This window comes from Rissa tridactyla, chromosome 2 (assembly GCF_028500815.1).
Source record: "Rissa tridactyla isolate bRisTri1 chromosome 2, bRisTri1.patW.cur.20221130, whole genome shotgun sequence".
Lineage (NCBI taxonomy): Eukaryota > Metazoa > Chordata > Aves > Charadriiformes > Laridae > Rissa > Rissa tridactyla.
The window spans coordinates 133,830,347-133,967,721 of NC_071467.1; the positions used below are offsets into that span (position 1 = coordinate 133,830,347).

Sequence of the window (137,375 nt, forward strand, 5' to 3'; positions counted from 1 at the left end):
CACTGTTACTGAAAAACCAGAATTTTAGTTTGGAAAGCTCCGCTGATAAGCAGAGGTGGTGGGGGAATTTGAAGAAGAGTCACTTGTCCGGTGGAAAAAGGCAGGTTGGTGAAAGCTACCTGCGAGGTCAGAGCAACTTTGGGGAATGCCTTCACCGTGTTTGGTGAATTTCAACTAAAAGTAAAGATATGAGGGTGAATTTAAACTAAGAAATGTTATTAAAAGACTTTACGCTTCTAAATGACATGAAGCTCAAGGCTGGCTAAATTCACTATTTTTATTACAGAAGCTCAGCATCACAGTTTGCTCATTTATTTCCCACGTCCTCCCCACAATTTGTGTAGAGTTTTGATTTGGCAACAGGTAAGACTGTTCTTGTTTTGAGTTAGCTCAGAGGGTGTTGGATTTTTTTTTTGTTTCATTGGTTTTTTTGGTGGTTTTTTTTTTTCTGTTTTAAAGGAATCAGGTAAACAAATTAGATTTTCTGCACAACCCTAAAAATCAGAGTTCTTCAGCTTCCCCACCCACACATATTGGCATCTGTATCATTTGCTTCCAGTAATGCCTTTATTAAACACTTTAAAAGTGTTTGTGAAAAATAAACTCCTAGTTATTTTCCTATCCACTCAAACAGCATTATTCCAAAGCTCAGCCCCAGAGAATTGAACAGGTTACTCAGCTGAAGTTATTCTCAAGTAACAAGTTCAAGACTCAGCCTAATCTAAGCTTCCCTTTTGTGCCTTCCCCAGAGAATTCAAATTACATTTTACATATTGGTTATGATGCCCTGAAAGAGTCTCAGAAGAAAAGATGTTATTTAGGAGCATCATCTCCTGCCCACTGGGACCCTGTATGTTCACTTAGATTCAAACTCCTACATGTCAGACCTATTTTTTTTTTTTTTGGTACTTTCTTATCTCGTTAGCATTAGCCAGGATTTATATTACAGACGCAGCATTAACCCTGCATAACACACATTAGCTGCTGCGTTCTCTGTTCCAGAAAATTTATGAAAATATTTGGCTTCTCCAGCCATGAAGAATCTGCATTTATAGATTTTGGCAGAAGAGACAGCGTAGCAAGCTGAACTACTTCATTGCCCCAGCCACAAGGTTCACAGCTGTATGCAGTATTTCCTTCACTGAAGGCAACAGGTTTTTATTCTTATTCATCTCAATGGGAGCAAGAACAACTCTTCATCATGTCTCAGTTTTTGCTAAAACAGGTGAATAACTGTTATTTTCAAAAGAAACTATCATTGCATATAAAGTTTTAAACATAGGAACATCCCACTTAGAAAGCAAATGCCTGGATTTTATGATAGGTGTGGGACCGACAGAGCACAGAGATAGCAAAGTAGAGGAATGAAGGCAGTACGAGCCAAAGAACCTCTTGGACTAGTTTTCAGAGCTGCTAAATACTCCAGCATCTTAATTGGGATCACTGTCAGCTAGGGAGTGTTTGATACCTCTGAAACACGTACACTTTCACTTTTCAAAGCTTCATTAACAGTTATTCACACACAGCAGCAATAAAATATCAATAAGGATTCAGATCCATTGCTCTATGTGCTGCCTGCCTGGTAAGAAAAACCCTCAGAGTTCCCCTGCATAGAAAAGACAGTCCAAAAAGGATGAGCAAGCAACTGATAGTGCAGAAAAGAGAAGCATGGAACATTGAGAAGAAAGTCACACCAGCACCACTCCCCCCTGGCTTTCTTCCTTTGGGAGTGATGTTATACTCTATGTAGGCTAATGAGCATCGCCAAGTGGGGGGAATGAAAACCATAAACAAACAGATTAAAAAAGAAAATGAACAAAAGGAGGAGTGAGAAGTAGTTTCCTAGAAAAAGATTCCTGATCTAACTTAGTGAGAAACATGCACTTGTAGTCTAATTACAGATAACTACTCTGTGCTTAAATAAAAAATAAGTTAGCACAATCTGACATTTTCACAGAAGCAAAAATCTGAGACTAAAACATGCATGTGTCAAGCAGAGAAGACTGCCATCAATAAAAGAAGGCAGAGAAGCAACTCAAGAAATGGTAGTTTACAGTAATGCCCTTGTAATTTTTTTCGGGGGGGGGGGGGGGGGGGGGGGGAGGGACACGGGACGTTATGATTAAATATCATGCTGTGATTTGGAGGGGAAATACTATTTCTTCTTTTATCCAAAAATATTAGTGTAACTTTGGAAAATACTTGCTGCATCTGAAAAGTATTCTATTCCAAACAGACAACATTCACCCGTGCCTCCACGTGTTTGGTTCATCTGTCCAAAAGCAGTCAATGACAGTAAAAGCAAAATTAAACACAGTCAACTATTGTTAATTAACACCAGCCATAACTGGCTGAACTAGAAAAAAATACCCACTTTAAAGAACTATTAACCATAAGCACAACATTATTAAGAGCAAACAAACGAAAAACCCCACCAAAAAGACCCTCAAAACACAAGCTCTCAAGAGCTCATTTCCCCAGCAAAGCACTATGACTGAAGAGAATGGTATGTGAAAATAGTAGACACCCAACTTTACCGGAACATCTCCTCAAAACAATACTCAAACACAAAGAAGGCATATCGTGTTCTACAAGCATCGTAGCTGCTTGCTGCTTTTTGATGTCTGCAGCAGACCAGAAGAGCACCACCAAGACACCTAGCCCACACTCACAAGCCACAGGTGAGGTGTCAGGGCTTGTATTTGACTGCTACCTTAATTGCAGCTGATCACCTACCTTTCCCATGCAGCTGGGTTGTAATTAACAGGATGGAGCTATGAAAGGCCTTTATCTTTACTTACTGATCTTTACTCTTAGCTGCTGTGTGACTTTTGCGTCTGTGTTATGCTTGTGATTCAGCCAGAAAGGATTTACCAGAATCACTTTAAAATAAAAAAGTCCCGTTTTCTTCTTTATTTGTCAGAAATCGGCCTGAAATGGAACATTTGTACTGTAGGTCTTGTAGGCTTTGTGGGTTTGTCACCATTAGTTGTAATCAACTCCCACATTTCTCCAGCAGTACAGGGACTTATCTGTTGTAGTCAAGCTCAACAGTGATATTATTAATAACGATGGGTAGGAGTTACAATCATGTCACAGTACTTGCAGCCTTAGTCTGAGATAGGGTCATATTTTGGTGGGCGTAAAAAGGGTGGCTCATTATCACCCAAAGTTCTTCACTGAAAAATAGGTTATGGATGTTGGCCATTTGGGTTATGATATAAGACTTACAAATATATCCTACACAGCTAACTTTTGTCTATACAAAAACAAATAGAAAGATTCTGCCCAATCTTAATGTCTGTGGGGTGGGGGAGGTAGGGTTTTCTCCATCACTGCTGGACTGATCCAGGTTGGGCTACGCGAACTGGCAGTGCCGAGTACCCACAGGGAATGAAAAGGACCCTCTTCTGGAGCAGCTGTGGGCTTCTGTGCCTTTTAGAGGACACAGTTTTTTCCCCATTCTCTGTCACAGTGATCCACGCGAAACCTAGCTGGGCTAGTACAAACTAGAAAGCCCACGGTTTCAGACTACCATCTGGGGCAATGAGAGTGGGGTAAATTCTGGTTACTAAGGTAACACACCATTGGTTAAGCTAGTTAACTGGTTTTAAAAGGAAAAGGAAAGTCTCGCCCGTTGACATGCACCTTGATTACTTCAGGCTTTTTGTACTACTGTGACATGTTCTGCAATGCCTAAATGTATGAAGTAGTGCTGTGGATGCATGCACCACTAAGTTGTTCTGAAATACTAAGTCGAAAAGTTTGAGGCTTTTAATCACATCTGCAAACTAGAAGTTACGAAGTTTTCTAGTTTCTTTCTAACTAACTATAGCTATATAGCTATAAAGCTACCTACGTAGCTATATAGTTAGATTTATAGCTAACTAAAATGTAATTGTTCTAACCAAAACCAAGTTATATGTATGCTACTGTAGCACAGGCAACTGCAAAAGATATCAGGGATTTGGTGCAATGGGTGGAGAAAGTCTGGGTAGGGGTGAGTGTTGGAAGAATTAAAAATCAGGTAAAGAAATACATCACAACACTTTCTGAACTGTCTGAGAGAGACTGAGCTATGTTGTCTAAAAGTCCTAACGCTGTAACCAAGCAAAGCAGTTATTTGTGGTTTTCTGGAAAATGGGGAGCGGGAACATATCTGGCTCTTTTAACTAAACAGAATTAGTCAAAGATATCTAGTTAACCATAATTGTTTCTAATCAGAACAACTTGCAGAATTTATTGAGTCTGAAGCAGTTTTACAAGTTCTCTGTAGTACACATTTGCTCAAAGAACAAAACCAAGGAAACGCAGTTTATTCTGTCCTATGAAGTTTGCATGTCTGTTTTAGAGGAGACTTAACTGATAAGTATGAAGAATTTGCAGATTTCTGAAGTAATTGCTGTAATTCTTCTTGCCTTTAAAAAAAAAGACAAGAAAATGTGGTTCATTGCTTTCTATAAAAGAAGAGAAAATACCTTTTTTTTCCTTAGTAATAGAGTGATATAGGTTCTAAGATCATAGGAAGCACAGAAGGCAGTCGTTCTGTCAAACCCTTGATGTACCTTAAGCAGGAAAACCTCACATTATCAAAATGGTGACTTAGGCTGATAAAGACCTATAGAGATAACTCACAGGACTGACTGTTAAGGTATAAACCTATTTCAGAAAGACAGGAGGAGTGAAAGGGAAAGGAAGGAAGAACTGCCTTATGTAAGCAAGGAACTTATTTTAGCGCCTTCTCTATACCAGGAGAAAGACAAACCAATTTTTTTTTGGTCTGCTAGACCAGGAACATTAGAAAGATGATGTTTTGTTAGTCTAGCTAAAGGAAAGGACTAAAGAAACCATTACATGCCTGGACATCTGTTGGGCAACGCAGGCAAGAGTTGGCAATTAATACAAACTTGTTGTGGACTTCAAACACAAATAAGAGCTTGTTCTTTCATGTAGAAGCACAAGATCCTTGTGTAGGAATAATCTATCAATAAGTAGAGGTTGGGAATGACTTTGTAGGCAGCTTTTCTGCAGAATAACACCTAGGACATACACCGGATGGAAAACTGAACAGAAGCCAAAAATGTCCAACTACTGTGAAAAACAAAATGCACAGAAGAGTCATATGCAAAACACATGGAGTAGTGTTTTCTCTGCTTAGCACTGTTAAGTCCTCAGCTGGAATAGTGTGTCTAATTCTGGTTATTTCAAGAAAAATGTGGGTGATTGAAATTATGGAAGAAAGCAAAATTGAAGGAGTATAAAAGACATGGCCTCTGAGGAAAGACAGATGGAATTGGCTTTGGTGTCTTGGAAAACATGCAATTCATTTTAGAAAAATACGAGAGATTGTTGCAAAAACAATATAATCCAGTGTCCTCCACATCTACCGCATCACTGAATTACAGTAAGAAGGACAAAAAATAGATAGTAGGAAAATGGTATTAACTCTATGGATAGTTAAGCACTAGGACAGATTACTGATGGAGCTGTTGGTGTCTACGTTGGTTTTGGGGGGGTTTTTTTGAGTGGTTTTTTTTTTCCCCAGGTCAAGTCAAGCAATTATCTACAAGGAAAAACTTGGTATAGATGGTTTTGCCTTGAGGATTGGAGAAAGATGAAGCTGTTTTCTGAGGTCCTCATCGGCTCTATTTTCTCTAATGTGCTAATAAACAGAACAAAGGTGGTACATCTTGTATTTTGGTTAAAGACATGAAGTTAGGTATAAACTGAGTCTGTGGAACAGCCAGTGACAGTTTTGGTGAAGGTTTCTGCTGGTAAAAGAGGGGCAATTGGACACATGGCAGAGTGACTTCACTACCTGGTCCATATCCTGGGGTGGGTCATTGACATGGCATATATATTAACTTCCAGTCTTCTTTTTGGAGTGAACCAATTAGTTCACTTTCAGGTGAAAGTGGAGCTTGGTTTTGAGAACAGTTTATTCCTGAGTTTGCTCCCAACAACTTATTTCTTTAGGAGAGTTTTGGATCTTTCCATCTTCTGCAGTCTTGGAACGTAGTCCTCATGCCGTCATTTCTGCACACTGTCGTGATATATCCTGGAATGCGCAATGTGTACCCTTCACTTTGAACCATAAAAATCCCTTTCTGTGTTAGATCACTGTGACAGTTCAGCACTCACACACAGCACTATAGACTGTTAAAAGACAAGAAGTAATCAATACGCCTTAGGATTTTGAGTGCACCACATGAGAAGCAAAGGAAACTCATTGTGTGAGCCGATGCAGGCAGGGAGCAGGAACAACAACAAACCACGGATGGAAAACAAAGAACAAATTTAATCTCGATACCTCACAGACCAGGGTATCTCTGAAGCAACACCTGGGCAGAGGCACGCAAGCAGGGGACGCGGGCGCTGCAGCACGAGAGAGAGTTCTTGTTAGCAAGAGTCCTTGTCAGCGAGAGAGTCCTTGTTAGCAAGAGCGCGCGCGGACTCCCTGTTCTTGCCGGTATTTCAAGGGTTCAAACAGGCATGGTTTTCCCACTGTGCTTTGATCTTCTTCAACACCAGGCCAGGATTCTCAAGCGGCTAGGTAGGGCGTCCCTGAGTCCATCACAGACTTGTGTTAGCTAAGTGCAAGTGTTTTTCTTGCAAGCACCCGAGACTGAATAACAATTAGTGTGATATATGTGTTTCACAGCACCCCAGATGCGAGTCACTTGAGCGTATTTACCATCCTCCTCGCCGATCTTCCGTTGCTTTCCCACACTCACACTAAGGGGGAGGCCACAGAAATGTGGCCAGTCCACTTCAGAGGGGCTATTTCTGAGAAAAGTGGATAAAAGCTGTTGAAACCGTGAAACCTTTAAGGGACCTTTAAAGGTCCCTTCCAACCCAAAGTATATCCTTTTCCCATAAGTTCCTGACCCAGCCCTTCAGCTGACAAGTGAGCAATGTCTCAGAGCATGTTTATTCCAGTGTCACTTTTAACAATTTATGCTCACAAGAGTGAAGAATACCCTTCTCATGGACCGGGGAGTGCTGAGGCAACTAAGAGGGCTAGTGAAATACAGATCCTGTTTTTTGTCTTGTTGATGTAAAGCCCAGATCAGGACTGTCTGTACTGTTTTCATGCGGTGCTGAACTTTTAGCTCTAACTGTGTTTGCAATATTAAACTAGTTATGTAAGTTTACATTTCTGTATGCATCACTGCACAGCCATGCCAAGGCTTTCACCCAACTTCCCTTCTGTTGTACAGCTTTCTAAACAGATTGCAAGAACTCTAGTGAACTTCTGGTTGGATCTAAATTAACACGGGCATCAAAAAGGTCTGATGAAGGGTATTTCCTTTTAATGAGGAGTTTGTGCTTCCAAGGTATGCACAAGAACATACCTGAATAGCTCTTAAAGATTCAGGAAACGGTTAGGCTTTTCTAGTTAGCAACAGACTGCCAAACAAGATTAGGCTATCAGAGGCTAGCTTTTGAAATGTATTGATCTTCTTTTATGTGCCTGTGATTATGAGAGAAAGGATAGGAACATTGAAAAGTAACTGTAGCTGCTACCATGTATTTTTTAATTCTCCTTCATTCTTTTCAAAAGGATGTCAGATTATCTATGCTATCCTACCAAAAGCTACTTCAGGCTCCTGAATGGTCTCAGAATTGTCTAATGAATGACTTAGTACAGGAATGAATTCAGGTAGCATATGAGTTAATTAACTGGCCCATAAAATAACTTATGTTCAGAGAAGCAATACCTTGTTTTAAGGGATCTTTAGCTGCATTGCAGAATGATAGTAAAACAGACATTCTAAAAAGTAACTATTTGAGATCAGTTTCACGAAAGTAAAGTCAAAGAAAAAAGAAGAAATTAAGTTTTAAAATGTTGCTACTCAAATATACTTTGATTCATTAATGGATATAAATTTATTTAGGTCAAAGATAAAGGAAATGAAAAGATTTTTTCCTCATGTTCCTCTTTATAACAGTCTATGTCATTCACTAGGACCCAGTTGTACTGTCTGATGAACTAATACTTATGGAAAAAATTAGAAGATCCCAGCTGCACTACTTATTACTAAATATCCTTGAAGTCAATATGCACTCTGTGTTTCCCTTTTTGATGTCATTCAAAAAAGCTTTTAATGAATTACAAGTAAATTCATACCATATGTCCAGGACAGCAATCAGGAGGAGTTTTCAGACAGTGTCACTGTGAATGCATTGTTTTTTTTTTTTTGTTTTTTTTTTTACTCTGTATTGGATGCTATCCTGTAACCAATAAGAAGACATAATCTAAACATTTATCATTCACTTTTACACCTCCAACCCATTTGTATTGTAGTGTTGTGGAACAGCAACATTCTGCAATGTTCCCCTACATTTAAACCTGGTAAAAATGAATCTAGGCTCCGAACCAGTTATTTCTCCTGAGAGATTTATTTATTTTTTAATCAAGAAAGCTATTACTGTCTCGCTTCCAGCCCCAGACCCCAGCGTTTATGATAGCTTCAACCAGAGTCCAACAGGGAACAATCCCTCCCTCACCAAAAGCACGTAAAAGCCCAGCCACGGAACAGAACAAAGCCAAGATTTACTGAACTGCTAAAAATGTTCAAGAAGGAGGGCAAGAAGCCCTCTCCCCCAGCCGCTCAGAACACTGTGGGACACCCAACACTTAAATTCCTGCGCTGCTGGATGTGGGTCACAGGTCTGGCTCTGAGTCTCCCAGGGGAAAAGGGTGCCCCAGGGCCAGGATGCAAGCTCTGATGCAGTGGGAGAGAGGAGACGCAGGCATGCTGGTGGGATGTCCAATAGCTGGAAGGGCACTTGGAGTCCTGTTTTTGGCCCAATTAGCGCTGAGTTATGTACACAGCATGAAGCGGTTTTACAGGCGAGATTAGACACCTGGTGATTAGCAAATTCTCCTTGCTAGTGGGGGAGGATTAAAATTCTTTTTTGGAAAATTACAGGACTGCACTTGGCTCTTCTACAGCCTACACCGGGAATGGGATTCAGCTGACAGACTCAGATACCTACATTCATGTAACTGGATCTTGATGTATCAGTATGCATACTGCGTAACTGTATTTCCAAATTCCCATTATGGCCAACAGGAGTCTTGTCAATAATATAGATATTAGATAGATATCTGCTTTAAAGTGAGACGACCAAATTTCTGCACCCTGGATATCTCACTTGACCTACAGACTAGATCTTCATTGACAGTAATGGGCGCTGGGCACCTTCTTTACAAGCAGACATCTAAAACGATGTGTCTGAATGTGGAAACTGTATCCCAACATGAACGTAAGGGGTACATCATGGCATTTTTGCAAATGTCAAACCATTTTTTCCCCAGGTGAAAGCCTGTGAAGAACATGGTTCAGGATGATCAAAAATTTCAGTAAGGATGTTGTTTTCTTCAATAAACAAAGCACAGAATCCATTCAGCTCTAGCATCCTCTTGAAATGTTGTACGGGAGAAATCACAGTAGTCATAGTTGACATTCTACTGGGGACAAAAAAATTAGGTTGAGTTTAGGATAACTCTGCTTCTTGCTGCCTGAGACTCAGTACTTAAGGCTCATTCTTTCAAAAAAGAGCATCTGACTTAGTTGAACCTTGCATTATAAAAAACAGTGTTTGTGGTTGTTTCCTTTTGATGATATTTCATTTCACATGTCAACATGTGTTTTGAAAGCATTATAAGAGTTTACAGTAATCAACAACACGGAGGAATTTGGTAAATATTATGGACTTGCATTTAGTGATTTGAGTATTTACATGCAGAAAAGTCGTGTGGCTTGTTCTATCAGTGGTCACACACATGAAAAGAGACTAGGTAAAATCCATAGTTTTTAAACCATACGTATTAATTTCTTCTGCTTTGATGGTCTATTTTATACAAAGCCAGGAATGTTACTGTGTTGGAGAAAATTTGCTGTTACTGATGTCCTCATTAAAATGTCTTCATTGAAGAAGAAAGACTTCAGTATCACGGGCAAGACTTATCCTACTACCCATTAAGGCAGATTTAATACAAGAAAATAAAACAATGAAATTTGTCTACACCAATGTATCATAATATTGCCACCATAACTGGCAAGGAAGAGTTACAAGTTGAGTAGAGGGTCAAGGAGAGATGTCTACCTTATTTTCCTTTGCTTTATTTCTAAGTGTCACAATGACAGTGGAAAGGATATGTTATAACTTTAAAATTCCATATCGATGAATAGTAGGAGTGAGAAACCATGAAGTATTTCTAAAACGCTGCTGTCATGATAGCATCAATATTTCTATGGCGCTGAGTAGACCTCAGGTTATTTCCTGGTGGTTGTCGCCTCCACGAAGTAGGAATCTCTTCCCATGGATTTCAGTAGGAAGAGCGCCTTGCACTAAATGTAGCATTCAGGGAAGTTTTCAAAATGTATTTAAAATTATTTTGTGGGCAAATTAATTTTTATATAGCTACAAAAAGGCAATGGCTTTTGATATATAATTTTATTAATTAAGATTCTCTAAATGGCTAGATTATTTTTATAGTCTTCAAAATACTACACTCCAAAAGCTTTCCTAAAAATATTGCAAAATGAAGGTTCAAAGTAACTTCCTTAAGATAGTATTTGAAAATTCGAATACAGAAGAAATGTTATTGTATTACCAGCATCTGCTTTTATGTGCATATCCTGAATTAAACTAGACTGAAGTTCTTTCAGCAGAAGCTAAAGGGTTGATAGGAGAGGCAAATCAGACACTGAAGTGGCTGATTCAACCTTGATTCAAAGAAGTGAACGTAGAGAATTAAACTGATACTCCACTCAAAACCTTCCTTACTTTAGATCCCTTATTCCCATTATTTTATCACTCCCCTGGGTTTGTAATAGGAACTTTGCTCTGAATTTTTTAGAAAACAATTGATAGAGATGACATGATCTAGGAAGTTAGGATTTGTTTGCTTTTCTAGTTCTCTAACCATTAACTTGCACGATCTTGGGTAGATAATATTCTTCCCCCATTTATTGAAAAAAAAAAAGGAGGATTTTATTGAAGTTATTAAGTATTTGTCTGTTTATGAAATGGAATTTATGAAATACAGCTTTCCTGATCCACAGAAGTGCTGTGAGAATGCAAAGAAAGCATGAAGTGGCCAGGTTGTACAGAGAGAAAAGTCAGATGTGTACCTGATACTGAACAGGTTATCAGGGTTCAAAGCACAATCGTTTTAAGGGCTACAAACCCATAGGCAATAAATGCAAAAAAACCCCAAACCACCATGGAAAAGCAGAAGAGTTACTATTGCATTTTATGAAAAAGTCACCTTCCCTCCTTCATTTGCTCTCTTTTATGTTGAACGATTTATTTAAAACAGAGGAAAAAGATCTCAGTAGCTGAAGCCAGGACTGTTTCTTACCTCAGTAGCAGCCCTGCCACGACAGTAAAAGAGTTGGGATACACCAGTGGGAACACTGTAAGAAAAAGACGAACAAACTGGTGAATTATCAGTATGCAAGGACACACGCATGTACGAACATGCTCAGCCTGACTTTGCAGCAGCCGGCATTTGCAGTCTGGGCTCTAGCTGAAACGGGTGGTAAAACTGTGAAGGGCAATCTAATTAAACACTTGAAGCGCTGTGCTGAGGTCATTGCTGTTTACCTCCCACTATAAAAGACGTGTCCTCTGTTGCATGCTGTGTAGTAATAAACAGCCCTATAGAAAGGCACCGTGGCAACCAGGGTAGCTCCTGCTCTAATTCCTGTGGCTATTCTTTCTCCCCTCTGTCCTCAGCCTCAAATAACTCCTCCTTTCTGCCATCACTGGCACCACCAGCTTTCTAGGGCAGCTGCTGTCAAGGTTCAGTTGTGTTTGTCCCTGCCTTATGCCTCTCAAAGGTCACCGAGGACAGGTGGCCTTGCTGCTGCTCTGTGTGCCACCCGTGAGAAAAGGCGGTCAGTGGCGCAATCTTGGCTCTGTAAGAAATTGCAGAGCAAACCAAAAAATCCCTGGGCATCAAAGGAAAACGCAGATGTTTCCCTCCCCTCTCTGGTCACGCTCAGTATCCACCCATTACCCCCCCACAGCGGGAACAGTTTTATTCTTGGAGCTGTTATTACTTAACAGCCCTAAATTAGTAATATCTTGAGTTTTGATAATGACCGTCATCTGAGACTAAAAATGTTTTGGAAGCATTACATTATTGCCTGGGCCTCAGCTTCCTAGTGAAGCAGCAAAACCTTTTATCTCCCTTATTTTATATCAAGAAACAGGGGAACAGTGTCTGAGCAGACGATTGGTTAAATCAATCACAGTAAAGTAAACCTAGCCAAGACATACTGAGCCCTAGCATTGAGCTCCGGCTACAAAATCAACCATTAAAATCTGGAAAGTGATGGTAAAAATATAATTTGAAATAGACAAGTGAAATTTTGGGATATGAAGTGTCCCTCTCGCCACAAGGCCCTTGAGGGTTATGGGCTGGTGTGGGATATGCAGATGGGATGTATTTGGTGACTGGTTTGACCAATGTTTAGTCTGAACTTTGCTACTAAATTTCCTCTCCATTTAATGTGACACTTATCAAGATCAATTTAGACTTAAAACTTCTTATAACAATTACTAGCAAATAGGCCGGAACAGTCTATACAGTGGCGGGCAGATAACTGGATATCACCACTAACAGAGAGAGATAAAATGCCTTCCTCCACCAAAGGGGCCATAAATAGGCAGGAGGAGCACCACGGCTTTGTTAGGGGAGTCAGAAAATGCTCATCTAAAAACACAGTTACCGTTCCTTCTTATCACTTACAACTTGCAATTATTGTGCAAGAGGAGTTGTACCTTCACACCTTCATTCGATTCCTGTTGTTCTCTCTCCTGTAGATGGATTTCATGGGCATGGAGCAGGAAATTCCCCTTGAGCCGGAGAGAAAACTTTAAGTCAGGTTTCTTATCTGCCTTATCTGTTTTACAGCTCCCTTGCAAAATGCGCTATCACTGCTTATTAGGGGGTGGTTTATGTTTAATAGTTTCAAGATGTAAAAAGGTTGTGAACCAGGAACCTGCTCCTGACGTTCATACAAGGTGACAGCAACAGGGAGTGGGGTTAATTTCAGTTTACCTTTCAGCACAGAAAAACTGCCTTTTGCCATACGCATCATACCATGATGAACAGTCACGGCAAGACCTTGTGATGAGTAGCACGCATCCCTTTTTAATGTAACTAAATAATCCAAACAAACATCACTGGCGGAGGGGCTGGGCAAACTGCACAGCTGCTTAGCTGTGCAGAAGATAAAAGAGATGTGCAAGAGCACTATTAAGAAGCCGATCACTACTGGGTACAGCTCAGCCGATCTTGTTTGACCAGGTTGATGTATACCAACAATCTTCACGTTGCATTGGACTTTGCTGTATTGTAAGTCAGCCCCAGGGAAGTACAGTTACATCCCTGTGAGCAGAACAGAGTCTATAACATCACAACAAGGTGATGCAAGGACGCAGAAGGTGACAAAAGGATGCAAAAAAATTAGAGGTATAAGTTTGTCCATTGTCTCAGTTATGTCCTTTCTAAAAAGAAATTTTAGACACTTTTCTCACTTTGTGTCTGTCATAGGCCACAGTTTTTGCTGAAACAGACACGCTCTTGTCCAGGAACAAGCACAGGGATGTGCTTTGGGAGGTAGGGAGATCAACACTTCGGTTTTAAATTTTGGAAAGCGATCTAATTTTTCAAAAATAACACAAAAGCTTCAGAGCTACTGGTGGAAAATGGTGTTTTTCTTCTTACAAAAATCATACTCTTTTTAGGGAGGTCATTCATGGTATTGGTTAGTTGCCACCCGTTTCATAGCAAAAAAATAATTTTCCGTACAATAGAGAGCATTTCCAGCCTTAGTGACGGTGTGTGAACGTTCGTTGGGTACAAATGTAATGAAAACTATAAATTATTTTCTGATAAAAAGACATACCAGAAAAGTTAAGTCTTTGTCATATAATTTAATATCTATAAGGATACGGATTGTTATTTAATTCTTCATGATCAAATCTTCTACATATTTCGACACGTTTGTGCTTAAGAAATAGGAGTCTGAAATACGCAGTAAAGATGAATTTTCTGTCATTTCCTCCATCACCTGGGAAAACCATGCCCAGAAAAGTTGGAGTTGTTTCACGTTCACTTAGAAGGGATCCACAAAGCTGTGGCTTCCCCTCCTCAAAAAAAGTATCAGTTCCCAGTTGTCCTTCTGACCTATCTTCACTGAACCAGAATCCAGCCAAATTTGACGTCCACCGTATAACACCTGAAACATTTTTCCTATCAGTGTGGCATTTCAGCTAGAGTTTTCCAAAAGACATTAACATTTCTTTCATTCCTTACCCAAATTATCCCTGTGGCTAATTTCCATGTTATTTCCAATGTCTGGGTTGGCAGGAGCTCACCTGTAAGAGAATAAGGTTAATACTAGTGTCAAAACAACTTTAAATTGACAGCGTTTCTAGACAGAGGATTTCTGACATGCATCCCATTTCCTGAAAAATGAAATATCAACAGAGGTAAATTTATTATATTTACTTGGTAGACTTTAGATGTTTTCAAAAAACTTCTATGAGCCACTGAGATCACATTTATTCCTTTTTACACATATTGCAATTATTCCATTATGTATTTCACTTATCTCTTCAGAGGCATGCAAGAGCCAGTTCTTTGATATTTATAGAATGTGTAACGATGAAAGGCCTAAAGGAGAGGAAGACAGCTGAAGGCTGTGACAGGGTTTGCGTAGGTCTCACAGCCAAACATTTGTTAGAACCAGTTTTTACTCTGGGGTTACGTGAATTTTGAATATGGCAAATTCTTTGTCAAAGGGAAAGCAGAATAAAATACAATGAAGTCTTTCTAAAATTAGTGACTTTTCTTTGTTCCCCAAAACTATTATCCTACCCTAAGTGCGGCTGGATTGCAAGTTGACTTTACATCATGCAAAGTTTGGGTGAATGTTTCCCTGTAGGTCAGAAACTCTCGTGGTTTGAGATCCTTTTCCAGCTGGATCTTTAGGCTCCAAAGCAAAATCCTTATGGATGACGGTGGCTTTAGCTATAACTTTTAGCTGTGGCTATTGGAGGCACTGCGACAGATCTAAACACAACTGCTACTTAGAAATAAGTGCTACTTAGAAATTCCATCACCTTCTGATCCAGTTTACTGAAGTAATGGAGGTGGCCTTGATACGTAAATGAAACAGAATGGTCAGGCTTTTTAGCTAAGCTTGAAACTCGTGTATTTGACTTTAAGTAGAGCGGGACTGTATGCCTTTTTCTCTCCCACTTATGTAGTTTGCTTAATTTTTGTCCATAAGCTTTTATCAGTAATTGGCATTAGTGTATTTATCAGTTTCAGTATATCAACCAAAAATAATATAATACTCATTTACCCTTGGGAAAACAAAGCAGAACCATTCATATAAAGCATTAAAACATGGTCTGCTCCATTTACTGTGTGCAGTTCCTGTCTCGTGGAACATTTGTTTCTTAGCCTTTCATGCCCTACTCGGCAGGTTAATCACATGAGACCTCACCGGCACTGCAAAAATCATAGAGCTTTCTAACTTTCTATTTATTATGTGTTCAGTACCTGAAAGAAGATAAAACCCATGGAAAACAGACTCCACTGTGTAAGTCACATGAAGGGGAGATGACCGATTCAGAGAGCTTGCAGACACACCGCACGCTTTCAGGAAACTAATAAAAAACCTTCATAGCCAAGGGAGGAAAAAACACCCAACCCCAAACAAATAAAAAACAATGTCCCAGAAATGTTAAAGGAGACAGTGTTTTTCCTGAAGTTAACTATTTACTCCTGTTGCCTTTACTGAAATGCTGATTTCTTTTGATGCACCATTCAGATGTCAGGTAATGGAACTGGATGACATAAAAGAATGCATTTGGGTTTATTCCAAACTCAGTATCCAGCTTTTTTGGACATTTGCTCAAGTTGGCTCTCCTCTTAGCAAAGTGTATTTTTCTTATCTGCTTATCTCAAAATTGAAGGACCCAGCTGGGACTGCAAGTAGGAAAGCCAAAGTGCTGTCAGAAAAAATAATGCTTTCTAAATCGCAGTGTGCAGTTAAATCTCTAAGGGAAGATTACTTTGGAAAAGGGTAGCCTCCATTTGCAACCTAAAGATGTCCAGTTATAACTGCTTTCCACCTTGCACCGCAGTTCATGGTACAATGCTCTAAGTATATTATTTAGGAAGGATTTTTCTTTACGCTGACATCAATTGAAGTGGAACAGAAAAATATAAAATATTCTTAAAAAAAAAAAGTCTTCCTTCATAATTTAAATGGTCCAAGCCTATATAGTCACAGTTGGCCTTCTACTTATTGATTTGTGAGAGGAAGAGAAAGCCAACCCCACAAAGGCTGGTCTGGGAAGCACCTCACTAAAAGCACCCGGGTAGCTCAGTCTAGCAATCCTGCCACTGAAGTTGCATCTGAAGAGACAACTGCAGCCAAATCACTACAGAAACAATTTTAAAATTGCTTTAAAGTAATAAATTCCATGGCATTGTACCTTTCAGCCAAATACCATTTTCTCCTACATTACTGGAGAAAAATATTGTTGAACCTACTTGCGCCTGCAGAGCAGTCCACCTGACAAGAATAAGGGTATTAAAGGATACTGTGCTCTATGTGCTTAATGAAAGAGGCTGAGGTTATTAATACTGTGGAAAATATTCTGTTAGGTAATGAGCATATATGAAAATTTCTCAAGTACTTTGTCGTATCTGAACTGATGCTTGTGTAAATGATTTTTTTGAGTTTTTTTTTTTAAAGGGAAACCACATAATCTTACAAGCACGCACGGAGCGGATACCAGGAAGAGGTGGGCATTACAGCTGAAGGGAAGAGGAGAGGAGCAACGCTGGTGTGCAGAGGAGATCCGTGTAGCTTCAAGGGTGGTGGCAGCTGGTCAATGTGGCAGCTGTGTTGGGGCTGCCTTCTGATGCAATTAGTCTTGTCAGGTTATGCATTTCCAATTGCGGGCAGAGGATGCTTGGGATGCTTTACCGCTGTTTGCGTAGCTTGGGCCTTTCCAAATGCGCATTTCATAGGTTTTTCATTACATTTTTGAAAGGTCATTAAATTGACCAAAAAATATTAGAAAATACTACAATCTAATGGCTTCCATACCTTGCTCAGCTTGAGATAATATTTACTCCATGCTATCTGATCTGATACAGTGCTTAATGAGGAAACAAGAGTACAGGCTGCTTTGAATGAGTCGTTTAAGTGTGGAAAAACTTAAAGAAAGAAGCTATCGTTTGGCCAAATCAGTTTGTCTAATACCAACTGGAAGGCCTCTGAGGGATCCCCAGAAGTAAAGGGGGAAAAAGAAGCCTTGCCATAATAGAAGGCTTATCTTTTCATGTTGAGTTAAGAACCCCAGATGTGAATATCAAGTACTACGTAAAAACCAGAATTAGCCAGTTTTTCACCTTGACTGGAGTTTAGGCTGTAAAAATTGATCAAGTAATTAACTGAAAAAGCGTATGGAGTATATGCAGAAATAGCTAGGCTGCATAGCTTTTGTTGGATGAGTGAAATGGAGAAAAAAGTAGAAACTCTAAGAGGGGAATATTGTCCATCCCACATATTGGGGAAAGTTTAGAAAACAAGCACAACTTCAGTCAGAATTTCTAGTGCTGTATGAGTGAGCCCACTGCAATAACTAGAAACGGTGACTTGAAAATATGAATGGGACTACATTTGAAAAGGAACAACACAAAACCAAGTGAAAGTTTTCACCCATTTTGGTCATTTATACCTTTTGTGTTGAACAAGTGTCCATGGCATTTGAAGCCTGGAGTTTTCCTAAAGCCTTCCAGTGCCTCCAAACCACAAAAGGACTCGTTCTTTTTAAGGAATCTGGTTAGAAAGCAAATTGCACAGCAGAGCAGTGAGAAGACCAAGCCTTGCCCTGTGTCTCTGAGGTTTGAACCCTTTTGCTGGGTGGCACTGAGGTCCTTGAGACCCATCACTGCTCCGAACTCTATATCTGGTGATTGAACTTAAAATACAAATAAGGATGCTGGAAGCAAAGGATAGTCTCTAGGACTCTGCCTTCCTGGCCTTCCTATACTGGTAGCCTGGGGGTACATCTGGAGATACCAGTACTGGAGAGGAGCAGCGTGGTGTAGTTCACATGTTCCTCTTACTGGCAAGGTTGGGCTGGGGCAGCTCCTGCAAATGAGAGCGGATCCAAATTGAAAACAACCCTTCCCTTGTCAACTTCCTGCTGGCCAAAACAGTTTGTAAACTTCCAGCAAATCCTACATGTACTTCTGGAAAAAATCCCACAAAAATAAACAAAACCAAGAAAATTAAAAAAAAAAACCCAACAAAAAACCCCCTAAGCATTTTAAACTGGGATTTCAAAAGTAGAATATTTTGATTTTTCTTCAACTCTTTATGACTTCTTACATTTTTTCCTCTGACTTTTTAGAAATAGATTTCTCCATTCCTTTTTCTCCTTAAATAGAGTACTCTAACACTTTATTCTGCGGAAAAGAAAAAATCCAAAATTTTCTTCTCCCCTGAAAAATTATTTTTCATCTTCTGTATTGTTTTGATGAAAGAACATCAATTTTTTGTTGCCCCCAAAAGCCAATTATTTCCCCAAACCTGTTATTGTACTTTATTCAAATGGAAAAAAGTAAAAAAATTCCATCATCTAGGTTTCTTCCAAAATAAGTTCTCAACAACTTATTCACTAATTGTGGAGAGGGAGGTTGGGAGTCAATTCGTTGTTGAATAAGGCACTCAGAGAGGAAGAAGAGCTCTTGAAGAAAACAAATTTTTTTTTCGAGTTCCCATCTACTAACATCTTCCGAGTGGTAAGCATTTGAGAACCTGACCTTATAGTTGGGAGCAGACACATTTGCCAACATTGTCACTGGTACCTGCAAGTGCGTTTTGTACAGGCGCGACAGACTGTATTACCTGCTATGAATGGCTGCATTTTTCTGTGGAGCTCATAAATTCAGTGTCAGTGGGGGAGGAAAGGAAGCTCTTCCGTCCTACAAAATAAACTACCTTCCACTCTGGATATCTACAATAAGAAGCAGCAATGATGTGGGAATAAGCTCCACATCTGCTTCCACTCAGCTTTTAACCCACCCTGAGGCAGGCAGGAACATACCTACTCACTGCCAGCAAAGCCACGTCCCTGCGGCTCACCTGAGACAAGTGTTTGCTCTTGGCTATCCCCTGTCACAACTTCATCGGTGCTTTGCCCCAATTTCCTTATTTTCTCTCCCTAAAATTAAGCACTTCTTTTCCTGCCCTGTCTTAACAGATTTAAGTCATACAGCTTTGCGCATTGCATCTGACGTGAAAAGGATGCATGTCGGCTAGGGCGGGCGCCTTTGTGCCACTTTAACAGAAGTAAAGAAAATAAAGCGAAGCAATTCCATTGTCCTCAGCAAAAGACAACTGGATTGCTAAGCAGCAGCACTTGGTCTGGTGCTGCCAGTTCCTGGATCCTGCCAGCAAACACTCAGCAAAAGCCTTTGTTCTAGTTTTTAGAAAGAAATTAAGGCAGCCTGTTAAAAAATAATAAAAAAGTAAATGAATAACCAATTAAGTCACCACAAGTTCCTAAGCCTGCAATTTTATCTCAGAAAAAGTCGGCAATGGTTCTGTGCCCATTTTATTTTACAAAAGGAATTAGGAATTGAAAACTACCTTAGAACGTGCACAGTCAATTTTTGCAGGGAGCAAATTTTCATCCGAATTTTGTTCAACCTGTTTCTGCACATGCATTTTGTGCTAGTGAGACGACAGCCACGCCAAGAGAGCTCAGGCAAATGGAGGCCATCGTGCTTCTCTGCCCTTAAGCTTTGCTCTCCCATCCCAATGCTGGCCTGATGGTCAGGTGTAGCAAATTGCCTGTGACCAATTTAAATTTACAGGATCAGGGTGAAATGTCTCTCTGGACAGAGAAGCTCCCAATGATTTGGAAGGGAATTGCAAGAGGGAGGACTGCATGCCTGTGTAATTGCAGGAGCTATCTGCCTCTCATTCAATACTTAATTGCTTTTATGTTCATTCGCTTTTGAATGACGGTAAAATGAATTCACCTAGGAATTCCTACAGTAAGGTGAGCTAAACTTTGTATTAACCTTGCTCCCTTGTGCCCCGTTTCTTGTTTTATTCTGTTGACCTCATGTCAGAAAAACTTCATCTTTTTGACCTTCGTCTTCATGTTGTATCATTCATGGTGACGAAATTTCTAAGTGCTGGTACTCTCAGTGTTTTGCACTAACCCAAATTAAAGTGCTTTGGTGACTCAACGTGTACCTACAGAAAAAGACCTGGTTTCCACATCGCTCTGCCCCTGCCCTGACACCGCCTTTGCCCTGTGACGTTCCTGTACACGTTGTGACGCTCTCTGTGGGGTGTGGGCCCTCTCTTCCCCATTCGGGATCCAGCTTGCACAGCTGCCGCCTGGCTTCACACGTGGTGGTGCGTGCCAGCACACGTCTGTCCCACTGCTGTGCTCTTCCTGGATGACCACAGAAGCCCTGCTTGCATTTTGCTCATCTGAGCATGGGGACCTCGTTGCGAGTTGTCCCCAAATGGGACAGAGATATTTCCATAAAACTCTCCCATAAAAGCTGTATGAAATGGTAGTGAACATCCTAAGAACCAACAAAAAAAAATGAAAGTCAAACCCATCAAAATCAATCAATCAAATCAACAAAAATCAGACAGAAATGAATCCTGGGAGCTTTCAACAGGAGAATTTTTTTTTAGAAGCCATGAGTTACACCATGTGCAGCTGTTAATATCAACTGAGGATCACCTCTTTCAATTAGAGCTCATGTCTCTTGTAACCATTTATAATCAGTTACCTTATTAGTAACTCCACGTCTAACCACACAATGTGTGTTTATGACCCACCACGGTTCATTATGTACAAAAAAAAGACCTTGAGCCAACACGTACCCACCAGGGGTGGTTGAGGCAGAGGAATATTTCTGAGGAAACCACTTTAAAATCTCCTTCCTGTGTTATAGGAAGGCCAAGGCCAGATGTGGTGGGCAAAAGCCTGTACCTTTCAACACTAGCAATGTTTTAATAGTCCAGAGCCTGTCTACTTAATTGTTCTGTTTTCTTCCCACAAGGTTAGTGATGCTGCAGATGTGGAAGAAGACAACAGATGAATGTGAAGTTCTGGAAGCAGCTTCATGAAAAATTAAGGTCAGGCAGCCTCTTACAAATTAGGACTATCCTGCAGGTAGTCTGCTTCTCTTCACAGTTATATAAATCAGCAGTCACAGCAACAGAAATACTCCTACGAGAACAGAAATGTTTGAAAGAATTTGGAGAACTGTCACGTCTATGAGACCGTAGCTTCTGACTGGGTCCTGAGCTTTTGATGCAACATATTACTGAAGACTTTTAAAAAGTAAAACCATAATTTCTCTAAAAGTGAACATGAATTCCTCAAACAAGAAAGTCTTACACATGAAAATTCCACTTGAAAACACAGCAGGAAAAGGATACGTAGGATGACAGTACTAAAAAGGAGGATAAAGTCTGTTTACCATAACCTTAGATGGCGAGAAACGATGAGTGAACACCGGTTATCAAGTAGCTATAGAACTGGACGTGGACATGAAATAGTGCAGCCAAAAGCAACCTTGTTGCTGAGTTCTGGTAGTTTATTCCTGACACTGCCTCCCTGTCTGAAGTTTTACTAAGAGTTGCAATTTGTACACGTGCTCATCACTTGTGACTAATGAGACAGCACAAAAAGAGGTTTGGCATCCTCCCCTGGGTGGTGACCACTCAGGCTCTGAGAGAAATTAATTATTGAGAGCAATTTGTGTAGGGTAGTTCACAAATACTACTGCTGCAGAAGAATTCATAGCTGGAAGAGGACAGAGATTCATGTCTGACAATTGCTTTTGACAAAGTTTTCCTTACAAACTTGATATCATGGAAATGGCTTTTTATGATAAAAGAAAATGACCATTTAATCCCGTGCTAATAAATGTGTCCTAAGAAGAGGTCAGGCTTTGCTGTTATCTCCAGTTATAGATAAGCCATGGATGGGACAAACATACAGTCCTAAAACCCATGAGCCTGACTTATCATTGCATTTCTGCTTTTACGGAGCAGACCCTGGAAGATGTCCAGGGCGTATCAAAACTATCAGAGACTAGTTTTAACTTCAACAGGACTTCGTGCCTGCACAGCTAGCTCCCTGAGGAGAAGGGACACGGGCAGCCAGGCTTAGGAAGGCAAAAATGAACAGGAAAGCAGTGGAGGGACTTAATTAGGGAACGACAAAAACCCAGCACATGGGAAGCTGAACACAGTGGGATAACTGAAGCCACACACACCCCGGTGGGCTGAAAGCTCAGCCCAGTGACCGCTGTCTTGTTTTCTGGTCCAGCCTTTGCACTGACAGGGCGGGTTTACCAGGCGGAGGGTGTTTATTGTGTCTTCTTCCCCTTCCACCTCCTCGTCACCCAGCACGCGATTCATCTGCTAATAATGCACAGCCACGAGTGACCACGCCAGCTCTGGGCCCCAGTCCCAGCTCAGAGCTCATGTTCCCAATGCCGGCGACCCCTTAATGCACACGCTGGTGCCAGCCTGCACTGTAGGGCTCTCTCGGCATTGGAAGCTGAGGAGCTGCCAGGAGCAGAGGAGATACATGTTTTTCATCTGACTTGACAGCTACCATGGTTGCGGTTGGTTCAAACCTTCTCAAAGGTTGCAGCGTGGCAGGGTGTATGGGGGTCTTGTGGTGAAAAGCACTGGGTTTCTGGGGTGTTAGTGGCACGTTCCTGTTGAAAGGTAGCAAAAGTCTCACCACAGCTGCTTTGAAATCACTGGGGCTTCATCACAGTTAAGGAACCTAGATGAATGAGCTGCTCCAGGACAGAGCAGTAAGGTTTTGAAAACCACCAAGTGTCGCTGAGGGACCAGCTTTGAATTTCTTCTGGTTAATAGATACCATGGGGAAATTCTGAAAACCCCAAAACCCATGATATGCCTTTGAAAAAAATCTCCCCCACCAAGTCTAATGCTCAGGAGTTCAAGCAATTTGGAAATCTACTGTAACAGCCTCTGAGAGGAAGACTTGCTCTAGCTAATGACCATGGACTTATCTCCTTCCTGTTCAGATTTGACTCAAAAAGCTGCGCTAACACTCCTAGCAATATGATGAGAATGGAAAAATGACCCTACCGGCACTTCTCTTCATTTGGCTCATTAACTGCATGGCAAGAATATTAGCCATGTTAAAGCACTAATAAAGCTTTCTTCTCTTGGTGCTAAATGTGAGGACTGCAGTTTACTACAAACCCATAAAATGTTCATTTAGGCTGCAAGAAACTGTTAAGCTTTCCCAGAACACATTAGGTCATCTATTCAGGGAAAAATCTTCAGTAAAAATCCAATAATGTTTCTTCAAGAGGGCTCAAACTGAATATTTTTCTCCTTTGATCTGAACCTTGGTCATTGCAGCAATGCTGATCTCAGCCACAAATCTGTAGCCACACCTGGCCCCAACTTCAGCTGGATTTGATCAATGGAATCCATGCAGGAGGGGCGGCAGAGGTCTGCCCGGCAGACACACGCTCGGTGGGAGTGAAATAGTGATGACTGTCAGCACTTTCCTTCTTGAAAGGGGCCCCGGAGCAGTGAATTCTTGATCTGCTTCCGGATGCTGGGTCTTGCTCTTGGGGAGGATTTTTTTTTTCTTTTGAAATATTCAAAATTGTCATTTGGTCTCCTTAGAGTTTCACCATTGAGAAGGTGAGAAAAGTTTGCCTGGGAAGTTCTTGCTTCTCCATCCCTCCTGACCCCTCGATGCTAGCCTTTGTTTTCTGTTTTGGGTTTTTTTATGAAATGCATTAGTTTATAATAACAATTTAGAAAATAAAGTAGTCAACTAGAGGGAACTTCTGCATTTAGCTGTTATTCATCTCTATTATCAGAATAGATTTGTCTATATTATAAATAATATGCTATAATAAACATAGCATAAGAAAACATAATACAATATATGATACAACATAACATTACATACCATAGCATAATATAAATAATATGGTATATATTATACATAAATTATCCTTATCACCCCGCCCCCCCCCCCCCCCCCCCCGTCATTTTTGAAGAACTGGTGATACCTAAAATCAAAACAATAGCATGAATGTTCTTTCCAGGTGTGGAGGTATGGTGTTTTGTAAACATGAGCTGTGTGCACCAGGGACAAAGTATCTCAAACAACACTTTCAAAAGTGACCAGTGATTTTGCTGCCTAATTTTTAAGAAGCCTTGAAAAAGCTGGATTTTTCCCCGGAGAAAAGTTGTCTTAAGCACCTCTTAGATTTGCCCTCTAGAAACTAAGACTCTCTAAATCGGTAGACACCTTCTAAACTTCAGGCCAAGATACAATTTTGTGTAGATCAAAGAGTTTCCTTGGGGGAGAACTTTCCTGTGTCTTTGTACCAGCGTGTTAACTAGTCTCTCATAGCACAGTGTGGCGCAGTACATAAGGCACCGATGTGCAGTGATTCATGTCCCCAAAAGGCAGGACCACATTACACGGAGATTTCCCTGGAAGTCCTTCTTTGCAGAGGCCAAGTTGCTGCGTGTCTTCAAGAAAATATGTTGGGAAATACTTAATCCTTGAGGAACCACATTGAGATATAGTGAGTCACAGCAACGTTGGGAATTACAAGTGGTGTTCCTCAGGGCTCAGTGTTGGGACCACTTCTGTTTAACATCTTTATTGATGATCTTGATAAGGACATAGAGTGTATCATCAGTAAGTTTGCAGATGACACCAAGTTAAGCAGGAGTGTTGATCTGCATGAGGATAGGGAGGCTCTACAGAGAGACTTGGATAGATTGGATCGATAGGCCAACGTTAACGGTATGAGCTTCAACAAGGTCAAGTGCCAGGTGCTGCTCTTGGGCCACAACAACCCCGTGCATCGCTACAGGCTTGGGGAAGCGTGGCTGGAGAGCTGCCTGGGTCTCAATACTCAAGGCCACACCTTGAGTATTGTGTCCAGTTTTGGGCACCTCAATACAAGAGAGATATCGAGGTGCTGGAGCAAGTGCAGAGAAAGGCAACAAGCTGGTGAAGGGCCTCGAGAATAAATCTTACAAGGAGCTATTGAAGGAGATGGGACTGTTTAGTTTGAGGAAGAGGAGACTGAGAGGAGACCTCATCACTCTCTATAATCACTTGAAATGACATTGTAGAGAGGTTGGTGCTGGTCTCTTCTCACAGGTAATCAGCAATAGAACAAGAGGGAATGGGTTCAACCTGCAGCAGGGTAGGTTTAGACCGGACATTAGGAAAAAATTCTTCACAGAAAGAGTGGTCAGACACTGGAATAGGCTGCCCAGGGAGGTGGTGGAGTCACCATCCTTGAATGTGTTTAAGAGTCGTTTAGATGTGGTGTTAGGGGATATGGTGTAGGGGAGAACTTTGTAGAGTGGCGTTGATGGTTGGACTCGATGATCCCAAGGGTCTTTTCCAACCTAAATGATTCTGTGATTCTATGATTCTATGAACGTAGTGGAGAAGGGAGATGGGGAGGACATGCCAGAATGAGGTCTGGATTGGCTGCTGTACCTGGAGTCGGGTGCTTTGCATGGGGTCACAACATGCTGCTTCTGGAAGGACTCCACAGCTGGACTGCGTGCAGACCCCAAGAACCTGAAAAGCTGCAATTAAACCCAAGTGAAAATAAATGGGCAGTCTATTAGTTAAGAGAGGGGTGGCTGGGCATTCCCCTCCCCTTCGCTGCCAGGGTCACGGGAGTGTAAGTCTCTTGTACAAAAACCAAGGTGTAACTGTATGCTGGGACTGGGAGATCTTCCTTCATGAGCTGTACCCACAGCATGAGGCCCCCACTCTATTTTAACAATCCACTTTTTCTCAAGGTGATGGGCCCTGGGATACGCAACTTTGTCTGCACAAGGTTATTGTTTCAGGGCGACGGAAGGCCTCAAAACACAGGAGTAGCAAAAGGAGCCAGAATAGTGTCTCAGAATCCATTTCCCTTCTTCAAAGCTGTACAAACTGTGCAGCATTATACATGTCTGAGCCTCTTCCCCTGCATTTCCCTTCCAATGAGCACCTTCTTCTTGTTTTTTTTTCTTTCCCACGTGTTGCTTTTGTCCAAATGGGAGGCTTCACATGGATGCCAGAAAGTTAATTTGCATAATGAGGCTTTCTCCCCAAACAGGCTTGTGGTTCACCAACAAAACGTTGCAATTGGGAAGGTCCTTCTTCCTCAGAAGTGATCACAGTAGAGTTTGGTTTGGAAATGAGGAGACCTTTTCAAGTCATGACTCATGGCTGCATTTCCCATCTACTCAGTACAGACTCAGGCAAAAAGGACCAGATCTCACCTTGCGCTCCAGATAATTGCTTTAGAAATTATGGTGGTGAAATGAGTGAGGCTGATCACATAAGAATGTAATCATACCGTAGGATTATTTTGTCATATTGTCTGTCCTCTCTGACTCTTTCAAACAGTCACAGGCATGTTTCATGAACCAATTTATAAGCTTAGTTATGGTTGTTATTACAAAAAGTTACATTGGGAACACTTCATCAAAGGTTCTGCCATGATCCATGGGCACAGTAGGCAAGTTGAGTCAAGAGCTATGTTTTTCTTGGCTCACCGTTGTTAGTGGTCCATGACATTTGATGATAAGGTGTGTAGTAACCTGTAACATCTCTAATTGATCCAGAAGGATGTATGGCACATCTTTCTTTTCTTTTGGGCCTTCACTTTGAGAAGGGTATTAGAAAAAAAGGGTGAAGAGAATTAATGTTTTCATTACATATATTAATGGGATGCAGCGGTGGAATGAACATTGTACATTACAATAATTACATATTTTTTGAATAAGAAACAAGAAATACCGAATGATAACGTGGAAGGAGAAGAAGGGAGTTAACCTAGCTAGCCACTGGATGGCACAATTGCTCTATTTAACTATTGCAAAACTGGGTTGCTTTTTTCTTCAGATGCAAGTGAATAAACAAATCAATCCGGATGTAAGGTAGTTATTTACAGTGTAATAAACCAAACTAGAAAACCACCGTCATGCACCAAGTAGGAAGTACAGTTTGTCATTGCGCAATTAATGATGTCTCACAAACACTACTATTTTAATAAATCAATCAACCAAAACAACTGATAGAGCAATTGTCACTACACTGAACTTTGCTTTCTCTCCTGTTTAAGCAGCTCCACTCTCTTCAAATTTGTTAAAAAAAAAGAAAAAAAATAAAATTGCTAAAAATGTAGAAGTATAAACGTCTAACAAAATGAAATTAAACTTCCTCATCAAATACTTGCTGTTTTAAAAATAAATTATAGTTAATAGGTCTAAACATTAAAATTATGGAAGTGTCTGTAACTTCCCAGTTGAGTTTTTTGGAACCTCATTGCCTATTTTGTTTCAAGGCCTCTGTTTCATGGTGTTGGGTGTACTGTAATTACCTGATTTTTTTCTTGCAGACATTCTTTGGATCCACACCTTTTTTCCTCCCTTGAGGAAAAGTAGGGAAGATTTCTATAAGTCATAACATGGAAGGCTATGACATATGTTGTTTTCCTCCAGTGAGACATGTTACTAGTTAATCAAGTAGTTTTTCGAGAATAAAGCAGTCATATAAAGCTGATATTTAACCTTGGTAGTACAATAATAACACGCAGCAACAGCAGCACTGTCCTTTTGATAGGCTTTACTGGTAGCCTGTTGCTCATATGGGACCTCTCCTCCCCGGCTCCATTTTCAGCTGTGATTTTGACTGTTTTTTCATGGGCGGATATAAATCCAGTGACAACCGCAACGTGGGTGGGCACCATTGTTTGCCCAAATCAACCACAGAAAAAAGCTTAAGAACTGCTGATTTAACTTTTATTGTGGTTTTCTAAAAAAATAACAATAAAAAAAAAACAGGAGAAAGAGTTTTGCACGATCACATTGTTTTTGAGTTGGCCACTTGCCTTTAATAACTTCTGAAAGATGACAGCAGCCTACAGTTCTAAAATGTAGAAATTTCTCCCAGTTTGGGGTGAAACAAAATGGTACCTGGGGACAAAAGACATGGAAACAGCAGTGCCCCCTTACCATTTCTGAAAGCTGGCTGTTGCTGGCCTGTCAGCACAGCAGCATACCGATCGGTGTATGCATTACTTCAACATCTGCTCTGCCAACCAGCCAAACGGGGACATGGGAAGAGGGTGCTGGGGTTATCAGGGAACAATGGGGAGGCTTCTGGAGGATGGAGAGCAACCAGACTTCATCGGATCCACCACTCATGCTTTTTTTACTTGTTTTAAAGATGCCTGGTTTCAGACGCACATCAAAAAACAAAGAAATAAATAAGTAACAAGACCTGTGAAGGCTGTAGAAGGCCAAAGCTGTGATGGAAAGGCTGATACTAGCTCCAAGGGTTTGCATGTGGAAACAGTGGCATGTGGCCAGTTCCAAATCCCAGGGACGCCGCTCTCGCAGCAAAGCAAATTCTTTAATAGGCATAATTCAAAAACAGAAGAATAAACACTATTTGTATGAATAGCTGACCAGTTCATGTGTGGAGGAGGGATCCCCTTGACAGGGAAATGAGTAGTACCCCTGAGACCTAAAACCGCTGGATGAAACTGAAAAAAAGCCTGTACTTAATATTACCAAAGACTCCTACACAAACCCAAGGCACGAGCATAAAAGAAGAGCTCACTTTTCTGTAAGGAGAAGGGAAGTCCTGTCATACCACCAGTCTCCAGCGCACAAGCTGGCTCACCCATAGAAGGCATATGAGTTAGGGATCTTAATTTTTTCTCCTCAGAGCATCTAAAATACAGAAAAAAGAGAAGAAGAGGAGTATGATACACTAATAGAGAGGGCAGGCCCTCACTGGCCCCGGCCCCCTGGCACTGCTGCTCTCATCCCCCTCCTGATTTATAAATCTGCTGCAGAGGGCAGGGAGGAAAGCATGATAGGTCAGAGAGGTCCAACCAGGGGCTTTTTGACTGGGTGGGTCCTACCTAGCCCTCTACCCTCCTGCCCCCCCTGCTGCTCCACAGTCATCTGTGCCCAACTGCTTGGCCCTACGCAAAGATGGAGAGCGGGTTCCCACTCTGTCACTCTGGGGTGACCACCAGATGCCCCCAAACCAATGCTCCTCCTGTCCACAGCATCCCAAACAGACCATCCCGGCTTCAGTGGATGCCCAGGCTGAGGACAGTCTTTTTTGGGGGGGCTTACGTTGCCCATGGCACAATGGGTGAGTAACCAGGACCTTGGCTGCTCCTGCAGTATAACCAATAACCTCACTTTGAATGGAGGTAAAGGTACACACGGAGTTATTTGGACCTACTGAATCCACAGGCAAAATCAGCAGTTTTTTGCTGTCTCTGAAATTAAAGCTTTGTGGATAAAAGCCTTCCATTCTGCACATGCAGTGTTTATTTCTCATAAAGAATTTAAAGTAATTGTCAAGAGAATAGACCCCATAGAATAAATACACTGTAGGCCCCTAATTTATTCTCAAATCTTTACTGATCCTGCAACCCACAAACAGCAACAGATCCCTTTGTGTGAATTAAAACTTGTATTTGGTTACAACAATCTGTTTACAGCGCATAGCTTTGAGGCCTGATTCATTATGGCATAACTCCAGTTTTATAAATGGCATTTAGACTAACATTAGAGCGATGCTTAGATGAATCTCACTTTTTAATGTTTTAACAGTTTGTTTTTCCTTAACTATCATAGTTGTTACCTGTCGAAAAAATAACAGCTGAATGTAACATTCACGGGCATGAGTCCACTAGAAGAAATGCACTGCAGGTCTCCTACTGCTGCCTAAGAGAAGGACTGTGACTATGGACTAAGAATTGGAATATGTTATAAAATAAAAGTGTTGGGCAATGTATTTGGGATAGTTAATATTTTTTGTGATGTGCTAATCTGACACGTGAAGACTTAATTGTGTGATAGCTTTGTGGGATGTAAATACGGCACCCATAGGAAGCTTATGAGGCATCCGTATTGGCAAGCCGATGTCTCTCATGTTTTGCTCTGAAGCTATGTTCTCCTGGTCACCCAGATGGCACATGTCCACCTGAAACAAGCAAGCTGCTTCCCAGGAGGGGAGAGAGCCTTACTCATGGCACACTACTATTGCCTTTCCTGCAATGCCAAAATGTCAGGTGAGTGCTGCACAGCTTACATGTGAACAAGCCATACATCCTGGCTGGAGGCACAAAGGGGTCTTCTGACACCGCTGACAATAGAACGCAAAGGAAACCAGTATGACCTGTCCTGAAGGTGGCTACCTTCCCAGGTTGGAACACTGAGTTTCTTGTAAACCTGATGAAAGCACAATGTTATTGACATAAGAGATCTGCTATTGACTCAAGTCCTACCAGATTTCGCCCTTCCCTTTTACTGTCCTGGTGCAAAGCGAGCACCACAGACATCAGAATCTGCACCTTGCCAATATGGAGAACATGGGTCTCAGGAGTAGTTTGTGTCTGTTGTTCCCAGGTTAGCACATAACCTATTGCAGGATGAAGTTGTAAGAAAAAAAAGTTGTGTGTTTGTTTTTTGGTTTTGTTTTTTTTTTTTTAAAATACCACCCCACCTCCAGGTATCTTCTGGGATTTTAAACTTCCTCATATTCACTAAAGAAAGGAAATATCATGGACTGTAATCATGTGGTTTGCCATCATCATGACCTGCTGATAAAGATGTGGGTCATCGGTCACCTCTCTAAGTCTCACCCTGCAGACCCTGCCCAAGGAAATATGTGTTGACCCATTAGCCAGGAGTACTTGCAGAGATGAAGTATTGTCAGATGTAGCTGTTGCACTCATGCTTGAAAATCTGGGAAAATATAAGACAGTAAGTTGATGACACGTATTTCTACAAATATATAGCCCATAAAGTAACCAAAAGCTGGTCTGGTTTATTTTAACTTTAAACAATGCAAATTTAATTGTAACTATTTTTTGTTAGTTCCAATTCCTACAGGTATATACTCTACTATATCTTGAATTTCAAGGAAGATTAAATGACTATGGGTTGGTTTAGAATTTATTTTAAAGAATGTTTTGTACATCCTTTAGAAATCAAGGTAATTATGCATATTTTTGGAAATATATTCAGTTTCTGGTTTAATCTAGGACTTCTACCTTTCTTCTTGTGTTAAACAAGTTAAAAAGCAATCTCAAAACATCAGACAAGGCACAGATGCAAAAGTTAAGTTAAACTCAACACTACTTTTCTTTAGCCTCATTGTTGACATTTTTATTTCATAAAATGGGAAATTAACACCAGATTGAGGAATCTTCTTTCTTTGAAATATAAACATTACTGCAGTTTCACTTTAGACTGTCAATCAATTTTTTGACAGGAAAAGAAAACCATTAATAAAAATATACATATATCTAGTGTCTTCTCCTTTTTTTTCCCTATGAAATCAATCTACCTTCACTGCTGAAACATCAGAGTGCCTTCCTAAAGTTATTGTGAGTGGCATTACATTCTGCCTTGTTTATAGAATCTCTCTGTTATATCCCTCTGTTTAATATTTAAAATAGCTTGGAGCCTGCAATTTGATTCTGAAACGCAATAAAATATTTGACAGTGGATTAAGCTTTCTCATAATCATACTTTTGCCTGCCAAACTCTGTTTTTTTATAAACTATCAGTCAGCAGTTAAGGGCTTAAGTCTCTCCCTCAGTTATAGGCATCCCTGCAGTTGTTTTCACCTCAAAAATTTATGAAAAGAGTTTTCCCCTTAGGATCTCAGTTTAACAAGAAAAATGTTACTGCTGCATCCCAATATTATAGATGCCCAGAGGGGGAAAACCAAACAAACAAACAGACAAGAACAAACATATCTGTATGACCTTGAGCAACATGCATACGCATTTTATGGTTTCTGTTGCATCACTTCAAGGTTTTTTACATGGAAAACTCAACTGTTTTTCCCTAGTCTGTCCAGTGCGTGTTAATAATCACTTGTGGTCACACAACCATGGGCTACAGGCTCCTCATATCTTAATAGGGTCATGCCTGCTTGGTCCCTCAGTGAGAAACCTCCAAGGAAAGTGAGGGTTTGGGAGGAGGTGGCCCTGGGGTCCCTGGCAGAGCAGTGGGGGCAAGTGCTGAGGAGACATAAACCAAGCACTTGCCACCAGCACCGAGGTCCCTTGCTCTCTGCTCAGCTGCTGGATAGTTGAAGCCAGAGCACCACCGATATTTCATCTTGTGGCATTACAATTTCTCTAGTTATATTCTTGCCACAATTCAGCCAGGAGAGCCTTTTTTCATAGCACCCCCTCCTTAAGCGCAGCAGCATTAGGCTGTGTTAGGTGGCCGTGGTGTTTCAAGATGAACATGGCTGAGCTCAGCCCGTAGAGACAGTCACGGCTCGGGACAAGCCTGACACACGCTTTGCTATTGTTAGTCCACTGAAGACAGAATATGGCTTAACAGTAAGTTACTAAGAGTAAATCTTAGCTTAGTTTGTAAATACGCTTCAGGATCTTCCGGGCTGAAAATGTTGCAGTTGTAAACAAGATGTTGCTGTAGAGTAAAAGCAGTCCATGCTGCATTCCCTTCTGCGCTGCACAGCAGAGGCAATTGCTTGTTGGGCATGAGGGAAGTGCTGAGATGCTAGAAGGTGGGATACAGCATCTCTCCCCATGCCCCAGCACTTCCCAGTGAGCCTTGTGAGGGGCCACCCGAGCAAACCATGGTCATGTGCATGTGCAAACTCATCCCCTCCTCTCCCTGCCCCCTGCCCCTGCCTCCAAAGGCAAATCAGACCCCATTTCACACCCACTGCCAACACATTGGCAGATGGACAAGGCCAGGACTGGTTCAGAATGGCTGTCAGGTTCAATTTTCAAGTTTTTATAGTTGTACGTGAATAATTCTGCATAATCACTTATACATATCTAGAAAAAGGGCATCAATGCCAGAACTCTGTTTTTGTATAATATTTTATCTTGCTAGCTCTATGGATGCAGTCTATACCTGGCCTTGGATGCTGCAGTCATAACAGATCTCATGTACATGCGAGGCTTTCCTTGGGAAGGTCACAGGTACTATCACCATGGAACCAGCCCTGGTGAGATAAAGTCTAAGTGCATTTTGTCCTGTGTTGTTATTTTCTTATGCCTTGTGGCAGTCTCCACTTCTGGCCAATGTTGACACTGTACAGAAAATTTTCTACACTGGTACTCCATGCATCGCTGACATACGGTGGACATCGCTCTGTTGTGAAGTTTCTCATACACATGCAATATATCGCCTGTAAGTTCTCTACAAATTAACAATACCCTTCACAGTATTCCTAAATTGCAGTGAACCAAGCTATGCTTTGCAACTTCGTGGACATGGATGATGTTACCCTGGTGTAATGGATAAACTTCAGCTTACTGTGGGAAGGGGAAGACTGCGAGAAGGGGCATTTTCCATAGGAAATATGAGAATGGACTATATGAAGAATATTTGGCACTTCTCTGATATGTCATATATATCCCACAAGCTTTTCAAACCCAACTCATGAGTGGGAAGAGAGCATGAATAACAGAACAATTGCATAATATTTGGTCTAATACTGCTGCGTGACAGTTTTGGCCTGAAGCAATCTTGTGAGTCTTTCTCAAGAAATCTAATTAGACTTCAAAGATGTTCCCACTAAATTGAACTCTATAAGTGCAGCAACAGGAATGACATCAGAACCTTTGGAAAGGAAAAAAGATGAATACTGCAAGAAACAAAAAAAATGTAGGAAAAAAGCTTTTAGGAGGCTATTGACCCTGGGCCAAACCATGCCCTCAGCTATGTGTGTGTTATTCCCATTGAAGCTAAGGGGATTTGTATATGCCTCAGAGCAGAATACAGTCCCTTGCTTTAGATGGCAAAACTCTTCCATGGCCAGATGAGAAATACACATTCGAAAATCAACGTATGCTATAAATTTCACTGTATTGAGTTTCCTTCTTCACTAAAGAAGATCTGTCTGCTTTGTAAAGGAGTTTGAAAATTGCAGCTTTTCCTTCCCAGCAGATTCTTAGTAAAATGTTGCTAGTAGTACAGCTTGCCAGTTGCACACAGCAAGCTTCTTGAAGTAAATGCAGGTAATAAGGAAGGAAAAAACAATGTCTTCTTGAGAGTTAACCAGACTCCACATTTATCACAGACTCACAGACCTATTCAATTTGGAAAGGTCCTTGTGAGGTCTCTAGTCCAACCTCCTGCTCAAAGGAGAGTCAACACTGCATCAAACTGGTTTGCTCAGGGCTTTGTCCAGCTGGGTTTTGAAAACACTGAAAGAGAGAGACCCTGCAGCTTCTCTGAGCAACCTCTTCCAATGCTGAATTACCCTAAGAATGAACATTCTTCCTTATACGCAGTCTCAATCTCCTGTTTCAACTTATGTCCATTATCTCACCATGGACCTCAGTGAAGAGGCTGGCTCCATCTTCTTGATAACTTCCCTTGCAGGCTGCTCTTTGGTGCCCTGAAGCCGTCTTTCCTTCCAGGCTAAGCAAGCCTAGCTCCCTTGACCTCTTTTCACTGGGCAAATGCTGCAACCCCAATCATCTCTGTGGCTCCCCACTGAACTTGCTCAAGGTTCTCAATGTCTTCCTTGTACCGAGGCCCCAAAAGTGCATGCAATATCTAGATGTGGTCTAATGAGTGCTAAATAAAGGGGGACAGTCACTTCCATCATTTTACTTGCTATACTCCTGTTAATAGAGCCCAGGATGCTGTTGGCTTGCTTGGGTGCCAGGGCCCCCTGCTGTCTCACGTTCAGCTTGTGTCCACCAGGACTCACAGATCTTTTCCAGCGGAGCTGCTCTCCAACAAGGCAGATCCTGGCCTGGATCAGTGCAAGGGGTTACTCTGCCCCAGGTGGAGGACTTGGCATTTATGCTTGCTGAATTTCATGAGGCTCCTGTCGGCCTATTCCTCCAGCCTGTCAAGATGTCTACCTTAATCCAAATGCTCACCCCATGGGGAAAAGCCTTAGAGATTCATACCGTGGAAAATATCTTAATATATTTCCGCCGTGCTGACTCTTACTCTCGGAGTTATCCCAGTAGTCTTTTCTTGTTTTTTAATTTTCCACTTCTTGGGATTCAACAAATGTAGGAGTGCATTTGGGCCTGTACTGTGCCAAAAGTTGGAGGAATCTCTGCCAAAATTTTTAAGTTCAGAACTTTAGACTTTGAACAAAGCCTAGGAGTGAAATAAGGATTTCCCACCCTCAAAAGACCATTTTTAAGGTGATAGTCACTATAGTAGAGGACATGATAATCCTTGTTTTAACTGTTTTCAGATGCACCCTTGTTTCTGTCTCATTTTATTTTTTGTCTTAGAAACAATCCTTCCCTTTGACATAGTTGTGCCTAATTAAAAATTAGCTTATAAATCAGGGAGCCTCACTTACCAAATGACCTGGTTAACAGATGATATATTTTACAGCAGGAGAGTTTAGGGCCCATATATAAAAACTTCATCTTCTATGCGGCTCAGACATAATCCCTTAACTCTGGCCCCCAAACCTTGAAGCCTTTCTAGACTCTTTCTCTAAGATCTACTGAGTTTGGATCTAAGTTACCCAACCACAGATCAAAGTTGGGGTTTTTTTGTTTCCCCCCTCCCAGGAAAATACTTTTGCAGAAGTTCTGAAGATAGGAAGGGATAGACCCCAAAGGGTGCTGAATCAATCCGCAGGAAATCAGGCTTAGACACCGAAAGACCTGTGCTATGAAGCATGGGGAATGGACAGAGAAATTTATCCAGGAGGCAGCACATTTGCTGAGCAATTGTTGTGATCTTATAGGTACTTTTCCCATTGTGGGAAGTTGTAGACTGGGTAGTAGGTAGACAAGCTAAAAAGAAGTAACAGGCTGATCTAGGAGTTAAAGAACTTAGTTATGTTACAGGAAAATTAAAAGTATTGCAATCCTTTCAGTTGTGAATCTTATGATCTCCTTAAATAAAATTCGTTTCCGCATCCCTCTCACAACTCTGTGGGTTGTAGGACTAATTCAATATCACGTTTAAGAAAAATCCCCTTTTCAAGAACCCTCTGTATATAGCCAAGGTGCTAATTAGCCAATCAAGTAGCCAACCAAGGACATTCAAGAATAGCAACCCAGTCTGGGGAAGTTTGGAGAGGGATGGGTAGGAGGAGGCCGGCCAGCCACAGGTACGAAGGCAGAGGCAAGGCGAGGATGCCTTCCACTGTGAAGGCCAGCTCTAGCACAGAGTGAGTAGCAGTCTAAGAAGTAAGTAAGAAGTGGACAATATTTTTCACTCCTGCAGAGAGATGGGAGCAGAAGAGGTTGGTGGCTTTCTGGTTTTTGTGCTGTGGGAGGTTAATGGAATAAGGAGCATCTGGCAAAAGACAGTCCTTTAGGAATTGCTTTTGCACCTACTCACAAAGGTGAAAGGAAGGAAGAACACTGGCAATACTTTTCCTGCAGGGAGAGACTTATAAAAGTGCTTGCCCTGTGGGGAAGCCAGCAGATTTGTGTATGGATATAGGGGTAGGATAGCTGACCCAGAGGGAAGTAGATTAATGGAGATGTTCATTGAGGACGCATTGAGGTTGCTGAACAGTTTAGTCTTAAAAAAAAAAAATTTTCTTCTGCTGAGACCTAGGCTGACAGAGGAGATATCCAGGAATGTCATACGGGCAAGTGAAAGGAAACATGACTACAGTAACAGGTTTCTCTTAGCCGGATTATACATATGTGCCCTCTCTTAATGTGAGTGCCCTTCTGGAATCAGGATGTCCAGCAGGAAGGGAAGAGGGGGAAGATGCTCTCATCCAGCAAAGAAATGTACAGGGGTTCAGACATACAAACATACAATTTGCCTACTTAATACAAAGCTGGTAAACCTCAGAGGCAGAAGCAGTATTAAGGTGAGTATCAACCACATAGAGAAGAGGGAAGGTAGGAAATTCTAGAGGCAAAACTTTTTTCTCTGAAAAAAAACCTGGAGACCAGGACTTTGGTGGGAACGTTCTCTGAAACATTCGCCATACCCTGTGCAGGACTGGATAGAGAAGTAGAAAGGCAGAGCTGTAGTGCTAGGAGGGTACTATCTGGAGGAGATTTCTGCTTCTGTAGGAATGGTGATACTTGCAGACTAAGCAGAAGCTATGAAGAAGGGAGAGACCCAAAGGTGAACCAAACCGCTGGTATTTGCATTCAAGATAGCTGTGAGTGATCAGCTTTCCTTCATGCAGCGGTTTCAGAGCTAAACATGATAGGATGGTAATTCGGTATAAGACCTCTGTTAAGGAATTAAAAATTCTGCATCAAATTAAGCCATACAAACTTTAGGAAATAAATAAATTATAATAGTATTATAAAAGCAATAGGAAAAGACTCACATCATCAAGTCCCTATGTAAATGGGTGGTTCATCTACATTTTGAATATTCAAACTATTTCTACTCCCTCATCCTTAAGGAAGGGAAGAAGGATGACGGTGAGAGTCAGAAAAGGGCAGCAAAGATGATCAAAGATAAGAAAAGGCTTTGGTATAAAGAATGACCTTGGATTCTGCAGTCTGGGAAAGGCGACTTGGGGAGATGTGACAAGATCTACAGAAGAGAGTCTGGGGCTTAGTGTCCACGCTGAATGCAGGTGGCTGTGTGCCACCAAGCAAAGTGCTGGGTTCAAAACAAAAGGAAGCAGGTTTTCATGCAGCAGTTCCAAACTTGGTGGATTTTTATTTTTTTTTTAAGTTCAATGGCACATACCTGAAAGTGAGGGTTACTGATTAAACAGACTAATAAGATGTAGAAAATTCCCTAAGCTGAAAAATGACTGGGGGGAGACTCAGGGGAGTTATATACACTCCACCGTTGGAGACAGCTACACAGGGCTAGATGGACTCTAGGTCTGAAAAAATCTGTCTCTTCTCATGGAAGACTGGTATAAAAAGTAAGTACTCTTGTCAGAACACGGTTCTGGTGCTGTGAGAGCACTCATCACTTCCGTATCCCTAAGGTAAGGAAGGCACAGTGCCGCTCACATTCTTTGTGAATACTGTAAATCAAATCATATTTTAATGTCTTTTAGGGAGGCACCCTGGGGAGGCGAAAAATATCATTCCAAGGAACATCTCAAAAAGATTCCAGTTTCAAAAAAAAAAAGGATTCTTCAAGCAATTCCCTCATGCAATAATCCTTAGAATTAGCAAGACTTCAGGTATGCGATACCGGTGACTTCAGGAGTAGCTGTGTATAAATTGACTATAAATTTTATATCCAATAAAACTTCAATAACCTAGGTGTTGTAATCATAGCACAATTATAATACTCTCTTCTTTGCCAAAGTGTGCCCAGGAAAAACAATTCCCTTATCTCGCTGGTTCAAAGGACACTGCAGACTTCACCGTGTTGGCAGGCACCTGCATTGGCCGAGGAAAGCAGCAGTAACTGGGCACTGACCAAGTAGGCAGTGAAACTTGGCAAGGTAAAAGCACTTGAATTCCATAGGAACTAGGTCACCAAGTGTATCAAATAGTTTAAATGACAGCAATTAAACTCAGTAACACAATTTCCTTCAAGACATTTCAAGTGATGTTGACAGCCATTTATTAGATTTTCCTTTTCTTTTTTTTCCCCTCAAAAATAACTGAGTATGTTAATACACTTGACAGAAAGCCAGCTAACTAGAGAAGCAAAATTCTTGGGTAGTACAGGAATTTACAGTGAATTCTACATTGCATTATTTTCAGGTAGTTCAAATCCAAACTATTACTTTGGTGAGTGAAAAGGGGATAAATAGAAAATGTAAGAATAATCCACAATAGTTGCTAGCATAAATTCTTTGTGATCTAAGAGGGAACATCAGCTAAGACAATAAATAATGATTCTTATGTTTTGGCTTGCCAAACAGGTTCTGTAAGATAACTTTTTTTTTTCGAAGAAGGAATATAACACATATTACATTAACATTCCTAATCTGTTATATATCTGATCTCAAAGGGGACCTTATGGACTTGATATTCAAAGATGTGCAGCATGTTCACTCCTAATATAATCTGCAGCTGAACCACAAGGGCCCAGCAATTTCAAAGAATTGAACCTTGGACAAAATTGTTGAAACTGAAGTTTCTTTCTTTCTTTTTTTTTTTTTTTTTGGTCTGGAAATTAATCTACTTGGTTTTCTTTTTAGGCAGCATGAAACGCTCTCAGTCTGTCATATGACAATAAATCTTCCTTCTGAGAATGCCACTTTTTTTTTCTTTGCAAAACGATCAGTCTGATACATTATCTTTTCTTTCTTTTGACCTAATGCTTCTTTCCTTTTTAAAAAGCAAGGCCTCACTTTCAAAGGCACGAGGAATAAATTGGCTAAAGAAATATTCGTTTATTATTTTTAACATCACGATTAGAACCTATTTGTGAACCAAGAATCATAGAATCATAGAATCATAGAATTGCTGAGGTTGGAAGGGACCTTTAAGATCATTAAGTCCAACCATTAACCTACCCTGACAAAAGCCACTTCTAAACCATGTCCCTAAGTGCCCCATCTACCCTTTTTTAAACACCTCCAGGGATGGTGAATCCACCACCTCCCTGGGCAGCCTATTCCAATGTTTAATAACCCTTTCAGTGAAAAAAATGTTTCCTAATATCCAATCTAAACCTCCCCTGACATAACTTGAACCCGTTCCCTCTCGTCCTATCACTTGTCACCAGGGAGAAGAGGTCAGCCCCCATCTCTCTACAACCTCCTTTCAGGTAGCTGTAGAGGGTGATAAGGTTTCCCCTCAGCCTCCTCTTCTCCAGGCTAAACCACCCCAGCTCCCTCAGTCGTTCTTCATAAGGTTTGTCCTCCAGACCCCTCACCAGCTTTGTAGCCCTTCTCTGGACACGCTCCAACACCTCAATGTCCCTCTTGTAGCGAGGGGCCCAAAACTGAACACAGTACTCGAGGTGGGGCCTCACCAGTGCCGAGTACAGGGGGAAGAGTCCCTGTGTAAGTTGCTGTGTCCGTTTTCCATGCTTTAGGTTTAATGTGCAAGGCAGCAGCCAAAAAAGACAAAAGCACAAAGACTCAAGGAGATTGAACACTGGCAAACGCTTCAAGTCGCAGTTTCAACATGATAGCAGCCTAACTATTAACAGAAATTGGGATACGTATAGGAATTTTAAAGGAAGATCCTGCAATGCATGAGAAATTAGGAGAGGAATGCCATTTTAAATATATACAAAAAAGGTATGTGAGACTACATCTGTATATATCTTGCATCTATTTATATAATTTGGTCCGACAGGCTATTTAGCAGTCAGAGATGAACTTCTTGATGCTGAAGAGAAGTTAATTTGGATGGAATGTGCAGACACACACTTACACACACATGAAGAAATATTTACAAATGATAACAATTGCCATCAGAATGGTGGTTCTGGAAGGGAAATGCGTCTCTGGGGTTTGTGTTTTGCATATACCTTGCAGAAGCTGCAAGGGTACCGGATTTAAAGCTTACAGCAGGACAGTTCCTGGGAGTATCTGAGGACTGGCAAGTTCACCAAGAAATAGCCCTGACTACTCGACACTGGAAAGGGGCAGAGGAATGTGACTGCATCCGACCAGGCTCAGAAATGCTCTGTTTATCTTTGCGCTACAGACGCTAACTTGTTGCTGTCTGCCCAAAAAATAAAAAAAGCTCTCCTCATCAGCTGTTCACTGATGAAGCCCTCTGATTCATTGCAATTTTCAAAGAAGGCACAGTGAGGAAAACTTTCTCTAACAGCCCCGTTTAGATATGGAGACATGCACAAGAAGCTGAGAAAGATGAGAAAACAATTCAAGGGCAGAAGCCAAACCACAAGCTGTACACCTTAAACGCTGCTGAGGACAAAGACAATCTAGGTAGAGCGCACCACGTCTAAGTTGTAGAAGTCTTCAAAATTCCTACTTTGTCCAAAGCGGAGTAAAGAGAAGGTATGTCCAAAAACTCTGTGGAAAACCCAGTCACTGACATGTCCCCTGCCTCCTCAGCAGTTCAGCCACAAATCTTGGAGCCTCAGTGAAGCTTTCAGAATGGCTACCATTAAGGCTATGGTCAAAGGCTAAAGAGTCAGAAGGGGGCTTGTGGGAAAGGCTGCTCCCATGAGCAGCTCTGAGAGCAGAGGAACCCCACTGAGGAACAGGTCCTGAGCTCTCCAGATTGCCAAGGCATAAACAAGAGGCTTAGGGCCCCAAAAGGGGGACTTGGCAAGCTGCAAAGCTGAAAGAAATACATCACACGCACCGATTTCAATAAGCATATGTGACATAACTTGGCAATATTATGCTTTTGTGGTTAATCATTTAGTTTTATCAGCTTGCATACACATCAACTTTATTAAACAGTAACTGTCCTTCATGAGTCATGCAGTTCAAGGCCAAGAAAATAATCAGAGGCCATATTATGCTCTGGGCTGGGTAGATGATAGAATGGTTTGAAAAAGGAAGACGTTGCTTTCTGCCACCCACCACTCTTTCCCTGGGATGAGGGGTCAGGAGATGATAATGTCGGGGCCTCTTTTGTGCAAATAAATCAGACTGGCACCTTATGTCTGGGTGACATGAATTCTGCGCAGTCCAACCCAACTTGGACCACCCCAAGGCTCCCTAGCAGAAGATGAGCAGCCAGAAGCACCTGCACCACACTGAGAGTACCCGTGCTCTAAACACGGCTTCAGACCATTTGGGTTTCTGTAAAACTAGACTTTTTTATGTAATTCATACAATACATTTAAACTATTTTATTTTAAAACCAGGGTAGCAAGAATGTATTTCCATGTTTCCTGTCTTTGTTGTAGACCTGAAAGCAGAAGAAACCACACACTTTTCAGATTAACTCCTTACTAGTTACAATCAGCCTGTTGACAAAGTTTTTATTCGTAATGCTAATTATTGCCTTTTGGTTATCATCATACAAATTGAGATCTTCAATCAAACCAACTATCCCTAATGCTGAACTATTCTCCTCCCATCCTCTCTGTATATTGGATCGAACCTGCACCTACTACAAAGGGAACCATGGAGGGAGGGAAATTCTGTAATAGCGTGCACCTACATGAGTGGTGCCAAAAAAGTGGCTGAAATCAGGATCTCTTTCCTCCTCCAGCTTTAGAGGCTGCAACTTAGGTTTCTTTCCTCTTTGGAGGGACAAAGTGTCAAGCCTTTTTCTTGTCAATGGTATCCGCAACAAAATAGCAGTTTTGTTACATTAAAGCCAAATTAGGGCACCCACTGGCACCTTCGTGGATGCGAATAAAAATTGGCTAAATACAATGCCCCTAGTGTCAAAAACTGTCTGTCACTATATGGACATTTTAAGCTATATAGGCATGATTTAACTGCTGGATATAAGGAGAAAAGAAAGAAAGAAAGAAAGAAAGAAAGAAAGAAAGAGAGAAAGAAAGAGAGAAAGAAAGAGAGAAAGAAAGAAAGAGAGAAAGAAAGAAAGAAAGAAAGAAAGAGAGAAAGAAAGAAAGAAAGAGAGAAAGAGAGAAAGAGAGAAAGAAAGAAAGAAAGAAAGAAAGAAAGAAAGAAAGAAAGAGAGAAAGAGAGAAAGAAAGAGAGAAAGAAAGAGAGAAAGAAAGAAAGAGAGAAAGAAAGAAAGAAAGAGAGAAAGAAAGAAAGAGAGAAAGAAAGAGAGAAAGAAAGAAAGAAAGAAAGAAAGAAAGAAAGAAAGAAAGAAAGAAAGAAAGAAAGAAAGAAAGAAAGAAAGAAAGAAAGAAAGAAAGAAAGAAAGAAAGAAGGACTTCATACAGGTCACTTAGCATCATTCCACAACATACAGCGTAGCCAACACAGCTTGATGCCAGGATCGCTGTCTGTAGGAGACTTAAGCATTAACACTAACCTTAGTTTCAAGTTTACTATCAAAGGGCAAAATGAATGCCTACGTTGGTAGCTCAAGTTATATGCTTAAATCATATGTCTGAAATTCAGATCTAGCTTTATGTTTACTTTGAGTTGGTGACAACGTTGATGTTCCCTCAATAAAGATCTTCCAAGGAAAATGTGTATTCCTCAGTTTGTAGGACCGGTGATATGTGCTTGCTCTGTGTGTCACCGAAGGATGGTGACTCCTGCCTCTGTGAAAGGAAATTTCTCAGCCTCAATCTCATCGGGCATATATTGAGATTACGTTCCTTGCTTTGATAGAAGAAGCAACAAAGACGAACAGATCGTCCCTGTAATATTTACTTATTTTTCTTTCTAGTTTTGCTGTACACCTATCCTGGTTTGAGGAAACTCATAAATCTCTTTTATCTCTCCTCCTTCTCTCCTTGCAGTGAGAGGTGGGGGGAGAGCATCTGTCACCTGTCATTGGCCAGTCCGGCCCAAACCACGACAACACCTTTTCCCAGGTGTTTTCTATTGTATTGTTAAGTCCTGGACATTAAGTGTTGTGGTGATTGAGCATATATCAGTCGTCACTTGATTCTAGCGTGCTCTCTCAGCCCCAGAGCAAAAACTGGCTCATGTTGGAAGCGCGAACAGCTAGTTTTACCAGTGAAGTCACCCAGGTGTCTTAATGCCACATCTGTCTCTCACTGCGGCATCGTGGTCTCACACACAAATTTTGACTGTCCTTACACATAGCACGTCCGAAGTCCTTTTCATGAGAAATTTTGTGGCATTATGCAAAGCAAATGCTACTATTGATTCCGCTCAAGGACAGAATGTGTGTCACCTTCCCAACCTAGTGATGCGTTCTCACTAAGAAACCTAAGCCTGCAGTGAGTGGCATAGATGAGGCATCTGCAGAGATTGAGCCATTCCCAGAAAACCAGCTCCTCTACCACCCAACACAGCAAAGCAGAAGAAAGGCCATTGTAACCACCCATCAATCTATAGATTATATTGCTGCAACATGTATCTTCTTGTCCCCTGCAAAGTGCTAACACCTCCTGGTGCATTCATGTTTCAGTTGGGTTGGGCAAGATAAACCAGCTGCACCTCCAAACTTCTATCGTGTTCCTTCCTACCCTCTCAAAGTTCATCCTGAATGTGCATTCATCTGTTTGCCTTACATCTGATAAACACGGGATTCACAGTATTCCTCGTATTTTACCTCTCCATCTTTCCATTTAAATATGACTGTAATCATATGCTTCCCTTTGCAGACATTTGTGCACCTTAATGAAAGTGCGTCATATTTTTAAAAGGAGGTGATCATCTCTTCCTTATCACAGACATATTAAACATTAAAAATATGAAGAATTCATATGGATTAAATATTGATTTTATTTTTTAGAGAGCAAGTACAATGATGTTGCATTAAAATAATGCTATGTCATAGTTGTTACAGCTCTGATAGAAAAATAAACATCTCAATATACTACAGTGTCAATTCATTAATAAATATCAAAATAGAAGTTAGTAGTCAACTGAAATTAATAAACAGCTATAAAAGTATACTATTTTAAATAATAAAATATTCAGTATATTTCCAGACAAACAAAAGTAGTGATTTAAAAGTATCATTTAAAATGTAAAATGAACAGTAAGAAGTTATAAATTTATTTAAAACCTCTTCCCTTACTAACATTCTCTATGCAAAAAAATCTAGAGAAACATTATTTATCTGTATATACTTTTTTTACAAAAGGTAGTATATGTTAAATAGGAAGTTAAAAACTGTAGTATTAATAGCTGTCACACCATTGCTAAATAAGACACTTTAAAGTAGCTTTTACTTTTTGAAGCAGTAGTAGGCAAAAGTGAAGAAGACGTTAGCACAGTGAATTCATCCAACATTAATGTCTTCTCAAAAGAATCTTTCATCTTTCCAACATCTCCCTTCAAAATATAACTGAAAGAGCCCGAACACGATACAGGTATCAGGATGAAACGTTAGGATTTGGGTAGAAGCCATTATTTTAACGAATGCCAGACATTTTAATTTTATTTTTTTTTAATAAGTAGGTACCTTTTTTTTTTAAGAGAGTGCGCAGAAAAGGAAACAAAGAGAACATGCAATCCAAAGCAGCATTTCTAAGGCTTGAATCTACTAATTTTAGTTTTTTTTCTTTTTTCTTCTCCCCCTTCCTGCCCCTCCCCCCCGAAAGGCCAACTATTCTGAGCTGGCTCGCACTCAGTGAAACCCCACTGATTTGGCTCGCTATAGAAATGCATTCACGCTGGCTAATTTTAACCTCTTTTCCCTTTCCACAAATTTCAGTTCTCTGTAAGATCCATGAGATGCCTCTGTGTCGCAGCAGTGTCAAGATCATCATTAAAAAGTAGTGTTCTTCTTAACTATTGCTCCATTTCTGCTTAGCAAATAAATCTTTCCCCTCTCTTGCAAATGGACAGCCAGAACACTGGCACTACGCTTCGCTCACAGCCAGAGCAGAGTAAGTGTCACCCAGCACTGACTCAGCACGAATGACTCTATGAGAAGTGCCCTTTCCCAGCTACAGCTTACATTCCTTAAGGCTGGCTGGTGGAAATCCTGGGGCTGGTGGGAAGTCAGTGGGCAGATGCCCAAAGACTTCCCAGAAGCTTTAGTGGAAGCCTGCAGCATCCAGGTTTACAGTACGTACTGGCACAGGTGGTGCCTTGCTATGTTACACGCAAGCATTTTTTGATGAGTAAAGATGCGAAAAGCCCGCAGTGCTGAGGACAGTGTGTGGCCAAGCACCAAAGACAGAAACTGCCCCACCTCTGCCAAGCCAACCCACTCTGAAGATGCTTCCTGCCCCGAGAAATGGAGAAGTGTGGTCTCAGAGCACCGTCTCTGCAGGATCATTCCCAACTCTGGGAACTGTAGGACGCGTTGTGCCTGCTCAGGATGCCATCCCTCTTCAAATCCCTGCACAAGCAGCAGTGCCCTTCCATCTCTCTGCCTTGGCCATCACTAGGCCTTACGGCTACTTCCAGGACTAAGGGTTGCCTGAAGCTGCTTCACACGTTCACTCCCGCTGTTCGCAACACGTGTACATTTAGGTATGCACGCTAAGCAGGAAACAAATACATATGATCAGACTGGGAAAATAATTTTTTCCATTGCGGTCTGAAGAATACTTGACATAGCAGGTTTTCATGACACCGTGGAGAGGAAAAAATAAATCCAGTTGATAAATAATGGATAAAATGTAAACTATGCCTGTACAAACGTCCTTCCTTTTTAAGGTTCACTTTCAACATTCCTTGTGAACGTAAGGGAATTTCAGTTGGGCACAATGAAAATTCCTCGCATACCATGCGCACGTTTTCTGGATGAAACAGTTATTTTCCCACACGCTTCTGTAGCAATGTTATTAACGTACTCATGATGGTTGGAAATAATCAGTTCATAGTATTTCTTCACTTTGGAAGAATCTGAAGTAAAATGCACGCTTTTTAATTGCATAAACACGTAATTTCTGAAATGTTAGACAAATAAACAATTACAGGTAAAAAAAGTAGGATCAGAATTTGAAAATTATACAAATGGACTTTAACAGTAAGAAATCTGCTGTGAAAAGTCATGCACGTGCTGTTTGGGGAAGCAAATCTAAAAACAACTCCCAAACCCAATGATGAGATGCAACAATATCTGCTGTTGTATTTTGGGGTATAGGAATGCAGTCGAATTATTGACTTTTTTTTTTTTTTCATTTTTTGAAGAAGCCCAGTATAAGAAGTTTTATTTAATAAGTTTGGAACGTTCTATTCTGAGGCTAGATATTTTTTCATCTATTTTTACGAGCATCTTTGACGCACAATGCATTGAAAACTAATATGAACTAATTCGTCTTTAATATCTCCCACATTAAGCACTATAGGAAGCAGAGTCCTTCTGCAATGGCTGAGGAAATTCCTTGTGAATTACAGGCTGCTTTCTCATTTAAGGTCATGTGCTAAGGGAACACAGCTCCCTAAATAGTGAGGCTTTTGTTGGGCTATTCATCTCCTGCAGCAGCTCTTCTGAAAAACATGGTCAAAGGCAGAGGGAAACAAGTACCAAGCAAAGCCAGAGTTTCTCATGGATAGATTCCATCCCTAGAAACAAAGCCTCCTCCCGAGGATCCTGCTCTGTATAAGCTCCCCATGGGCTTTCTAAAAGCCTTGACCTGTCACATTAGCAGCAGCTTATTCTTTTTCACTAGCCTCCTCCACAATACAGCAAAGCCATGAGGGAGATGCAAGAAAAGCTTTTTTTTTTTCTTTTTTTTTTTTTTTCCTGACAAAACTTTTTTTTTTTAAATACACTTTTTTTTTAACCTCAGGACAGCAAGCATCTTCCAGTGCCATTTGTCCTGTGAGCCTGCTCTATTTGATCAGAGCGTTTTAAACATTCAGGCAGGTGTCTGCTAAGGAAATACTGGCCGTGCCCCTTCACAGGCAGCACTGCAGAAGAAAAGTAGTAGCAGTGTGATGTGTCTGGAAGATGGGTGTTACAGCTCAAATTGTTCTTCCACAAAGAACCCAGCTCCATTATCCCCTACCCACATAATTTAACTCCCTCTAACAATGAAAAGTAATTTCTAAAGGAAAAAAAAAACAACATTAGCTATCACTTCAGTAAATGCTTTAAAGGCCATTATGGGAATACATCTGAGGAACCTTTTTTGTTAAAAAAATTTAGCGCACTGTTTAAAGAACATAATCACATCTTTTGTTATATACTCAGATAATCTCCGCTGAGCTTTTGATTTTCTTTGTTTGTTTTAAGTGAAACAGATAATCAGAGACTTTGTTTCCTACTCACTTACTAATACCAACGAATTGTGACAAGGGCAGTAGGAGGTAAACTTTTATCGACTTTTCATCTTAATACCACTGAAATCAATGTGTTAGAATGTGTTAATTTACATAGGAGGAAAATGGTTCTATGTGTTTTAAAAGAAAATGAAAGTTCAAGGTACACTTGACAGATTACAGAATTAGTCTATAATTAAGATACTACAATGAAGCTATCACTAAAATCAGGGTCAGTGTAAGGAAACCCCCCCTTTCTTTAAATGAGGCACTTTTACCTATATTGTAGAAAGCTCAGGGACTACTTTGAAGACTGCTTTAGAAACATTTAATAGTCCATTTTTTATATTAAAAAAAACCCCAATCTAAAGCTTTTATGGCAGTTTAATGGAAGGCCGGCTGTCTTTAAATTATTTTTTCTCAGTCCCACTTGATCCATGACCCAAACTCACATAACACTTATCATTTGTCCTGCCTTCCTTTCACAGGTGTACTCCTCAGATTTCAGTGGGAATTTACAGAAGAAATACAGAATAGGAAATATGTATATATACTAATTTCTAAAAACTGCATATAAAGAGGCCCTGCTTTGTTTCTATAACTCTTACCTATGACAAGTACAGACCAATGGACACTTTCAAGATTCAGCGGGACAGGGTGCTGGGCCATCTTGTCCAGACCATGCTTTTGCCATGAAAGGTTGGACCACATGATCCTTGAGGTCCCTTTCAACCTGGTAATCTACGATTCTCTGATTCTATGATTCAATATTTAGTATCAGTAATTGACGTTGCTAAACTGATACACTGCATACTTTCTGAGATGATTTTTTCTTTTTGCCAGCAAGATCTTAGTGCATTAGAGGCTGATCATATTTTCGTAGGGTTTTGGCAGCATAAAGTTAGTAAATCAGACTGTTGGCTGACTCTTCCAACTAGTATATAACAATAACACATCTTCTACCACTATAGCCAGGTTCGGGGATAAGAAAATGCTTCTGCTTGACCTTGTAGCTCAAATTCTGCTCTCAGATAAGCTCATATTGGTCCTGCTGAGTTTAGAAGAGTTTTGCCCATTTCTAAAGGCAGAATTTGATCCCACATTTATGCTGTCAATGAACGTGTTCTCTTGAGAAAAAGACTCCTGTTTTCCTCACCTTCTTCCAAATTGCAGGTTCTTTTCCACATCACACTGGACACATTTCTCAATGCACAGTCACAAAAATTGAAGTGGTTACGTAAGGACTCAGGAAATCTAATCCTGTCAACTCATTTACATAGGAAAAAAGAGCACGCGTGTAAAATCAGACTTACGTCTCACATCATACAAAAAGAACAAAGCCCTTATTTGGCAAAACACTGACATGTAGCTAGCAAACCAAACACAGCTCTGGTGTAATTTATCTGCTTGCAATGGAGTTGATGCTGCTGACTCCAAAGGTGAGGTCAGCCAGCAGCGATCATCGTGTAGACTACGCTGTTGGACAGAGGAACTCTCCTGTTTTGTGTAGCCAATCAGTTTCCAAATACCATAAAATTCGTATATAGATTTATATGTTGAAACAAGTAAAAAAGCTAAAAATTACTCTTTATCAGATATAAATTATCTTTAAGTGACATCACAATGTATAAAAAACTATATATATAATTTACCTGTGTGTGTGTGCACGCATGTGTGTGCATATGCACGCACAACTATACACTCACACCAGTATCTAAGCACTCATTTAATCCAGTCATTTCTATTAAGTAATGAGGAGAAGCTAAGAGGCTAAAGCAGACAAATCAGTGGAATTTAGTCAACTGAGAGAACTGTAAAAGTACCGTTTACTCTATTTAAGAGCATTTGAATAGTTTTATCTATTGCTATAATATACAGCAATGTTAATATTTCAGTCACAGTTTTTGTCCATTCCCACAGAGCACATCAGTACTAGCTACATGTAGAGTGAGATCAGTGCTTTGTCAGACCGGTTCATATCTACATTCTAGGCCGTAACTAAATAAATTAGAATACACTAAAGTGCTACATCAACACTAACGTTCCTGAACAGTAGTAACGCACATTTCTCTTTCAAAAAAAAAAAAAAATACAGCAGCTATAGTTTCAAACATAGTCACATTATGTGAATATGCTTACATGTCACTTTGTTAACAGTATTCACCAAAATGCACGACACAAAACCGAACGGCAACAGTCAAGAGTCCGACAGAGTACGAAAGGTAACTTTTTAAAAGTCGAGCATGATGGAAATAGACATTTGCAGAAAACACACCGTCTTCAGAACTCACACTTGAAAGTTTCATTTAATCGTAACTTGCTGATGTCGATATTTATTTCCTCTGGTTTGTCTCGTCTGTATGTTACTGTTCTTGTACAAACAGTAGGCAAAAACATCTTATCCTTGAAGGAGAAGATACAATTTTTATCAATGATTAGCTAACTTTTATGTGAAAGAAAAAGATTACTGAATACGATGGCTCTGAAATCAATTACCTTCTTTGTTGCAGATATTCTGTAATCAGCTGAAGATTTAACTTTATTGCTGCTCCCCTGCAGAATTATCTGCCTGATGATAAGGACAACAAGCAACCCGATCAGAAAGGTAACTATAAAGATTATGGAAAAGACTCTAAAGTAGCTTCGGCCAGAGAAACATTCTGCAACGAAAGGAAAACACAAGTGTAAAGCCTAACGTATGGAATAGGCACACCCCTGAAACACAGTTATAACTACCACTGCATAGTAATGTCACATAAATATAACAGGAGCCTGATAAAACTTAAGGGAAAATAACTTAAGGGAAGTTAAAGGCTAACAGTTGCCATATGCAAGCTTTTGAAGTAGGGCATGTCAGGAAAGGCAATTCTGATCAAGATCCACTGTAGAAAAATGGTGAAACTATTATTCCTTTAATCTACAGAACTAAGACTAAAGCTTCACTGTGTTGGCTGCCATAAATTCTCTGTAAACTGGTGACTTTATAGCTGAAATAGAGAGGATGAGTAGTTAGAGATGTATGGGTCCAATACAGTTTAATCCTCACAAGATTACAGTGCAGGTCATTGGCAAAATATGAAAGAAAATGTGGTTTCTTGAATCTTTGTCCAGTGCTCTCCTCACTGGTAAACCTCCCTCACACAGCAAGCTTTGCTTTAATTAATACTGAAGTTATGAGAAAAGCATTCACAGTTATTTTTCTCATTTATGAACAACTGTAAGATAAAAAGACGTATAAAAATGTGAAGTGACAAAAGGTAACCATTTACCTCCATTTTTGTTGCAGCGTGGACTGATTAAGCTTTATGAGATTCTATTTAAAAAGATGTTATTCTTCCGTACCCTCATAACTGTGCAGTTTTTTATACTTGAAAGGAATATTTAAACATTACTGAATGTGAGGTAAGCATTCTCCTTCATTCTTCCTCATTTCTGGTAATGTCAAATAATGTAAGCATATCCAAAGTAATAAAACATACAGATGCCATATTATAAATATTTCTTTAAGCATTGCTCAGGCAGGATTCATTATTATTAGATGTGACTTCTCAAGGAGCTGGGAAATCTGATTTAGCAATGCTTGCCAATCACATTTCCTGTTATTATTTATCTTTTACTTTCCCTGAAGCTATGAGTGATTTTTCTCTTTTTCCTGCTTTCTTTGTTATTTTAATAACATGACACCCTTTTGAAAGACACTGTAACAGCGGTGAATTCAATTATTAATCTGAACAGATTTTCATCTTTTATTGAAATTACCTATAATATGTCACATACCTGAAGTCTGGTCAATATAATGCAGCAGGTAAGCGCATGAGGTCGTGCACTGGTCAAGTTTAGCCTGAGATGCATTGTTAGAATGATGGCACTGAACACAGTTCCTGTAAAATAAAAATTTAACTAAAACCCCATGTCTTTCTCCGCGCGCTCCTTAAAGAGATTTGCTGACGTATCGCTTGCACATAATGCTTTCCTGTTGCTAGTAAAAACATTGCGACATTTATTTATTTTTTTCTGAAATGTGATGCCTCTCAGCATTTTATCCCCTTGATGCTTCTCAGAACCAACCAGGCAGAAGTCGTAAAGTAAAAGATGTCTTTTTGGCTTCGAACCACCTTCCTCCAGCCCCTGCTCTGCCTTTTGTGATGTGTACTCTTCAGGGGGTGTAGCTAAGGGTCCAGCACCCTTTCTCCAGCTGTCAGCCTCTAGTTTGGCCCTAGTCTTTCTTTCTTAATCAATGTCATTGGCATACATGCTGGGACTGAAGGGAAGGGATAGGTGTAGGAAACACAGCTTTGTTAACACAGCATCCAAAAAACTCTTAAGACAAAGCTACGTAAGGTGCCGCTGCTGGGCAGTTCAGAGGGTCAGCAGCACAGTGGGAGGCAGTGCTGTCAGTCTTGCGGTCTTCACTTTTCAGCTTTGCAGAAGATGGACGTCACAAGTGATCCTGAAAATGCCCTGACTGAGTTTTTAAACGAAGCTATGCTACCTTCTGAATTTATTAATGGCGCGCATTTCACAGCAACTTTCAGCAAGTGTAAGCCAGCAAGGCTAACTGTATTTTATCTAGTGAAGTCTTAGCGGTCATCTTTTCAGACATGGCCCAGCTTGTCTCTCCAGTATATTCACCAAACGAGCTATAATTCAAATGAAACTGAATAAAAAACAATTCTGGTTTGATGACAATTCCCTTTTCAACTAAAGGCTGCTCTCTCACCCTCTCTGACGCAGTGGGATGCAGAAGGTTACATGTGCTGACAGAAGGGTGTAGAAGAGCCGTGCCCAAAGACAGGGTTTCATTGACTCTTTAAGCCAGCACCAGCCAGCGTGCCACTGACAGCTTGGTCTAGCTTCTCTCCTCCTTGGGCTGCTCATTTAAACCTCCACGCTGTCCCTTCCTTTACACGGGTAAGGAAAAACGGCATGCTTTAAAACTAGCACAGCAAAGACTAAGTGGTTTAAAACTGAGTAACAGAAAATGTTGTTCTCTGGGTAAGACCAGCTCTGCTCTGCTGACCGACAGCAGCGATAATGTGCAGGCACCACTCCTGTTCCACATCTCCTTCTTTCAGCTGAGAAGCACAAGGAGTGCGCAGAAACAAACTTGGAGAACTGGAGTTGGTGGCATTCAAGAGTAGGATCTACTGTCCATTTTTAGAACTCCAGATTTATGGGCTTTATTTCCTACCTAGAAGATTTCACATGAAGAACCATCTTTTAATAAATACATGAAAAAAAAGATACTCATAGGACACACCTCCTTTGATTTCAGAAAGCTGAAAGTTGGACACAGACTGCTGAACACACATATGGACATACAATTCTCTTAATTGCCAGTGTGAACCCCTCAGCTACATAGAGAAAAGTCTCAAGTACGAATTGTTCCAATTTCCTACAATCTAAATATCTAAAAAATATAGCACATAACTAGCCAAGCAGAAATATTTCTCCTTGTTTCAACACTACAGAGTTAAAAAGTCAAGTCTATCACAAGAAACGTACCAGTTTTCTTCACAGGCTTTGTTGCAAGTCGGGCAATATTCACACAAACGGCCAAAGCTTCTTGGATCTGTGCACTCACACTTTCCACATACGCATTTTCCTCTTCCACTGCAAATCTGGCCCTTTGAATTCAGGCAGTGCTTTGCTGATTGTAATGAGCACTGGCAATGGTCACCTTCCCAGCCAGGAAAGCATTTGCATCTACCAGCTTCACATTCACCGTTACCTACAACATCAGACAGGCTTGAGTCATTGTGCTTTTATGAAAACATAGAAAACCCATTTTTATATGCATACATTTGTATTGCTGGTGCTTTACATTAAGCAGAGCTAATGTAGACCTTGGCTTGCTTTAAGTTTTTAGGTTAACAATTTGGGCTGAAATTAAAACCATGTTACATATTTATGGCTGCTGTTTGTTGTTAAGTTCAGCAAAAGCTGCTACCTTGATGTCATCCTCAAACGTTATCAAAGTAGTGGGGATTAAAAATTACACAACGACCAGGAAAACAGTCTTCAGGCAAACTAAACAAACTTCTCTTTACCAAGAAAGCATTCAGTTCAAATAAACAGCGCAATTTAGTGGAGGAAGAAGTATCAAGTTCATGTCCACATGCCAGGTGGTTTGTTTCTTTTTCTTTTCTTTTCGGAAGCACGCATGATAGTGCTGCTTTTCTGCCTTTCTAAAGGGCAGATGACTGAGCTGCACAGGTGGGTATGCTGTGCTTATGAAACGTAGGTTGTTTAACAAGAACTTAAAATGCAAAGCCTCAAAGATTCAAAGGCTATGAAGAACCTCTGGTGGCCTTTACAATTTTCCAGGCAAAGCAGTGGGAACTGTAGGGCAAAATCCATCTGTTTTCCATGTTGTAGCACGTTTAGGCAGCTGTACAACTGACATGCTGGTAATGTCTAGCCACATTATTACAGCATGGGAAAGCATCTTTAGGAAATATAGAAATAGCGCATAAAGCACAGGCAAATCTCATGAGGTCTCCTCAGCTATGCCTCAGCAGTACCTAAGTTTCACACAAAGTGCGACGGCCCTCTTGTGCTCCAGAGATCCACAGAGCAGCTGCAGGGAGACAGTCCCATGGAACAGATGGGATCCCCTAAATGGGAGTGAGGCCGAGGTATAGGCTGCCCCTTTTTTTGTCTGGGCTGGGCAAGATAGAGGGGGGATCACAGGGCAGTGGATCATAGAACATCTCAGAGCAAGGCTCTGCACTGGAAAATATCCCACGAAGAGGCACACTGCTCAGCCACGGCCCCAGGTGGCAGGTTCCCCTTGTGGTACCCTAGGGCAGGACTCCATCACATGTGACAATCTCCAACACAACAGGGAGATAAAGACCTCCCTGTCTCCTCTGCTGACCAGGGCACCACACCACGGGCTTTAGGAGCTTGTAAGTTTCAAAGGTCTCCTTAAGTTAAGAAATAGTAAATTTGAAAAGTTGGCTGAGGGGAGGGGAGAGGAGTGAGAAGACGAACGGTAATTCTTTGTGTTGGAATAAAGTATTTAAAGGATTAGGTGACATTATTTCTCTTCATTTCATATAAAGTTCACAGCCATCAGCAGAGCAAAACCAAAATAGCTCTGCTAAAGTCCATATTATTACTCAAAATTTATCCATCTGCGGTTGAAAAAATTGGTGCCTCAATTCACTCATTGTTCAGTATACTTGATACAGGACAGCAGTGTGGATTTTAAAATATTTCATTACTTCTGAGGGGAAAAAAATAATTCGGGTAGAGATACAGTAATGATACCGATTCAATCCCATTTTTCCTTAGCAACTCTAATTTAAAAGTACATGTTTTGTATTTTGTTCATATGCTTTCTTTAAAAAACATAAAGTAGGCCACAAAAAGAATAAGAATTTCTAACAACTCTCCCTGTTTATGTTTCACTTCCACTCTCCTTTTCGGAGCAGGTGTTCTGAACAGTGCTAGCATATATATCAGTATTTGAAATCACATTTCACTCACATATCTCTGACAAGACTGATTTAGGGTGTTACAAAACTGGAACCGCATCTGGAAGTTATGATTCCTGCTAACCTCTGAGTATCTCATATTTCCATTAGACTGAAATGTATCAACTTACTTTCTCAAATAACGTTACTGTTTTATCAAAGATATCAGTATCATTACCTCTGAAGAAGTTTTAGATTTAAATCTTACAACAGCTAAATTTAGAAAAAGCTCAATAAATCTGAAAAGCAGTGCTAAAGTTTAGAAGACAGTGCATACCTCTGTGGTGAAGAAAGCCCAGGAGCGTGAATTCCTACCAGGCTGTTCTGGACATTTCACACACTAATTCTGCACACACAATTCTTGTACTTGACAGCCTTATGTCATTGTTTTCAGCTGCATCATGTATATAAGCTTCAGAAAACCAAACCAAACCAAACCAAACCAAAATGAAAACAAAATACAGACATAAACTCCACAGCTTACCAGAACATAAGTTTCCCTGGTGATACGGGCAGGAAAAATCATCCATTTCACAGTATTTGCCATACACCGTGCCTAGCTTGCTTTTGTAGCAGAAACATTTCCCATCTATGCAATTTCCTTGGCCACTGCAGATGGGCTGGTCCTGGTGTCGTCTGCACCTCTCAGAAGGAAGTGTATCTTTATTAGAATTACAATTGTTTTCCCTGCAATGGGACTGTTGGCCATCAGAAAAAGTTTCATCAGCCCATATTCTTTTGTGCTTTGCACTGTCTCCATACTGACAGGCACAGCTTTTCTCCACGTTAACGATGGCGGTTTCATTGAAACCAATAGGCTTAAGTATTGCATATTTTCTTCCTCCAGTTGTATCGCATCCTTTCATTGTAACGGATACATTGAAAAGTACCTAAGAAGAAATAAAGACAGATTTTACATCATTATTATTTCCTATAAATTGCTTAACATTTTAACACATAAATAAAGCAGAATCTTACATTGTATACGAGTGTGCACTCACTAATAATAACAAAATGCACAGTGGCCATTTGTCAAACATGATATATTTGCAATGACAAGCATCACAAATCCTTTTGTTTAAATCCTAACAATAGAAGATTGACAGCAATCTACTTTTCATGTTAAGAAAGCATAGTTGCAGAAGACAAGTTTAATACAAATTAAATAGTAACACAATTACTTTCATCATCCTCCTGATCTTATTTAATGCGCACATTCTGTTATATTATAGAAATACTCTGATGAGAACTGGGACTAGATTGAGCAAGACAATACACAAACAGAAACAGAGATACTCTTCATAAAAAGAACCTATAATGAATGTTCTTGGTGCAGAAATGGTCTGTGCAAATAGAAACCATAAAGGTTTTTTTGGATGGCCCTATCTACTCCTACTAAAATGGCTCACACCTTAGTATCAGCTTTTTTTTCTCAATTCCTACAATGCGTATGAAGCAAGAGAGTCTTGCTGCTCTTGCTGTGGTCCTGGCCAGATGAAGCACTGCTTCAGAGTGGACCCAAGTGCCTAGCTCCTGGCCATGTCATGGCCATCACCACCATGCCCCAGGTCCTCACCCCAGCAGTACCCCCTGCAGCAGCAGCAGCCGCTGTGGCTTTCCAGAGTCCGGGCCCAGGACCCTGGATCATTTTGGTGATTAGATGTCTGCCATAGAGTTTGCGTCAGTCTCTACCAAAACTCTTTGACAGCTCTGACATCTGTGATACTTTCACTGGATAGCAGTCTTGTATTTCACAATTGTTTTTTGGGTTTTTATTTTGACCAGTAGGCTTCTGACAGGGTATTCTCACTAAGGCTATTTAGCATGCTGACAGAAAACGACTCTTCCTTGTCTCCTCACAGAGAAAATAAAACGAAGAGGAAAAGGTGAGAAAGGAGCCCAACCTTTACTCTTTACCACCAAAGATTTCTAAATAAAAAAAAAAAAAAAAGAAACCCAGAAACCCAAAGAAACTGATTGCATACGAGGTGGAAACTACCCGCAAAGACTAAGACCATTCATTTCTCATCGCTGTCTCCCCCTCCCGCTGCGCCCCCACATGAGAACAGCCGAGCCCTTGGGGACAATGGTGGCTTTGTGGCGAGTGGGGCTGCGGCTGCCTACACGGACAACAGGAGAAGAATGCTGTGCAGAAGCATGCGCTTCTTAATGTTGTATTGAGGGGGCACACAGGCTTTATCTCGCCCTTTGCTTTTCTTCTTCTTGTTTCTCAAATGCGCCACTACACACATAACCCCTCAGTTGCCTACGCTCTCCGCGCATGAGACTTCTTCCCTCTGGTTACGGGGCAGAAGTGTGGCTATGCTCTAATTAATTCATACGGCAGGTGCGTATCACATGGGGAGGACAGGCTGCAGCTACAGAATGTGCTTTTTATTCAAGACAGAGCCCCTCTAGAAAACACCATCTTCATGTACAATACACCACTGGAGGAATGGCAGGGAAATGGGAGGGAAGGCCAAATCATGTCATGAAATTTGATGGGTCTGAACACAGCAGCAGAAAGATTAAATGTATTGCAACTAAACAATACACCATGAACACTGACACTTGCTGATTGATAGCCAAAGTTAGTTTTGCACTCTGAAGAAACCATAGGATTGTTCCAGAATATAACACACTTTGTGTTTTGGTAAGAAAAGGAAGGAAGAAGGATTAGACAATACGAGGAATGTGAGAATTAAGGAAAAGCATTTTGCCTGTAAACAAATACTGAAAGAAGGATTTATGGTTAAAATAAATTAATCTCTTGAGGATGGCTCATTTTCAACAGCAGTAGAGGGTTAGGACCACATGCAATCTGTTATAATCAGCTGGCTTGGCTTTTTATTAAAAAGAAACAGATATAAATATTTTTCTTTTCATTAAACAGAACAAATTCCAGTCCTATTTCTTCTGACATGCACAGGGAATAACACTGGAGAAGAGATGAGTTAAGAAAAACATAGAAAACCTCCCTTAAACTGTACAAGCTAATCATCAGCAGGGCATGCAGACAAAATTCAGAAGATCATAAAATGCATCTAAATGAATATATTTAAAATTCACACATTTAATCTACTGATTTGTTTTGCTATTTCTACACACAGGCACAAGTAAAATCACACCAGCTGAGATGTCTGTACATGTCAAGAAGGAAAGAACTCCTTGACCCTGCACTCCAGAAACACAGACCTCTTCCTGGCAAGCTAAATGAATTACTCTACTAGTCCAAGCAATTAAATAAATATATCAAGGCACAGAGAAGTTGTTCTGGGAAGAAAATCATGTTCCTTATATTAGCCAGACATCTTCCCCCGCATTTTCATGGTGCATGATGCTCCAGTTTTACAATCCATTTCATTCAGTAGATGGCACCAATCCAAAAGGGGATAAATCATTTTATTAATTTGATTTATAAAATAAACTAATTAACCACAACCCTGATTGTGCATGAAGACTACTAGAGAAAGGACCGGGAAAGGTGGTGTCTTAGTACAGACCCAAGGAACACAAATTCCACTGATTCTTTTCAACTGGGTGATTACCTTTCAGCCTCTTTAGGTACAGATTTCATCACAATGAACATGGCTATTGTGCCCAGCGGAGGACAAAGGAGGAGAGTTTTAATGGACGTTAACTTTCAGGAAAAGCTTTGAGCCTTAGTTCCATGAGATTAGTGAGAATTAAAATAAGATTCAGGAGAAATAAAACCGGAGAATAATAGAGAGTCTGTAGTCATTAATCGCATAAATCCATTTTCAGTTTAAGTAAATCCCTAGAAGATTTCACACCATTGAAACCCAACCGAACAGAAAAACAAGTATTCCACTTCCTTGAAGAACGAGAACTATCAACATACTTCTTCATTATATCGCACATTTTTACATCCTTCCATGCCAGTTTTTTTACTTCCATCAGGACAGATTGCAGTGATATTGAAATGAAGACCTTGCATCTGGTTATCGACTTGAATTTTCACTTCCGAGATTAGTTTCTGTAACCAGAAAAAAAGTTTTAGTCGCTTTGCCTCTCAACATAGCATGTGCATTGGTGACTAACACCAAGTACGGCTACTGTATCTGACTGAAAATGAAGAAAGCTTGTCTGTGTGAATAAAGGAATGAATTAAAGCATTGTTTCCCATATAAAGACCCGATTACATTCCAAATATACACAACCAGTGAACTGGTAATTCTGATAAAGAGGATTACGTTTTCCAGATAAAAACATTTTCAGCTTTTCTAAAATGGTTTTGAGACTGTACTTTTCGCAATTTGAAAATCTATTCTAACAACCGCACACAACAAAAACTGCTTATTGTTTGGGAGACTACACTGCCTTTTAGACACACATTTAAAATAAAACAGTAAACATACATACAACTATTGCTATCCAGCAGAAAAGGTTCCTAATTGACTTGACACTTTATAAACTTCTGCTATTTTGCACCTGTCTTGGAAAAATCCTCTCTGAAAACTTTTCTCTGAAAACTAGAAGTTTTCTTAGGGTGATATAAAGGCTATTGGGATTACTCTTACTGATTTATTTGGGTCAGATAGGACTATATAAATCAACAACTGGTTGATTCCCATTAGGGCTTTTTTACGATATAAAATAACGAAAAAGCCAGCTACTTTGTAACTTGTATTTACTGCATGCTCTAAAATCCTACTTCCTTCCAAGAAGGAATATTGCTTTTAAAATTTAAATTTTTAAAAATTTGTAAAAATTTATTAAAGCTGTACAAACCGACAAGCTGAAAATTGCACAAAGAGATTATTAAAATTCCTGGCATATTAGTATATAAAAAATTAGTTCAGTGGGTATTTTTACTGCTACAAATGGAAATTTAATTACATGAATCTAAACACATGTTTATCTTAGTAACTTTTTGAAAATTAGTGACTCATCTTTGGCTTTTTAGCCAGGGATTTTCAGCCAGGGTTTTCCACAAATAAGCCTAAGGTTTCCCTGCTTAGAACAAGAGTGCAAGAGGCCCACTGTCATCAAACATCAACGCGAAATTTATTTTCTTATCTAAGTACTTTTGCTTTCAAGAAAGCAAAACATTCAAGCCCTGTTCACTGTGTGTTTGTATATTACAAGCCCCTAAAAGTATGATAAAAATCTCAAAGTATCAAATCCAATGAAGTTTAGGATGGGAAGGGAGATACTGTGTAAAAAATGAAAATAAGGCAAGAGCAAACTGGGGGTGGCTGGAGCAGGAAAGTCCCACAGAATCTTTCATTGAACTAAATCATTATTTTGTAAATTTTCGTTTCCTCTCCTTGAATGTTTGCCCTGCACTGTGCTCTAAAAAACGGGACACAATCTAGGATGGACAGTGTAAAAGTGGCACACAAAAGGACTATGATCTACAAAATTTTTTGCCAGCAATTTTCTGCAAACCTCCATATTCAAAATTAGATTTCTCAATTTTATAACAGAAAGTACAATATAGTGAGAATTTCTCTGCAATTTGATTCCACCTAATCTCCTCTGCTTTTGAATGTCTTTGCCTTCTGCACATTTCCAACATGACAGTGAGGAAAACATGCACAAACCCATGCTATTGACTAGGAACAGACATGGGACTTCCCTCTTCATTATAGCCAATTTTCTGAAAGCAAATAGCCCTATTTGGATGATTAACCTAGTACAATGGATAAATTCAGCCTCCCATGTACAACTGATCAAAAATAATGTGATATATCCTGAAACCTTGCATATAGTTTATAACTGAATTTTCAACTTTGGGAACTTGCATGTTTGTGTAACTTGCACACCTTAACAGCATTCAGCCATCTAACCCATGACGTTAATTTTGATGCTGCTCCCGATGCTCTAGTACATCAAATGTACACTACTTGGCTTCATTTTCAAAGCTGTTTATGCCCCCTCTTACCAGGCTATCTTTCATTCGCTATCAAGATGCCAATTTCCACTTTCAAGCTGCCATTCTCTGTCAATCATGTGTGGAAAACAACTTTATGCTCTTTACCATACTATTACTTTCTCTTTCCCATACTATTACTTTCAGTTGAGAACTCCAGGAAAGAGTTCACAAAGCCATTTCCATTGTTCTCTCACAAATCTCTATCAAAACTCTTCCTCACTGCCATGCCTCAAAACCCTGAGTCATTACACTGCTTTGTGCAGTGTAAATCCCGCTTCCCACTATACCCAATGTTGTAAAACTACCTCCTTCTAAATTCCCACTTGTTGTCCATTTTCTAAGAATTACGCTGTAAAACCCTCTAGATACTGCACTATCTTTTTGCTCGGAATTTATATGGTGCCTAGACAATGGTGTCTGGTCTGTAACTAAAGATCTGAGATGCCAAAATTCAAATAAGTCAGACATTTCTTTTGAAGTTACATAGCAACAGGTGCAGAGAATCAAACAGCATATTTAGAAGCGTCCTCAGAAAGGAACAAGTGCTAGCTCTTGCCTTTGAGACACCAACAGCCTGGGAATTTGAGAACTATTGTGGGATAGTGTCACCCAGCAACCTGGACATTCAGAAAAGTAGGGAACTTATCCTCATGGACTTCAGATAGAAGCCAAGATCCTGGAAATTCTAAATTGAGGTTATGAAAGGTGAAAAATACCCCTACAAATATGGCATACAACATTGTCACTGTCATCATACCTGATAGGCTTCTACCACCAAATCATTGAGATTTGCTGCTTGTGATTCTATCTGTCTTGCAACAGTACCAGGCAATAGAGGTAACAGATCCTACAAAAAATACAATCATTTATGCAGTTTTAATTTTTAATATAAATATTGTGCTTTCAAAATTGGAAAAAGAAATCAGGTTTCTAACCTACTTTATACCAATGGAACTGGCTTCCTTGAACTGCAAAAATAACATTGATGTTATTGTCAATCAGTTTTTCAGAGAGCTGCCCAAGAGACGGATGCTCCTGCAAAATACAACACAAAAGAGAAGACTGCAAATTAGCAGGGAAAAACCTTGTATTTCACACATGATGCAATACAGGATTTCAAAACCACCCCAATCCTTATTTCTAAATGCACAGAGCAATGCTAGGCCTACATCCAAAGGGAAGTGGGACCAACCAAATAAACAGATTATGAAAAAAAAGTCATCAGGGCATCAGCCAGACTGTGACAGGCTTATCTGTTGCCAACTATGCAGGGGTGCTACACGGTGGGAGGCCTAACTCATACAGTACGATTTAGTTTGTTTGAGTCTGCTTAAGAAATGCTTAAGAAATATGGATATGATGTTGTCCACGGTCCATCTAGAAGAATAACAAGATTCCTGAAAATGACAAGTGGGTTCTTGTGCAAAAGTCAGAAAGTACAACATGAGGACACCAAGATAAGGTGTGCTTTTGGGAACAGCAAGGTGAGTAATTAAAGGTTTTCTTTCTCAGAAATGTGTATTTTGGCACCAGGGATCAGACACATCAGCTAAATGCCACCACTGGGTCAGATTCTAGCAATGTCAGTATTCTCTACAAATCTTACTTATGGCTGACAGCTTTCTCCTTTGTATGTCCAAGACCTGCCTTAGAAGTGATGCTTCCAGCCTGCACCGCGATGACCTGCTACATTTTTTTAACCATGCTTGTGCTTGAAGAAGTTTCACTTCTCTCCCCAGTAATGACATTGCTCTATTTGGTGAAGTACCTATGACAGCATGTCCTCTGCCAGTGACCTGCCCTTCTACACTTCTCATTGAGAGATCTGACATGGATTTGAGAACAAGAGGTGTGTTGCTATCCCTTCATCGAAGATCTGGGGAAGTACAAGGGTGTCTGTGTTGTCCCAGAGGGCTTTGTACACCTGGGCTATGTGAAATCCCTCCAGCTCCAATACTCTAAAACCAACTGTATCTGAAAGGCACTGCTTATTTACCATACATCTGTGAATACTTCTCAAGAAGCAAATTCAACACTTTAATTTGATGAATAAACATAGAGAAGCGACTAGGGCTTTGACCTGTGTTTCCCCTTACAGAGATTTCATCTGGACACCTCCATTTACGTCAGGTCCTTCAACGTCTTTCCCCCTTATACTTCTGCTGTCTTTCTCTTCCTGATCTTTTTTACCATCTGCCCCATATTGTCTCTCTTTTGCACTAACACACTCTGTTTCCTGGCACAATTCATTTCTCCGCAGAGTGCCACTTGTTACTCAAGGCAACCTGCAAGTCAACTGCTCTCCTAACAGCAATCTGAATGCCAAGACAGCTGAGACAAAGTTATGCAAGGGGGCAAAATCCATTTTCCATCATATCGCACCATTATAAAGCGCCTCATATAGAAAGAACAAAGGAGTTTCTTGCTGTGGTTTGATCTTAGCCAGGGTCCAGGCCTCTCTCATCTTTTCTACCCTTTGATAAGAGATTATATTCCTTAAGATAAGTGATGAAAGGCAGCAATAAACGGACCTTCTTACAGCTGCAGCTGGGGAGTGTGCCACATGCAAGGGTCCAGTAAGCATGCATCCCACTACACAGCAGTTGTGGGTGAAGTGCAGCAGCAGTGGCTTTGTTGCCATTCTCAGTAGCCTGCAACACAGTACTACAGCCTCCTGCCTTCTCTATGACCACAGACCACAGTGGTGGGGCCTCCATTGTGCTGCACAGCCCTACAGGCCACAGGCAACTGGCTGGCAGAAAACAGACACACTAAGTGGTCCCAGGACACAGGCGAGTGAAGCCAGACATTCTGTAAATACCTCCTGCACTATAAATGTGTGAAAGATGGGGGTAGTGTTGAGACATCACGAGGTGGTGGTCAAGTCTTCTGCTTAACACATGACTTGTCTGAATTCCAGCAAAGTGGCCCTTCAGCATCTCTGCAACTAAGGGCAAAACTCTGGGATCAGTGGTATCAGAAATGGGTTTCCAAGCCCTCGTGAAACAAAAACTTATTCAGATGGAGCTTACTGAAGTCAAGAGATGACATGCAAGATGATGTGCAAGGGCTGCAGGGACTAGATCCCCAACTACCAAGTCTGCTTACAAGTATACTTGCCAGCTCAAACTCACTAGTGTCCAGCTGAGTTAGTAGTACATTAAAGTCTCACTTCAGATTAGAAATAAAGAAATTGTTTTTATTAGAAGAGACTTTTTTTAAAAAAAAGCGTCCATAGACTCACACTATCTTTTTCATTTTAAGCATGTAAAGAGGTGACATAAGGAACGGCTGGTCACTCATGGAGCCTCATTTTGCTTGCTGTAAAAACCTTGCTGTACTTTATGGTTTTTTATCTTATCTATCTCTTCCCACTACTGCTCAGGCGAATGTACTTTCATTTTAGATCATCTTTCTGGTTCCAATTACATCATTCATTTTATTATTTTAACCTACTGTGTTAAGCTGAGAAGATAACTAATACAGATGGTAAGTATTTCAGAAAGGGAGTTAACCAAGCACAGATCTAATTAAAATGGACTAGATTTCTTTCCTGCCTTATGCTTTTTTGCTGGCCTCTGTGTGACTGCTTAGCAAAAGTTAGAAAGAAACAGGCAGAAAAGTGACTAACTGGAAAGACTCCTGATCTAAAGGTTAAGCTTCTGCCAATAAATAAAGCAAAGTCCTCTTAACTGGCACAAGGAGGAAATAAATATATGCCAAAATGCAATCTTCCCAAGACTACCAGAAGCTAAGAATCAAAGTAGGAAAACAATGTGATTACAGACAGCTCTTCAATTTAGCACAGCACAACAAAATCGCATTGATAAGGAAAAAAAAAAGCAAAAATATGTTTCAGATGATATAATTTTTAAAAAGCTGACATTTTCTTGACATTTCATTTAAATATCAAATAGCCTTCCCCCCCCCCCCCATTTTACTTGTTCATTTGAAGTTTCCTTATGGATCTCTATGACAAAAATAATCACAGGCTATATACCACTGAGAAGAAAAAAAAGCAGGAAACCAGTACACCTACCCTTACAGACACTATTGTGTTATCATGTCAAATCTACTCCAGAAAATATCCAATGCTGGGAAAGATTTCCGTTCTACCCCTTTTCTATGACTAAGTGCATGCCCACTATTACACATGGGCATGCAAGAATTAGCCCGTGGTTGAAAAAGATATGGGCTAGAAAACACAGGGGCCAACCAAAATGTGCCACCACAGATCTAAGCATCTTTCAAGGTCATTTCATTTGGGTGGCTAAAAAGACCACCTTATTTCAGAAAAGGCATCAATTGCAATAATCTGGGAGATTTCTTATTCTATATGGGACAGTAAAATCATCATCTTTCAGCCCAGAATCCAGAAAACACTTTCTTCAGTCAACCATCAATCTGTCATAGTTCCTTAGAGATTAATTTTTTTTTTTTTCTGAAAAAGACAGTATCTTTATTACCAAAGGAATAGGAATCCTGCACACCAGAATAAGATTTTTACCTTCATCAATTGTTAATAAGCAGAGCAAAATTCCTCTCATTTATAGCACTGAAACTGGCAGGGGAGGAGAAAGAAAGAAAAACAGAGATAGGGACACCATAGTCTGTAAGTACGCTCTGCTTTGGGAAAGGAAAGTTTCAGGATTGTTTGCTTTAAGTAGAAAAGGAAGGGGTTGTTTTTATCCCGGGGACACTGTAGAAATACTGAAACTGAACAGACTGGCTAGAGAGAAATAAATAATCCTGACATCTGTGAGGGAATATCCGAGGTGACAGAGGGAGTATATGAATGCAAGAACATCAGATAATCGGAAATCCAAACAACCTTCCTGTTAGCACATGCTCAGCTCCCTCCTCTGCTCTACAAGGTCCCGAACACCCACTGATTCCCAGAAACCTCCTGTATTTCATGATCACACATCATACGGCAGCCACTTTCTGCTGGCCCACCATCCTCGTAAATACCAGTTGCTGGGATTGAATTCAGGTCTAGCCTGACTTACACGTAGCCCTCACTGACTTCACCAGCACATTGCTGGCTTGAACACAGGCTATATACTTTAACTAATTGCAGCTAGCGCTAAAACTGTAATATGCTCTAATGATACCACAGTTCATATTTCTGTTTTCTGGTGAATACAGGGCAATTAAGCAGTGATTCATGTTTCTTAAAGAAATGATTCATATTTATTTAAGGAAATAGCCAAAGCAATTAAAAATTACAAATCTTAGCAAAAAAATTCCTTTCTTCAGTCACTCATGACTACTTTATATATTCTTGAAGAAATTACTTGGAAAGCTAAGAATGTCAGCTGAAGGGGTATTATTTTGCTACAGCGGATTTGATGCAACTTTTTGCACAGGTATGTATTACCACACACTGGCTTTATACTGTGAGATTCAAATGTATTTCATGCTCCGTTACCACAGCAAAGCTTTGTGGCACAAGAATATTTTCTAGTCCGTCATGGTTGAATCAGCTCATTGCTGTTGTACGTCTTCTGTTTTACCAAGCCTTCTCAATCAATCAATGCATCTCTCCATCTTCTGACCATAAACCATGACCACTACCTTTGCCTTATAAACAGGATTGTGCAATTCTTACGTATTACCAGCTTCTTCGTGTGCAAAATACCATGCTAGACACTTCCTACTTATATTTTATACAGAATGTGTGTGATTTGTATGAGGTGGTAATAAAAAAACACATCAAACTCAGCAACACATCCTCCTCTGCTGTGCATTGTTGTCCCAGACTCCAAAATACTTTATCCCAGACAAAAAGAATGTCAGCATTTCCAGGTGATTAATTCTTCATTTCACGACTTGCCTACCTGGAAAAATACTATTCTAATAACTGAAATAAAAGCAACGCTTTGGCAGCAACCTAAAAACCTCCTTTACACAGTTTTACACTGCTTCTCTGAACACAGAATCTATGACATATACCTTACCATACTCGTAGCTTTGACGTACACATTATCTTTCAAATGACAGTTTCCATCATGGGGAATTACGATCCCCGCTAATTTACTATCAAGGGCCAGGTGGGAAGTTTGATCTGTCATCACGAGAAGCAGTCGCTTCGCTTCTTTACGCCATCCAATATGGCTCTAAAAAAAAACCAACCAAAATTAAGCATAAGAAAGCAGGAACTACCTATTTTCTAAAATAATAAATAACAAAATGAAAAATTAATGTGAAAGTCTACTTTCAGATATTACACTGCTTAGCAGCACTGAGTTTAAAGCAGCCTATTTAAAGCATTTTGTGTGGAAATAATATATCATGTACTACGTCTGAAAACTACCACTGCGAGTTAGAGATCCAGTTACCACTTTGTTTTTTAGAGGAAGATCTCTCAAAATATACACAAGTTATGCATTATATAGTGGGCTTGGGTAACAGCTGCCATGTCGTGTGTGTATGCAAACGCATAGCATTTGTAAAATTCTTTGGGATCCAAAAAGCACTACAACTGATAAATATGCATTCATTTGTATTGGTATTTGGTGCCCTCTTCTATTTTTACTTTTTATTTATTCACCTTATATTCTCATAATTCCATAATTTCTTTTTCCTACACAGCTTTCCAGAAAGGACATTGGCATATGATCAACAAATCAATACACTAAAATTTGAGTGTCTTCATGCACTTGCAAGTTGAGAAATTCCTTATTATGCAGCAAAATACTACATCTATCCACCATTTTAAGGGATTAATAGCAAAGTGGCATCCGCAAGGGTGAATTAAATGTGTTTTAGGAATTCAGTGATGCCAAGGAGGTAGCAGGGCAAACTTATATCTAAATTGGGTTAGGTGCCAATTTATATTTCCATAACATTTATTTCCCTGCAAGGAATAAACGGCTGCTTTAAATCAAACTTTAGAGGCACGCATGAATTGCCTCATAATCTTTTTCCTTATTTCCCCTCCCAATTATTACATCTTCTTCTTCATTAATTCATTTTTTATGCCTTTTTTCCCTTTCCTTGCTTCCCTTTCTACAACGCTGTCTCATCTCTACCTAATTGCCCTTAACACTACCAGGTATCTTTCATCTCACGTGAAATGTGTACCTGCAATACAGTCCATGTACTCAGCCAGGCTTTGTGGCTTACTGTCTATCTTCCTTTCTTCGCCTTGCAGAGAGCGATTTACCTCCCTTCTCAGGTTCATTCCCTGCTAGCTCTGAATGGGGATTAAGTATCCCATAACAGTAGGGATAATAAATACAGAGAGGTGTGGTCTCTTTTCCAGCTTACACGTTAGGCATCAGCCTCTCTCAGACAATCCTAGACAGCATTCCCCTAAAGAAGGGGTATTTTAAGTTTTATTTATAAACAGGTTTTATCTTAATAGTCCCAAATTCTCCTCCAGCACCGTAGAAACTTCTTGCTCCTAAGACTCCATCATTTCACTTTGTCGCCTCAAGACTCCTACCTACATACGTCACAGCAACCAAAATTTTAAAGTGCTTCATGCCCTAACCTGCTACTGCTTGCAACAGGGATGTATTGGTTAAAGCAAGATGCAGCACGTTATAAAGTTCTGTTGTAGGCAAAATGAGTGAACATTAATGTAAATCAGAGTTCATGATGGTTGTTATGAATTGCACATTGTTCTCATCCATTTTGGTTCACAATTCGATTAGCAGGAAAGCCTCCTCGTTCTCATGAATGTTTCCATTCTATTGTTTTCGGAAGCATATATTATTCTACAGTTCACATGTCTTAAGTGTGGAATGTGTCCAATGACAAACACCGAATTTTAAAGAATTTTTCCAAAGCTCCAGAATAATTTTTTTATAACAGCTGTGATCACGGTGTCTATGAAGAGTGGCTTTTATTCACCTGTTTTACAGCTCATCAAAATTTGAAAATAAAATTGGTCCAAACTATTAATTTTTAGCATAGTTTGGATTACTTTTTGTCCTTGACTTATTCTACTGCTCAAAAACAAAAGAATATGAAGATGGACAAGATAAAAGAATTGCCCTGACATCATCCCAAGAGATGAGAAACACATGTGATGTGGAACAGAGATGTGATTTGGACAGGAGTTACAATACTTTCTTTAAGAGGACCAGAAAGAGTATCTTGTAGAGCGTTAGCAAACCCATGAATCAGCCAACTTTCAAATTTTCTATTGCAGTACTATGCATAGAAGAAAAACATGCAAAATAGCCCTTCAGAAGAAACAAATTCTTATTATTAAATATGCCTATAGCTTGGGAATCACTGATGGAGATCTTTTCCATCCTCTTCTGCATGGGAGAGATGCTGATGAAATTTTATTGATATAAAAAAGTTATTTTTTAATTCATTTGTATTGTTTTTGATATAGATTCTTTAAAAGCCAAGATAACATTGGAGTGCGTTTGTTTTCTTTATCTACACAAGCAGAAATGTAACTCAACCTTCAATTGTCAAATACATTCTTAAGTAGAAGAAATGTCAAATGGCGTCTTCACTTAGGAACACAAAGAGGGCTTTAATATTTTGAAACTTTTTTTGAAATCGACCGAAATTAATACATGTGTTGTTTCAAGCAAGAAGCAGTTGCTTTCATCGTCCATGCTATGTTGGTTAGGCTGGTCACAGCCAGAATTTGAAGGACATCATTAACCAATACTGAAAAATATATCCTTATGATCTTTTTCAGTTTCAACGGGAAACAGATATGTATAGCTAAGGGGGAAATAATGCAAAAGGAGGAAGAAATCTTACTATTATCAGTCCTAGAACTGACATTTTGAATTCAGTAACACTGAGTGCCGTTGTACCTATACATATATATCCATGTCTGAACTTCTATTTAGTGTTTTGTTAATAAGCTCCTTACCTGGCACACAGCTGCTTGGAGCATTGCATCAAAACCCCCTTCAGGTGTATCAATATTCCCAGAAATTTTTTGTTTATTCACTGCATTTTTGAATTCTGCTATATTGTCAGTCAGGGATAGCACGTGAATATAACCGTGAGGAGGCATACAATCTAAATTATAATCACTGTACAAAAACAAAACAAAACAGAAATCTAAGACATCCCATATTTTCCATTTGAAGGAGATGTAAATACCACATCCCTATTAACCCATAAAATTCTGAGAGTATATGATCCCTTTTGGAACGTCTACGAGCGGTACAGCTTTGCTTTTCATTATCCTGAGAAGGGGTTATCGCACTGCAACATTAAGATTCTTTAACAGCTCGATACACAGGCTACTGGATCAAAACTAAAATAAAATCTAACTTCGTACACCTACTAGCAGTAAGTAAATGTACATGAAATTAATGTTGAGATTAGTGACAGGTGATTAAAAGGACGGGAAACTCCATTTTCAGTAACATCTTAGTTCTAAATGATACTTTTTGAAATCATGCATAAGGGAGAAAGCATGAAGTTTGATATAAGTAAGCTAATGCCACAGCACTTATACAAGTCGTTGCTCTGCGACCCATTTATGGCAGAAGCTGAAGTGCTCCCCTGATTCAGAGATGCCGAGCAGGTTTCAGCTCACTTCTGTTGCATACAGTGTAGGCATCCAGACTACAACCTGCCCGCCCCCAACTCAGCTGGCAGTCAATGAAGAGAAACTGGCACTGTAAGGATTAATACCTCTCCAGATGTCTACTTTTAGGCAAAAAGAATAGTGTCCTAGAAGTGCTAATTAATCTCCACTCGCTATATAGACAGTTTAGATGATTGCTGTATACATAAACATTTATATCTATCTAATAAATTCCCCTACTAGTGCCCAATTCAAAAACCGCTGAAATCAAAAAAAGATGCTTATGGACTTCATAGAACTTTGGATCATGTATTTCCAGGAAAGATAACAACAAGCAAGAAGGTATGAACAGATAATCTTCACTTTTCCAAGTATTATGGTTTATACAGATCGGAATTTATTGTGAATAATCGTTCTCCGGAGGGTTTTGGAAGTGATCCCTCACTTTAAGTAAGTGTTGAACGCAAGGTATAAAAGACATGGTATGAAAAAGGAAATGCAAGCCAGAACACCTTTCTTATTTAAAATGGGAGTTCCTTCGTATTACAACTGTGGAATTAGATCAGAGGATCGCTTTTGTACATTAAATGAGCTGAAAGAAACTGCATCACATCAACAAAAATAGTTTTAAGAAAAGAGTTAATGAATACACAACCAGACACCAGAAGAGAAGGCCTAGGTCAGAAAGTACAAAGATTTGTGATGAATCTAGGCAACATATATCCAAAATAACTAAGAACACAACAGTTCGCTATAAAATTGAGTGCAGAACATAGTCAAATATGCAAAAGCAGCATGTTGTTTGGCTTGTTTTGCTAAAGAAAACACAGCACATTTTTTCTGAAGTCACTCCCCAGACATTTCATAAGTAATCATTGTATAATAATTGTCAGCATTTTCTTAGGAACTTGTTGGCGAATCAAGTTATAATGAAACAAAGACAGGTTCTGAAGAGGTTTAAAAATAAACATTCATAATGCATATTTGTGTAATTAAATAATTTTTCAGTGGTAGAGTAGATATGCAAAGACTACGTACCTGCATTGGTTATGGATTCTACCTGGATGAATGCTGATATAGGGTGACACAGTTTTATCCACATAGGATCCAAATCCAAGTCGAAAATCAAGAGAAATATTCTCCATCTTTTTAGATAAAGCAAATCCAACGGAGTTTAGTTTTTCTATATTGTTGTGCATAGAGGCTGAGACATCAACTAAATAATAAAGATCCACAGGGTATTTCTCTAGAGGACGAACTTTTAACATAAAGTTTGCTTCACTTCCTGATTCAAAGGAAACAAATCAGTTTATTTACTATTTTTGAATGGACACTCTTAAAAATATGTTTATCTTTGTAGCAACCTCAGCACAAAGTTGTTTGTGTCAGCAAACAGAAAAACAAACAAGAAAACCTCCTGAGAGTAAATGAAACCTTGAAGCATCGTTCAAAAATAAGCTATAAAGGGTCTCTTTATAAAACATCTTGTTGTGTTTTTTTTTTTTCTTGCAAGAGCACTGTGCAATTTATTGTAAAATTCTTCCTTCTCCCCATTTTCTTTTAAATTCCTGGTTATGCAATCCCTTTGGCACTACACCAAAAGCAGTTATGACTCACTAAGGACACAGATCTGCATACAAATTGTGGTCAGTCACTTCAAGGTTGACACTTCTAAGTATGTAAGTGTGTCCTGGTTTAAGGTAAAACAGAATCAATTTTCTGTTCAGCAATTTTTTAATTTTAAGGTCTCTTCTAACTACCTGCACACTCTGAAATTAACGGCATAGTGTATCCTGCAAACAGTTTGTCATATGAGTCTAAAACTTCATGTGTACCATACAGACAGCACAGCCTGAAAAACTCATGTAAATTATGCTTCAAGTTTATACCAATCTATTTCCAAAGATTCGATGAAAAAACTCAGTAGGATCAAAATATTAAAAAAAAACCCAGGTTTTAATATTAAAAAAATCCATCTTTTGGTGTATACAAAACAGAACTCATCTTTTATTTCAGGATGATGAATGTCTGTCTCTCCTACAGAACCCCATCACGTTCTCATATGTAATAAAAATGTTAATGCTTTGGCAGCCACTAAAAATAGTCCCTACATTTTTGCTTGCCAAATACTCTGCAAAGCCAGCAAAAAGAGTGAAGTGACTGGAGTATGGGCAGCATAGGTACAGTAATGCATGACTTCAAATTGTTCTTTATTCTACGTCACTCAAAGTGTGAGCTCACAGAAGAAATGAGGGAGGAAGATCTTTCCATGATGAGGGCAGAATGTAATTCAGTATTATGCAATACAGCAAAGGACAGGAGGAAGGGAGACATTATAGAAGAATTATGCAGGTTTTCAATAAAAGCTATCCAAACACATACAAAAATAGATTCCCTAAAGAAACCCCACCTGAAATGTGACTTATCTGTTAATGACATTTACTGATGCATATGACATTGCTAGATAGCATAATTAAGGTACACATAACAAAGATCTGACCCAGAAAAGTTAAACATGCGAAGTACTTTCTTCCAGTGGCCTTTGAACGTAATCCACCTGAAAATGTCAGGATTTGTCTGTATCAGGTCTTGCACAAAAAAACCAGAATTTCAGTGTGCTGTAATTTATGTGTTTCCTGTTTGCCAGTGTAAATTGAATGACTTTTTGTAAATGACCCTTGCAGGTTTCCAGTTTGCATATGGCAAGCTGCTGAGTGCAGCTTTTATTTTTTCCCATGTAAATCCTGACAGTTGGGTATATGTAAACAATGACAAAAAAAACCAGTATCAAAACAAAAAACATCTTTGTCTGCATGATTATACTGTATCAAATTTCTGTTTTGAGGCACAACTATAGCTGTATATCTGTTTATTTCCCTGGGGAATAAAATAAGGGCAGGATGCCTATATATCAAAAGTTATTATTCTGGAGCCCTCAGAATTTCATTCTTCTGCCTCCCTGATGCAAGAACTTCCACAAAGCATACGGAACCCCAAATTTAATTTCACTATTTGCTGGCAAAAAGGTTAATTAAACCAAAATTTAGAAAATTAAGTTTTTTCTGTGAATCCAGTATGCCTTTGGAAGTAAATGTGATTACAACCACTTCTAGAGCTACCTCAGCTCCTGAGACCATTTCTCAGTGCAAAGCAGAGTATCTGTCATTTATTTGGAAAGAGAGTGAGGAAAGGAGAAGAAGTGCTGATGTTGCTTTCTCAGTTTTATTATTATAAAGACTGAAAACCAGAGTTCCTTTGTGTTTTACACCCATGCAGATCCTTCCTTTTTCCCCTATAATTGACAGAAAATTCTCTTTTATACAGTGAAGATCAGCAAGATACTTTTCCTATTCACTTTAAGTTTTTCTACCAAAGACTGATCCCTCTTAAATGACATATTTCTTTCTCCAACTATAGTTTGCAAAAGAAAGAAATAAGTTAAATTTTATGATAGGAAACATACCCCGCACCCCTTTGTATCACCTTCCACTTCTGCTGTTAGCTACAGCTATTTTAGAGACAGAGAACATACATTGATTTAACTCGAGTTCAGTTGAGGGCAAATAGAGATGTACTAGAAAATCTCAGATCCATAAAAGGACTTGCAGATTTTATCAGGGCCAAGTGTCTCACATTTTATAAATGAAATGTTAGGCAGTGAATATACCTAAGTGTCCTTTAGGAATCCAGTCCTTTCTTATATATTGGCTTTGATGTCTTCATACTTGTCTAGTCAATGCACTTAAAAGTAACCAAATAATTAAGAAGCTTATCAAATCATGAATTTAGGAATTCTAGCCCGATTTACGTTCAGTAAGGAATACAGTTTATATGCATGTAAGGGAAAACTATTTATGTAAGTGGCTAAAGAAAAGAACAAAGAAACCACAACAGAAAACAGAAAAGACTAACTACTTGCATTTTTTCTTTTCCATTTACTACTTGCATTATTCTGACCTTCAGCTGTGTTTGACAGAAACACTTCTTGCTGAAGACCGTACTTGAATCATCATAGTCCTATGATATAAAGTTATAGCACCATTCTTTAAAATAATTATTCCAGCGGCTTCTTCACAAAATATCTGTACTGAGTAGTACTTTATTTAGTTTAAATTGACTATAATATCAATGTGTTAGAGACAACCCAACCTGGACGCAGCTGGACTGAAACTTTTCCTGGTGTCACTTGTGTATTTGTTTCATGGTCACTGGGTATTTTAACATGAACTGTGGGATTTTCCACAAAATCTGATTGACAGCCTCTTTTCATTAAGTTGAAAACAGTGTCACAGCGTCCTTTCTGTGTTGCATCGGCCATGAAATCCTGTTTTATAAGAGACAAAAAGTACAAAACAATCTGAGCTGAAAAAAACAACTGTAATATCTTCAAAGGAAAGAGAAAAACAAAATAATAGACTTTGAAACAATAAACTATGCTACTTTAATTGCATAAATTGTAGAATGAGTTCATGGAAGCCATATGTTTTTAATAAGTGCAATGACAAATATTTACATTAGAACGTAAACCTAAGAGCCACAATGACTTTTTTCTACAAAGGACAAAACTTTTGTATGAGAAAGAGGATCTTGCACAATCTGAACAAGCTGACTTTGGAGAAAAAGGAAACCATGTACTGTCACTATGTCACTAAAAAAAGTTCTGTGCTATGCTATGAGTTAGTTATACCACGAAAGTGTCACTCACATGACATCAAAACAGGTTAGTTTTCAGAGAAATCCACTACTAACGTTACTCAGGCTAGTATTTAAAGCAGAATTTAAAGCTGCTTTAATAAAAAGAAAAAGTACAGAATTTAAAGAATTTAAAGCTAGTATTTAAAGCAGCAGAAGTCAGCTTTAGATTTATCTAACCTGAATTTGTCTATCACAGATATTTAAGATTTACTCCATACCCTAGACCAGATCCAATATAATTTCAATCCCCAGAAAGAGGAAACTATGTAGTACAAGACTGGACAGTTTAAGATGCCACCAACATAAAAAAGCCCCTTTAACAACAGAAAAGTGATTAGTAGCTGGATGATCTCAGAAGCGGCACATCCTTTGTTGCAGTGAAAGGGCAAAGCTGCCAAAATTGTGCCAACATGATCCAATGCAAAATTCCTTCCTGACCACAAATCTGATGATTAACATGATCCCGATCATGCAAGGAAAAAAAAAAGACAAGATCCTTTGTACTCTTTCAAAGCATTGGTCCATCCCAGCCACAGCTGGAGACCAAACAATGGACAGTCTTTGATATTTCAGAGGCAGATGGGGAAAATAAACAATCATAAAGTGCATACAGCCAACTGTGTATTAGAGAATAGTCATCAAGACCCTGAAAAGACCAGAGAAAGCCCCTGAAGAATGAGATTCAACAGTCATGTACCTTGCTTTCCAAGTTCCAACTCATTTTTGTAGTCTATCTCTGATATATTTTTTCCATAACCTTCTTTAATGTAGACAGCAGAGACAACTTTTTTAGGTTACTGCAATTTATATAGCCTTTTTGATGCATATACATTTCGAAAAGGTAGATTTTTAAATGTATAAAGAACTTCACTACTCTCATTGCTAACACTAATGACTGATAGATACGTAGCATTTTCTGCATTTGCTGCCTGTGGGTACGACGTCAAAGCATCTCAAGTGTTGGGATGATTTTCTCATTAAAAACATTGTTTAGCAAAGCAGGCATGCCAAGCTGAAAACCGCTCCTGTAACTTTACTCTGGAAAATTTCTACCTGCATTAATACAGGTTTGCATTCTACAACCATGGACGGGTGCATAGGTGAACTGGCTATCAAAGCACGGTCTAGGAGGGTTTGACAAACCCCTGGCTTCCATGAACAACTCTCAGGATAGACATCAGAAGTGAAGCATGCGAAGAAGGGCAGAAGTGAAACCTGGTCAAATCTGAGCGCCTAGTTAGAAGGAGACCTACTGCAGCTCCATGGCACTGGAAAGCTAAGAAGGGCTGTTCCATGATAAATACAGACGTAGCAGGAAAAAATTGTTCTCTTTGTAAGATAGGACATCAGGCCACAATAATGGACCACTCCACATTGCAATCCATTGTGCCATCTACACGTGCTCTAAGGCTCCTCTTGGAAAACAAGCCCTCCATGTCTCTACTGCATTACTTTTCCTTATATTTGTTTCAGACTAAGTTAATCATTCCAAGACACAGTATCTTGGATAAAGTTACTCAGGTGCCTTACACTCCTTATCTCTTCCAGGCACACCCTAGGAATTTATCTACCTTCTCTGCTAATGAGAGCTACTACAGGTAATTTGCATGTGACCTTCAAGAGCGTATGAGTTTGTAATTGCCAGTGATATTCTTAAAAACCTTGCTCCTCTGAAGCACTCAAAATGGTCCAGCCTTACTCGAATCATGTAATTAACTGTTTTTTTTCTGTCAAACAACCCCAGAAATTCCTGTACTCCTACAGTTCGCAAAGCAATAACAATTTCAGAATAATTCTTGCTACCTAAGATCTATCTTCTGTGTAAGTCTCAGAACTAATAGTTTCAAGTGTCAAAATAAGAAAAGTATCATTTTTTCCATTTGTGACAGGGTCATAATATATGGTGAAGTCAAAGTTAACTCCACTGTTAGTAAAATTGCTAAATGCAATAGGCATATACGTATAGACATGTTCTGATATATAATGAGGACTTATTATAAATTACTGATAAGTAATTTTGCTTTTGAAGCCAAAAACTGTTGAACTCTCAAAGTTACTATAAGTCTGCCAAAGCTGTCTACAAAGCAGATGGAACGCATTAAAAAGTTCTCACTTTATTTAAAATTACTGCAATTTTCCAAATAAAAGGTTGTATTTTCTCCTTTGGAAACAAAATATATTTCACATGATTTCTCAGGTTCTGTCTCCAGAGGTCATTTAAAGACTTTCTTGCCATTTCTCACTATAATTTTCACAGTTTAGAAGTCTTTTATCTTTATAAAGATCAGAAGCAGCTAAAATATACAGTCACAAGTAAATAAGCAAAATGCCATACCTCTTGAGCACACCATCCACACTCTGGACCCAAAGCAAGACACTTTGTGCATGTTCCGGCATTTGAAGTGGCACATCTGTTTTCCGCTGCAATGAAATATAAAACCAAACATTTGTGATTTATGATGATATGTGGGAATTGTAAAATACCTAATTTTAAACCAAGATTTCAAAAATTACTTCACCAGATTAAAAGTGATGACAACGTATCCAAACAGAAGTAAAACAGAACAAAGGCAGCCCGGTGAGGGAATACTCGCAGCATTTTTTTTATCTGCAGTTTAGAACTATATGTACAGATTGAATAAACTCCATTCTCAAGGCCAAATTTTTAAGATCCTGATTTAGAATAATTTTGAAGTGAAAGTTTATCTTTGGCATGTACCTTGCTGATTTACTGCCTAACAGAAAAAATTTACCAGGTAGCTTATCTTTTCATAGACATTTTCCTTTTAAGTCATTTACACTTGACTGAGTTATTCATTATTCACTCTGCATGGAACCCAAGATATTTTCTCACCTTCTATAAATATTCCCCCTCTGCATTTTCTGGAATGAATAGTTTCCCAGAAGAGGCAGACTTCTTTTTGTTTTTCCAGAAGCAAATACAAATGTATCCAACATTACGTGTGTCACAGATTGAAGACACATCATTCTGTTCTAACAACTGCAAAAATGGTGCCTACTAACAGGTCTATCAGCAAAGTCCTTTATACCCTTTTCACACCTTCGTTTTATAGGTCATAGCTACTCTTTGCTATGGAACTCTGGCAGTTGGAATTGAGAAGAGATGGCCTTTTCAGGGGACTCAGTCAGCTCAACTTGAATGTCAGCGTTAGCGTATCTTTTCAGCACGTTCAGCCCAAGTCTCTTGAGGACCAGTGTGCCTCTACACCAGACAGAAGCCACCTGCCGAGACTTACGCGGAAGGCGCACAATATGACTCTTCAGTGCACAGTAGTAGTGCTGTTTAACAACACCGCTTTGTGGCATATTCAGCATGGCATACTATAAAATATACTGGAAACAAAATAAAATTAGTTACTGTATACCAGAAAGGCTACATCTGTTAGTTTGTCCATAGTGATAATGCGCCTATCATCATACCAAAACACTTCGAAGGTTTGGTTTTCATCCAAAGTTTTGGCTACATGTACTGCCTCTCAGATTATTTCTTTCCAATCTGCAATAGCGAAACCATCTCTCTTTTTAGAGTAATGAGAACTTCTCACAGTGAAAAGCTATCTTAGGAAAACATGTACTAAAGTATCTATTTTGTCTTTAACTGCTTTCAGCTGTGAATTCAAAGATGAGATCCCGTATCACGTGAATAGCTAGTCCTCAACCGGTCACTTTGAGTAACTGATGATCCAAGGAACTAATCACAGCTTGCAAGTTATTAGTATCAACAATAGATATACCATTATCAGTATTAACAAGATAGAAAAGCCTAATACAACACAACTGCAGAATTATACTGGTAATATACAGGTTATTGGCAATTTCATTAATTTCAAAGGTCAGACCTATATTCTATTTCATATAAATGGCTGTTTTCAATTTTTACCATGCAGGAATGTGAGAAAAGAAATGTATACGAAAGGGAGAGAAACTCTTACAGATACAATAGAAACAATAAGCTGAAAAGCAGCCCAGGAACAGAGGGAAAACTGATGAAACGGTGGGAGAGGTGGGCAGGGATAAATAAAGGAGGAGTCACTAAGGAGAGAGAAAAGAACAAGACAAAATCCCAAAAGGTTTTTGTTTGTTTGTTATAAAAACAAACACAGCAAGTTTGACTTGGATGTGAAATGAGAGCAAGCTCATTCGGCATTGAAACAATAAAACTTCTTTGCATTTATAAGAAGATGGCAACAGCACTTTACGTTCTGCAGTCTGAAAGAGCAGACCTGGAGGCCATAGAAAAAGTTACTGCAGGAGAGGAGACCAAGTATGAGGATTCCAGGTAGGTACTGACACGCGCAGGGTTACAGAACTTGCCACAGAACCCTTTCTAGACAGTATTGGTAAAGCGCAAAGACACAGGATGAAAAGTTGTTGAAGGAGAAAAAATAAAAGGAATGTAATTGTTCTTGGCACGGAAATATCGCTCCCATCTTCCACTGGATACCAAAGACAGCAGAGATGAAAGGCATTATAAGAAAAAGAGAGTAAGGTGATGGATTCAGTAAAACTGTCAAAGGACAAGGAAAGATATGAATTGCTGATTTGCAGCATAATAGTGGCTAAAGACCACCATGGGCCAAAACAGGGAGGAGATGACATGAACTTTGAAGTTACCAATCAAGTTAACATCCACTGTAAGACACTGAGCTGTTCTGATAAGAATAAATAGTTGACAGAAAGAAATGAGAGACCTGTGTTTCTTGTTATACAGATAAGTAGTAAATCAAATTAATTCCTGGTCGCTATAATCAGTAAACTAAAGTAAACTAAATAATGAGATTGGCCTAATTAATTTCCTGCATTAATGTCTGAAACTCCTTTCCTAAAACATATAATCCTATCTGCATAACAAACATTTCCCAAATCAAATGGCATTGACCATGTAACAAAACTTTAACATCTATTGTAATATGCACTTGCTAAAAAAAGAAAAGTATGTGTCTATGATGCATTGGAAAACTGACTGAAAACATAATTGTCCCTTTTTTTTTCTTTTTTTTTTTTTTCTGTATGGTTGTCTTATTGAATCTATTGAAGCTTGATTTAGTTTCTCAATACAGCCTGTCTGGTAAAACATTGGCAGGGGGAGGAGGTTGTCTCTATAAACTGCTAAAGCAGAAGAAAAGATCTTGAAATCCAGTTTGGGTTTTCAATGTGATCATGGCAGATGAAATGCTTTAACAAATGAGATACACAGTATTGCTGGATGCAAATCTCTTTGCTGATAACTCGCCAGTCTCAAGAGCTCCATTTTCGCAACATGAAGTCATGGATTGGCAATTGACAAGCTTGGTACCACTGGCTCAAAAAGTTGATTTTTTTGGAATAAAGAGAAACTTGAAAAAGGTTTATTAATGCCCAAAACACATTCTGGCTCCATCACTACTGTAGGTCCCAAGTACATAGTCCCTTAAAGCAGTAACATTTACGGACATGCTTTCATTCACCAAATATTTACTTACAAGCCTACTCTAAAACTGTAACTGATTTAGCATAAACTTTTCAGTTTCTTTTAAAAATCATATGCTAAAGCAAGAAATTTTTTTTATGAGTTGGCTCGAAGAAGAACTGAGATTTTTCCTGCCACTTCACCAAAAACAGAGTCCAGACAAGACTGAGTTACAGTTCAGCCAAAGCTAAGGGCAAGTTTCTACTGGCTTAGTTATAACTGATGTATGCCAAAAGGTATTTTCAACAAGGGCCAAATTTTGTGCTGGGAACTGCGCAGGCATATGCATATAATAAAAAGTGAGTGCAGCAGGTTAAACCGCACTTTTCTAGCCTCCTCCACAAAATACAACTGTGCTCCAACAACTGCAGCTATTTACAGTGATCACAGGTGTGGCAAGCCTAAACTCTCAGGAACAAGAGGGATCAAGGCAAGACAAATATCATATATGTTATAATCATATCCTGCCTCCCTATTATGAAAATAACTTTATCACGATCAGGGTATTTATCTCAGAGATGGAATAACAATAACACATACTGACGTTTGAGAAGAGATGTTAAACAGGTTTTCAAACAGACAGCACTTTGTTCAAGTACAGCCAAGAATTCGGATTTATATCAACTTCATTGTTGGTACACGTTTGTGCTGTTTTTGGAGGATGTACCATTTGCTTTCTTAAAAGAGAAAGACAAAATATAACTAGCAGCTTACACTCCCTGATCATGGTCCTCAGACTGTTGAACACTAGTTAAGGCAAGAAGATCCAAAATTACCTAGCCTCTGCAGAGCTTATTTTCCTTAAATTCTGCATCCAGTCTTGTTCTAGGGCAGCAATCAGCCAGGCTGTCCCTCTCCACTGATAATGTGACCTTCAGTAACTCGTGTGTGGCATCACGACTGAGGGAAGCTGCAGCTTTTATGCAGTACACTGCAGTTACCTTCACCTTTCTGTCTTGGGGAGCCAAGCAAGGGGACTCCTGCAGAGGGGACAGCCAGTAACTGCCCCAGCTAACACACAGCTTCCCAATTCACTTTGGCTGAATGTGCAGATACAATGAAAAGCATTGTAAAAATGCTACAGAGGGGGATTTTTTTTCCATGATTATTGTGTCTGACACTTACTTGCTCAGATTACAAGGAAAAAATGAGTGCCTGTGCTTTAACTGCCAATCCTAAAACCTGGAATTAGGGTTTTTCCCCCCTTTTTTTCCAAACAAGCAATAATTCTCTCTACCCTTTGTGCACAAGGCCATGCTTTAAAAACACTCTGTCACCACCAGTTTTCCTAAGAGGGTTACAAGGTCTGCCTCAAAATCAGCTTTAAGAGGTACTCACCCTTGCCTGGAAATGGAGATTTCAACTCGAATACCGTACATCTATTATGCTTTATAATAAATTCCTAAGATTACTTGAGAAAAAATACCAGACAACTTTTCTTCCCTCTCCCTTTTTTCTATTACATGGATTTGTTAATTGATTTCACTTCTCTATTAATGGTTGCCCACTTTAGTTTCACTATTCAGACAGGAGCTAAGCTGCACAGGGATTTGCAAATAGCGTTTACCAGCAAGAGAAGCAGCAGTAGACTAAAACTCAGCATGTCAGAGACACGTGTGTTTTCTTAAAAAAAGAAGACATATAAAAGAAAGGTGTAAAACATGACTGGCGCTGTTAAATCCTGAGCCCTGGAAAAATACTTCTGTAAACCTGGCAAGTGTGTAAAAGGAAAAATACTTCTGTAAACACGGCAAGTGGCTAAAAGCACCCTTCCATTAAAAAAACCAAGCAAACAAACAAGAAAAACCTCAAACCAAAAAATACCCCTGACCTTTTTGTACTAGTTATTTAAAAAATAAATAAATAAAAAATCAAGTGTTCCTAAAAAGAAAAATGGAATATACTGGAAGACAGAAACTATCATGTGGTTTCAGAGGAGATAAGAGATATAAACGAGACATAAATAAGAAGTATATGTGCACATCTGGATAAAAGCAGTGAAAAGCACCACTAGTGAACGAGTCCTGATGGAAGATATGGGCTCCCATTCCTAATTCTGCCAATACCTCCCTGATATTTTTGGGGTTCCCCAATTAATCTGCATTACCATGTGACCACAGTACCCTGTGAACGAGGGGCATTACTGAGACCTACACAAATAATTCAAAAAGCCATCAAAATGCAAAGTAATGCAGCAGTCTGCTTCATTGTGTGAGACTTCGTGCCTTTGCAAACTATGCAGCAAAAATAACCAAGATCCTCCTTCTTTGCACGTGGTGCAAGCTATGAGTGACAACACTCAAGAGAACTGATGCTGGGTATCAGCTGAACAAAGCAAAGGCAAAAGGCAAGGAGGAAAAGGGGGAGACCTCCACCAAGACAGCACTAGGAAAACCCTGGCAGAAAAGGACAGTCGTAGCTGATGCTGGAGGACAGCAAATGCCTGGTGTGTAATGGCACATGGAGATGGAGTTCCCAAGCAGCGTATGGACACTTTGGACACTTCCATAATTAGGGAATGATACAGATCCCAGGCCTCAAGGAGATACTCTTGACACCCTTCTGGGCCTACAGGTGTCTTCCTTAGCCTCATCTCTCTGAAAAGTTCCATCACTTATATGAATATTGCACATCATTCAGGAGGAAAGCTCAGAAAACAGAAGCCTCACACAGATGCATACAAACTCAAGATTTTCATGTATATATATAAATTTAGAGGATTTTTAAATTTCGTCAGAAATATGCATGTAGCAGCATTTTGGAAAAGGTACTACCTAAAATAGCTACTGGTATAGCAGTTAGGACTCACAAACACAACATTCAAACCACAGCCTCAAACATGACCTTGACTGTGGGAGACAGAGCTATTGACTACTCCAGACTGACTTTGTTCCCAAGCTGCAATACAGAATGAAAACAAGCAATGTAACCTTGAAATTTTTCACAACACGCAATTTTTGTTCCTTGGCCAACTTTACTTGCAGCCTCTCCTTTCTATGAAACTTCCTGCTTTTACGGGAGATGGTTAAATTTTGTTGATATAATCTACGCCTGCAAACAATAAGTCAAAGACTATTTAGTTTCTGAAACCAACATATTCTGTCTCTCAAAAATAAAAACATACAGGACAATTTACTCTGATTATATCGTTAGAAGAGACTCATTTCCCACAGCCATTAGCTTTTATGGCACAGGTTTGATGGTCCTGTTTGCACAGCTTTGCACCAAGAAAAATGCAAAGCATATGGAGCTGGAGAGCTTAAATCTTTTTTTATTAAATCCCTTGATTTAAAGGGAACTTCAGGATGGTCGGAGCTGTGTTAATTCCCTTGTTTCCAAGGAGGGAACATGGGCATGGGAATCATTAGATTCTAGTCATTTCCAGCTGCTAGAATCTCCCTCGGAGTTGGCCAGCTTGTATACAGTCATGCTGCTCGAGCAAAGCCTGGAATGCCTACTGCCATATTTCATTGCTAATTTATTTTCTAGTGTATTAGTAAGCAAGTAACACATCAAACACCTAGAATGGTTGTTGAATATTATAAAGTCTTTACCTAAATATGAGGTCATGATGAATATAAAGCAGACACAAATGACTATTTTTGGCCTCCTTAAGAAGTTCAGCTTTGAAGAAAAGACAAGTCCAAGCTGTATCTCCCACCATCTCATATAGCTCCACCTCCTCAAACCTGGCCCTCAACCTCCCAGTTGCCTCCCTAATCTACCTTTCTATCACATATCTAGTCTTCTCCAGATTCTTGCTTCTTGCCGCTGTGCTTTCCTTCACAAACCCAGAAGCAGCGCAGAGGATGGACAACAGCTCAGAGCTATTTCTTCCATATAGAGTGTCAGTGTCATCATAGACCGCCTGATCCACAGGTTCTTAGTCCATAGCAATGCAAACAGCTCAATTCACTTACTTTTCTCTGCATACATTGGGAGTTGAAACAAACCTACTCTGTATTTCAGATCGTAATCATCAAAGCTCAAAACCTAATGGAACCAGTCCTCCAATTCTAAACACAAAATGATAGCCGAATTGTGCTTTTACAGAAGTTTTTCCTGAAACAAACCAAAAACCAAAAACTGTGTGCATGTGTATATTAAGAAGACATGTCACGATTAAACAAAACGTTGAACACATAATACATAGTTTACATTCACAATAAGAAACCTCAAGAATATTAAGCAAAAGCTAAGACTGGTATCAGAGAGGATAGCAACCACTCTTCAACGACTTTTAATATTTAATGCATAAGTTTGGGAGGAGCAGTTATTCAGCAGGGCTATTTTAAAAATGTTATTGCCTTCTGGAATACCAAGTGTTCGGCATTTATTTCAGTGATTTGCTGTTCAATAGGGTTTTCAATCTTTAAACATAGTTATTGGCCCTGAGGCAAATGGAATGTGGTAAAAACTTTTGGGATTTTCTTCTAAATTATTTTTCTTACTTTTATACTCTTTGAATGCAGCAACAGATGTCATATTTGAATTAACTGTGTGATAACAGCACAAAAGACTCTTATGATCCCATTTGATGATTAACAGCTGAATTATGAGTCCTTCAAAGGTGAGTTAAACTACAGTGCTTTTCTGAATATATAGATAAAAAATGGAAGAACACAAGGGTCTTCTAAGAGAATACTGAGAAATTAGTTTCTCAAATATGAGATACATGCATTGCTCACAAACATTCAAAAAAACCACCCCCCAAACCCAACATACCTGTCTAGGAACAGACATTGGCCAAACTCCATTTTAGGTTTATATAAGCCTGTTAGTTTTTTCTAATTTGGGGGCGAAGATTACACAAAACATGACCGCAGGCTCTAAAATATGCAGACTCGCATACTCACTATAACTACTGGTGCACATACACTGTTTGAATTCAAGCTTCTGCTTGTGCTTCTGCAAATAAGTATTCCCACATGTGTACGGTCTGCAGGTGCAGCTTCAAGGCTCTGGAAGGGACAGCCTTCAAACATGCAAAGTCTAGATTTCAAACAGGTAGCGGTTGGTTTAATGCTCTGAAGTAATGCCACAGCATTTTTGACAGCAAAATGCAATCCAGTGGTTTTGCTTAGATTGGAAAATCATGCTTGCTGATGTCATTAGTTTTATTTAGGTAATTTCGCATCATTTGTGCCAGAGTGTAGATTGTCTCAACTCTTCTTATTTCCTGGGAGTCCTGTTTGCACAAGGGATCTCGGTTCAGCTTTCCAGCAAGAAGCTCCCATCTGAGAGAAGCAAGCTGTCCTCAGCACAATACTAACCCCTGTCATCCTGAAGAGGTGAAATGGAAATAAATTGTACTCTTAAGTACAGTAGAACAAGTGGAATTCACTTAGCCTAATTCCCTTGAACACTGAGAAGGAACAGAATTTATTTTGGAAAGGGCAGTTACTGGTTTAATCAGACTTGGACTACTTTTGTGATGCCACCATACATCATGCAGATGTATTCATAACACAGATACAACAACCGCAAAATACCAAAAATACCTAAGGTTTCGAGATTTGAACCCAATGAAATACTGCTGCTAACAACTTAGTTCCCAAGTCAGTGGGCAGAGAAGGGGCATGAAAAAAAATAAAAATCAAGCACCGAGGAACATCATTCCACCTGCCTGAAACTACAGAATTTTCCTCCTCCAATAACTGTAGTTAAAATCTCTGTCTTAGTATCTTCTGATAATTATAAATACTTCAGACTCAATACTGTCACCATGGGTAATAGCAGGAAGAAGTCACCGCAGGCATATGACAATGAAGTCATGGGAAGCATAAAAACATACGAAGAAAAAAGTCAATTATGAGCTTTGCAAACTTTTCAATTCAAACAAATATAGTCTCAGCTAAAAGTTGCTTTTTTGGCAGCTTTCTAATGCTGTAAATTCCAATCATCCTGAAACACTTACATTTCGCTCAAGGGGTTATTCTTGTTCTGCCACCAGAACAAGGGGGAATCCTGAATGGCTGGCAAGAAGCTTACTTTTCTTCTTGAAGAAAGGTTCCATTACAGTGGACAGTGAACTAATTCATTAGAGCCCTACTTCCTTCCCAAAAGCTAAACTAAATAGCCCAAGTCCATTTATGTAAACTGCCAAAAGAAAAAAAAATTATCTTTTAATAAAGTTCAAGTGCTTAGGAAAGAATAACAGACCATATCCTATTTTGTCCATCATAAATTATGCCTATTTAAGCAGATCAGAAAGAAGTATTACATCTTTCCACTGGTTAGGCAGAAGTCAGCAATTAGTAATGGATATGCACAAGAGCTTTGAAGACAGATTTTGCTGGAAAGGAGGACACAAGAAGCAAGAGAAACACCTAGGCCATAAGAATTCATAAGTTCACATATATGATTCTCGAAAATATTAACATACGATCTTAGTGTGATTAATATATTAAAGCTCAGGAAACAAAGCCATTCTGCTTGTCCTTCTTACCCTGACAGAACTCATTAAATCCCAATCACTGCCTAAGATACACCTGTCCCAAAACCAAAGAAGTATGAGTATGCTATATGCAGTTTTTAAAATGTATATTGGCAATAAAAAAAATAATTCCTGTATGTAGTGTACATATTGTTTGTACAATAATGCTAATGTTTCTTACGTCAGGCCTATTCTAAAGAAGGGAGATCCTTAGCTTCTAAGGACTTACTCCCAAAAATAAAAATGAATTTGACTTTCTGAAACAGTCCTGATAAATACCAGCAGCACATGTCAACTTACACAATTTGTAAATATAAAATCTTTTGTTTCTCTTCTCATACCTCCTACTGTAGATTAGTAACTGATACAAATTGTCCCAAATTCAAGACACGATTAAAGTGGACATGTCATCATGAGTTCTTTCTAGGGACTTGAAAAATATTACCAGCATTCATGCACTTCGTGAAGTATAAAGGAGATTATAATTTGCCATTTTAATGTCCTCTTGTTGAACATACAACCAGATGAGGGCTTATTTGATCAAGATTTCCTTAAGCTTCCATAAAGCTCACACTCTGACATCGTTCTGTCAGTCTGGGGAGGTAAATTAAACTTAGATTGTACTTTAATGGAAAATCAAATATATTCATTCGGGCCTCTTGACTAATGGGGTATGATTCCTGCTTACTTAGTTGTTGCAGTTCCAGCCCTCAGAAGTTTAAGGACCAGAAAAGAAGCTACTGCCTCTTCAAGCTGCTATACAGAGTATTCCTGCTTTATGCAATCTTTAGGCTGCCTTCACAACTTCCTTCAGCAACAGCACATCCTAAATGACATAGAGACAACCTTCCCAGAGCACCAAGAATATGCTTATTTGCTTATTGCTCTTCTAGTTGGTGAACTGCCCATCTTCTCTCTTTTCCCAGTCTCGCCACATCTTAAACACCTGTAGCATGGAAATATTGTAAATACTATACAGGCAACCACCAGTATCATTCAACTTGCAAGAACCATAAAATAAAAAAAACAACCCTACCATATAAAACCCCTGAAAAGACATGAAATTGCAACAGATGATGATAAGCGTAAAATCTGCAAAGGAAATTTATGCATACCATTGGCATAATATGCTCCTTGGGCAATCTGCAGATAAGCAAACCTCCCCTTCGCTATTCCTCAGAACTGCAACCTACAACCATGCGCTCTCTCAAACACCCAGGTTGGCTTTCCCGACGATGGTCCAATACCTCTAGGGAACAGACCACCCACGCAGACTCAGGAAATTAAAAATGGATTTTTCTCTTCTTGGGTTGTTTTAAGCCTTAGGAAAAGCAGAACTGTCTCATTGTTGAGTATCCCATACAATACAGCTTCTTCCACTGAGTCCCAAAAGGAAATGGGCAAGCACAGAAGAGAAATCAACAGACAAACACCAGTTAAAGCTACCATGATGTTCCATTTATTTGACTTTTTTTTGTGTCCAGGGACAGACCTGCACCACCTCTCTTCAAAAATGTTCTTCCATGGGTGGTTTGAATGACTTTGTCTATTCCTTTGAGAAGTGACACAGTAATGATTTATGAAACTTTCTAACTAGAGGGAACACACATAGGAATCTGATGTAACGAGACTGGAAAAGCACCAAAGACTCAGATGAGGGAACATCAACGAATTATGTTTAGCATCAGAAGTCATGCTTATTGGGATAAATCCATTAACAATTGTCCCTGCTATGATCACATATCCTCTACTTGCCTAAAACCCCTAACCGGTCTTTCCAAATGACACTCTAAAAAAGACTGACAATACCAAATTTTAAAAGGTCAAGAGATTTGGCAACCACAACTATGTAACAGAACTGTTGTGTGACAGTTCTCCAGCTCCTAAATTAGGGATAAAGATTTTCATGCCATTCCGTCCCTGTGTGCACATTACAAGTAAAGCCTGCTTACATGAGCTTCATACAGGAATGACTACCTAGATAGTTTTGAAAGCACCGAACACCTTAGTTTTCAAACTTTAATATATGTAAAAACTGGTTTTGAGACACTGATGAGTTTTGTACCAATGGCTTCTGTTATCCTTGACCAATCAGTCATTCCTCAGTATTTAAGCCCTACATATTCCATGTGCTTATACAGCAGATAAAAACTAAAAGAGTTTCAACAGCTCAGTTTCTGAACAAGGCAAGCCTGTCCCACTGAAGTGAGCACTTACACAACTGATTAACACAATGCATACACGTGCTCTTGCTGTAGAACCCAGCATTTACTCAGTTCGCTGGTTTACATCTTTAGGAGTTTGTCGGGTTTTAGCGTTCAAACATAAATTTGGGATCTGCATAAATCACTATGGAACTAGCTCCATTCTTATGTCAGGTATTTGTTTTAGTTGGCTTAGTGAACTGCAAATTTCCTTTGGTGAAACTTGCTGAACAAGGCACCCTTTGTAGAAGGCGGCAACACTAACCTTTTTATCTGAGCTTACAGAACCTTCAATTTGGGACTTGCAACTTTACAGTATTGTGAGATTTCCTTTTGCGCTCCTCGTAACTCCAAACCCAGGGTCAAATTCTACCTTCACTTATCCCCAAGCAATAACTCACATCTCAAACTGCAGTTTGCAGAACAAATACCTCAGGTAGCATCAAACGGTCCATTTTTCAATCAGAAGAGCCACAAGTGCTCCAATAAGAATGAATAAACTGGAGTCCCATGTACATTTCATATTAATTCCAGTCTCTTTTAGAACTGGAGATTCAGTGCAAGAGATACACAGGTTCTGACAACTCTGCATATAAATAAACTGAACTCGCTGATGGCACGGGAACAGCATGATGCTATTCTCCATGCCCAGCACTGTCATGGCAGAAGCAAAAAGGAGTGGCTGCTTCAACAAAGCTGCACTGCCAAATAGCTGTGCATGGAGCTACTGCCCAGAGTCCCTCTCAGAGCAGTCCACAGAAGTTCAAAGAATCCAGGTGGTGCTGCACTGGCTGATAGAGCTATCACAACCAAAAGAAAAAGCACACACTAATAATAATAATAATGAAAAAATTCATGCATTCATTCACAGAAAAACAACACAAAACACTCTTCTTGCTTCAACTGTGGCTCTAGCCTGTAAAGTGATTATGTATGAAGGAAAGAATTCAGTGTGACTTTCAGCTTTCATGAATTAGCAGAGGTTTCAAATGAAGAGGAAAAAACAAGGTCTATCTGAGTTAACACGCTGCCCAATCTGAGAGCTGTTGTTACAATAAACACGTAACCCATGACATATCATCCATGTATATTTTCACTATTGAGCACAATGAAGAGAGCAAGCATCCTCTGGACCAAAAGTCTCATGCACAATCTTCCCCTATGGCATTCTCTTCTCACGCATTATTTGCACTGGTGTGCACCCAGGAGTTACGCTCATGAGCAAGTACAGCACTGCACTCAGGCACAGAACTATCCTCTCCATAAAGTTTCAATTAGCCTTTCAACTCAATTACACTGCACAAAAAAGAATCTGGGATACTAAACACAAGATGTCATGTTTCATAAGAAATTTAATAATATTATATTTTATTTTTTCCTATTGACATTTAGTTTGGTTTTGAATTCAAAATATGAAGCCAAAAAAGCAAAATAAATTATCCTATGAAAGTTAACAAATTATTCCATTGTTTTTAATAGCACTGGGCAAATCCCAGTGAATTAGGCATGAATTTGTCACATATGCAATAAGGAACTTAAGACTAATACATTGTTCCCATTGTAAATCTTATTTTTAGAGGTTACATGTTAACATTTTAAATTAACTCCAGGCTTAAACTTGGAATATCCATTTATTCCACAAAGGAAACAAACAAAAAAAAAAAAAGGGAAAGGTGATTGACAACTTGATCTGCTTTTCTGACCACTACTAGTTAAATAAGATCCTTCATGAAATACTTGACTAACCTGATAGCTCTGGCTGATCAACTGCAGTACGATCTAAGGTGCATTTGCACGGACTCCCCTCAGCCTGCATGCATCAGAACTGATGCCAGGGGGTTTTGGGAAGCCCTTCCACAATTTGAGGTGTTGCCCACAATTACCAGAGCCTTTGCCACCACCAGTACCACGGCTAGCAGGGAACTGTCAGGATACACATTAGTCCAAGGTAAAGAGACAACTATTTTTCCGTAAGTCTATCAATTTTTTAAACCCTGTCACCATATGCCATATAGACGATGTAAAAAACAGTGTTTTCATCCCTAAGAACTGTCCATCCGTAGCCTGTCACCCACCGGGGTGTCTGTGTGCCGCTTCTCGGAGGATTGCAGAGGGTGACCGGGCACTTCAGGACCCCGCCGCACCCTGGACCTCGACACTCCCCGCGGGCTCCCGGGGAGCTGCCAGGGCTCGGTAGAGGCTGGACGCCCCCGGGACGGGCAAACCACGGGCTGGCACTAGCGCTACTCGAGGAGCGTGAAGTTCGGGCGGGGGCCGGCCGCTCCAGACGGGCTCTCCCCGCAGGTACCCTCCGCCCGCCAGCTCCGCCCGGCCGGCCGGGGCGGTGTGTGCCCGCGGCACCGGGCGGCCCCAGCTGTCAGGGCCGTGCCCCGGTGGGCTGCCGCCGAACCTGGGCATGCCCTCCGCCCCGGCACGGCCCCCGCGCGAAAACCAAACCCAACCCCAACCCCAACCAGGCGAGCAGCCCGAGGGGACCCGGTAACTTACGGCGCTGGCAGAGTCCCGGCACGGCCGCCAGCAGCCGGGCCGCCCCCAGGAGGGGTCCGGGGCCGCGCTGGCACTTGGGCACGGAGACGATCCCCGCGGTGAGGCACGCCAGCAGCGGCACCCACATCATGCGCCGCGGGCGGCACCGCTCCCGCTCCCGCTCCCTCGCCCTCTTCTCGGGGCCGCGTCTCGGCGCCGCGGCGCGTTCAGTCCCGGCCCCCGCGGGGGCGGCGGCGGCGGCGGGGCCGGGGGAGGGGCGGCGGCGGGCCCGGCACAGGTAGGGCGCTCGGCGGCGGCGGGGCGGGCGCGGGCCGCTGCATCTCAGGGGCAGCGCCCGCCGCGCCCCCGCGCCCCGCGAGGGGCGGCCCCCCGGCGGCAGCGGCGGGGCCCCGACCGAGAGCGGAGAGCGGCTCCCTCCATCCGCCTCCAGCCCGGCGCACAAGGGGCGCCCCGCAGCCCGCCCTGCCCGGCCGCGGGGAAGCACTTGGCACCGCGCGGGGAGCGGCGGCGGCACCGCACCTCCCTCAGGGAAACAACCGCCCGGCAGCTGTCCCCGCCTCCCCCCACCCCGGCTGCCGCCCCCCGTCCGCCGCCGCCGCCGCGCCGCCAGGTGGGCACTGCCCGCCGCCGTCCCGACCCGCCGCCGCCGGGGCCGCCTCTCCGCGCCGCGGGGCCGGGAGGCCGCCCAGGCCGCCCGCAGAGCCGTCGGGCCCCGCCGCGGTCGGTGCGCGCGGGGCCGGCGGGTCCGCGCTCGGTTGCTAGGAGACGGCAGCGGGGCAGGTTCCGCGGGCGGGCGGGCGGGGGCGGGCCCGGCGGTGAAGTCACTGCGCCCGCCCGCGCCTTTGTTCGGCGGCTGCCGGCGCCCATTGTTCGCACCGCCGCTGTTCCCCCCGGCCGCGCCAGCGGCCGCCGCGGGGAGGCGGGCGAAGGCCGCGGGCACGGCGCTGCGCCGTCCGTCCTGCCCCGCCGCCCCTCGGCCGCCGCTGCGGGCGGCCCTGTCAGCAGCCCCGCGCCCTGCCGGCAGTTGTGGGTCCGTGTAAAGCCGGTCGCCGCTACCGGGCGCTCTTGCCACTCTCACGCCCGCCACCTCCTCACCCTCCCCGTCGCTGCCCCCGACCTCAGAAACACGCCCATGTACCCTCCCGGGGCGCCTCTCCGCCCCGCTGCCGGCAGCGCGACCGGCCTCCGGTGCGGGCCGGCAAACCACCCTCCCACGGCGCACCCCCTCATCCCCCCCACCCGGCCGCCGCCGGTTACTTCACGTTACCTAAAAATACCTCCCCTCCTTTTATCACTCCTATCGCCCTCCCCGAGTAATTTCTGCGCGGAGTTTCCACCCCTTGGGGCCAAGTGGGAGTAACGCAAAGGTTAACCGTGCCCGGGCGGAAAGTACCTCGCCGTGCGGGCCAGGAAAGCCCCGCCGGGCCTAGGTGCGCTCTCCTGCCCGCCCAGCCCTGCTCCACTCCGCGTCCCGCCTCTCCTGCTGTTAGTTTCAGCGCACTTGGGTCACAACAACCCCTTGCAGCCCGGCAGAAAAGGACCTGTGGGTGTTGGTGGACAGCCGTCTTAGTATGAGCCAGCAGTGTGCCCAGGTGGCCAAGAAGGCCAACAGCATCCTGGCCTGGATCAGGAATAGTGTGGCCAGCAGGACTAGGGAAGCGGTTGTCCCCCTGTACTCAGCACCGGTGAGGCCGCACCTTGAATACTGGGTTCAGTTTTGGGCCCCTCACTGCAAGAAAGACATTGAGGTGCTGGAACGTGTCCGGAGAAGGGCAACAGAGCTGCTGAGGGGTCTGGAGATCAAGTCTTATGAGGAGCGGCTGAGGGAAAAAGGAGGCTGAGGGGAGACCTTATCGCTCTCTACAACTACCTGAAAGGAGGTTGTAGAGAGGTGGGGGTCCATCTCTTCTCCCAAGTAAAAGGTGATAGGACAAGAGGAAAAGGCCTCAAGTTGTACCAGGGGAGGTTTAGTATGGGTATTAGGAAAAATTTCTTCATAGAAAGGGTTATCAAGCATTGGCACAGGCTACTACAGGGGAAGTGGTTGAGTGACCATCCCTGGAGGTATTTAAAAGACGGGTAGATGTGGTGCTTAGGGACATGGTTTTGTGGTGGTTTTGGCAGTGTTAGGTTTATGATTTGGCTCGATGATCTTAAAGGTCCCTTCCAACCTAGAGAATTCTATGATTCTATGAGGGCTCCACTCCCAGAGGAGGTGGTGGGTGGCATTTTCCTGGTAGGTGAAACACACCTGGGGCACCTGGTCCTGTCACACTGGGTTACAAGCCCCACCGCGGGGGTAGATGTGCCGGCCTCAGGCCTTGGGGCCTCTGGGCTGAGCACAGAGCCAGCCATAGCCATCACGGTGACATCACTTCATTTCTGTTACTACCTAACAGAAGTCAGTGGGCACAGGATCCTAAAATAGCACCTCGACGCGGCGCCCAAGCCTGCCTCTGCAGGCTACAACGTTAATAGATAAGGCAAACTCAAGCAGTGTAAATACTGTGCTGTTTCACGGTCTTTACGAATGAAAGGCTGCTGAAGATTTTCAGACCCTGTGCTCTGCCTCGCGGAGCTGAGATAAGGATGGGTTATCATCTGCACGTCAAAGGTCAGAAGCTGAACACACACTGGGTTTGTTCAAGGTTGCTGAGGAAGAAACAGCAATGGAGCAGTCCTATACTCCCACTCTTGGGAGTTTTTAAACACTGTATTATCTTTTTGCTTCATCTTGGAAAAATCACCTGTTTCGGACATTTGAGTGTCATTCCTCAGGCAGCCACGGCCCAAATAGGGATATGGGATGTGAGAAAGTCCTGTGCAGTGATGGTAACATAAAAGGGTAGCATCTACATGACTTCAAATATTTTGGCGTTCTTGACCTAAAAGCTCTATGATTTCAGAAGTCACAATTTCAAACTATGTAAGTGGTGAGCTACATGTCCCATGAGAGCTCAGTTGGATGCTGTTCTTTGAAATGAGATGCACTTGTGACAGGTAAACTAAACTCAATTTACTCCTATTTGAGACTATAGTGTCTACCTCCTGGGTCATGATTTTGCAAATTCATGTTGATTCAAATGTATCTGGAAAAAAGAGTCCAGGATGAGACATAAAGAAATTAAAGGGAATATCTTTGAATAAAATCCCAGCAGAAGTAAAAGTCACTGAAACTGAGATCTCTCTGCTTTGGGATTTTCACCTGCATAGTCTAAGTAGTGCTGATGGGAGGAAGAATACAGCTAATACTCCATATGAATATATTCTGTATGAATCTCTTTATCAGATCAGAACTTAAATTATCATAAGCATTGTAAAGAAAATAGCTCTGTCCTCAACAGCATGAATTATCTTCCGAATTTCTAAGCATAGGCTGTTCACCATACAAATAGGAAACAGCGTCCTTACAGGCTGATGAGAATGATGTCCAAGGATTTGGCATTCTGGGCAGAAAGACAATATCTACAGTACAGAAAAAAAATGAATAATTTCACATAAAATCTGAGAATAAGGTAACCAAAATGAACATACTCTAGTCATTAATTTAAATACCAAGAGCATAATGAGAAGGATGCCAGTATTGGGTGAGAACTGCGCACCCTGAACAGTAATAGTCACCAGTAACAAAGAAGCCAAGAGCTGAAGGTGCCACTAGTTGTGGCTTCTATCAGTAGAGGCCACTAACTGTTCAAAGTATTCTGCTGGTTTATGTAAAAAGCAGCTTCCCCCTATTTCTTTAGCTTCATTCCTCCCATGGTGGTATCCAAAGACTTAAAAATACTTACTTTGCAGTGATAGCATCTTTGAATAAATTGTCAAAGAACACTATGCAGGAGATTTGAATACTAATTCTGGTTTTGCAAATGGAGAAACTGAATCATTTAAGGTCACATAAGAGACTTGTAATGAGGAGTTTAAGACGACTGGAACTGGATTTAAGTTCCAGTCCATTGGTGGTCCTTGGAGATATTTGAAACTCAGCTGAACAAGTCCCTGAGCAGTCTGATCTAATTGGACCTGTTTTGAGCAGAGGGCTGGTTGGGCCTTGGGGGGCTTTTTCCAACCTAAGTTATTCTATGACTTTTTATGGTGGAAAGTAATTCTCTGTTCTTATATTACATGTGTACCAAATTTCTTGAAGTGTTATAACTGTGGATCCCTTCCAGTATTTACATTTGCTTTATTGAAAATAAAATATAATTGTCTATCACAGTGTTGGTGAATAGCCTCTCTTTTCAGGAAACAGTTTTGAAAATGTTGCATCTGCAGTGAATGCTCACTAGAGCCGGTCAAAAACCCCAAAGCATTTCTTACAAAAAACCATGTTCCTTTTTTGGTCGAATATTTCCAACCATCTTTGATGTGCCATTTCATGGGGGAGAGTCCAAACCAAGATTGCAAAGGGAAGAGTGATGGTGGTTTACAACTGTTAATATCAAAACTTTTTTCAAATGAAAAATGCATTATCTGTTCATTAGTCTTTCACGTGATTTCTTACATTACCTTGGCATCTTAGACACAATTAAAATCCCCATAAAAAGCATTTTGGTATACTTAAATTGATTACACATTCTTCCAACTTTCCTATTTTAATAATTTAAAATCTTGCTGGAGTACGGTAATTGTCTGGGATTTGGTAGTTTCACTTGATCCCACTGACATGCAAATTGTATTTCTTTGCTATATAACTAAATAAAAGGATCACATGCTTGTCTGTCAGATACAATTGCATTTGCTATAGCTTGGTTTCTTTTTTTTACACAACATTTGAATCTAAACTGCATCTGTTTCATATAAAGAAGTCAGTGTATTTTGCAAATCTTTCATAACCCATCAATTTTAAATGATGGAACAATTCAAATTCAATAGCTGTTCCCAAGAAACAGATTGCCAAGGAGTCATAGGCCTCTCCCCCACCAGTGCGGACTATGAACAATCTACCTATGCTGTTTTTATATCCAGTAAAATTCTATATAAAATTCCAACTGTCCAATGCAATACACAACATTTTTAAGCAAATGTAATTTTGACAAAGTTGTGATGTATTTCCATATAAGATATTAAAACTATGTACACTCTTTCTCATTTCTAGGCTCAGTACTCACTGTGAAAAGTAGTAATGTCAGCTTTCAAAATAGAATATTTACTCCCCAAAATAGTATTTTCCATTATTTTTTTCATTAGTTTTTTCATTAATTTCATTAACCTTAGTTATCAGTCCACGCTACTGAACTTCCTGATGCTCATGGCATAAAGAGAAAACGATGCATTTTAAGGAAAAACAATAATCCAAAATGACCAATACTCTAAATAGAGCTTTTCATAAAGTTTTTCATTGATTTCCCATGGAAGTTTCATGTGGGCTTAGAAATCTTGTGTGGGTTTGCAACTTCAGTGGCTTCAGCAGGCCTGCATGAAACAATCTGGCAACGTCTGAAGCATTATCTTTTATCATTTACCTTCTTGACTCTTAACAGTTTGGTCAATGTTATGCAGAGACAGGTGGAATAACATCTTCTATTTTCCATACATTTCAGCCTAGTGACATTTGTGTATATTGTGTCTAACTGTTGTTCTTATTCACCATTTATTTGTATTGGTTTAAATGGAAGATGAAGCTTTTTCTGGTCTACATGCCAGCAATATTCCCTCCCTTCTGCTTTTCTGTGCAGAACTTGCAAAACCCCAATGGTACAATTCTCTTCCTTTCTTATATAACCAATACATTTCTAAAATTTGGATATTAAAAACAGAGCATGTAGTCCTCTAGAAATCCCCGATCTTGATCTTGTGTGCGTCAGTGCTTGCCAGAAGCCCACTGAAGAAGTGTGTGTTGTAAGACAAAAAACCTGAGATATTTCACACCATTGCAAGAAAAAGAATTGCCATTCAGATGGATTCTCAACTGAAACGGTCAGCATGAGCTTGTGCTCTCATCTTACACCGTTTGAGACGGAGACAGCAGTGGCTTCTTGGGTGAGGAGGTATCAGCCTGTTTAGGGTTTACGAGGTCAAAACCAATGCTTTAAGCTCTACAGAAGCGCTCATTTCCTAGGACATCTGTAGTACAGACAGCTGATCTGTAAATTAGCATTGAGGGGGGGCTCGGTGAAGGTGCGCTTGTCTTCTGTTTAAGAAAGAGTAGGATGATCTTTCTAGAAACGAGCAAGCAGAAGAAATTGTCAATATAGTCCAACTCAGATGCTCAAAAGCATAAAAACATGTGTTGCAACAAGTGGTCAAAGCTTAGAATTGTTTATTGAAATGCTCGAATAATCTCTTTCTGGAAGTATTTACTTAAAAAAAACCCCACCAGTATATTCAGTTGAACAAATCTGTTCTGAAAGAAGAACACTTTAATTGTTGTCACATGCAAAGTTTTAAAGAACACTGTTACACTAAGATCTTTTGGTACTTCCACTATGCTTTTTTATGTGACGGAACTGGTATTTCAGATAGAAGTGTTTTCTTCCTTTTGACAAATAAACATGTGGTGTGCTGTGACAGCCTTTCTGATTTCAGACAGAAGAGCTCCCCTGTGGCCTGTCTTTGAAGTATAAAATTTACCTGGGGTTCTTCTAAATGCTGTCATTAATATTTTCCAGATATTACATCATAGATTTACAAGCACTGTGGCTTGATTTCTGGAAGGGATAGGATAGAAGGGCAGTAAGGCAGACAAGTTATTTTATTAACCTTATTTCAGTGGGACTTTAGCCTGAAGATCAGATCCTGTGTTACTAATCTATGGGCCCTTTTACTGTTTTCCTTCACTGACTAACAGAGAACAGAGAGTGTATTGTTTTGCTTAGCTTTATATTCACAAAGGACTGCAGCCCACCCCAAAACAGTCATTACAATTTTGATGCTAACTGTATGGTGTTCCAGCTCCATGGAGGATGGGTCAAGGCCAGGTTTCCTCTTGAGAGATGCAGGTGTAGATCCACTGATGCTAAGGCTGCTGAACTCCTCTGAAAATATACATTTCAAAGGATAGTTTGTGACATAAACAAATAGCATTTTCATTTCTACAGAGGAGCAACAGCCACTGTGAAGTTCAGCAACTGTCATGCACTTTTATCAGATGTTTTTTGTATTATTGCGAGCTGAAACTATCCACATTACACTGGCACTCCATGTGTTTTTCTTTGCTTTACCTCCACCCATTTTCTTTTGTTCTTGTTGCCTCTCTCCTACCTTTCTCTCTGGTACTTGAGAAAGGTATGTAATCTCCTCTTACTGCTGAGAGCCTGCTTAGGTGCCAATCAAGTGACCATGTTACACCCCATGTTTTTTCATTTTCTCCTTCCTCAAAATTTATTTTTTCCTCTTTTTGCTTTCATTGAAGACTATTACTCCCATTCTACTTCCCTTCTCACCTGCATTAAAATTAATTTTTTACTCCTTCTTCTCATGTTTTTTTTTTGCTTTGTTTGTTTTTTTGTGTCTCCCTCCCCACCCACTCCCGCCCAGGGAATGGATCCTCAGATACTTTTCAGGCCTCTTGCTTTCCCCATCTTCCCCCCTCTGCTTCTCTCACTTCCCTAATGGAGTCCCAAGGTCACGACTGCTGCCGCTGCCGCGATCTCAAGCAGCACTGCAATTTCTCCCTCATCCTCTTTCCATGATGATTTCTCCTCTTCTCTGTCCCCAGGATCTAAAGTATTACCAAAGGAGGAGATAAAATATTCCATAATAATACAGCAGGCCTGACAGCATTTTGGAAAGTTTGCAGAGAAAATTCCCAGGTAAGCCCCTGTCACCATTAGCTCACTCGTATTTCCCAGAGGTTTCCTGTGTAATGCTTTACAAGGAACTGGTAGAAAGAAAAAGGTAGAGTATAGTGGAGGAACACTAGGAAATATTTCTTGGGACTTCTGAAAGATTAAACTTCCTCCTGAGAAAATCTTGAGGAAATTAAGCATTAGAGGTTGAAAGGGAAAGTTAAGTTGTGGTTTAGAAATGGCACTAGTACTGTTTAACAGAAATTAATGTTATTTTTTAGCACAGTGTAGCCTGTGTAGAACAGGCTCAGAAGTATCTTACAGTTACAATGCAGAAGTTTGTAACTGGGTGATTGATGAGTACAAATCACGTCTCCTGTCCATAGCTAAGCTGCTCACTCGGGTGCATTGAGGGGTGGATGATGAGTGGAAAAATCCCACAGGCAAACTCTGCGTGCGTGTGGCAGAGGGGGGAAGTGGGAGGGGTGGGGAACAGAGACAGGGAGGGTGTGTTTTTCCACAATTATCAAAGGTTTTGAGCCTCTCTCATAGGATTTCAGCCGCTCTTGTCTTCAGTGTTGAAATGTGGTGTGCACGTTATAGCCAGGATGGTCTCCGTAGGGTATTTATCTGCATATCCCCTCCCCTCTCTCACCAGATTGCTGCTCAAGACTCACTACTAACATGAGAACTAAAATAAATCAAGAAATGTTTAATGGTGACATTGAGAAAGAATGGAGGCAGATGGGGACATTTAGAAATAATAAAAAAACCCATCACTTACTGATTTTTCTAATTGTTTCAAATACGTGTCTGTATATGTGTCTCCTCACCTTTCACATCCTGCTTATCCTTAGATTGTTATCATCTTGGCATAGGATCGTGTATGTTTGGGCAGCACCTCACACAAGTTCATCCCTACTTCTGAAAGATATCCCTACTTCTGAAATATTTTTATTCACATCAATAAATCTTCTCTTGTCTAATTCCAGGATCCAGTAGAGCTGTAGTTATTGGTTTTACTGTTTTTCCTTCATGCTATAATAAAGCATAAGATTCTTTTTAAAATAATGTATAATTAACTTGTGGAATTTATTGGCTCCAGATCAGAACTTTGTAGGATTTAAAAATAGATGAGATATATAAATTTTATGTGCCTTTACACTAGCCAGGATAAAAGTTTATAAGGAAGGTAAGCTTTCATGCTTCAGAAAAAGAACCAACCACTGGCTGGGGTTGCAGAGAAATTTCCCCTACAGCTGTATAGCGATGTGGTCCTTTAAAGATGATTTCTACCTTTGCTGCAGCATCTGGTATTGACTGTTACTGAAATCAGGATAAGGTGTGAGAGGGACTATGGGATTCATGTATTGCTAAGGAACAGACATCACTTTATTTGGGACAGATTTTTCTAGCCTGAGTTGAGGCCGTCTAGGAATAATTGAATTTAGAGAGTTGAATTTGAATATTTAGAGTGTCAGTATAAACCGAGGACCAAAATTAAAGTCACGCTGTTAGCGTGTACTTGATAAGAGTACACAGCTGCCTTAGGATTTGCCAGACCTTATAATTTTATCTCAAATGGAAAATATTTTACATAATTAAGTTACAGCCAAACTAGTAATTTGTTCCTTTAGAATTTAGTTAATGGGATACTTTACCAACAAATAATCCTCGTGTGACATGACACACTAGTGAACACTGGAAGTTGAGGGGAAATAGAGGTTGCAAAATAATTTAGTAAGCCTAACTCTATTTGAAGAAAATTTTTTCTGATCATCAGAAATTCAATTCTTTGCTGTCCAGAAATTCTTTGAGCCTATGATAGTATAGTTTTTTCCTCTTGAAATATCTCCTACTTAATTTGTTCTTATTTTGTTTGCTCTTTGTGCTACAGGATGTAAGACATATAGGTTGAACATATCACAGGAGTGATAAAAAGAATGTGCATTAGAATTACTTTAACACTAAAAAGTTGAGTACAACTTCATTTCAAACTGCAGGTTGATTCTCTGATAGTTTTACATTTATACTACGTGTCCGCATCACTTCAGAGCCCTCTTTCTCCTTATTCAGAGCCTCACTCTCTATTCTACTGCCTACCAAAAAGTTCTGATGAGATCTATTTATATAAGGAGCGAATCATAACGTACAGGGTTATGAATGTGTTATGAATTCTAGATACATTAGAAAAATGCTCCCCAGCATATGATTTCATTATGTAAAATTGATACTTCCTTGAAATTGAAATTCTCATAGTAGATTCAAAATGTCGATGCAAGAAGTCAGTATTGCCCACCTTCTACAGACATGGTGAATAAGAAACAATGATTTTAAGTTAATTGTTGGAAATTATAGATAGTTGTAGCTATATAGAGAGTTGAGGCAGAATTCTGCCTGTTGGTGCAAAAAGGAGTCGGTGGCCAGGGTTTTCTTTTCCAATTCAGCTCCTGCTATTTTGAAGTAGCTTGAATTTCTGAAGAGTGCCTAGAGAGAGCAACCTCTTCTCTGGAGAGAGCATAAGAGCTACCCAACCTGCCTGCTGCCCGCCTTGTGTCACCCAAATGCTGGCTGGGCATGCCACCCTCTTTTGCTCTTCAGCCACCCGTTGTTCAGTAGTTTATGCTTTCTTTGTTCTGGCTTCCTTGTTCTGGCTTTCATCTTTTACCAAAACCAGGTAATATATACTATTTTTTTCCTAATTTTTAGGTAGGCTTTCAAATCCAAAGTATGTGTGGAGAGAAGAAGTAATTTTTTCTGGAGTGCATTTGGACTAATGTTTTTTTTTTTTTTTTCTTCCAGAGCAAATTTTTTTCTCCTTTAATTTCTTTCAGCAATAGTGACTGTAGAGGCTGCCTGTAACAATAGTAGGCAAGTATTTTTCCATTCCAAACATAGGAATGTAATCTGATGGTATCCCTCTAAAGAAGTATATGAAACCTTTAGGTGGCAGCCAAGGGCTACAGTTTGAATCCCTAGATTTATTAGTTGTGTGGTTTATGGTCTCTTCTTCAGGTGGCAAAGAGGATATGAAGAAGCAAGGATTAGAAATTAATCCAAAAGTAAAGCAGCAGAAATTTCACACAGGTGAAACAAGCGTTAAAAACCTGGACATGTCTGGATATAGAGGAATGCACCCATCGTCTGTTGCCCTTCCACCACCCTCTGTTTCCTTCAAAGTACTCCTAAAAGCACACCCTCAAGCTTAACATCTTTCTCCTATTGTTATAAAAATGGCATTCAATATAGTGTTTTCATGGTGTATCCAGAACGTGAATTATAACGTGGGTATGGACCTGGGAGGAGGTTGGAAACACTTTGCGGTCCTCTGGCATGCACCTCCTCTGCCCCGTGGGCCATCGCAGCGGGGTGGCAGGGGCTGCTGGTCCCCTTGGCACCCTGGCACATGAGTGCTTTTGCAAGTCTCCTGGGCAATTTGGGGCTTGCCATGGCAAACCGTGTCTCCAAAGGTGGTCATTCAAATTAAATCTTCAGGAATTATATCTTCAGGCTTATTATCCCCATGCTACTCTAAAACAGAGCTTTGTGAAAATGGTTTGGTTTGTTGGTTGTTTTTTTTTTTTCATAAAATGGACTTGTCAAAATCCTGAGGTTAGTTTGTTGAAATTCTGCTGAAATATATTCTTACAATATGTTATATAGTCATCTAGAGATGTCAAAATGTTTGTTAATGAAGATAAAGCTATTTGAAAGAAACTGTAGACTCTGGAGACTTTCTCTTAGGGGAGAAAATGCATCTTTGTTTTTACAAATAACTCCACAATGATATCTTTTGATACAGAGCTTACTTTTTTTTTTAACATACTGTCATCTTCATGGAGGAAAACATGGCCACATTTCTATTATTTATTTTGAGAGTTTAAACTGGAAAATGAGAGATTTACAAACAACCTCATCTATTTATTGTGCTGTTCCCAAAGTTTTTATTTGTATAATTAACAATTACATGCAGCTACAAATCATCTTATTTACCCCTGCAGCCTAATGCAGCGTACATTGTCTCACCATCCCTCAGAAAGGCTGAAGTATTCAACATTGCGGTGTCAGAAACCTACATATTTGCAGAACAAACATCCAGATTCAGCAGTAAGACAAGTAATTGTGCACCGATTGCAAACCAGCTGTTAAAAATCAAGTCGTTTAACTTAAATGACTAGTGATTCAATGATTAACAAGATTGGTTTACATCAAGATTTGCATTAGAAAATGCAACTTTCTTTTAAACAGCTTGTAAATGTAGAAGGTCTGTCTGAGTATGTAGGTATTTATTAGGTAAGAAGATTTGGGTTTTCTTTCCTTTTCCTTGTCTTTTTTCTTTCACTTTCTCTATTTTGTGTGTACCCATGTGAATGACTGGGGACGTATGCAAGCTCCATTTCCAGTATTTCTGACTCTTCGGGTACAAGCAAGGGTCTCTCCAGAAGACTCACAGCTGTTTTAACACACACCTGGACTGAGGCTAATATATCTGCCTCCCTGCAGAACCCGTTAACTGGCTTGTGAACGCAGCTTTTCCCACTGATGGAGCAGTGCTACGCTGTTCTTATTAGCACTGTTATCCCCTTACTGCCCTGTGTTGCTGCATGCTAGTTCACCTCCTGTTGCATAAAAAGGGCGGGCATCAAGCTTTACAAATTTTGTGCATTTTAATTGTTCGCTCCCATTATCTGCCCAAAACTTCCTTTCATTCAAGTCCCTGCTTGATTGCATTCACCTCCAGGAAGCAAAGAATAAGGCATCTAATTCACATGGTTGAAATTGCTTAATAAACAGAATGGTCTGAGCTGATGTGGAATAGAGCCAAGATACTATAAAAGATGCCCTTGTTATTCAAGAGGCACCGATCGATGTTTACATGATAAAAAAGGGTGAAGACAAAAGTTTTCCACCCAAAAGGACCCAGTCCTCTTGCGTGTATATTCCTTATTACTGGCATTTTGTTTGTTTATATAACAAAACCTTGGTGGCTGACTTACTAGAAGCAGAGTTCCTAAACGGTCTGCTTACTTTTTAGTTCAATAATTCATTACTGCGTAAACATTTTCTTCAATTAAAAAATGCCATCTACCTCCTGTTCAGCCATGCGATCTCTCTTGTGGTAAAATTTCTTTGGAGGCTCTGTCTTATAATGATGGTTTTCTAAGTGACAGTGACCAGCTGGGCATTCGTATTCTGTCTCGTGCTGAGCTACGCTAAGATGTTTCATGACACATTTCCCTGCCCGGGGAATAATCGGGATATGGGGGTGGTTTAAAATATTTGTTTGGATGAGATGAGAAATGATCTCACAAGTTGCTGGAAGGAAAGGGCTTAGTGCAATGGGAGGTAAGAGAGGACGTGTCCAGTATGGTGAAGAAGCAATTACACATGAGCTCATATAAATAATAATAGCAGGTGTGGGTAATTGCACTTTAGTAAAACTGTATTTGAAAGCAGTTAAGTTGTAGTTTCTTAGCAACTGCTGCTGACAGCCATGTTTTAAGTGGCCAAGGCTTTCAAATTAGGCAACTCCCATAGCCTGCTATACAACAGCATTAAATGGAGAGCAACACTAAAGCAGAAGTGTTTCTACTCTCTAAACAGAAACACAACAGAGGGCCAGAGCTACAGAAGAGGTGATTAAATAGAAAAAGCAGAAATTACGTCTTCATTTCTAGGTAAGCCTTTTCAGGAAGAACTGCTAAGAACTGTGATGGAGAAAGACACTACTATCCATAGCTTACTCAATGCAAAGGGTCGACTTTAGGGAATGTTGGCAGGGGCAAAATTTGTATTTTGGTAACTTTTTTATTTTGTTAACACATTTTGTTATGTCTCTTTATATATCTGTCATGTAAAATCTATGTGTGTGTATCTAAAGGTGCATGTAAAGGATTTTATTTTATGTGAATGAGTGTATCTATGCGAAATGTAAACGTTCATCACTTAAGACCACGCTGCCAAAAGATGATTTTGGATATTGGATAAGAAGATTTCATGGAAGAATACTGTGCTAAAGCTGACCAAGAAGAGGTGAAGGAGCATTAAAGAGAGGGAGTCTGAAGGGTTCATCTTTTTGGCTAGTTGATGCAAATTTACATTTGGCTGATTCATCCTGTAGTGTCTGAGTTGTTTTCAATTCTTTATGAATGTTCCAAAGAAAACACTATTTCTGATTGTTAGTATTATCCCGAGCTAGCTAGGTTTTATCCTAGCAGTCGATAATATGCTCTTAATTCGTTATCCGTAAAGCCAGCAAAAAGTTCTTAACTGTATTTTTTTTCCTCTTTTGAAAGCAGAATATTTTCTGGCAATACATAGGCTTGGATACATTGTCCCGGGGAAAAGTTCTCCAACCCAAGATGGAAAAGCTAATGTATTAGTTAAGGCACTCCCTGGATTAACAAGCTTCAAATTCTGGGCAACTGCCCTAACTTGTGGTTTACTATTTTGGTGAGTGGGAATGTCAGTCTGTCTCTTACATGAATGGTATGGTATTTTGTGCCCTTATTCCAGCTCTGTAAAACTCGTGTTACTTTTTTAAAGTAAAATTTATGTATGCAAAAGAACGGTGGAACTGCCTTCTACAGGTTTTAAAACACCTTAGGTGTTCCCTTATTTTCTTCCATATGCAAAGCATATTTCTCTGGCCTAGCTTTCTTTAACATAGATATATAGAAAAGATGTTTGTGAAAAGAACCTGCTCCAGCATGACGTGCCACTGTGTCCTTCATGAGGACAGTATAGTGTTTATTTAGAAGGAGATGAGGTTACGCAAAATATACACAGTTCCAAAGACTGATAAATAGTTATATGGTTCATTTTGTTCACTTCACTAGCTGTTTAACTTCCATCCTATGTATCCTCATACAACCACTAGCATGACATAGATTCCAGTATAGACACGGTTAAAAGTCATTTAGTTGTTGTGTGATCCAAAACACATACAGCATTCCCAGGGACTTCCTATGGTGTCTTCACACATTTAGAGACAGTCCTTGGATTTGAAGAGAAGAACTTATTTATCCATGACTGTTTGCTATTAGATGATGAGTGTCCAAATATTCCTTTGTCAGGAAAAGGCTTTTAGCCTTTTAATAACATCTAATTGAAGTATCTTTCCACCAGCTCTTAAAAAACTGCATGTGAGACTTGCTGATCACTGTAATTTATTGACATGAGTCTGATTTTGTTTTTTCTTCTTGCATTTCAGTGTTTTATTCCTGACTTGCTTGTTAATTCTCCTATTTCTTCATGTCACATAAAAAACATCTTTCAGTGCTTCACTGTCTTGTTTTTTTAATTTATATTCCAAAGAGCTGATGAATGCCCATGATTTTCACTGTGGGATGGTACACAGATGTTACACTGCAGGATATATTTATCAGCCTGAATTTTAGAACAGAAAACACTAAAACTGCATGAACCTGAGTAATAATTTAATTGTCTTCAGTACCTTTAATTCTGATGAACATGCTCCTCTTCCTTTCTGCAGGTGTTCACAGATTTTTCAAGCAGAAGTACTGAATTTCAAATATAAGTGGACTCTGCAAGTGAATATAGTCTACTATACACTGAGCCAAAATTTTCAAAAATGGCCTGGCTCAGTACCTCGGACCTGAGCAACACAATTTTGGATATCTGATTCAGGCAGGAGCTGATTTGCCCTCTAGTTCCCACTGAAATCAAGTGGATTGCAATCTGAAATCTGACGATGGTTGACTAGTTCAGTGCACACATTGCAATAATAAAAGCCACACACGCCATGTGGGATTTTTTCTTACAGAAATCCAGTCTCGGTTCCAAATGAAGCTGCCACCCTTGTCTATGTTACTTTTTTTTTTTTTTCCTAGCTGAATTGGGAAAGGTTGGCTTAAGTGATTAACAACAAAACATCATGCATGCTGCCTAATCTCTCTCTTTTTTTATTTTTTTATTTTTTTAAACTTTGCGGAATAGGAATGTATTTCTTTTGATCTTTTATTCTTTTCTTTTATTCAAAATGATTGATACCGTCTTTCTTTACTCAGAAGCTATTTCTCAGTTATTTTTGTATCATTCAAGTATATTGTTCTGAGTGATACTCAGAAACGACTGCCATAATTGTATGTCCTGTTTACTTACTCTATGCAGATTTTTAAAGCTGTCTTCATTGGCTGATGGCAGGACACCTGTCCTGTAAATGAACATGTTTTTGTAGTTTAAAAGAGAGAATGTTATCTCTATACAGCCTTTGTCTATTACTGCCAATTAAATCATTGACACTTCATTTCTCTTTTATTGTCCGTAGTCTGTGATTGAAATGCAGCAGTGACTCACTCTTATATAAAACAGGTCCATATTTTGCTTCTTAACTTTATGCTTCTTTTCAAAGTATGGGCGTGCCAGCTCTAATGTGCATGTGGTATCATTGGGAAAGAATTTGGAGGCAGAATAAAAGTATTCATTCCTTTCACCAGAATATTCCACCTATTTAAAGATCTTAAAGCAGGCAGATGGGAAATGCCTAAAAAAATACAAGCCCAGGGGAAGCAGAAAAAGAACAGGTTGGGATGGACCATCTGTGAAAACTTTTTGAGTATCAGATATAAGACTTGAATAGCTGGCATAGAGAATGAAAGCCTCATTACCTCCAGATGATGCAGATGCTGGGTCTGCCTTAAAATATTGCAAATTGTTCAAACTTCACAGCAGTAATTCTGGTAAGTAGGATGGATGGCATTATCTGAGCTGGATTCAATAGACTGACACCACCTGAGCAATTAAACAAAACAAGCATCCTTCATTTTTTGCCAGTTTAAACACAGGATTTTCAGTCTTGCTATATTGTGCAATGCAGCAAAATTCACTTTGGTCAGACAAATTTGGCAATTCCATGAGAATTCCTGAAATTACTTGAGTGAAAATCTATCTGGATCATTTTACTACTAGACTTAAAAGACCTACTGGTCTATGAAAATTCATGACTAAAAGACATACTATATAATTAGGGATAATATTTTTCTTAGTGTTTCTTTCTCTGCTTTTTAAAAATTTATTTTATTTTTCAGTACATTCTAATGAAAATATCCTCCTTTTTTTTTTTTAGATTTCTCTGAGTGAATACATTTGAAGACATGAAGAAACGATTGTTTCATTACCATTAATGCTAAAGAGCAATAATATTTTTTAAGACCTATTTTTTAACACTATTATCTTGTAACAATAAAAGGTTCTCAGGCATAGAATCTTTCCCTGAGATGCAAGAGAGACCAGCTACAAATATGAGCAGGAAGTGATACTGGCTATAATTTAATGACCAAGTCTAAAATGACCTATATTACTTTGAAAATAATTTTAAAGTAATCTTGCCCTGTTCTCTTCCCCCCTCTCCTCATGAAATTTTTGTGTTTGGTTTTTTTTTTTTAAGTGAAGTTCCCAGTTTCTGAGAAAAAACTTGGAATGTGTGTATATAACAACATAATTAGTGAATACAGTAAGTGAGCCATTCAAATTGGAATGAAAAATTCCCCACCAGATTTTATAACAGCTGCTGAAGTCATGTGGATAAGCCTGCTCCCAGTCTGAACATCATGGGGAAGAAAGATCAAAGGATTGTTCAGAGCGAACTATGTCTAGAGTAGGGTAAAAGAGACAAGGGCAAAAATATGTTTATTTTTTGAGGTTTTTTAAAATTGCTTTTGTCCATAATTATTTTATAGGGAACAGAAACCTTGTTTTAAAAATTTCAGGCTCAATTTGAAATTATTCACCCAGATTCTCCATAGGAACAAACATGTTGCTATGGAGATGGGCCAGAGCAAAGACAAAATATAGATACAGATAGATTCCCCAGAGGAATGTAATTCGAGGCATAAGTACACTGCTTAAACAGTATAAACACTGTCCTGGTATACCTTGTTTTCTGCATCAAAAGTACAACAAAATATCCCCAATCCTAAATGATCTGTTGTTCTTTTAGAAATAGCTGTTAAAAGATTAGTCATTCATCTAATATTTATTTTACTTTTTTTTTTTTTCCCTTAAAGGACAATACAGAAAATTTTTTCTTATTGCCTAAGTGTTACTCAAAGAAAAGGAGAAATCAGCAATAAAATGGATAAAACTTTGCAGAAAATGCAGTGGTGAGGACTTTGCTGATGTAGAGAGATCTTGCTTGCTGGGAGTTTAGTATTCATAACAAACATGTTAAAATGTATTCCTTTTTCTTCATTGCTATAAAATACGCTGAGCCCATGTGGAACTTCTGAGAGAGAAAGGATGAGTGCTTCTGCTCTGAAACCCATGCATCTGCCACGCGGCATAAGCAAAAAATCTTCATTGAGCTTTTGGATAAAAGGACCTCTGAACAGTAATTCACCAAAGGGAAAACTCATGCCAAGGTCAGCGCTACGTTTGTTTTACTGCATATGCTGTCTAAAATCATAGCTTCTATTTCAGATTAAAAATCTCATTGTATTATCACTTTCTTCTAGCTTTCTAGCTCACTGTGAAAATAGTAAGAATCCTAGCACATCGTATCAGAAAGGATAGGTTAAAACCACCCCTGTATTTTTTTGTGAGCATTATTTTCATAGTTCTCTCATTTTCTGCAAGTAGCTTGTGGAATTCAATATATATGGCCTTTTACAGCATTGCGTCATGACATGAAGAAATTATCCAAGCTATAAATTAGATAGACCTCCTTCATGGAGACTCCATTCGTAACATTACATCTGGAAGCTATTAAAGCAAGTGGACTTCTCTTCAGGGATGTCTTAGAGACAATAAGGCACAGATTTTAAAATATTTCTCTGCAGCTGTGAGACCAGCCAGGTTTTTGAGTGAACTTGACTGTGTTTTATTATAATTCCTCTACATCATATGTGTTACCTAATATAGATGTACACATACACTCAGAATTAACCTCATTAGAGAACTGAAATATTTGGAAGCCCTTCCAAATAATTGCTGGATCAAGTGGGGAGTGGGCACCAAATTCCTTCCTCTAGAGTGCTTCTGTATATGTACAAATACTTTTTTTTTTTAATGAGTTCTAGTTCAGTGGGAACTTGATGGTACAATATCAGTTTTCTAGATCTCTTGCATTTTCATTTCTATAAATATGTTTTCGGAACTCACTGACACCATTTTCAATGTTTGATTAAGAGGGACTGTCACCTGCTGATTCAGTTCTGGAGATGGTTTGTTAAAATAATGCCTTCAGAAGTTCAGAAAATATTATTTGAGCCTATTCTTTGCCTAAATGCTATCCTGGTTATTAGGGGCTCACTCTTATTAACTCTCTCACTAGTAAGATCGGGTTTAAAAGAAGTAGACGTATGCTTGTGAAGGTTAGTAATAGGGAAAACTTAATTTCCAAGAACTACAAATGTTCCCAATGCAGTCTGAAACAGGCTGCTTCATGTGTGTGACAGGAATGGTTTGGTCCTGGAAAACAAAGAAGGAATTGACAGAAGTTTTGGTGAAGTTTACAGGGTAACCAAGTTTCTGTAAGTGGGGTATAACTAAGAGCTTAAACAGGAAGGGAAAACATCAGTGCTATGTAAAAGATAATTAGTTTCAAAGTTTTGCTTTTCATGAAAAATGTTTATGTATACCACAGACAGACAGGAAAAAGAGGGAACAAGAAGAAACATGGCAAATCTAGCCTCTGTGAACTAGGAAGAGTCACAGCTATATTAAAATCCCATCAAGGAAAGCATGCACGCTCCAAGGTACTTAGATAACAAATCAGTGGACAGTGGCAAGGTTCTTCAGGCAGAAAAATGCATTAAAATGATGACACTGTCAGGCAAGCTGAGCTACTATATTCAGAACAAACGTATTTTCTGTGTTAGCAAGAGAGATGTTCAAACTAGACGCTCATTTCTAAATAAGCTGTGGCACCATCACGTATTCTGGATCATGTCAAATTATTGGTGACAGTAGAACATGGCACAAAAGTGAGATATTTGGGTATTGAAAGCACAGAACAAGATAACTGGCAGCCCAAGAGCCAGGAGCAGGGAGGCAAGAGGCGATGCTGGAACCTCTCTTGCATTGCAGAGTGTGAGCTCCGCTTGGATATTCTGCTGTCACTGGTGGCGCTGGTCTCCTGGTCAGAGGTGAGGTCTCCAGGGCTGGTCTTGGCTGCTGCCAGGTTGCATGACGAGCCTGCCAGGTGTTTGCACAGTGGCACAGCTGGAATTCTTGGGCTATTTCAGCAGGGCCAGGATAGTTCCTTACCTTTCTTGGGGTGTCTCAAGGTAGAGGCTTTTTGGAATATATAGCCCTCTGTCCCTCTTAGGCAGATGTGTAGAGACAACTGTAAGCTGGCGTATCCCCTTCAAAGCAGACTTTAGGGGCCAGTCTGGCTTTTGTTGAAAACTAGAACCTGAGAAGCACAGGGATGGCTGCCTTTCTGCTCTTGCGTATTCATTTTCTGCTGCCTCTACAAAGTTTCGGCAAAATACGTAGTTTGGTGCATATGAAACCTAAAGCGAGTTCCACAGAAAGCCAGGTATGAATAGTCTCTTTACATATTCTCAATGAGGAGAGAGTTTTTAGTATTTCAGTTCAAAAAAGCACATTAAGCTACCAGAAATGGAAGTTCTTATGTTACTTGGAGTATGTGAAACCAGAATACTTTATAAAAACAAACCCACAAGGAGGCTTTACCTGCCCCCCCCCAAGTTATACCCAATGACCAAAAAAGCAACCCCGCACTGAAGCGTACAGCACGATGGTTTGCACACAATGTAGGTGATAAGCAAAGCAGTCATAGAAGATGAAGTCATATCTGGACATGAAACCTAAACTAATTAAATATAAATGTCTTACCAAATGGAAAACAAGTAGAATCTTTGAAAAGGAAATGATGGTTTAGTGACATCTAATGATATTTGTGCTTGTCTAGATTTTTCCATCAAAAATGTCATCAAATATCAGTTTGGGGGAATCCATATTATATTTTAAAGGAAAATCTGGTTTGTGCAGGTATTCAGATTACTAGTGGGAAAATCCAAATGATATATATAATTTTAGGGTTTGGCAGTTTAAAATTTATGTAAATTTAAAAGTGAACTACAAGCAAATTTTGGTTCAGCTTGGAATAACTGAAGTGAGTAAAACTGAGCAAAGCAAGATGTAGGCATATATAAAATGAAAAATGTAACTTGAGCACGATTTTACCATGAAATAAATCCCAAGGGGAACCTTCTACTCTTAAGCTTGCTGAAATTTGATTACTTTAGAAGTTCAAATATTTTAAAAAGGCAAGTACACATGCTCTCTATTTTCTAGATGTAAATACTGAAGCCCTGAACTGACTATGACACATTTTTATGTTAGTGACAGAGTCATGAAATGCATGTAAGTATTTTTATTCTGTCTCCAGAGCCCCAAGGACTAGAGACTATAATGAAAACTCTGAAGAAATTAAGTGGTATCACTTTTCTTTAAGACTGAGCTTTTGTTAGAGTGATGAAAACAATACAAGATCATTCAATCAAATTTTAAAAAATCAGAATTTAAACTATTTCTAAATAATTAGAATAATTAGAAGACATTGTTTTCCTACAACTGCATGTTCTCTTGTATGCTTTTCCTACAACTGCACTTTCTCTTGCACAGGAGCATTAGTCAAAAAAACCCAATGTAAAATATCTGAAGCCATATAATGAAGTATTTCAAGGCAGAGCTCCAGTGTCAGAACAGATTTGACTCAAATCAAGCAGTATAACTTCCTGTGTCATATAAGGGGCATGAGACTGAAGCCACTGAGAATGTTGTTCCAGCACATCACTGCTAATCAAACAGAAGACAATAAATGTATCAACAGGTACATCATCAGATGTACATATATGCATTTCATAATCAGACATCCTATATGCAAATGCCAGATTTGAGTGTAAAAAGGTGAGAACTGGGAGCAATAAAGTAGACTCTTTTCATGTTAAGCACATTTCTGACAGCAGAAGACCACTCAGAAATAACCAGCAAGTCTCCCCAGAACTTTCACATCTCTCCCTCATTTTTGTATTCGGCTTTTTTGTTCCCTATCTACGCCAGTTATAACCTTTACTTCTTGTCTCTTTTAGGTTTTAATGGTTTGATATGTTGCGGGTTTTTTATCAACCAGGTTCAGTACCATCCTGAAACTTTGAGATCAATAAAAAATCTTTCATGTTTTGCTAAACCAAGGGGAAAAACACAATTCTTTAATATGAGGCCATAACTTCTCTATTCCAAGAGGAGACTCATTACTTTACTGCTGAGGAACAAACACATAGTAACTACACAAGAAAACTGAACATCTTTTTTCTAGTTCTTAAACTGCACTTTTTTTTTTTTTGGCGGGGTGGAGGGGTAGGTGTTGTTTTTGCTGTCTTTCATTTTATCTAATGGAAAGCTGTCACCAAGCACTACTGGGCATGACACCCTTTGCTGTGGTATATAATGTGAACAAATGATGTCCTGCCCAAAGAATTTCTTGGGAAGAGCAAGCTGTCAACATGATTAGTGAACACCTGCTCCACAATGTTTTGACAGGGAAAAGCTCATATTTCCTTATATTAGCACAAACCCCAAAACATCTAGATCAAGGACTATTGCAGAAATCAGAAGGGTTTATGGATGCTACAATTGCATAGGCTTCCAAACTGTCTAGAAAGGTAAATTCAGATTTGGGAAGAGGTCAATGAACGATCAGTGAAGCTGGAAGCTGGAGCCATGATGAAATACTCTATTTCGTACAATACAGGCCCATTGTGCAGAAATGCAAATGAGTTGAGAATAACAACTGGACATTTTCTGATGTCAAGTTTTTCTGCTGGAGAAAACTAATCTGCTGAAACGGAAAATATTCTGGGGAATGTTGATCTCTGTAGGCACTTGTTTGGCTTTTTTACAAAGTGGGTTTTATACCTTAGCAGCTGACCTAGGCACCAGGATCCCAGAGTTTTCATCAATTGGTTCTTCAGAAACTTGCTGGTTCCTGAGTCCCGAGAGCTCAGTCCTTCCAGGCCACTGCAACGCAGCGTGTGAAAGGGCTGGGAAGCTCAGAGCCCCTTGGAACTCATTGCCCAAACATCCACCCACAAAGGAGCCGAGGCAACATAGCTGGCTTCAGAAACATGGATGCAGCTCTTGTAATGTTTTGCTAGTTTAAAAATTATAGCTTTAGACTCCCATTTAAAAGAAAAAGTTATCAGCTTTCAGAATTTCATCTTGATTTGTAATTCTTAAAAAGTAATTTTTTATTTTTCTTTTTTTGTGGAAGCAGAACCATGTTTCCTGACCATCTTCAAAGAGAAATGTTGCTGTAAAAATCACCACAGGTGAATGATGGGAAGATAAAATGAAAAAAAAGTGCCCAAATATATGAAACAATATCTAAGACAAAAGATGGGACAGCTAAGTGGACGTGGGCAAGCTGGAAATTATTATTATTAAAATTGATCAGCTGGGTATAAAATGCAAGAAATTGTATTAGGACTAGCACAGCAATGCAACCCTTTGAAAATATTAATAATAGCAGGTAAAATGGAGCAATTTCATATCTGTATTTTCTTTTCGTCTGTTCCCTTTGCATCATCATCTGTTGTATTCAGCCTAGAGCTGCATGTTCACATAGCATTTATTAGTATAACAGCAAGGGCAGAACTACTCACAAAAAGATAGTCCTCCTAGGGTACATCTCAAGATTATCATCTTTTTGGAACAAAACTCAAGGGTGAAATGCTCGCTTGATTTATATCAGTGACTATTATTTTTAATGAGCTTATTATTGCATTCTACTCTTTCTTCAAGTGTTATGCAGATCTGTGAAATTAAGTAGTCTTATTATTCTGGTTTTGGAGTCAGCAAAACTCATTCATTATCTTCAAGTTGACCACAGTTTCTTTCAGGTCTTTCTGTTCTTTCCTCTGATTTCTTTAAACTTTTATAAATTGGGTTTTTTGGGCAATTTTTCATTTCACCCAGCTTTTCTGTGAGAGGGGTTCCCTAGACTGTGATTATAATTTCTCTCCATATCTGCCCCTTTATGCAGAACTCTGCTGAGAAATCCCATTTTCATTCTATTCAGTAGTCATTCTTCTGCCTTCCTTGCTGGCCACCAATTTGACATGTACTTTGTGACTTGCTTAATCATCATCTAGTTCACTTGACATTGCCGTCTATTTAGCGTATTCCTGTTGCAGGGATTTTCCAACTTCTCTTTCTATTCTTCCTGACCACTAACATTTAAACCAACAGTGTTATTCACAGTCATTACCCGAGAGCTGAGCTATTTCAATTCTTGTGCGATCTTTATACATCAGCTGAGGTATTTGAATGCTTGTGTGATCTTTATATAATTGAATTTTACTGGGCTCTTTCTGTTTTTCTCATCATAACATACAATTCTTCTTCTGCCAACCAATTTTTAAACTATTTTCTTCCCATGTAGATTTGTATCAGTCTAAATCATTTTTCAGTTATTTACTTTGACAGTATAATATAATCATAGACTCACAAAAAATTCTGCTGGAAAGAAACCTCAGGAGGCATCTAGTCCAACCTCCTGCTCACAGAAGCTACAAGGGCAGACCAGGTTGCTCGGGGCTTTATCATGGTCTTGAAAACAAAGGATGGAGTCAACACACGCTTTTCATAACCAGGCAACCTTTTCCAACTGCCTGTCTGCCCTCATGGTGAAAGTTTTTCCTTGTATCTAGTCTGAAATTTTCTTGTTTCAATTTATGCCCATTGTCTCTCATCTTCCCCCCTCCCCTTCCCCGGCGCCCCGCATTGCTATGAACATCCTGGCTTCACCTTCTCAGTTCCTTCCTCATCTTCTTGTAGGCAGTCCTTTCAAAATTCCCTCAGCAGGATATTCTCCTTCTTTTATTTTGCCACAGATGGCCACTGAACTGAAACCTTTGTGTTGTTTGGTTGTTGACGACCATCTTAAAAACTTAAACTAATGCCAGTATGTGTTATTTTTCTACTGCTTTACCCTTTGCTGCAGTCACATTGTATCCTTTGCTGGCCTTTTCACACCAAAGTTGATTAATTTACTCCAGTCAGCTCTCACAGGATCACTTTGCTATGTTTTAGACCATTTTCTTTTATCAGGAAGTGGTCAGACTGGGAAATGATGGCACTGCTGTTGCATTTAATTAAGTGCTCACCTCCACCTTTCCAATGTGCATTTTGGTAACAGTCAGGCGCTGGACCCTGATTGACTTTCTCTAAGTAGCCTCCTTTCTGGTTCTGAAGCCAAGACATTCACTACAGACTTAGCTGTGTTTTCCTAGGGAACCCATGGAAATCTATCATCAGGTGATGAACCTCTGGGATTTTATTTCTCTTTTAGTTCAGCTATGTCTTCAATTCTTCCTCTTTCTTTTCGATATTATGTATTTTTGGCATTTTGTTTTGATTTTTTTTCCCCCCAAATAACTGCAGACAAAGATTGAGATTTCATGTGTAATGCGAACTTCATCAACTAACCAAGCATAATATTTTTATTTGGAAATCATAGTTAATCTCCCCTTAGGCAGATGATGTGCTATACCTGATGTGTCACAGATGCTCAAATCTGGTTGTAGAGAGACACATTTTTATACCTTCACCTTAGTTTAGAACACCTCCCATAACAGGGAAAGTAATAGAAATGCAGTTTCTATATGTAGTTTACAACATTTTCTATAGGTAAAATTCTTCCTTAAACTTCCTTAGACTAGCTTTTGGAAGCATATCTAAGGGACTGAATAGCTAAGAAAACCTAAAACAACTTATAAAATTAATCTTCTCTGATGTCCCCAGCTAAGACAACAGTCTGCCTTTCTTGGCGTGTGCCGCGAGTCTCCCTGCTTCAGGAATCCTGGAGTCAGGATTAGCAGAGTGAATGTGTGCAGATTTAAAATACACTGCTTGGAAAAGTTTGATCCATCTCATCCATTGGCTTTTCACCGCTATACTGAGTGAACCATAGAAAATTCCTACAGGATCTCCAGGAGGACTCAGAATATTTTTTTATTGACTTTGCTATGTGTAGGTGTAAGACCTTGTCAAGAGCTGATGGACAGTTCTTTCTTTTCCTTTGTGTACAAAGACAACGGTATTGCGCTTTAGACTCAAACCCTAAGATTTGTGAGAGATTTAGCAGGCAGGTAGATTCTGCATGCTGGCTGTTGAAAAGCTTCATTACACATAAAGAGGGCAAGTTATGATCAGCTCTACAGATTTTTGACCAGCGTGCCACAAAAGGATTACTAAAAGTGGCAGCAAGCTGGTCATGAAACTGTAGGGGAGCTACTTTAAGTGCAATTTGTCCTCACCAAGTCTGCTTAGCCAATTCATTAATTTTAGGCCCTTGCTGTGTTTTTGCTCTGTATAAATTCCTGTTACAATTATCTTAAATCATAAGCTAATGGCTTACTTTCAGAAGGTCACCCAGTAGGTGGCACTCACCATCTGACGTAAAACTGAACCAGAAGCCAAGACGGGAGAACCCATGGCAGGCACAGAGCAGGGCAGACCTGCCAAGCCTCCCATCCTGGCTGGTAGACCCGTGCCTTCATCTCCATCCCTACCTTCCCACACAGCACAGCACCACGGCATCTTTCGTGCCTTTTCTGTTGCCCCACTTGCGGAGGAACCTTGCCAGATTTCACATCCCTCTCTAGTGGCTTTGTGCTGTGCTTTCTTCCCTACCACATGGCCTACTGCTTAGTCTAGAAAAAGACTGAAAAGTCAGACTGAAGCAAAGGAAAATGCAAGTAGCAATGACCAGAAAAGCACTGGAGAACTTATCTGAAGGGTGATGTGGACCTCTGTAAAGTGCATGCCTGAAGAAGGCTAGGATAAGCTTGGCATTTGAGTGAATACAGGTAGATTGACAAGCATACACATCTGTCCCAAGATGTATAATTTACATCTCACTCTTCAGGAGGTTTTTGTGACCTTTTCAATATTTCACGTTTTGCATAATTAACATATTTCTTCTGGTTAGAGAGGCTGAAAGGTTAGAAAGGTTGAAATCAGAGATAAACGGATCTCTCTATTGAGTCAACTGATTAAAAAGGCACAGTGTGACATAGATTAAAATTATAATTAATGGAAAATATGAGACAGAAAAAAGCATCTGAAACAAAATGAAACAAAAATGTCAAGTTCATAGAAAAGTTGACTGTGAGGTTGCTTCTGCTTAGCCCCAGAGTTTCTCTGTATTTTGGTGACTTTCATCCTTCCACTTCTCATTTTACCCATTGGGAAATACCTAAGTGTCTTTTACGTTCTTCCTCTCCCTACAAGTTCTGTTCTCTCTGCATCTCCAACAGCTTTCCCGTTTCCAGGTCCCCAAAGAAATCGTCATGATGGAAGAATATGATGTGTGACCAACGTGACCAAAAGTTGTCTGCCGTGCGAGAAAATTCTAGGTTTTGGGAGAAAGACTGAATGACATTAGCATGCACTGTACAATTAATAATAATATATAATATAATTTCTTTGTTAAGGCATGTTTGAAAAAACAAGTGATACTTCAGTACAAGCTCTCATTTCTTCACAGCAAAACCCATGACAATAAGCTTGTCTTCAGCTCCCATGCACATGTTGTGAGAGGCCTCCTCTGCTCTTTCCTTGTTTAATTTTACCGCCCTACTTCCTTCTACTACGTACCCTGCCATAGTCATTTGCAAATAAAATCATACAGGAGTTTTAAATTTAAGCTAGACTTTTAGATATTTATCTTCTACATCAGAACACATTAGAGGAAATTCTCTTTGATACACTGGAGTGAATATTCCTTACAGCCTAAATAGAGCTACCATTTTGTTTTCCTAATTGAAGATATAATTCAGAATAAAAGAACATGATTCTTCATTCCCGAGTATGTATTTTAAACTCTAATGAATAATCATGCAGCCGAATGTTCATATCATGATAGGTCATTCTACTAATACTTTTATTCTGTTGATTGTTCCAGATTGTTCTTTCTCAGCTGTGCCTGTTCAATAAATCAGTGCCTGCCATTATATTTTGCAGTGTATTTCATGCACGGAAAGCTAGGCTTATGAAATACAGAAACCCTGTATATGATAAAGAAGTATCAGAGATTGCCATGTTAGAGACTTAAAGCCACTGTCTAGATTTAAAGGACTGACAATTTGAGAGGTACAACAGGGCTTTATGTTCTTGTATGTTGTTGGTGAAGTGCTGGTGTGTGTATATCTAAGAATATGTGTTTTGTGTTACTAGAATCAGAAATCCTTATTTCTGATGGGCAGTAATTACTTTTTTACCATTCAGGGATGGGCTTTTAGGGCAAGAGCATTTGTGTCCTTTACCACAGTCACCAAGCAAAATGAATAAACAGTCATCTGTGGTATGGCTCATAGCTATGAAGTGAGGGATCAATTGCAGCACATTTTCCACTTGCTGAGTTAAGTATTACATACATACATATGTCATGTGTATGTGTATATGGCCCTTTTCTTTCAGTATGTAAACTCTAAATGAATTCTAAATTTATGCTAAATAAAAATGAGAAAATGTTGCCACAAACTGCGAATTCCAGAATTATTTTGTCCTAGGTAATATGCCAAGAAACAGAGAACTACTGATGTTTCTATTACAGAGTCATTACTGTCAAACTCAAGCCCTCAAAATAATAAGCCATAACTCATTTTCCCAGAATTGTGAAATTATATCTCCTTAATTCGCCTGTCATTTTTTAATAATTAACTTTTTTTTAAGCTTTTCTCAATCTATATAAACTGGATACACATACCTATGTGTACTTTTGTATATTCACATCTAAGTATGTGAAAGTCTGTGCATAGTTCTTACTTTTCCACATATATATTAATTCCAGAGGAAAATCACTCCCAGTTGCACACACCCAAAATGTCTGTTTTCCATAGCCTGTCTGGCAGAAAATACTTTGTTCTGTTGGGACCATGATAACAGGGAGCTATATGAACTCTTTCATGTCTGCATGTATATTCTCAATCTGCCAGTTACACTGACCTATATTGTATTTTAGATCTTTCAAAATGATCTGATTAAACAGGTTTGTCGTGACAATTAAAAGTAGCCTAATTTTTAGTGGTTATCATATATTAAATTTCAAGTTAGTCTCTTAATTTATGGGCATTGTCTGGCTTTCAAAGACAGAGACTGACAAGTCAGTAATTATAGTTTGTATAATTTAATCTTTTTTTTCCCAGCAAGAACAAATATACAGACTAGATGGATGATGCTTCATTAACAGTCTTATTAAAAAAACTCTTTAGTATCTGACTGCATTAAATTTTTAAATTTATTTTTTGTTATGATCTGTAAGATAGAAAAGTCTTGTTATCTCCACTTTACACACCAAAAAAATGGTAGAGAAGATAGAGAAGAGAGATTAAGGTCTGACCTTCGAAAGGGTTTAGTTTCTTTAAAAAGAAATAATTAAAAAATCTGACTTCTTGAAGGTCATGTGGGAAATCTGGAGAAAAGTAAGGTCTCAGATTCCAGGCTAGTGCCCTCCACACACTGTATAATATGCAAGGTAATATACTGCTAGAAGAGATTACCGAAATCCGCTTAGGGAAAAGGTAAAAAAAAAGAAAAAGGAATCATATCCTTTAGAAAAAAAGGTGTCAGTTGTACAAAGGTTCGAACCTTTATTCAGTTCCCACTACTTTTTTTGAGAATAGAAAGTACACAGTATTTTGCAGTACTGTTCACCTGTAAGTGTACTAAAGTGTTTCACTCCTTAAGCTGGTCAGAAACATATGAGTGCTTTTTCTTCTGACAAATAAATGCATGCTACAGGGTGCAAACACTCTTCCAAGCATTCTTTATTGCAGGTTGTCACTCACGTATTTGAATTGCACCGCTTTCTCTGAATAAACGGAGTTCTCTACCCAGATTTTTCCTAACCCCTTCCTGAGAATTTGACAAGTCACTTGATTAAAGATCGATTTTTCAAAGCATCCCCATCCCAAAGCTTCCTCAGGTCTTAGACCCACTGTTTTTCATATGTACGGGTTTGAGTCTCTTCCCAACAAAGAGAAAACAGACTTTGCATTTTTTCTTTCTTAAGTTCAAATTAAACATGGGAAACAACAAACACAAATGCTGAATTCAAGGTTTTGCAAATGCAAAAGCTTAGACATAAAAGTACACTAGAAGAACTTTTACAATAATCTTATGAACTATTCAGAAGGTTGTATTATTCCAGGGAATACAGATCATCAAAACAAAAATTAAGTGCGTAAATCTTGGGCATTCTTGCTAGGAGACTGGCTAAATGAGAAATACACAGAACTACCACCAGCCTTTTGTTGGACAAAGTTTCCTTCTCAGGACCAGAATTACACCATTATTAGCTTTTTCTCTACCTGTTAGAGAAAATAAAACTTTCCATAACCCAAAATGGAAAAAAATTAAAAGGAGTCTATCTCTTGTATGAGATGCTGATATTCTCATGATGGGCCAAAGTACAAAACTTAATGTGCAGAGAGGCTGTATTCTCTTGGTTGTTACTATTTCAAAGGGCTAAAAATTACACAACAGAGTCTTCGATATTCTGCACATTACCTGTATGGCAAACATTAATTCACCAAGTGAAGAGCGCATTCACTTTCTATTCTGCTCTAACCTGATAAAATTCCCAGTATACAAGATTATCTTTCTATGTGTACAACTGCATAGTAGTGATTTTGTTATAAAACATGGTCCTTTAAATGCTGTGAGAGATTATTATCACTCTTGAACCTGCTGAGCTGGAGGAGTAGCAGTGGTTGTACAATGTGCTCTCCCATCTACAAATGGTTGTGGCATCTTTCTCTTTCATTTTATACCTAGGCTGCGCTTTGGAAGGGCAGCCTGTGAATTCCACATTGCATTGACAGACACACGTTAGGTAGGCATGACTGTAAACTGTTACTCATATGTATTCTCATGGTTATAATGCACTTTTCTCCGTGCCCCGTGTTGCAGGCAGAGGAGCCAGCCAGGTGGCTGGCAAGGGCTGCTCCTCCTCTCCATGCCAAGGGAGCTTGAGTAGCAAAAGATTCTCTCCAAGGCAAAGCGGCTCTGCAGTATTGTGCACCCCAATGCCAAAAGTAATCTGGAATTTAATTTATTTTTGAAAACCTCTTTTTGAATATTGCCTCCTTTGAGCGGTCTCGAAAAGGAAAGTAAGAATCTTATTCAAAGTGGGTTTATAGCAAGTTTACCTTATCCATGGTCTGATCCTTAAACACTAAGGACTACAACACAGAGTCCCCCTCATACAAAATAGTATTACCATACTGCGGTGAGAGATCTGCCACCAAAACCTGCAGCAACTCTAACTGTCAACGGTGACTTGTTCTGGCACTGAGACCTGCAATGAAAGGCCAAAAGAAGGCTAGGTGTGGAATCATTTCCCTGTAAACGGAGAAGTTTCTGAGTGCTAATCACGCTGAAAAAGGGACATTTTAATGGAACACCTCCCTTGTTACCAATACTTTCTATTTCAAAGTGACAAACTGTTCCTACAAAGCACACAGTAAGACTTTTTTTTTTTAAAAAAAAACCAACACAAACCCCACATTTTTTTTACTGCAAATAATGATGAGAGACCTTTCAAATCTTTCTAGTTCTGCATAATTTAGCCAGTGTTTTAAACCACAGATTCCTGAACTGTGGTCTGCAGATCACTGGTGGCCAATACCCGGTCATACTAAAGACTGAAAAAGATACACAAGTCAAAATTTTGGTGCTAAGAGGTTTTCCATGAGAAACTTGGAAGATTGATAGCAGTCACTTGTTCTGAACAACACGAAAAAGCCTTAGTCACCTGGAGTTACTGGGTAACCAGGAACCAAACATGCATTGAGGCCACCCTACAGTTTTCCTGAGCATTTACTTCTAGCCTGAAATGGATAATTTCTTCCCAACACTCATTAGCGCAAGGAAAAAGTGCTACGATTAAAATCCCACAGAGGCCTGGCAAATATCCCATCAAACATAAGAAAATTTTGTTCTCTTCACCTAATTATGACCATAGAGAGGTGGCCTGTGTGCCCTCTCCTCTCTATCATTCCTGGCTGTGTTGAAAATGTATGTTGCAAAATCAAGGGCTCAGAAGTTAGGAAATGTTGCAGCTAAGACGCCTTTTGTGCACAGTTACATAATTACAAAGTCTTTTTCCCTCTGTTCCAGAAGGCAATTTCTTTCCAGATCCATGGGATTAACAGGTCTCAAATTCCTTTAAGATCCTGTTACAACTCCTCCAGTGAGGGGCATTTCAGGCAGGCCCAAAGGTGTCGTCATTCTCCCCCTCTTTTCTGTGGGTTTCTTCTGGAGTATAATTATTATTAGACAATAGAGCAGATGTGGGTCTGAAACAGGTATCCCCCAAATATTTGTAGAGTTTCTGGAACAACACTAGCATCTTTTTGCAATGTATCTGGCAACAGTCGTACTTGATTCCTTGAGTTTTATCTTCAGTCAGTATTGCAAAAAAGAAAACACAGAAAAGCTGCTCTGGAACAAGAAGAAAGTTTTTCTTTCTCCCTTAAGACAACACGTGCAGCCTAAACATCAAAGACAACAATTGAAAAAAATGCAAAAGGATGCATAAACTCTGGTAACTTAAAGGTGTTTAGCAACGCTTCAGTTGGATAATTGGGCGACGTCATTTACGAAACCCAGGGATGATTTCTGTTTAATGGGAAAGGGGTACCATGGCAACAGAGACTCTGCTCGTCATCCTTGGCTCCTGAAGTTGGTGAGGTTACTTCAGCCATCCAGGGCTGCTGCAAGCCCCCAGAGCATACTGATTTGCCCACAGCGATGTCATGACTAGTGCAAAAACCTGCTTGTGTGCCTTCTGCTTTCACCCTCTTTGGTAAAGAATGACACTGCAGGGAAGCTAGTGATAAATTACACTCAACACGGCACGGATGCAAAAAAAGCAGCCTTCAAGTATTTGTGCGAGCTGTGTATTGGTCTCTTCAGCCCGATGGGATTTAAAGCGGGTCCTCAGGTCTTTTTAGAAAGGAAAAATAATTTTAAAAAACTGCCTTACTGTTAACCAACAGTTAACTGTTAACTGTTAACAACAGTTAACTGTTAACAACTGTGTGTTGTCAAGAGAAGTCTCCATAACAAGCATTTTCTTTGCGCATCTCACTCAGCTAAAGTTATCATATGGCCCTTTCAAGCCTTTCTACAACTTTCATCCCATTAAAAATTCCAGAGTTGATTTATTTCAGCCCTCTCTCCCAAACCCTTCAGCTGTGTTAGCAGTGTGTTCTCTGTACAAACCATCCCTGGCCTACTCTTTGTTGCTGTAGTATATTAGGCCTGTCTTGGCTCTATAAATTCTCTCCTTCACAGGCTTGGCCGTATCTTTGTCTCAAATACTCTTCTGGCATTTATGGGATCCTTCATTTTTCATAGATCATAAAGGTAAAAGGGACTGCTGTGATCATCTGTTTTGCCCTCCCAGATAAAACAGTCCACGTAATTTCTCCAAAAAAGATTGCACTTGAACCATAAAACTTTGCTTGTGCAGGAGGATCTGCCCCGGGCTTCTCTGATAGCTCTTGGTAGGCTTCCCATCCAGGAATGCCAGGCAAATATTTCAATATAATACTTTCCTCACTTTCTGGACTCTTGTCTGTTGGCACCATTTCTGATAGTACCTCAGTAGTAAAGATCTGCATAACAAATTGTAGGGTTTATCAAAGGTGGCGAGGTGCCAGGCCCGTTGAGTACTCCGAAGGTCATCACCTGCAAGCAATTGTAGCGTGCAGCATCTCTCTGCTGCTCTCGCAAAAAGCTCTGTTCCTGGAACAAAGGCTGCAAGGCACAAACACGCCTGCTTTACATCTGCTCGCTTCATTTTGTTGGAATATGTAAGCCAGGGGTAGATTGACTGCATTTTATAGTATATTAATTAGCAATGCAGAATTTAAGCTTTTAAAGAATTTTATGTAAACTGAAACAAAGCTTCATTAGATTTTGAAAATTCTAAGTTTATAGACAATGCTTTATAAACTTCTTTTTCACTTCTGTTTTCCTGACCGACAATATTTAATTCTACATGTCATGATAAGCCTAAATTCTTCATTTAAAATGTGAGTTCATTGACTGAAATATAAATAAAAGGAAAATATGCTTTCATTTCTAATTGTATTATCCTGTTACGAGGAGGCTCTATAAAAATGCACATGCTTTTCTGGTGATTGAGTACACTGTGTTTCCAGCCTTGTATTTCATGGGGAAAGATCTGCTGTTTCCATAGGAAAAAAAAAAAAGCTGGCAAAAGAACATGTTCTGGAATAGAATTATTCCACTATCAAACTAATGTGAGTTTCCAACCGTTTTTGTGTGTGCGTGTGGAATAGAGCCCTGTTATAGCAGCTTTTTTATTGCAAAGCTTTTAAAATATGACTCATGGGTGTTTCGTCAGTGGAAACGTTTTTAAAAGATGTTAGAGTATTTTTTGTTTTCAAGATGTCTGTTAACCCTGATTTTAAATGTTTAGATACAGATCACATTCAATAATCTCTTGATTCAAATAATCTGAAAGTAAGTTGGTGTGGATAAAAGTCACTTAATCACATTTTTTGTTCAACTTTCCATACAACATGTTAGAGAATAGAGTCGATTTTTTAAAATAATGCCTGTTACGATAGAAATTGAATTGTAAACAATTTTTTTTGTTTAAATATCTGACATCAGAAAAGCATGTAAATGTACACTTAAATTAAATACAAAGATTTCAAGTTAAATATATAACTAAAACCTTTTATGCCCCAGAGGTTAAATTAATAATAAAAATTATCAGTACCACTCAGAATTCAATGACTAATTGGGATGAGGTCTTTATAGAAAAAGTAATGAGAACAAAAAAAGATTGTAATATTAAGAAAGTTGTTAAGGTATACATAAGGTCATTATGCATGCTGAAATGACCATTTATTTTATTAAGAAACATGTCGGCAACATCCAAATACTTAAAATAAAAGCCTAAACCTCCATCAACTCCTGAACTTATAGAACAATGTAAACTTTCCTGATCTTTTATAAGTGGGCTTCTGCTGGTCTTCATGGTGAACATTGACTGAGTAAAGGATAATTTATAAAGAAATCAGAAGGCGAAGGAAGGGGAAAAGGAGAAAAATATACCTTTCAGACTTCATGGATGTAACCAGATTTTCTGTTTAGACTGAAAAACCCTGAGATGTGGCTCCTGGCTTTTTACTTTTCAGAGCCACCGTGTTGCTGCTGATGGAATGAAGAAAGGACGGTTAACTTCTTTTGTTTAATGGAGATTTGGTAAAATAGTGCTTTATCTCTAACAAAGTATTCAGTTAAAGAAACAAAAAAATATTCTTTTGAAATTATGTTTTGGCAGCGTACTTCTATCTCTCTGATTCATCAGTATTTTGCTGATGTTTAGAGCCACAAAGACATATTTCACTTCTGGTAATATTGCTCGTTCTCATGAAAATGAACCTGGAGCATTTGGCAGGACATCTCCAAAAGTAAATAAATAGTAAGGTTTTTTCTTTTACCAGACATAGTTCTTTTCCTGGTTTCCTGCTTTTCAAAAGAACAATAAAAAGTCAGGGCAAGTGGCAATTACAGCAAGGCTGATACTTCGTGAAAGTTTGGCCTATGTCATTCGGGAGCTTCGTGTGAGGCACCGAGGTAAAGGTAGATCTTGTTGTGAGGTTAGACTATGATTAAAAAATCTGCATCTCTGTTTTGCGAAATCTATGTGTGACTTTGGGATGATTCTTAAATAGAAGAAGAGATCAAAAGTTTTTAGTCAAAATCTCAGCTTAATTATTTTTTGCTATTGGAAATATTTTAAAATAAAAGTATTTTTATGAAGTTCCCAGACCTTTTTAGAAAAAAAAAATATATTTGCAGGAAATGTTTTTAACTTTTTTTTCTTTTTTTTTTCCCCCCCCCCTCTAAAATTCTATTTTAACAAACTTGTTACAACTAGTTGTCTAAGAACCAGGAGAAGGTAGTTCTTCTGTGGACAAGTACGAACCTAACTTTATAACTTTCTCTTCATCATTCTGCTGTATTTCAGATTACTTTATGAAGAACAGTTAACAAATAAACCCACATTCAACTAAACAGTTTGTCAGGATTCCTATATATTTTAAGAAATGTAATAATTACTGATTGAACAAAATAATAAGAAAGAGTAATGTTTTTCTGAAGATAAAATGAAGCATATTGAAAATGAAATATGTTTTTAAAACTTTAATTAAAAAATGGAATTTTATTTCTGACAAAAAGTGAACCTTTTTTTCTTGGTGTAGTAACGGCCTATACTTATTAGCACCTGAAACAAGAACAAACAGTGCTTGATCCCAGGAAAACAGCTGAAAGATTTCATCAGAGGCCACTGAAGCCTTTCCTCTGGGCAACACTGGGAAACGAAACCTTCCTCTGCTCACTGTAATTTGAAGGTTTTTGGGGTTTCTATTTTGCAATCTGTGACAATGCACTCCATTTCTGTGGTTATGCAGCTTTTAATTGTGAATAACTTCTGATAAACTACTCATAAGAAGCATTTACTTAGCCCGGGTCCCCTAATCAGAAAAGGAGTTTGAGGCATCCAAGCTCTTATTCTTCAAGTAACGACAAAGAATGCCGGTGACTTGGTAAGTTTTCAGTATTTACAGGACAAAGAAGGAAAAAGGCAAGTGAAAACAAAATCCTAAATTGTATTCATCATCTTACAAGACAAAGATTTCACACCACAAGATCACTGTACTGAATAAACCAAAGACATGCCTGCTTCTCAGAAGCCAAGTGCAACTTGATTCAACTGCTTTTTGCAAGCAGATGTGATCCCCGTGCTTTACAACAACTGGAAAAGGGTCAAAACAAATGCATAATTCCAGTTACTCAAAATGAGATGACAGAAATCATGGATGTTAAGTCTGTGAGGGCTATTTTCGCAATGGTTTCTTGTAAACAGTATCCAATTATGGTTGACAAAACAGCAAACTTGCAAGAAAAAGCAACTGACTTTATTCAAGCATTTGTGGATAATGACAGAAGGTTCATATGGAGTCCACAAGATTACTCAGTGTGGAGAAGTAGTTGTAATGGTGAAGTTACAATGTTTTATTCAGTCCTGAGGCGCAACAACTGTCATGGAAACTTCTGCAAGGATTCCAATACTATGGAAAACTTGGTACCATATGTAGCAAAATGGAGCTGGCAAGGGCTCCGTTTGCTCATTGCAATGCCCATGCTTGGAATTTGGCATGGCTTCAGGCTGTAAAAATACCACTATTGTATGTGATAACCCTGTAGTTGTTTACCAAACTATCAAATTTAATTTAAATGACACAAATGAAATGTTGTTTTTCAGGCCAAATAAAGATGAGTCGTGATGACATCGTAAGGAAAGCATACATGTGGAGGACCACTGGTTTTAATTTCTGAACTGGCTAGAACATGTTGCAATAGAAAAACCAGGAGACATGCAAAGAAAGAATTTAAAATGACTGTTTGAACTGATGGCAAAGTATTGCGAGTTTTAAAAATCACCCTCTTTCATACTAGTTATATGGAAAAATTCCAAAGAGGGTAGACCTTCTTTCCAATGCAAGTTGCAGCAAAAGAAGGCAAACCTTATTCCTGTCCACTGACATTGCTGAAATCTAGAAATAAGATATCAAGCAAAGATTAGCACCTTGTAGCTCAAGTGGCAGAATGGGGCCACAGTAGGAGGTTTTTCATGGTAGTTTCAGATTATGTATGCAATGAGGAGCGCTCACCTGATATGTTACGCTAGAAGAGCTGTAGCTACAGAATCCTTGGCAGAGAAGCAAGGATAAGAATCTGTGAAGGGTGTAATTTCTGAACTGCCACAGACATTTTGGCAGGAATGATTTGCCAAGGGTTATTTTCTAGGACAAATCCACCAAAAAGATGTGAAGTTAGAAATTCTTGGAGGTGCCTCAGATTCCAAGGAAGAGGAAAGTTCCAAAGAAAGCATGGCTGACAAATAAAACTAGACACTCAAATTCATCAAAGTATTCTATGACTTTTTCATTGGCTCATAAATAGATTTCCCAATGTCCAGCACTCAATCAAACTGTGAACAGAAGAGGCACCAATTATATAAGATCTGGAAATTCATAATGATGTCAACCTGAATAGAAACAGGCACACAGACATGCTTTGGATGAATGGCCCTAATGGCAACTGTGATTGACTGATTTTCCAACTTTATTAGTACGTTTCCTTTCAAGATTCGTCTGCTTCAATGCTTAAGGAAGATTTGGGATGATGGAAAGGGGGCTGTGAGGTTGAGACCTGAGTCGAAGGGGCTGGCATGGAAGTAGCACTGTTTTAACCAGAGAAACGAGTCCTGGAAGAAGTCCTTCTACATGGGGCAACTATTAGCTACCACTTGTCTTATCATCATCTTTAGCACTCACCCAGCACACTCCCCTACTCTGTAATTAATGCTCCAGGTGCATTCAAACACTTTGGTCAGCAAATAAACAGCAGTAAAGGAACCAAAGCGAAGGCGCTGCTTGGCCAGTACAGGAGATGTGGCCCAAGCTACAGAGGAGCAGGAGGCAGCAGCCACACGCATGACCCTGACTCTCAGTGTGTGAGACCTGACAGGTCGTAACTGTTGGGAGACAGTGCCAGCTCACAAGACTCTTAAAGTCAGATCAGAAATAATATATTTGTTCAAGCAAGCGCCAATACTGTCTGTTTTCAAAAGCAGCGAAGGCAGCAACAACAGGCCTGGTGGCACTGATAACGAATGCTGTTTGTGGGCGTATTTAAGTACTCCCTTCATTATAACGAACTATGGCTTTGATCCACAATTTAACAATCATGACTGAACTTGTATATGATTTTACATATTTATGAGGGGAAAAAAAATGATGACTTACTGCTTGCAGATGTTGCTGAAGAATTCATTTCAAGATGCTCGTCGGGAAGATCACTGTCTGGACTTTTTTCAGATTTGTAAGTTGTCCTTTTCTCTCATATTTAAAATATTAATATTTTAATGAATAATATTTTACTATGACTAAATTTGTCCACTATTAATAATGTGAGATAATGAGCCCTATTCCAAAAAGTATTTCTTTACATAGTAATGAAGTCCAAAATGCCAGTAAACTAAGCCAGTGAAAAGAGTAGGTAATAATATGAAAGCAAAAAAGTAGGTTTTTATATGGGCAGTATTTATGAGCAGTTCTTATGTGTTTTTGCATTTGCATCACTATAGGCTAGAAGTTTTACTGAAGTGTGCCAGCAACACTGTCCAGTTTTTGTATGTTTTTGAACTTGGCCTTCAGCAAGAAATGCATACAACGGGAATCGTCGTGTATCCTCTGAGACACAAACTGTTATTCAAAACCATCTTACTTCGTAAACCGATTAACTTTTTGGTGTGTGTTTACTGAGATGCAGATGGGGTTTTTTTCCTTACATTTCGAGATGGCTTTACAGCCCTTTTTATTTGCAGTTCCTACTTGAACTTCCACCCACAGGGCAGTGTCACTGCTGGTCTAAACTCAAAGTTGTCCGAAGTCAGCGAAGTCGCAGCTGTTAACACCACAATCAGCTTTGGTGCAGAACTGCAATTTCATCACCCCTCAATAATCACAGCTTCCTCACTGCATTTGTTTTAAATGCCAAAGAGAATCATGTACCACACTGCAAGATGCCAGGTTAAGCACAGGTTGTATTATTTTTCTGGAAAATATTTCCTGAAACCACCCATGTCATTTAGAGAAGTTTAAAGCAGTTCATTATTTGATCTTATCCTGCTCCTGTAGGTGTCAACAAAGATAAATCATTACATTCAAAATGAAGACAACAGGAACAAACCTTGCAAGATTTCTGAGCGAGCACTCCCTTGGGCCAGTCAGCTCTGAAAAGATTCAGTGCATCGCAGCAACCTGCCTTGCAGGACAAGTCTCATAAAGGCCTTGAAACCAAATATGCTTTGATTTCCACAGCTTTCAGTTAACAGGGACCTGGTGTGCTGAAGCAATGTTCCATGTTTAACAGCTTTGGTGGTAAATGTAGGAATGAGATCCTCAGATGTAAACTGGAATTACACCCTTCACTTCAGCAGAGTTGTTCTGATTAATGTTAGCTGAAGATCTGGCATTATTTCTTTTTTTATAACTGCATTCTCAGCATAAGCTGTACTTAAATCATACTATTTATTACACCTTGCCAGTTTTCTCTAAGCTGGCAAATCATTTTTAGTCAGAACCTTTGAAAGCCTTAAAAGAGAAAACTTAAAACAAAGAGAAACGTGGTATTAACAGAAGATTGAGAGGTCAGAATATTGTCTTCTTGCATTACTATTATTCCCATATTAGCAGCCTCAATGCAAAAAATGTCAGGATTTTCAGGGAATGCTCAGCTGCTGCCTCGTATGCTGTGGGGAATGGCTGGGGGTGCCAGCAGTGGGTGGAGGGCTGCTCTACAAGCACACACTGCTCTGGTAGCGTAGGCATGAATTACAGTCATTATGGTAATCAGAGGCAATTGGTGGTATTACCGAATTAGAGAATCTCTTTTAAGTACCAAGGGCCCAGAGGTGACAGCAGCTATTCCCGGAGCTGGCCAGGTCTGGGAGTGGTTTTTGGCTGAAATGCTCTTGGGTTCCAGCCCTATTGCTCCTAAGGCAGCCAGAAATGATCATGCCTTTCGGTAGGCGATGTTAAAGACCGTCTAGGAAGGTCTCAGGGCCATTACGTGTGCTGCAGCTTAGCCATGTGAGGTCACTTGGGAATTGAAGCCAGATCCTGTTTTTCCCTTGAAAGGATGATAATGCCAGGCCTTTTCTGGTAGGAGTGGGGTCACTCTGCATTAGGAGGAATTGTGATATGCTCATAGTGCACCAGAAATTTCTGGTTATAGGGAAAAGATTTCTGTTCCAGAAATAGTGTTTTGCAGATCGGGTGGGTGTTTGTAGAGCTTTTAGAAAATTACATTTCAGTTATTGAAAAGTGAGACAGTATTATCAGGATGGTGACAGTGTCTGGTTGGTATCAGTTGCTTGTGGAGCTAAGATATGTGCTCCAGAGCTTAGATTCCAGCTCAGAAAAAAACATATACATATGCAATGTAAGTATGATAATACGATTCCTAAAGAGCAAAACAACAAAATACACAGTTAAATATGCATCTGAATTACATCAACAACAACAACAAGATTAACTGATGCTTTGCTGACTCAGAAACCTGATTGAACACTTGAGTGATTATCTAGCTGAATGGTTTCTTTATCAGTGGTATGGGGTTTTTTTCTTCGCATTCTTATAAGATTTTTCCCTTGCTTGATGTACCTGATGGTGAGAAACAGAGTCCCTTTTTCCAGGTAACTGAGTACACAGAAAGTGAGCGCTCAGGTCCACAGTTCAGTATGTCAAATCTGTGATGAAGGCATAGAAGAACTTAGCTGATTAGAGTCACTAGAAAAATAAAGATGATCAAATTATCTAAGGAAAATAGATGAAAAATGCAACAAAAACCCGTACGTTTTTAGTCTACAAAGATTATGTGTAACTGATGTATAAAACTTGATCAATCCAGGTCTCATACAATTCTACGATAGTTTTACAGATAACACTTTCTTCAAGCTACAGACATTATCCAAACCCTGACTCCAATTTCTAGCTGTACGCAACATTTGAAAGGAAATCTTTACACTTCTTTATCTGATATGCTACGCAATATGTGACTAATGAATACTTAAGGTATTAGACACGAAGTTCCGGGTATGATAGGTCAAAAATGTAGTAGACCTAGTCTATTGCTTCAGTTATTGCAGACATATGCAGTCATATGGCTTATTGTAATAGACCACATTTCAAGGAAATGTCACAGGGAGCAAAAATATACTGTTATTAAGGATGCCAGGTGACTGCGAGAAGGGACTAGAAGTCAGCCTTTAGCTCCATCCACAGCTTCACTGCTGACTTGCTATTTAGCTACTTTTTAGATCACAGTTCAGCAAATAAGTTACATTTGGGTTTATCATTAAATACAGGCTAAAGCATTATTAAACTTAAAATAGGAGAAATGTTTTCTACTAAACTGAGGAAATGTTCTCAACTGGAGGAAAAAAAACAAAACAACCCCTCACTTTACAATGAAGAAAACACTGAATTTGTGGCCCTAGGTTTTCAGGGTTTATTAGCTCCTATATTAGTGGAGCTATAATCTGTGTTACAGGGATGAATAGTTGGTTTATAGGTAAAAAGTTATAATTATGCTGTAATTGATAAATACTTAGCAAATAATTACTCAAGTTGCTAAGAAAGTGTGACACAAGAAATTTAATGTGTTTGAACCTTTCCGAAGTTGCATTTTTATCAATCTGAAGTACAAGGAAGAAACCACAGTTAGTATATACTTAGTTTCACCTTTAACTGGCATAGAGAACGTGAAACTCCTATTGTTTATGACTGTGTTCAACACCTACCTAACATGGAAACAATCAGTTTTAAGTTTGTAATGGTGCTAGAATATGTTTTTCAGGTCTTACCCTGCTAGCTCACATCTGATTTTCAGAAGTACCTGCTTTCCATACAGGCACCTAAACAAAGGCTTGACTTTCAAAAGCATCTGGTATCTCCTGACTCCCAGTGAGGCACCCATGGCCAGATTTTCAAGTTCTTAACATAGTCGTTGCTGAAAAACTGGTCCATGTTGACAACCTATATGGTCAAAGCTAGCCACCTCCTACTTAATTCACCAGAGCTGCTTGGGATCTGCAAGGAGATCAGATGATGATTCTTTATGTCTATGATGTATAAATGCACATAAATACCTTCTTTTTTTCCTGTATGGACATTGACTAACCAAAAGAAAAAAAAAGAAGAAAAATGTATTCTTATGATCAAGAGGAGCTTCTGGAGCTGAATTTCTCATGAATTTGTGTTTAGAAATGGATTTTGAACTGTTAAAAAAGGAAACCTCTGGATTTTGTGCTTTCATAGCAGTCCCTCTTTCATTTGTCGTTTTGTGTGTGATTCTCTGAGGTCTAATAATATAGCAACTTTTCCTCCACAGAGATTTTCAGCTTTCTCTTTTACTTGGATGAGCCTTGCCATGAAAACTGCAGCATTCTACCAAATTGGAGATTTCTGTCTCTGCACTGAGCTAAACTGGCTCACAAAGATTCACAAAGTAGCGGTGAGTAGGATCAGTCGGACTCATAGACAAACACAGCATGATCGTATACACCTTGTTTCATCAGGAAACCCAGCTAAAAACAACAATAAAAAAATCATATTCACATCTTCTCTAGTAATCAGTCATTTTCTAGCCAAGTGTGGCTGAGTACAGTGTGCTAATAATTTCTAAAAACACAATATAAGAAAATCTGAGATGGAACAGTATTTTGCTTGCCCTGCTGCTCATTACTCTTTAAGACATGAACTTTTTGGCCTGGATCCCATTTTTTGGCCTTGTCATTCCCACCTGCAGATTTTTTTTTTTACTGTCACATGGAACATTTTCCTTGGTGCCATGCAACGTAAGTGAAGCTATCCGTCTTAATGAGTCTGCAGGATTTAATGAAGAACTAGGGCAAAAATAGGGTTTTCCTAATCTGAAAGATGTTATTGCTGTGCCCAGTCTGATGCTACAGGAGTAAGTAAGTGCTCTGTGGTCCTGTCATCTGCTGCTGTTTCTGCCTCGGATCTGGAGGCATCACTGCGAGCACTTCTCCAGGACGGGGCTCGGCAAAAGCTTGGGCCAGGGGGTCTTTGGCTGTCTCTTATTGACCGAGGTGGCAGGCTTGCATGCTAAAGTCAAATCTGTTTTCCTTCTTCCAAGGTCACCTGATGCCTTTTCTCTGTGGGAATGGAGTAAAGTGAACCTTCCCTGCAGAGCGCAGCAGATTCCGCTGTGGGAGAGAGAGGTTTACTAGCAACAGAGTGAAAATGGTGTAAACGCAGAAAGAAATTGTTTGTTTAATGAACACACTTTGCATCAAGTAATCTAGCAACTAACCAAGCTAAGCAGCTTTAGTTACAGAGAGGAAATGCAAATGTTTTCATGGTACAAAAAACATCTTGTGGGTCCTTCCCTTGGGCATAAGTTCCAACCCGCTTGCTATTTCAAGAAAGAGATTTTTTTCTCCTGTTTTCAGAGCTCTCCCTCCAAGTCCCTTTTGTCAATCATATGCTGATCACTCAGGAAAGTTCTTGCCCTGATATTCTTCAGTCCAATTTGCCAGCTACTTATTTATATTAATGTTTCATTTGAATGATCCTCTTTAAATTTTTCTCTTCATTAGAAAAGAAAAATCTCTTTAAAAAAAATTTAATGTTCAATCATCATAAGGGCAGGGTATACTTATTCCTTCACTAGATAAATACTAGAGGAAACCAACGATTTTCCTGTAGTTGTTGATATGTGCAAACCAGAACAACTATGCTTTCACTAGGACTTTCTGTGTGTTATTTTTTCCCTTAAAAAAAAAAATTAAAAAAAATTCAGTTCTTAGTCCAGCTCACCATAGAGAACTGATTCCATTTATTTATATTCTTTCAGAGCACAAGCAGATATAGTAAATACAGATATAGCCTCTGCTGCTCAATATAACATTTTCTTTACTGACTATCCATGCTCCACAGTGTTATTTCAGTTTGGTCTATTGCCTTCAGCAGTTTCAGTACATATTTTTGCTGCAGGCTTTGGCTGTAGTTTCCCATACTGTGGTACTGCTGCCACAAGTTCTATGTGTTCATTAAAATGAGATGCCACAGATTTTTTTTTTAAACCAAGTCTTCACCTTGACTAAAGTCTAAAAGGCAGCCCACTGAGGATACAACATGCTTTGAGAGCTGTTTTTCTGATGTTTAACATTGCCCAGAACTATATCCTGCCCTTCAGAAACCAGGTAAAACTTTCCAATTGCTCTTGTTCACTATTTATCAGGAAAGGTGGTTTTGCCTGCCTGGGTGGAGTATTCATTAGTGTTTGTAAAGCCTGCTTTGTATTAGGAACTTTTGTTAGTATAAGTAATGTCCCTTAGGAATGTGATTTTTGGCAGTGTTTGACACTGGCAACAGTCCTGATGTGGACACAGAACTGGCAGAAGTAGTGCTTTTGCTGGTATAGATTATACTCAGGGTTCTGGAATCAGTAAAAGGATCCAAAACCACTTTTGCCAGCATAACAATAGTATTAAACATTTTCTAGCATAGACCTGGCAGAAACCCAATTTTCACTGCTACACCTCTCCGCTATTAAATGTTATTTCATTGGGAGATATACTCAAGCTGCTACCTCATCTGTAAACATCTTTGGCCAGAATATTGTCTGCCATGGAAATTTTTCTTCCACTGGTGGGGAGGGGTGAGAGGAAAAAAAAATAAAAATTGACCATGTCTGAGTGGCTTCTTTATATCCAGAATGACCTGACATTGTACCTTTGTTTCATCCCACACATGCCTGCATAAATCACGGTGTAGTGGCCGCAGCTAATTTTCATTGGAAATTGTTGTACAGGTAACCGTCACGTAGCCTAGGGTTTGTGGTGCCTCTCTTCTAATGGTTTGATGGTCAATGGGTTCATATTTGTTTTCTCATGAGCTTTAGTAATGACCGCAACAAACGGGATGAGAACAATATGTAATGTACACGGAAGCCTTGG

General features: G+C 39.7%; 1 protein-coding gene across 1 annotated transcript; it reads right to left on the reverse strand.

The window, feature by feature from the left end:
* Positions 1 to 44,683: 44,683 nt before the first annotated feature.
* Positions 44,684 to 92,161, reverse strand: ITGB8 (integrin subunit beta 8). The gene is made up of 14 exons (XM_054192944.1): positions 91,992 to 92,161; positions 77,709 to 77,794; positions 74,828 to 75,002; positions 71,717 to 71,963; positions 70,010 to 70,175; positions 67,119 to 67,277; positions 62,098 to 62,193; positions 61,916 to 62,005; positions 59,122 to 59,256; positions 55,744 to 56,149; positions 53,284 to 53,509; positions 51,556 to 51,659; positions 50,275 to 50,438; positions 44,684 to 50,181 (listed from the first exon to the last, which is right to left on the reverse strand). The coding sequence occupies exons 1-14, from the start codon at positions 92,119 to 92,121 to the stop codon at positions 50,059 to 50,061; spliced, it is 2,307 nt and encodes a 768-aa protein (XP_054048919.1). The 5' UTR covers positions 92,122 to 92,161; the 3' UTR covers positions 44,684 to 50,058.
* Positions 92,162 to 137,375: the final 45,214 nt, after the last annotated feature.

Coding starts and splice junctions, on each gene's coding strand:
- ITGB8 (XM_054192944.1), bottom strand. CDS start 92,121: ATGATGTGGGTGCCGCTGCTGGCGTGCCTCACCGCGGGGATCGTCTCC. Junction 71,964..74,827: donor TTCAGTCCAGCTGCGTCCAG/GTTGGGTTGTCT, acceptor CCTTTGAATCAG/GAAGTGAAGCAAACTTTATG. Junction 59,257..61,915: donor TGGTGGTAGAAGCCTATCAG/GTATGATGACAG, acceptor TTCTGGTTACAG/AAACTAATCTCGGAAGTGAA.